Here is a 144,179-nt window from a genome sequence, read left to right as displayed (position 1 = left end):
GTTCCAGAAGGCAGCGTTGCACCGAAGGCAGATGGTAGAAGAAAAGCACCTGCAAAGAATAAAATTGACCAACCTGCTATCCAGAATCATGTAGAGTCACATCATTCATGTGTTTTTCACAACAGACGTGAACATGCGCTTGACAGATACTAGTTGCCATCAGACATTTCTATTAAGTCGATGTATAGTGATTTTATAAATGCTCAAGGTACCGTGTGTTCATATGACCTTTATCAAAAAGAAAATGAATATATCATTTACTGAACTGGGACATGAAGAGTGTGAGCTGTGTGAGGAGTTTGGCCTTCGTGGTAGAAGTCACACAGAAGAAGAACCATGTGACTCATGTAAGCTATGCAAAAAATTGGAAAAAGCATGTTGATTCAAGCAAACAGTAGCAGAGATGAGTATCACAGGGCTTATGATTTAAAAAGTGCAGCAATTGCCTCTGCAAATCTACAAAAAGTAATAATGCTGCCACGAATGGAGACATTCAGATCTGTTGTTACTACAAGGTGCCTAATTGCATTCAATGAAAGCTTTGTGCCTCTTGCAGAGAAGAGTATTAAATACTAGTAAAAAAGGCCCGTTTCTGCCTCTGATGAAACGGGCGCTAGCGGGCACGGGACTCCCTTCCCCTCCCCTCCCCTTACGCTAGTCTCCCTGGTGGTGTAGAGGTACCTGTTCGGTCGGGGCAGGAAAGAAAGAGCCCCCTCTTTCCTGCCCGTAGCGGTGCTGCTAGGTGCCCTGCTGCATCGTGTGGGAGTCCGGCTCTCGGCGTTTCAAAAAGGCTGCCGAGAGTTGAAGTCTCGCGAGGCAGCTTGAACTCTCGGCGGCCATTTTGAAACTCTGAGAGCCGGACTCATATACGATGCAGCCGGGCAGCTAGCAGCAGCGCTCCGGGCAGGAAAGCGGGGGCTCTTTCGTTCCTGCCCGAGCGAACAGGTACCGCTAGACCACCAGGGATAGTGGTGTAAGGGGAGGGGAGGTGACAGGGGGGAGGGAAGGTGATGAGGGGAAGAAGGGGTGACGGGGGGCGGGGCAATACCTTTAAAGGGGCGGGGCAATACCTTTAAAGGGGCGGGGTGATGGGGTGAAAGGGGCGGGGTGATGGGCACATCCTCGGCGGCTGCGATTTGTTGGAAGGGGAGGAGTAGGGAAACACGCGGACTGCTCCCCATGCGTTCATTTGCCTTGTTGTGTTCGTGTTCCGCCCTTGACGTCATCACGTGTGATGCGAGGGCGGGGCATGAAGACATGGTGAGTGTTGTGGCTTCACCACCATGAACTAACGAACCGGTGTGTGAGTGCCTGCAGTGACGTCAGTGTCCTCAGAACGTTGAGGGTGCGTTTTATTATAGTAGAGATTAAAATCTTCCCTTAGCAGTTCTACGGTACAAAGGGTTGGAAAAAAGTAGATTTAATAAGTGCATTCCCTGCATTTTGAGGCCAGAAAACAGATTGGGTTTTTTTTGGCAAAATCTGGCAAAACATCATTATTCACTGATAAGATCTGGAACTTTTGAACAGGATGAGATAAAAAAAGAACAAACACGTTTGTGTTTTTAATCAACACAAGTAATTTATGTTTCTTATTGTAGGCTTGTATATTAAGTGTTTGCTTACATGCCTGATGACACAGAACTCCACATAGAACCCAGACTCTATTTGTACTGCTGAAACACATTGGTCAATAGTATCAATCCACACATATCAGCTTTTTTTTTTTTAAATAACGTTTTATTTAAACGTTAAAATTATTTGTTGTTTTTAGAAAAACATGTTTTCAAAAGAGTGCCCTCAGCAACAACCATTATTTTTCGGCAATACTGTTCAATTGGCGAGTGGCATAGCACCTCTTTCATCGGGCTACTCTCATATGTTTTTTTTTTTTAAAGTGCTATAATGCGTGTCCCCAAGTGCAAAATGCTACACAAATAGTTAAATATAAGAATGCAAAAATGAAAAAAACAAAAACTTATCTGTACAATATTGATTGACGACTATCACTTCGCCCTCATTTGGTTATATGTAAGACCAGTTAAAGTCAACTTCCCCTGGAAACGCCCGACACCGCGGGGTCTCCAAAAATCTTTTCATCAGGGACTTGGGTTAAGGCCACACAAACACTCAAGGTCGAGCTGTCTCTTCGTCACTCCGTTTCTTATGAGGTATGCTCATGCTGCACTGATGCAAGTTTTTAAAGGCGCCTCATCTCAAGCATAAGCCGGAAGTACTTCTGATGTCACTGCAAAGTTCAAATGGGGATAATTAGAACTCAATAAGCTTGTAACCAGCCATAATTAAAGCGGTACACACAACGACACCGCTCTGCAACATGTGGGGCTGTACATAGAAGTGAAAAACCCTTTACAAGGTAATAACTTCTCAATTGAAAAAGGGAGACTGTGATTGTTAAATATAGATCGTATAGGGAATTGTTCAATCATTGTGTTCCACTCAATGATGACACAGAACAGCACAGTTCATTACATGTGAATTATTTCACTACTAATGTGTTGCAGGAGCGTAGCCAGACACCCAATTTTGGATGGGCCTGGGCCAGTGGCGTTCCTAGGGGGGTGGACACCCGGGGCGGCGCCCCGCCCCCGGGTGCAGTGCCCCCCCCCCGATGCAGCGCGGACCTTCCCCCCCCCCCCGGCGAAAGACACCCCCCCCCAGGTGCATGCCGCTGGGGGGGGGGGTGCCATAGCGTGCGCCTGCTGCGAGTTTACTAACTTTGCTCGTTTGCTGCAGCTCCCTCTGCCCTGGAACAGGAAGTAACCTGTTCCGGGGCAGAGAGAGCTGCAGCGAACGAGAGAAGTTAGCGAACTCTCGCAGCAGGCGCACACCGCGGCACCCCCCAGCGGCATGCACCCGGGGCGGACCGCCCCCACCGCCCCCCCCTTGGTACGCCACTGGCCTGGGCCCAAGATGGGTGGGCAGAACCCCACCCCATCCCATAGGTGATTTGGTCTCTCCTCTCGCCTGCATGCCATATGGTCTCTCAAATATCCCTCCTCTCCTGCACACCTTTTAAATTTCAGATTTTCAGCGAGGCGCAACTAATACACACTACTCATGTAGGCCCCACATCCTTCCCACTGATGCAGCTTCCTGTTTCCGCATAGGCGGAAATACGTCAGAGGGAAGTCTGTGGGGCCGGTGTAAGTAGTATGTATCAGTCGCTGCTTCCTGCAGGCGAAGATCTGCTATTTATAAGGTATGCAGGAGGGACAGTTGTTGGGAGTTTTCAGCTTGGGAATCTCTGCTGGCCACATCATAGGTGTGCTGCTACTGGTGGGCCTGAGCTCAAAGTGGGTGGGCCTGGGCCCACCCAAGCCCACCCTTGGCTACGCCACTGATCTGTTGGATGAATGTTAAAAACTTGAAGTTGTGTTATAACATTCGTTGTTAAACAGATACAGTGTGTATGCTTACTATCTGGTGCTGCAAAACCTTTGGCATTGTAAGCTTAAACGTAGTATCTGTATTTTATTTAATTTTAAATAAGGAATTTATAAAGCAGCTCTCTAGCCTAAAAAAAACCCCACATCTACAACTTGTATTCTTTGTTTTTTTAAATAAAATAAACAATTTTGGAAAGAAAATATATTGTCAAACTGCCAAATGAATGTTTAAAAAGTTTACGTTCCTTGATATCTGATTTACTGCAAATACAGTCCGGCTGATATTCAGCTGGCTGCGATGGTCAGTGTTTTCATGTCCACTGTTGGCTGTATTCCTGGATGTTTCCGGGCACTGGCATTGAATAGCTGGTTCTAGGTTGGCCTGCTAACGCTTCTGCAGTTAATTGCAATATTCACCCCTTAACCATTTATTCAGCTCAATTTAAGTGGTTATCTTTTGCGGTCAAGGGCTGAATTTTGACACTTACAGTGGTGGAAATAAGTATTTGATCCCTTGCTGATTTTGTAAGTTTGCCCACTGACAAAGACATGAGCAGCCCATAATTGAAGGGTAGGTTATTGGTAACAGTGAGAGATAGCACATCACAAATTAAATCCGGAAAATCACATTGTGGAAAGTATATGAATTTATTTGCATTCTGCAGAGGGAAATAAGTATTTAATCCCTCTGGCAAACAAGACCTAATACTTGGTGGCAAAACCCTTGTTGGCAAGCACAGCGGTCAGACGTCTTCTGTAGTTGATGATGAGGTTTGCACACATGTCAGGAGGAATTTTGGTCCACTCCTCTTTGCAGATCATCTCTAAATCATTAAGAGTTCTGGGCTGTCGCTTGGCAACTCGCAGCTTCAGCTCCCTCCATAAGTTTTCAATGGGATTAAGGTCTGGTGACTGGCTAGGCCACTCCATGACCCTAATGTGCTTCTTCCTGAGCCACTCCTTTGTTGCCTTGGCTGTATGTTTTGGGTCATTGTCGTGCTGGAAGACCCAGCCACGACCCATTTTTAAGGCCCTGGCGGAGGGAAGGAGGTTGTCACTCAGAATTGTACGGTACATGGCCCCATCCATTCTCCCATTGATGCGGTGAAGTAGTCCTGTGCCCTTAGCAGAGAAACACCCCCAAAACATAACATTTCCACCTCCATGCTTGACAGTGGGGACGGTGTTCTTTGGGTCATAGGCAGCATTTCTCTTCCTCCAAACACGGCGAGTTGAGTTCATGCCAAAGAGCTCAATTTTTGTCTCATCTGACCACAGCACCTTCTCCCAATCACTCTCGGCATCATCCAGGTGTTCACTGGCAAACTTCAGACGGGCCGTCACATGTGCCTTCCGGAGCAGGGGGACCTTGCGGGCACTGCAGGATTGCAATCCGTTATGTCGTAATGTGTTACCAATGGTTTTCGTGGTGACAGTGGTCCCAGCTGCCTTGAGATCATTGACAAGTTCCCCCCTTGTAGTTGTAGGCTGATTTCTAACCTTCCTCATGATCAAGGATACCCCACGAGGTGAGATTTTGCGTGGAGCCCCAGATCTTTGTCGATTGACAGTCATTTTGTACTTCTTCCATTTTCTTACTATGGCACCAACAGTTGTCTCCTTCTCGCCCAGCGTCTTACTGATGGTTTTGTAGCCCATTCCAGCCTTGTGCAGGTGTATGATCTTGTCCCTGACATCCTTAGACAGCTCCTTGCTCTTGGCCATTTTGTAGAGGTTAGAGTCTGACTGATTCACTGAGTCTGTGGACAGGTGTCTTTCATACAGGTGACCATTGCCGACAGCTGTCTGTCATGCAGGTAACGAATTGATTTGGAGCATCTACCTGGTCTGTAGGGGCCAGATCTCTTACTGGTTGGTGGGGGATCAAATACTTATTTCCCTCTGCAGAATGCAAATAAATTCATATACTTTCCACAATGTGATTTTCCGGATTTAATTTGTGATGTGCTATCTCTCACTGTTACCAATAACCTACCCTTCAATTATGGGCTGCTCATGTCTTTGTCAGTGGGCACACTTACAAAATCAGCAAGGGATCAAATACTTATTTCCACCACTGTAACTACATAAGTGCCAACCACCCCCGAAACACCCGCAAGTTAGCTGGTTTTGGCGGAGTTGCTAACTTCGAATATTCAGTGGCGTTAACTAGTTAAGTTCTGTTGAATTATCAGTGGTGGTGAGTGATGAGTGATTTAACAGGCAGCAGAGTCTCCTGTCCGCTTATATTGGTCGGAATAGGACAATACAGAGATACCAAGGGTAAACTGTTCTAAAGAATGAAGATTTTTTTTCTGTCCTTGCATCTAGCATATAAATCTAGAAAGATTTGATACTATTGCTTTGCAAATGAAAGAAGCAACCTAAGATGATGTTTGCCTTTCTTTGGTGCCTCTGAAAGATATGGTAGACACAGTGATGTAGACAGACACAGACAAGCGGAGAGACACACACGGATGGAAAGACAGAGAGAGACACAGTTATAGATAAAAATAGCACAGAAGATGGGGTGGATGAGTAGCCTAATGGCTAGTGCAGCAGGCTTTGAGCCTGGTGACCTGGGTTCAATTCCCACTGCACCTCCTTGTGAACTTGGGCAAGTCACATAACCAATGTAACAACAACAACAACCCTCCATTGCCCCAGGTACAAAAACCTAGATTGTGAGTCCTCTGGGGACAGAGAAAGTACCTGTATATGACTGCATACATCTAGTAGCACTATAGAAATGATTAGTAGTAGTATATCATACAAAGATGGAGAAAGAGATATAGGGAGGAGTGGCCTAATGGTTAGTGCAGTGGGCTTTGATCCTGGTAATCTGAGTTCAGTTCCCACTGCAGCTCCTTGTGACTTTGGGCAAGTCAAACAGGAAGTCTCCTCCCCCCCACACACACAAGGGGCTGCCAGCCTCCCCTAACTCTCCCAGACAGGCCCAGTGGCCCTCTCCCTCCACCCCAGACACCGAGGGGGAGGGGGGCACTGGAGGTCCAGCAGACCTTTAGCTCCCAGATCCCCCTGACACAAGGGCACGGGAGGCTGAGGTCTGGTGGACCTTTACGCCATAACTCCCTGACACCAAAAAAACCTCCCTTTTGGCCCAGTGAGCAACATACCCCTACCCTCCACCCACCCTGGTGGTCCAATGAACCCCCTCAGTCCCCCTCCCCATACCTTGTAATGACAAGGAAGGAGTTGTACTCCCTCCTCCTTCTAGCACCGCCTCCAACATGGCAGCATCCTGCCCTGCCCAGTGCATCCTGGGATGTGCTAGGCGGGGCTTCCCTACTATATAAGGGAGTTTCTGAGCTGGCGTAAGGTTAAGGCGCTATTCTGCCCGTACGATCAGAGCGTTGTTCTCTGATCATATGGCAGAATACCACAGAGCTCATTTAAATCTAATAAGCTCTGTGATATTTCCTGGTGTGGGCGCTGTAGACCCCTCTGATTAGGGTTACCATTCGTCCGGATTTCCCCGGACATGTCCTCTTTTTGAGGGCATGTCCGGGGCGTCCGGCGGATTTTGCCTGCACCCACGTTTGTCTGGATTTCTGGACAAACGTGGGCGCGGGTGCGGGCAGGCGCGTGCATGTGGGCGGGCGATCGGCGCCGTGGTAACCCTACTCCCGTCCCCTCCCCTTCCTTACCATGTTCCCTGGTGGTCTAGTGACGTCTTCGAGGCAGGAAAGAGCCCCCTCTTTCCTGCCTGGAGCGCTGCCTCCCCTGTCTATCATCCTCCTCGGTCTGGCTGGGGATTCAAAATGGCCGCCGAGAGTTGAACTCTCGCGAGGCCACTTCAACTCTCGGTGGCCATTTTGAATCTCCAGCCAGACCGAGGAGGATGCAGCAGGCAAGGACAGGCAGCGCTCCGGGCAGGAAAGAGGGGGCTCTTTCCTGCCCCGAAGAGAAGACCCTACTAGACCACCAGGGCTAGATAGTAAGTGAGGGGGGGAGTATGTGAGGGGGGGGGGAACCATGTGACGGGGGGCGGGGAATAGAGGGGCGGAACGAGGACCCGAAGGGGGCGTGGCGGGGGCGGGGTATGAGGCGTGGCGGGGGCGGGGTAGGGGGCGTGACATGTGTCCTCTTTTTCAGAGGACACAAAATGGTAACCCTACCTCTGATCATATGTGCGAAGATAAATGCCGACACTATGGCCTCAAGCACCCGCATTTACCTTTGATCATCGGGGCCTGAGTTAGGCGTGTAACTGACAGTAGCCTGCGCTAGTTGCAAAACTGTGCACACAACTTTATAGATTTTGGTAATATTCCGCCAGTGTCGTTATGCTCATATTAGCCCTCCCCTCAAGTCACTTCACTGGCTTCCTATCCGTTTCCGCATACAGTTCAAACTCCTCTTATTGACCTATAAGTGCATTCACTCTGCAGCTCCTCAGTACCTCTCCACTCACATCTCTCCCTACATTCCTCCTCGGGAACTCCGTTCACTGGGTAAATCTCTCTTATCTGCATCCTTCTCCTCCACTGCTAACTCCAGACTCCGTTCCTTTTATCTTGCTGCACCATATGCCTGGAATAGACGTCCTGAGCCGGTACGTCAAGCTCCATCTCTGGCCGTCTTCAAATCTAAGCTAAAAGCCCACCTTTTTGATGCTGCTTTTAACTCCTAACCCTTATTCACTTGTTCAGAACCCTTATTTTATCATCCTCACTTTAATATTCCCTTATCTGTTGTTTGTCCTGTTTGTCTGTCCTAATTAGATTGTAAGCTCTGTCAAGCAGGGACTGACTCTTCATGTTCAAGTGTACAGCGCTGCGTACGTCTAGTAGCGCTATAGAAATGATAAGTAGTAGTAGTAGTAGTACTGTATTAATCCTAGCTCCTGTTTGGTCCCTTTTGAGCTCAGTTACCCTCTTTCCACAAAGCTTAATGTCATGCACACTGTGGCGTGATAAAGTGCTGCCACCTAGTGGGATCAGTTAGTTCTTCATATCTGTACAACTCATCTGGATTCTGAAGTAGATTTTAAGAAGCAGGGAAAAAGCTGGTGTGCCAAGAAAGATGACTTTAAACCCCACATAGTGTTGACTCACTCTTCCAGGAACTAAGTTTAGAAAAAGAAAGAGCAATTGTTTCACGAATAAAAAATGTTTTAAATGTTCTTGCGTGGGGACGAACAAGCAAACAAACATTTAATCACATTTAATCCATGTGATAGAACACAATGGAAGTCTTGTAAATTAATTCTACAACATTAACGTTGTCAGCAACCACACTCTTTGCAGTGTGCTGAGTTTCCTCTGGTGTTTTCATCCCTTGCGCCCACTGCATTTTGCTGGAGTCTCTGGCCTTTTCAAGCTTTGCACGCTCTGCATTTTGGTGGAGTCTCCTCTGGGTTTTTTTTGGGGGGGGGGCATTAATTTAGAAATATTACACGTTTCCTTATCTAGTCAATACCATTACTTTGTGGCCCCACATCCTCTGTTACTTCCACCCTGCGGTCTGCAAGATGAAGAGCTGCCCATCCTGCTGCTCCTTTACCATTTGTTTTTTTTTAATTGAAAAAACCGCATTGCATTGTTACAACTTCAAAACCGTCCACATATATGTTGAAATATAAACATCAAGCTTAACACGCTTTATAAACATTTCTTATCTTCACAATTTACCCTCCCCCTCCACCCTCTCCCCCCCCCCCAACACCCCCCCCCCCCACCTAAGAGGCTGAAGCATTTCCAGAATGAGAAGACCATAAAACGTATGGATCCCAAGTCTGGTGGTAAGCTATTATACTAATAGTACGCATCGCTGTGAGCTTAGACAGCAAATGAATATAGTCCAGCTTGCGGATTATTACAGTCATATCAGGCAGAGAGTGCTGTTTCCAGGAGACGCCCAAATCCCAACATTTAGGTCGACCCTAGGGATGGTCCTTAGAGATGGGCGTCCCTGGTTTTCTGCGATAATGGAAACCGAGGACACCCATCTCAGAAACAACCAAATCCAAGCCATTTGGTCGTGGGAGGAGCCAGCATTCGTAGTGCACTGGTCCCCCTCACATGCCAGGACACCAACCGGGCACCCTAGGGGGCACTGCATTAGACTTCAGAAATTGCTCCCAGGTGCATAGCTCCCTTACCTTGGGTGCAGAGCCCCCCAAACCCCCCAAAAACCCACTCCCCACAACTGTACAACACTACCATAGCCCTAAGGGGTGAAGGGGCACCTACATGTGGGTACAGTGGGGTTTGGGTGGGTTTTGAAGGGCTCCCATTTACCACCACAAGTGTAACAGGTAGGGGGGGATGGGCCTGGGTCCGCCTGGCTGAAGTGCACTGCACCCACTAAAACTGCTCCAGGGACCTGTATACTGCTGTCAGGGAACTGGGTATGTAATTTGATGCTGGCAAAAAAAAATTTAAAAGTTTTTTTTATAGGGTGGGAGGGGGTTGGTGACCACTGGGGAAGTAAGGGGAGGTCATCCGGTCAGTTTGGGCACCTTTTTGAGGCTTGGTCGTGAAATAAAATGGACCAAGTCGGCCAAGTGCTCGTCAGGGATGTCCTTCTTTTTTCCATTATCGGCCGGGGGCGCCCTTCTCTTAAGCACGCCCCAGTCCCACCTTCACTACGCCTCCGACAAGCCCCCGGGAACTTTGGTCGTCTCCACGATGGAAAGCAGTTGAGGGTGCCCAAAATCGGCTTTTGATTATGCCGATTTGGGCGACCCTGAGAGAAGAAGCCCCATCTCCTGATTTGTGTCGGAAGATCGGCGCCCTTCTTTTTCGAAAATAAGCCTGCTAGTCAGCAGGGGAGAAGCCCTCTGACATCTAGACCTACAATAAATCAGTCTAGCTGCTGAATTTTGAACCACAGATAAAAAAATGACCATCCCATTGTCACAACCGTCAGGAATAGTGAGCCCTTGGGCTGCTGTCGATAACTCTTTCAATCAGCAGGCAAGACCTTCAAGTGCATGCTGAGGCAGCATCATACTTCAGTCCAGAGTCCATCCGTATCTCAATGTCTAGTCCCATGAAAGAACTGAGGAGGAAGCTTGAGATAGGGGGACTGTGAATTGAAGCAGAGAGTCAGTAGCCTCCATTCCCAGCTAGATGTTTACTACTACTACTATTGATCATTTCTATAGCGCTACAAGACATACGCAACGCTGTACATCATACACAAAAAGACAGTCCCTGCTCAAAGAGCTTACAATCTAGATAAGACAGGGAAACAGAACAATAAGGGTAAGGGAATAAAGAGGTGAGGATAAAAGGACAGGGCAAGTGAGTAGTGGTTAGGAGTCAAAAGCAGTGGTAAAGAGGTGGGCTTTAAGTTTGGACTTGAAGGCAGCCAAAGACGGGGCTAGACGTACAGGCTCGGGTTGTCTATTCCAGGCGTGAGGTGCCCAACTCTCCTCCTCCTTTAGTCTATTCCAGACCTCATCCTGATGTGTCCGAACTGTGGTGGGAGTCCATTTTTGGATGATGTCCTGGGGACAAGCATTTTTTTCTCTTGCTCCTCTGTCTGGCCTGCCAAAATAGCAACTTCATCTTCTCCTGCCTCCGGGCAATTCTGATCTCCATAGTGGCCAGTTGTAGCATGGAGAAGATCTCTTGTAGAAAAATCTCCTGTCCCTCAATGGAGGCAGTTGCGCAGTCATGAGTTCTTGAGAAGGGGCAGGACCTGCCAACACTGGTGGGTTTGGTCGCCGAGCAATGACAGCAAACCTGAGGAAAGAGAGAAGCACAAGAATGAGCCATTTTGCTTTCACCAGGGAAAAGCTCAAATGGGGGACTTCATTCTTACAGAAAAAAAGTGTCACTGACATGGGGAGATCTCACTTTCATAGATATATACTCATCATTTTCACAATAGAAACTTAGGAGAGTCGTGAGACTGTTCCAAGATGCAAGGGCTTGAAATAGAAATCAACCAGCTTTTCCTACATATGCACACAGCTCTGGAATACATTACCAAAAGACCTGAAAACCACGAATAACCATCTAAACTTCCGTAAAAGCCTAAAGATGCACCTTTTCAAAAAGGCATACCCCACAGAACAGACATAAACACCGAATAGTGAGACAGAACAATCAAACTGGGAAATGGACAATACCCAATCCCTTGCCGTAGATCCCACCCTTGCAATCCGCACAGGATGAATCCACCCCAGTTCTAATTAACTGTACTAACCATTCTGTATTGTTCTCACTAGAGTCTGTAACCATCTTTCCAGAACTATGAAAGCAGTGGTGTGCTGGAGCGGGCTCTCAAGGGCTCGTGAGAGCCGTTTGTTGAGTTTTTAAGAATTTTGGGAGCCGGTTGTTAAAGTAGGCCTCCCCATAGCTACTTTAACAACTGACTCCCAAAATGTGGGCTTGGGCCCCCTCCTGAATTCTCTCTTACTTTGCTGGCAGTGATGTTGGCCCCACTAGCCAAGTAAATAAACTGCTGCTGCTCCCTGCTCCTTGTTTCTGACTCTGAGCATCAGGCTGGGACTTTTCATGCAAGCGCAAGAAGGTTCCATCATGCTGCTCAGAGCCAGAAACAAGCAGCAGAGAATGGTGGCAGTCCATTTATTGGCTGGTGGGGCTCGGCAAAGGTATGCCTAGCATGCCCGCACAAGGGAGGGGGGAGAGAGGCATGTATTTCCCCCCCCCCCCCCAAATTTCAGGGCCGGCTATGCCCGGAGAGAGAGCCCGTTGTTAAAAATTTACCAGCACACCCCTGTATGAAAGCCACATTGAGCCTACAAATATGTGGGAAAATGTGGGATACAAATGCAACAAATAAATATTATTACAGGGGAAATCCTGTCACTATAAGCACAGCATGTTCCCTGTAAGAAAGATACCATTACTTTCTTCAGTGAGATTCTGTCACTGTAACAGAACTTTTTCTAAATAGGTATTGGAAGGGAGTGTGTGGGAGGCTCAAAGAAATCGCCCCCTCTCAGGGATGACCCTGTCCCTGATGCTGCAGTATGTTCCCACCCTAGTATAATGGAGATACTGAGGGACTGTACCCTCTGAACACCAACCTTCCGGCGCATCCACAGGAACCATGCAGCACAGAGCAGAAGCAGAGCCAGAGTACTTGTGATCAGGTAATACGGCAGACTCCCCCAGTCCTGCAGCAGGACCTCTGTTCTTGTGCTTGGGGGAGCCTGAGCCATCTCCCCTGGATCATCTTCAGGGGCTCCGAAAAACATCACCTGCCAATGAATGGAATAATAGCACCTTCAGGCTGGGCAGATGGCAGGAATGAAACTCCCAGCACAGTTGGGAATCTGTGTTGGGAGCAAAAAGTGCCATTCTGTGACTTATCAGATTCTAGATTCCTGGTACCCCTTTATGATGTCAAACCCTATGATGGCAAAATGGCCATGTACATAGTTTGGTGGCCTCCTTCTCTTCTGTGCCATGGAAATCCAAGAGAGATTGATCTAAAGTACACTAGGTGGTGCTGTGTTATAAATTACTGTATCACCTGGTTTCTGAACTAAGGGGAAGAGATTGTAAAGCTGGTATAAGGGGAGGGGGCTGTATTATTGAGTTTGGGGTGTAAGCAGCAGTGGCGTAGCCAGACTGCCAATTTTGGGTGGGCCTGAACTCAAAGTGGGTGGGCACAAAATTTTCTCTGTACCCCCCCTCCCCCCAGCAAAATTTAGTCACACTCAGATGCATTTGTCACACAGGGTAAAGTGCTGCTTTTCAGTGCATCCGATTTCAGACAATTTACTAATCCTTTTCAGTGAGCTTTCAGAGGCCAAAACCTCCTGCCTCAGGTCAGTATAATGCTGTTACGGTATCCTCTCCTGACCTAAGGAAGGAAGTATTGGTCTCTGAAACTTTATTAACACCATATTACTTTATCCTAAATTAAAAATAAAATTATTTTCTTTACCTTTGTTGTATGGCCATTTACTTTGTCTCATTGTGTCTCTAGATTCTGCTTTCTTTCGTTTAACTCTTCTGCCAGGGTTTCCTGGCCATTTGTCATTTTTCTCTCCTTTTTCTTTGCTTTCTTCAATATTTTTCTGCCTCTCTCTGTGTCCAGATTTAATTCATTCTTACTATCCATTCTTTAATTTCCTTCATCTACTTATGGCTTTTCATCTTTTTCTCACCCTTGTTCTCCCCATGCCCCTTCCTCTTATTCTCCAATCTTTCACTACTTCCCCTTTCCATGCAGCAGCTCTCCTCTTTCTCTCCCCATCCTTCCAGTGTCTCCCCTCTCTCTCCCCATCCTCCAATAGTCTCCCCTCTTTCTTTCTGCATCCTTCCATCCAGTGTCACCTCTTTCTCCCTACCCTTCCATCCAGCGTCTCTTCCCTCTTTCTCTCCCCATCCTTCCACCCATCTACCCTCTCTCCTGATCCTTCCATCTAATGTCTCTCTCCCTCCTTCTAACCAGTGTCTATCTCTCTACCCTTTTCTGTTCAGTGTCCCTTCTCTCTCCACATCCTTCCAGTCTCTCCCCTTTCTCTCTGCATCCTTCCATCCAGTGTCTCTCTCCCCATCCATCCGTTTTCCCTCTTTCTCTGCCATCCTTCCATCTGTTTTCCCTCTTTCTCTGCCATCCTTCCATCTTCTTCCATCTCTGTACCTCTATCTTCCTCCATGTTTAGTATCTCCTTTTCTCTGTGTCCCTATATTACTCTGTCCATCTTCTTCCCTCTCTTTGTCCCCAGTGCCAATATATCTCTACCCTCTTTGACCCTACCCCATCCAGCTTCTCTCCCTCTCACTCCCTCCTCTTTCCAGCATCTGGTTTGGTTGCTTGATTTCCTGCCTCCCTCCCTCAAGCTGTAGGTTTAATATTCCCTTTTCCTTCATCTCCTTGGTCTGGTATCTCTGTTTCCCTTCCCTCCCTCCTTGTGCTGTAACCAGCAGTTCTCTCCCTTCCCTCCAGTTCTCCTCCCATGTCCAGCAGCTCTCTCCCTTTTCATCCAGATCCCCTCCTCCTCTTCCTCCCACATCTAACAGCTCTCTCCCTTCCATCCAGATCCCCTCCTCCTCTTCCTTCAGCAGCTCTCTCCCTTCCATTGTCCCCTCCTTCTCTTCCTCCCATATCCAGCAGCTCTTTCCCTTCCCTCCAGTCCCTTCCTCCTCTTCCTCCCTTGTCCAGTAGCTCTCCAACCCCTTCCTCCTCTCCCTCCCATGTCCAGCAGCTCTCTCCCTTCCATTCAGTCCCCTCCTCCCCTTCCTTCAGCAGCTCTCTCCCTTCCATCGTCCCCTCCTCCTCTTCCTCCCATGTCCAGGAGCTCTCCCCCTTTCCACAAGTCCCTTCCTCCTCTTCCTAGCTTGTCCAGCAGCTCTCCAGCCCCTTCCTTCTCTCCCTCCCATGTCCAGCAGCTCTCTCCCTTCCATTCAGTCCCCTCCTCTTCCTTCAGCAGCTCTCTCCCTTCCATCGTCCCCTCCTTCTCTTCCTCCCATGTCCAGCAGCTCTCTCCCTTCCCTCCAGTCCCTTCCTCCTCTTCCTCCCTTGTCCAGCAGCTCTCCAACCCCTTCCTCCTCTCCCTCCCATGTCTAGCAGCTCTCTCCCTTCCCTCCCTCTTCCAGAAGCTCTCCAGCCCCTTCCTCCCACCTCCAGCAGCTCTCTTCCTTCCCAGTTCCCTCTAATCCCCTTCCTCCTACAAGTCTGACTGTCTCTGGCAAAAGTATCCCTTCCCCCCCAACCAACAAACCACAAATCCAGCACTTGCCCTCCAGGCCCGGCCCACCCATCCAAATCCTTCATCGCTGTCGCTGCCTTTTCTCCCGCGGCTTCCGGGAGGCAGCGATCAGCGTTACCTGTAGTGCCTGCCCTGAAATTATGCTTCTCTTCTCCCCAGGCTTCGCCCCGCTCGTTTCTTCGCTCGTCGGCAGCGCAGCGTAGCGCTGCTATTCAAACAGGCAGCTCCGCTCCTCTCTGCCGCGTCCATCCGGCCCTACTAAACAGGAAGTGCATCAGAGGGCCGGATGGACGCGGCAGAGAGGAGCGGAGCTGCCTGTTTGAATAGCAGCGCTACGCTGCGGACGAGCGAAGAAACAAGCAGGGCGAAGCCTGGGGAGCATAATTTCAGGGCAGGCACTACAGGTAACGCTGATCGCTGCCTCCCGGAAGCCGCGGGAGAAAAGGCAGCGACAGCAATGAAGGATGGGTGGGCCTGGAGGGCAAGTGGGTGGGCCTGGGCCCGTCCAGGCCCACCCGTGGCTACGCCCCTGGTAAGCAGAAGCAGCTCTGTCTGCTGTAAGGGGAGAGGAACGGGTACAGTGGCAGGTAGCTGAATCCCTGAGTCTCCTGGAGTTTATTTTTGTTTGTTTATGCATTCTTGTATCGCACTATTATCCAAAAACAAATTTCGTTTCAAAGTGGCTTACAATTTACATTTTGGTGGAGTTACAATAGTGTTGTGCAATGTGGAGAGGGCATCTATCGTGTGGTTATTCATAAAGTTTTTGAAGAAATAGATTTGAAGAGGAAAAGGGTAGTGGTAGCTTTTGTGTTCAGCTGTAGAGTTTTGGGGATGCTTATTCATATAGTTTTTGAAGAGGCAGATTTGAAAGGAAGGTGACGATATCTTTGTGATTACCTGTAGAATTCTTTTGAAGAGGTAGGTTTTCGTTTCTTATCTGAATTGGAGGAGATTTGTGATGCTTCTTATGGTTTTTGGTATCGAGTTCCACCATTTGCAACCCTGATAGCTGAATCCTGCTGTGTAGATAGTTTTGTAGATGGTGTTTTTGCAGTTGGGTAGATATAGGAGTAGGTAGTTTCTGGTTACAGGGCTGGCATTTCTTCAGGATAGTTCAATCATGTTAAGAATATATTCGGGTGCCATTCCAGATAGTATCTTGAAGATTAGGGTGTTCACTTTGAAAAATATTCTTGCCTTGAGTTTGAGGAAGGGGCTATATTGCTGACTGCTGGGTGGAAGAGACAGGGGCTGTACCACTACAGTGCCCAGTATATGGGAAGGGGGCTAGATCACTGACAGGCTGATACTCATAACTCCCACGGTAAGCCAACAGCGCAGAAACCTAGCTCGCCAATGCTCAAAGGAAATAATATTCAAATGATATGTGCACTGTGAAAGCAAAAGCAAGGGAGGAGAATGCGTTTGGTGCATGCGCAGAAGAGTTTTGCAGTAAGCTCAGCTCCTGTGCGCATGTGCCTGGCAAACCCGAATGTGAAGCACACATTGGAGTCTGTTTTCTGTGCCATTAAATATAAGTGTTTAAGTTCCTTAAAACTTGGAACTCTTATCAGAAGGGGAGCCAAGCTGAAGGCGCAGGGGAGCGAGAGCGTACTTCTGCCGGCACGCATTTTAAATGCAACATGAGTAAAATATAGGCGCAGGCAGAAGTATGTTTGGCCCTGGCACCCCCCCCCCCCCCAGGTACGCCATTGATACTTATATTTATAAGCAGGAAACAGGCGACAATGTGTGGTTTTTCTTTTGGGTTTGCTCTGACTCGCACACATTTGTCTCTCACTACCAGCACTTAGGGTCTTGCGCAAGCTTCCTTCTGCTTCCAAATTATATAAAAACTAGTGGAACCATGCCTGTTTCCTCAACAATGAAACGGGCCCTAGGAAGACTGACATGTAAGCTTTTTTCTTCTCTGTCCCCTGCCCTCCCCTCCATGTCCAGCGATTCTCCTCTTCCCTGCCCTCCCATCCGTGTCCCGCGATTCTCTCCTCTACTGTCCTCCCATCCCATCCATGTCCATCAATTCTCGTCTGCCCTGCCCTTCCCTTCCCTTCCTCCCTCCCTCCCTCCCCTCGATGTCCCACGAGTCTCTCCTCCCCTCGATTTGTACCTGAACGTTCTCTGGCTGGCTGGCGCTGGCTTCCGTTCTGTTCATAACATCCCTCCTGACATCAGCTCGCCTCCAGCGTTCCCTTCCCTCTCACTGTTCCGCCCTCTGACGTCATTACGTCTTGGCACGAGGGCGGGACAGTGAGGGGAAAGGAACGCTGGAGGCTGGCTGACATCAGGAGATGTTACGAACCCAGGCAGCCAGACATGGAACATTGGAGGTGCAAATTATTATATAGGATCAGCCGATTTTAAGGAATCATGAGAAATCCTCTCTTCAAACACCATGCTTTCTTAGCCGCAGCAGCACACTGAGCAGAAGGTTTCAACGTATCATCAACAACGACACCTAGATCCCTTTCTTGGTCCGTGACTCCTAACGTGGAACTTTGCATGATGTAGCTATAATTTGGGTTCTTCTTTCCCACATGCATCACTTTGCACTTGCTCACATTAAACGTCATCTGCCATTTGGATGCCCAGTCTACCAGTCTCGTAAGGTCTTTTTGTAATTTTTCACAATCCTCCCGCGATTTAGCAACTTTGAATAACTTTGTGTCGTCAGCAAATTTATTTATCTCACTAGTTACTCCCATCTCTAGATCATTTATAAATATGTTAAAAAGCAGCGGTCCCAGCAGAGACCTCTGGGAACCCTACTATCTACCCTTCTCCATTGAGAATACTGACCATTTAACTCTACTCTCTGTTTTCTTTTAACCAGTTTTTAATCCACAGTAGGACACTACCTCCTTTCCCATGATTCTCCAATTTCCTCTGGAGTCTGGAAGGAGTTCAGTGACCCCTAGTGTCTGGTCGCTGAGAGATGCTGGAAGGAGCTCAGAGAGGGGGGTCTTTTACTAAGGTGTGCTCACGTTTTTAGCACAGTGGCGTAGCTATGTGGGGCCTGGGCTCCTGTAGATTTGCCCCTGGACCCCCCTGCCAACGACCCTCTCGACCCTCCCTCCCACCGCAAACCCTCCCCCGCTGTCGCCGTGGGCTACCTTTGCTGGCGGGGGACCCCAATCCCCACCAGCCGAGGAGGTCCTCTTCTTCCTCCGATTCAAAGGCTTTGTTCTGTTTGTTGTACGTGCAGGACGTCAGACTCACAGAAACAGAACGAAGCCTTGCAGATCAGACAGCAACGGACGTCGGACTCACAGAAACAGAACGAAGTCACGAAGCCTTGCAGATCAGCCAGCAACGCACGCCAGACTCACAGAAACAGAACGAAGCCTTGCAGATCAGCCAGCAACGGACGTCAGACTCACAGAAACAGAACAAAGCCTTGCAGATCAGCCAGCAACGGACGCCAGACTCACAGAAACAGAACGAAGCCTTCGAATCGGAGGAAGAAGAGGACCTCCTCGGCTGGGGGGGATTGGGGTCCCCCGCCAGCAAAGGTAGCCCACGGCGACAGCGGGGGAGGGTTGGCGGCGAGGGGGGGGTCGAGAGGGTTGTCAGCAGGGGTCATCAGTTGGGGATGGCGGTGGGGGTCGGCAATGGCAGGGGGGTTGGCGGCGGTGGGGGGGGACTAAAATGTGCCCCCTCACCTCGGGCTCTGGACCCCCCCTCCCGCCGGTCTGGCTACACCCCTGTTTTAGCACGCGCTAAAAATAGGCATGGCTAAACGTTAGAGATGCCAATGTATTCTTATGGGCGTCTCTAACGTTTAGCATGTGCCTATTTTTAGTGCGCACTAAAAACGTGAGCGCGCCTTATTTAAAGACCCCCCCCAGAGTGACATTCTGGATTAATTTCTTTAGTGAGCACCCACTTCCTCAGATGCAATTACTAGGTGTTTCTCCTGAGGGTAATGATCTCTGTAGGAGTAAAACAATTAGCATGCACTAGGACAGAAGTTCAGTTCATGTACATTTTATTATTCAGTTAAGGCAGAAAATATTATGTCATTTTGCTCTCTGCAGATATCTACATAAACCTGGAGGTTAAAAGGCATTCCTAGTGAAGAGGACGGGCCACTAGAAACTTAAAAAGCAGCAAACAACACATGTGCACACTTGTAAATCTTCACATACACATACCTCATTCATTTACAGGCTGCCTTGTGACTCTTGTTTCTGAGGGGAGATGATTCTATTGTTAGAACTTATAGTCCCCATTCCCAGTGCATATGTCAGTTTGGCACTACAGGGACTAAAATGAATTACTGGGAGGAGGTTAGAAGGGTGTTAAAACATCATGGTCAATCTAGTCTTGTTTCTAGGATCAGGGTCACTTTAGATCTGCTTATTTCTGATGCCTTAGGGTAAAGTTCCACTCTGGAAGCACTCTAAGATCTGCACAGCTTCCGAACCCTAAACTCATGCAGCGATTCCGCTGTTAGTGGATGCTGCTACCTCATGACTTTGCCTGAGCTGTCTTTGGGTAGGAAGAGGGTTAATGGCTATTCTGTGTAAAAGAGTTGGTAAGGTGGAGGAGCTCCTGGCAGGTACTGGACAATAGAAACACCAGCCAAGAGAGATGCCCCAAATCTCCAGAGGGAGGAGCTTTGGAGTGTGGATAGTGCTGGATAGCGGTATGCTTGATGTGGGCGAAGGTGGACCAGCTCTTTGGAAATATTTCTTTAGGTATGAATAAATCATCTCTTTTGGGGCTCAGATGAGTCCCTGTCCGCTACGGTTAACCTAGGCACAATGAGGTCTGCAAGGCACAGCTGGCACTTCTGTGGAAAAAGCATGGATTGATATATGAGGTTAGGCAGCTATATTAAGGCATAAGGCTCCGTAACTTTGGGGACATGGGTTTTGCTCGATGGCTGACTGGTAAAACCTCTCTGTAAAGTGGTTTTTGATAGGACATGGTTTGTGTTTTAAAAACCCTGTTGGCATTTGGCTTGAGACCCCCAAATGCCTGCTGCACCATATGCCTTGAATAGACTTCCTGAGCCGGTACGTCAAGCTCCATCTCTGGCCGTCTTCAAATCTAAGCTAAAAGCCCATCTTTTTGATGCAGCTTTTAACTCCTAACCCCTATTCACTTGTTCAGAACCCTTATTTTATCATCCTCACTTTAATATTCCCTTATCTCTTGTTTGTCCTGTTTGTTTGTTCTAATTAGATTGTAAGCTCTGTGGAGCAGGGACTGTCTCTTCATGTTCTAGTAGCGCTATAGAAATGATAAGTAGTAGTAATAGTAGTCTTTGGGATTCCGGAATCTTGCTACTCTTTGGGATTCCGCAAGGAATCTTGCTACTGTGGGATTCCGGAATCTTGCTGCTCTTTGGGATTCTGCATGGAATCTTGCTACTCTTTGTCCTTATCCTTTACTTGTCCTGTTTGTCTCTCCTAATTAGATTGTAAGCTCTGTTGAGCAGGGACTGTCTCTTCATGTTCAAGTGTACAGCGCTGCGTACGTCTAGTAGCGCTTTAGAAATGATAAGCAGTAGTAGTAGTAGTTTTATTTATTTATTAATGAGACATATTTATGTGCTGGGGATAGGCTCAGTGTTGCCAGGTGGGCGGTTTTACCGCCCAATTGGGCGGTTTTCCGCGACCCGCCACAGGAAATTTTTGCCCGCGGCGGGTTGCGGTTTTTTGGGCTGTTTTTGGCCTTCAGGGCGGTTTTTTCGGCCGCGGGGGGGCGGGGTTAATGACGTTTTTGGGTGGGGTTAATGATGTTTTGGGCGGGGTTAGTGATGTGGGAGGCGGGGCCGATGACGGAGAGGCGGGGCTGATGATGTGGGAGGCGGGGCCGATGACGGGGAGGCGGGGCCGGTGACGTGGGAGGCGGGGCCGGTGACGGCGGGGGCGGGGTTGATGACGGCGGGGGCGGGGGTGATGACGCGGGGGTGGGGGTGTCAGGGGCGGGGTTTGTGTTTGGGCGGGTTTTGGGCTGTTTTTTGGGCTCGATTGGGCTGGGAAAAAATTTTCCACCTGGCAACCCTGGATAGGCTGCCAGTTGAAATGTATCTGTTCTTTTCTCCCTAGCAACCTCATTCTAATTTCTCAGTGTGCTACAGGAGAAGGGTCGCAGCCATATGCAAATTATTGAATTTACTTTAAAAAATGGATCATTAAAATAATGATCATCTTCACATGTAAAATTATTAAATCAGCTGAAGGGAAAAGACTAGAGCATGTTTGAAGAGAGGTACATATTGTGCAAGGAAAATGGAGGCATTTTTGGTGATAAGGCACTCTACTACTACTACTTGACATTTCTAAAGCGCTACTAGGGTTACGCAGCGCTGTACAATTTAACATAGAAGGACAGTCCCTGCTCAAAGGAGCTTACAATCTAAAGGACAAATGTATAGTCAGTCAAATAGGGGCAGTCTACATTTCCTGAGAGGTATAAAGGTTAGGTGCCGAAAGCAACACTGAAGAGGTGGGCTTTGAGCAAGGATTTGAAGATGGGTAGGGAGGGGGCTTGGCGTAAGGGCTCAGGAAGTTGATTCCAAGCATAGGGTGAGGCGAGGCAGAATGAGCGGAGCCTGGAGTTGGCGGTGGTGGAGAAGGGTACTGAGAGGAGGGATTTGTCCTGTGAGCGGAGGTTACGGGCGGGAACGTAAGGGGAAATGAGGGTAGAGAGGTAATGAGGGGCTGCAGACTGAGTGCATTTGTAGGTAAGAAGGAGAAGCTTGAACTGTATGCGGTATCTGATTGGAAGCCAGTGAAGTGACCTGAGAAGAGGGGTGATATGAGTATATCGGTTCAGGCGGAATAATACTTCACTCTGATACTTAGAAGGCAAGTGAAGTGGTCCTAGGCGAGCTGTGTGAGTTTCAGGTGTGGGTTGATGAATGGATTGATGAGTTGGTATATAGGAAAAAGTATATACATGCTTCAGATTGCTGAAGAAGGTATAGTCTATGGTAGGGGTAGGCATTCTCGGTTCTTGAGGGTCACACCCCAATTGGATTTTCACAATTAATATGTATGACATCTGCATACAGTGCATGCAAATAGATCTCATGCATAGTCATTGGGGAAATCCTGAAACCTTGACTGGATTGCGGCCCTCGAAGACTGAAGCTGCCCACCCCTGGTCTATGGTCTCTGACTAAGTAGTGTCCCTGCTTTGACCGGGCTGAATGGGAGGAGGGAATATAAAACTAGGAGAGACAACCCAGTTGGTTGTAAATGATCATGGCCCTGTAGCCCTGTAGAGGCAGGTTCCTACTGAGCTTGAAGCCCAAAGAAGCAGGAGAAAAACTATATGAAAATACTGACATCACTTCCAGTAGTGCCAGGCTTTCTTGGATGTGTAATGTTATCATCCGAAGCCTGTCAGAGATGAAGGTATATGTAGAACACCTGCGGCTCTCGTCTTGTTTTGTTGATTGATCCTGGAGCTCTAGAGCTGCACTTCTCAACCTAGTCCTCAAGTACCCAGTCTGCTTTTCAGAATATTTACAATAAATATGCATGAGACAGATTTGCATGCCCTGTCTCCACACCATATAGATTTATGGCAGATAGAGAGGGAAATGACCCATTCAGGGTGCCCAGTAAGGTGGCTAGAATTGTAACTGCCACATCTCATGCACCTTCACTGCGGATATACTGAAAACCAGTTTGGGTTGGTGTGTTCTAATGCCTCAGTTGAGAACCACCATTGATCTAGGACACTCATCTGGTTTTGGGTCATCAGGAAAAGACTGATCTAATGTGTCCAGGGCTAGAACTCCCACTAAATAACATAGGCAGCTGCCTTGGAGTATCAGCCTGAAACAAAAGAGTACATTCTCCCATAGCCCTGGTGGCACTTTCTTTTAAGCGCCACTCAGCATGAGTAACTGCAATCAACTGGGCACACCCCTTAAAGGCAAAAGAACAGGCTGGTGATAGTCCGAACACTGTAGAGTGGCTATCAGCCCATTCCTGCAACTTTAAAGGGGGAGGGTACAATTGGGTACTTCTTGAGAGATGCGGGTTACACCATGGATGAGGAGGCAACCTGTCACTGCATCCTTGGAGGAAGATCCTCTTCCCCATGCCTACAAGCGACGACACAGAAGCTAAGAAGGTAAATCCAGTCCTGCAAGTTTCGGTAAGAAGTGCATGGATTAAGATACAGTGGGGTATAATGGTCCCTGATGATCTAGAGTCAGCAGGTGACTGTTTTGGTCCAGTCCTTGTTCAATACTTGGTGACATGCATGGACCTGTGGTCCCTGCTTTCTTTGTTGAAGTCAGATCTACTTCTGTAGGTAAAGCAGAGTAAAATCAGGACTTGATCAACTTCTTTGAACTGACCTGACTAAAATTGGCAACCTTCTCCTCAAATATAGATCTGCGACCCTTGCTTAATCAGCTCTGGCAAACATATGATGGCCTGTGCTAACACTCTGTGTTTGGGGGAAGGTGAGGAGAGGGCTGGGGGGAGGGGGTTATATTTGCGAATCCCACAAGGGTGCATTGTCCTGATAGGTTCTGACTTGGGCTTAGGGACTGTCCAGTGGCACCCCAGATGATCAGGATTATATGCAGGCACAAGTACGGGGGGGGGGGGGACAATGGGGAGAGAAGAACAAAGCAATAAATCAAAGGGTCAACAGAGTCCATTGCCTCACTGGCTAAATGTTCAAAGGTTTGATACTACGTCTAGCCAACTCAACAGTCAAACTCAGCGCTCAAAGTGCTTAAGAATGCACAGCCAGCCCCTCTACCCGATTGACTGATTATGCAAAGTGCTTCATAATACTCAGCCATCTGACTGAATGCTTCAAAGACGCCATAGAATGGGATGTATTCCTATCTCCTTATTTTTGCAGTGGGGTCATGAATTTGATATATCGCCTTTCTGTGGTATAACTAAAGCAGTTTACGTTTACTTTTTCTGTCCCTAGTGTGCTCACAATCTAAGTTTTTGTACCTGAAGCAATGGAGGATAAGTGAATAGCCCAGGGTCACACAGAGCTGCAGCAGAAAGTGAACTCATTCTCCAGGTTCTCAGCCCAATGCACTTAACCATCAGGATTCTCCTCCTTCCCAATGCATCATGGGAAGTCAAATGTAGGCTGCCAGACATTATGGCAGTCAGGCACCATGCAGCTTGGGGAAGAATATGTGTAGAGTTGCCAACTGGTTAGTATTTGGCTACCTGGCATGTTATCTTGAAAGGAGATGCAGCCAGGAGGACCAGAGAAATTAGCCAATGTAAGGGCTGGTTTCCTGATCACCATCAGCTTCCAGACTGGAATGGACTCTCCCAACTCCCTCTCCCCTGCCCACATACCTTAATTCTTTAATCAGCAACTTGCCTGAGGCCCAATCAAGATAGCAGTGGTAGCAAATTTCGAAAATGCTTCCCTCCTGCCTTCTGTATGGGAGGCATGGCCTGGGAGAGGAGCTTAAGCTGACTCTGCCCCGGCCACGTGCACCTTGATAATCAAGATCGGGTCTTGCAGTAGCCCTGCATTAAAGAATAAAAAGTTTAGAAGGTGACAGAAGGCTGTGTCTAATTTTACTTTAACGCTGGCAACCAGGGCCGTCGAGAGACTGCGCCAGGCCCGTGTCAGAATTGTCATCGCCGCCACCCCCCCTCCAAAATCATCATCGCCACTGCCACCAACCGGCCGAAGTACCTTGGCTGGCCCCGCCAACTGCAAGCAGTGCAGCTCCTTCCTCTGCCCAGCATTGCCTGCCCCTGCGGCTGCTTTCCTCATGTCGCACATGCTCAGTCTCAAAACTGAGCATGTGCGGCCTGAGGGCCCAACAGCTTCAAGGCAGGCAATGCGAGAGGGGCCCGGCGCTGGAGTTTTCTCTCTCCTCCTCCTGTTGGGTTGCGATCACCCAGGTCCTATCAGAAGCAGGAGAGAGAGAGAGAACCATGCACTAGGCCCCCCCCCCTGGAGGCCCGGGGAATTTTGCTCCCCTACCTCCCCCTCTCGGCGGCTATGTTGGCAACCCTAGCCATGTGTCTGACGAGACCACTGTAAGCCATGGATTAAGAGATGCGGGGTTCTCAAACAAAGGTCCAGCCATTCCTGTACTTATCCACAGCACTTCCTGCACTGCACATACATTCTGCATCCCATGGAGATAATGCATAGCAGCTCTAGCACAGAGTTATAACCATTGGTAAGCTCTTCCAAAGAACAGAACAGCCTTCACCACAGTCTAGGACATAGAAAATGGCAAGTCTCCTTTAACCAGTGATACCAGCACTGCCTCATGTCATCACGGGATGAACTAATTCAGTCCTGTTTTACCCTCATGGTGACTTGCAGCTCCAGGATCTCTAAGAAAAGCAGGAATCATGAGTCCAGAGAGGCGCAGAAGACCTGTAGCCATAAACAGGACAATCAGGATTGCAGAGGAGATAACAGCTTTCAGCTAACCCTAAACACACCAATTTTAGCCTGAGAAAAAAAAGCAGTTCTCCTTTTTAATATTACATGTGAGTCCGGTCTGAGAGAACAGCAGTTCTTCACACCTGTTCCCGACTGCGAAGAAAGCTCCCTTAACAAGCCTGCACCACTCTCTTTCATGGTCCCTGGCAGTGACACACACCAGCTTTAAGAGAGACCCAGGGGAGGAAACAGTCCTGAAAATTCCATTGCTCCTTAAGGCTCAGGGTCGACACTCTCCCCATCCTCTTCTCACGTCCCAGTTTTATGTTGCCCAGTCTGGGGAGGAAGAGGGAGAGGTCTGCAGAGGCTTCTATCACATAGTCTTATCTCCACATGATGCTAAGCTGATAGGCTCCTCCCCATTTCCTTTTTTTCTCTTTCTCCTTAGAGCAGTAGCAGGTGGCATCAAGCTGAACTAGCATTCACAGGAGGCCCCAGGCTCAGTCTGGCGCTGTGCAGTCGGGTCTGCAGCTCTGACAGTTGTTCAGGACTGGCCAAGGATCGGAGGAGTGAGTTTTCTTGTTCCAGGAGTAAGTTGCGGTCCATTAGGTCTTTAATCTGATCTCTCAGCACCTCCACCTCCTCCCTCACTGCGAACATAAGGTGACTCTTCACTAAATCCTAAGAGGAAGAGAGAGAGAGAGTTAGAAGAAATTTACACGCTTACAATCTACTATAATAAAACTCACCCTCAACGTTCTGAGGACACTGACGTCAGTGAAGCCAAGCCCTGACTTCCTTCAAAAGGTTCGAAGGTTCGTGGTGGTGAAGCCACCAAAATTGCTCCGGGCCCCGCCCTTGAGGGCGGAGCAATGGCAGAACAACGAAGGGGTTGGCAGGGAGGGAGGGAGGCGGGGTGGAAATCGCTCCGGGCCCCACCCTCGCGTCAAACGTCATGACATTGGGGGCGGAGCAATGGCAGAACAACGAAGGGGTTGGCCAGGGAGGGAGGGGGTGGCGATGAAAACCTTGCTAGCGCCCGTTTCATTTGCTCTGAAACGGGCCTCTTTTACTAGTGTCTTAATATAGACTGAAGGGAATTTCATACCCAGTGTGCAGGGGTGTAGCCAGACACCCAATTTGGGGTGGTCCTGGGCCCGAGATGGGTGGCCAGAAGAACCCCACCCCATCCCACAGGTGATTTGGTCTCTCCTTCTCTCACCTGCATGTCATATGCTCTCTCAACCATTCCCCCTCTCCCGCATACCTTTTAAAGAGCAGATTTTCACCGGCAGCGAGCAATAACTAATATACACTGCTCACGTTGGCCCCACAGCCTTCCCACTGATGCAACTTCCTGTTTCCGCACAGGTGGGAATACCTCAGAGGGAAGGCTGTGGGGCCAGTGTGAGCAGTATGTATCAGTCGCTGCTTGCTGCAGGCGAAGATCTGCTATTTACAAGGTATGCAGGAGGGACAGATGTTGGGAGTTTTCAGCTGGTGGGGCTTGGGAATCCCTGCCAGCCACATCATAGGTGTGCTGCTACTGGGTGGGCCTGAGTTCAAAGTGGTTGGGCCTGGGCCCACCCATGCCCACCCTTGGCTACGCCACTGCCAGTGTGCTTTCCCACATATACAGAACAGATAGTTTCTACACACTGCCCACGACAAAACCAGTGCAAACTTCCCTCATACACACAGACACAGACACTCCATGCTCTACCACAAAACAGATACACTGGTCATTGTATCTCAAAAAAGATATAGCGGAATTAGAAAAGGTTCAAAGAAGAGCGACCAAAATGATAAAGGGGATAGAGCTCCTCTCATATGAGGAAAGGCTTTAGTTAGGGCTCTTCAGCTTGGAAAAGAGACAGATGAGGGGAGAAATGATTGAGGTCTACCAAATCCTGAGTGGTGTAGAACGAGTAGAAGTAAATCGATTTTTTTTACTCGTTCCAAAAGTGCAAAGACTAGGGGACACTCGAGGAAGTTACATGAAAATACTTTTAAAAGAAATAGTTAAGCTCTGGAACTCTTTGCAGGAGGAAGTGGTAACAGCAGTTAGCGTACCTGGGCTTAAAAAAAGTTTGGACGAATTCCTGGAGGAAAAGTCCATAGTCTGCTATTGAGACAGACATGGGAAGCAACTGCTTGCCCTGGGATTTGTACAGTGGAGTGTTGCCACAATTTGGGTTTCTGACCTGGCTTGGCCACTGTTTGGAAAACAAGATACTGGGCTAGATGGACCATTGGTCTGACCCAGAATGGCTGTTCTTATTTCCTTATGTTCACTGTGACTTCACAGATTTGGCTAGCTTCACTCACTCACAGTGCCACACCACAAAAATTCTCCGGGCCTCCAAGGGGGGCCCGGCGCCTCTCTCCTTCCAGGCCGCCGGCGCTCCAGTTCCCGGTCTCACCTGCCTACCCTTGGCTCCGTCGATAGCCCCCTCCGTCTGCCACTGTGACCGGGCCCCCTGCATTCAAATCGGCAGCGCCTGACCTCCATCTAAAAGCGGCAGATCGCCTCCCTTCGGGCCCTCCCTCACTGTGTCCCGCCCTTGTCACTTCCTGTTTCCGCGAGGGGGGGCGGCCGCGGGGGGCCCAGCTCAGTCTCTCGGCGGCCCTGCTCTTACACATACAGCCAAACTCACAAAAACACACACTGCCCCACTACAAACCAGTGTTTGCTTCTCTCTCACACACATGCACCACCGTAGAACAGGAACAGTGCAGGCAGCAGCAGAGCAAACTTATGCATACATACACTATCCCATCACAAACCACTGTTAGCATCCTACACATACACAGTAACACAGTAAACGATGGCAGATAGAGACCTGCACGGTCCGTCCAGCAGGGGCGTAGCTACGTGGGGCCACAGGGACATGGGCCCCTGTAGATTTGGCCCTGCCCCCCCGCCGCCAACCCTCCCCTGCCGCCGTCGGGTATCTTTGCTGGTGGGGGTCCCCAACCCCCGCCAGCTGAGGTCCTCTTCTCCGGTGTGGCCGCATTGCTGATCTGCAAGGGCAGGCTTCTGTTTCTGTGAGTCTGACGTCCTGCATGTACACAACGTCAGACTCACAGAAATAGAAGCCTGCCCTTGCAGATCAGCAACGCGGCCGCACAGGAGAAGAGGACTTCGGCTGGTGGGGGTTGGCGACCCCGCCAGCAAAGGTACCCAACGGCGGGGGAGGGTTGGCGGTAGCAGGAAGAGGGGATCGAAGGTGGTGGCGGCGGCGAGGAGGTAAAAAATGGTGTGGGGTTTCGGCGGTGCCGGGGGGGGGGGGGGCTAAAATGTACCCCTTACCTCGGGCTCTGGACCCCCTCCCACTGAAGTTTGGCTACGCCCCTGCCATCCAGTCTGCCCAAGAAGGTGGCCAGAGCCACACCCACCACTCTGTGCAGGTCATAGTCATTCATGATTAAACACTGATTGGCAATTTGTTATCATGCCAACCGGACATAGGCAGTTAAATATGAGGCAGTCTTGAAACAATATTAAAACCAAAAGTGTTGCTAACAGTATTGAAGTTGCTAATTACAACATTAAGATGTCTTCTCCTCCCCCTTGAGATGCACAGCACCCTCACACGCAGCCTATGATAATAAAGTCATACACAATGTGCAGACTTGATCTTCATTTGTCTTTTGCCATTTGCGGGACACAGACTGTAGAAGTCTGTCTGGCACTGGTCTTAGCTCCTACCTACTGGAGTTGCTGAAACTAAATACTCTTCCCATAAATCTGCACAAACGAGATCAACCAAAGCCTCCAAATCATGCACACCTGGGCAGATGCATTCCAACTAAAACTCAACGCAGAAAAAACACAATGTCTTGTACTCACCTCACAACATAACACAAAAAAATTCGACGCCATAATAACACCACACTGTTCTCTTCTGGTCTCACAAAACTTGAAAATTTTCGGAGTCACCATTGACCGAAACCTCACTCTTGACACCCACGTGAAAAACACGACGAAAAAGATGTTCTACACCATGTGGAAACTTAAGAGAGTAAAACCTTTCTTCCCGAGATACATCTTCCGTACCCTGGTACAATCAATGGTAATAAGCCATCTGGACTACTGCAACGCACTATATGTCGGGTGCAAAGAACAGAAAATCAAAAAACTCCAAACTGCCCAGAATACAGCCGCCAGGCTCATATTTGGAAAACCCAAATATGAAAGCGCAAAACCCATAAGAGAGAAACTTCACTGGCTTCCACTTAAGGAGCGCATTGCATTCAAGATCTGCACGATTGTACACAAAATCATTCATGCAGACGCCCCAATCTATATGCTCAACCTCGTGGACCTACCTCCCAGAAACGCCACAAGATCATCCCGCAAATTTCTCAACCTGCACTACCTCAGCTGCAAAGGACTTAAATACAAGCTGATGCATGCCACTACCTTCTCTTACAAGAGCACGCAGATATGGAATGCATTACCTACAGACCTGAAAGCAATCAAAGAAACAACTATGTTTCGAAAATCTCTGAAAACATTCTTCTTCAACAAAGCCTACAATGAAAACCTATAACCTCACTAAGTCCACCCAATTATGAACGCACACCCTCTAAAACTACCTTATCACCTCTCTTCCTTCTTCCCTCTCCCTTCCTTCCTTAAGCGATACACAGTACTAACTGTATCTGATACCCAACTATGACAATGCTATAAAATCTATGTAAGCCACATTGAGCCTGCAAATAGGTGGGGGAATGTGGGATACAAATGCAATAAATAATAATAATAATAATCTCTCTGCAGAGAAAAGGAAAGAGACCAGTTATTCTCTCTCAAGTAAAAAAAAGGACACCTCTTCATATCATTTCTGTCACTCCTTCTAAGAGGCACAAGTCTACTGTCTCTGTCTCAAGGAGGACCTCCCACGGGAGGTGGTGGAGATGAAAACGGTAATGGAACTCAAACATGTGTGGGATAAACACAAAGGAATCCGGTTTAGAAGGAATGGTTCCATGGAATCTTAGCGGAGAATGGGTGGCGACGCCGGTATTTGGAGAGTAAAACCGGTGTAGGGCAGACTTCTACGGTCTGTGCCCTGATTGCGACTGAATAGATATGGACGGATTAGAATGTAAATTTTAAGGGGCTTTGTTAGCTTCAGATCTTTTAATACAGGAACAGTATGCAGGGCAGACTTTTACGGTCTGTGCCCTGAGAAAGGCAGGGACAAATCAAACTCAGGTATACATATAAAGTATCCCATACTATGTAAAATGAGTTTATCTTGTTGGGCAGACTGGATGGATCGTAAGGTCTTTATCTGCCGTCATTTACTATGTTACTATGTTACATCTGTCTTTTGCTCTATTTCTGAGTAGGTATAGCACAATTAACAACCTTGCCTGACACATACATTACCCCATCATAGAATAAGTACCTATTCCTGCCCAGTCCTATGTATCACAGGCTCGGTGTCCCTTAACCTGTCCCCTCAGCCTGAGTCTATGTCTGAATTTGTCCTTTATGCCATTCAAACCTAGAGGTAACAGGCTCTGTATTCCTCTGCCTGTCCCCTGAGGTGATAACCTCTTGGTCCCTTAGCAGTACCTGTCTCATTTCAGCAGAGCTGCCGGGTCCTGGGCTTGTAACATCCATCAGCAATAGATGCTGTTCCAACTCTCAGCTCACAGGTGTGACAGTCTCTTTATAAGACTCTGCTTTATATACCTGGTTATTAATAATCCGGCTGAAAGAGTCAACCAGAAATCGTGGTTTGCTAAAAAGAGTCACTGCCTCACTTCTCATTGGCTGATGGGCAGGAAATGCTAGCCACAGCTTAGCTGAGCAGGCCTCTGCGGTGAGGCAACACTTCACAGACTCAAGTTAGAGAGTGGTGGGGAACATCAGCCCACACAATATCGGGTGGGGTCTTCTTTTTTTAAAGAATCAAGCTTCCCATAGGAACAGCTTTTTCTTTAAACTCTGTATATGGTTTATTATTCTTAATACACTGCCTTTCATAAAAAGTGGCATGTTGGTGTACAATAAAAACACTGTGAAAGGAACTACAGTACATTAAAACAGGAAAGAGAAAAACAAATAGATAATTGGGCTTGGAGAAAGTAGCAGAAGAGGGAAGATATTGTAAGTAGGTGAACAGTAGCTGAGGAGTAGAAGACTAATAAATCATATGTCAAAGGCAGTTGAGAACAGATGGGTCTTGAGGCCTGCTTTCAATTTTCAATATGACATTTTTAGTCGCAAATGCTTAGGTAGGGAGTTCCACAGGGAAAGGGGGAGAGGGAAATGGGACTTGATATACTGCCTTTCTGAGGCTTTTGCAACTACATTCAAAGCGGTACATAATTTCAGGTACTTATTTTGTACCAGGGGCAATGGAGGGTTAAGTGACTTGCCCAGAATCACAAGGAGCTGCAGTGGGAATTGAACTCAGTTCCTCAGGATCAAAGTCCACTGCACTAACCACTAGGCTACTCCTCAACTCATTCCACCAATAAGAGCCAACCTCATCAGTGATGTCACAATGGCTTGATTGCCCGATACTTGGCTCACTTCTGATATTGTGATGTCATAAGGGAAAGGGGGAAAGGGAAATGGGACTTGATATACTGCCTTTCTGAGGCTTTTGCAACTACATTCAAAGCGGTTTACATATATTCAGGTACTTATTCTGTACCAGGGGCAATGGAGGGTTAAGTGACTTCTTACCCAGAATCACAAGAAGCTGCAGTAGGAATTGAACTCAGTTCCCTAGGATCAAAGTCTGCTGCACTAACCACTAGGCTACTCCTCCACTAAATAGAAAAAAAAAGCAGACAATTGTGTACATTTGTAAAGCACAGAAGAGAGAGGTGGAAAGCAAAGCCAATGATCATCAAGAAAGAGGAGGAGTGTACAGGATGGGGCAAGCAGTGGGTTTCCCCATGTCCATCTGAATAACATGCAATGGACTTTTCCTCCAGGAACTTGTCCAAACCTTTTTTAAACCCAGATATGCTAACTGCTGTTACCACATCCTCCAGAAGAAAGAGATGTTGGACCTGGGGCACAAGGAAGAGAGAGAGAGAGAGAGAGAGAGAGAGAGAGAGAGAGAGAGATGTGGACAGTGGGAAAAAGGGAGGAGGGAAGAGAGGTTGGACACTGGGTGGAGGAGAGAAAGGGAGAGAGATGCACAGGAGAGGGAAGGGAGAAAGAGGAAGACATTGGATCCAGGGACAGAAAGGAGTGAGGGAAAGATACGATGCTGGACAATTGGAGGGAGGGAAGAGAGAGGGAGAAATGCTGGTTCATGGGGGATTAGGGGCAGGAGGGAAGAGAGAAGGGACAGGAAGATGCTAGGTGGAAATTGGAAGGGACAGGGAGATGTCAGACTACAAGGATGGGGAGGGGAGAAATAGGGAGCAGGTGCTGGGCTAGAAGGATGAGAGAGGAAGATGAGGAAAATGGTGAACTATGTGGGAGAGGACAATCATAATTAATGAAATTAATGAAAAGAGTACAGGGGGTAGAAATATAGTATGGGGAGTTGATTAAAGATGAAGGGGAATAAGAGAGCTGGTGGGTGAGAGAAGGAGATGGAATTTGTTAGCTGAAAAGTACAAAGGAGAAGAATGAGAAAGAGGGTGAAATCTGAGGGAACAGAGGCAGGAAAGAAAAAAGAGAGGAAAGAGCTAAAAAGGAAAGAGACGGGTGTAGTGAGGGAATGGAACAAGACAGGGGAGAAGAGAAAAGATATATGGACAGCAGCCAATTGAAGGAGAATTAGTTCAATAGTAAAGGAAATGCATTTCTGTTTTTATTTCTCTAATGTTGTAGTACATGTCAAATTTAACTTCTTGGGGTTCCCAGTTCAATTTCTGTGATCCCTTGCTCTGTATTTGGTGAAGGTCTGTCAGTATCATAGTAATCACACAAAAATTAGGGAAAATTTGTCTAAATACATGGGAAAAAACATAGTATGTCATTAAAAACCCATGAGTGTCAAATAATGTCCTTATCTTCAATAACAAGCATTCAAAAAATATAAAATACTTTAATGTGCTCATAAATTCTCAGACGGACTATCACAGACCGAAGTGTTATTGTGTCCTTAGGGCGGGCAAGGGGAGAAAGATTCCCTGGGCCCAGGGGCTCAGTGCCAGAAGGTTCTGCTCCCTTGGTCTGTCTCTCTCCTGCTCTTGTCTGTCAGGACTTGGGTGACTGCATTAACGCAATAACCTGGGTCCCGGCACACAGGAGCAGGAGAGTGACAGACTGACGGAGGAGCAAATGCAGGAAGGAAAGGGGGCGGGATGCGGCAGCCCAAGTGGAGGAGTGGCGGCGGTGGCAGCCAGAGTTGGGGGGGGGAGGGGAATGGCAGCTGGGGCGGCCCTGCTCCGGGCAACTAATCATTGCAAATTGTAATGTGTTTTTGTGCCATAACGTGCAAGCTTCAAACCAACTAGTGAATAAATACACTACTTAACTTTAAGCCAAGGTAAGTACCTTGGCTTAAAGTTAAGCGGAAGAGGTCACTAGACCACCAGGGCAGTAGTAACTAAGGGGAGGGGAGGCTAGGACGACCCGCCCACCTGCCTGCCCGTTTGTCCAGAAATCTGGACAAACGGGCACACTGGCAAAACCTGCCCGGTTGCCCGGACATGTCCTTAAAAAGAGGACATATGGTAACCCTAGATATGCTGCATGTACATATTACACCCTATGAACTTCAGAAGGAAGCTTTCTTTGGTACCATACAAGCAATACAGTGTACACGTCAGAGACTGGGGTCATATCCAGCGTATCTCGGCTTACAAGTGATGTTCATTCCTTTCATGAGATGCGCAGAGACAAAGCCAGAAGTAGCTCAGAGTTAAAACTTACCATCGCTTGCTCAATCTTGTTATCAATGGCACTTATGCTGCTGCTCAGGCCACTGTAGAAACAACAAGACAATGCAAGACATGATTACAAGACGCATCAAAACAGAGTTCCTATACTGGGAGCATTCCGATCCAGGAGAAGTCTTAGCGTGCCCAATTGTGTATGTCACCAAAATAATACATAAAAAGGTTCAACAATACAAATAAAATAAAGAGAGGAAAACATTTGTCAGGTAAGTCTATAACCATGCACCTTTACTCAACGTGTAATTAAACTCTGGAATTCGTTGCCAGAGAATGTGGTAAACGCAGTTAGCTTAGCGAGGTTTAAAAAGGTTTGGATAGCTTCCTAAAAGAAAAAGTCCATAAGCCATTATTAGAATGGACTTGGGGAAAATCCACTGCTTATTTCTGGGATAAGCAGCATAAAATGTTGGGATCTTGCCAGGTACTTGTGACCTGCATTGGCCACTGTTGGAAACAGGATACTGGGGTTGATGGACCTTCGGTATATCTCAGTATGGCAACACTTATGTACATATGTACTATAACTAGGTGGGCAGAGGGTGCCTGTGGGATCCTATTCTATAAAGAAACATTTATAAAGTACTAGGGGGTAATTCTTTACAGGTCACCCAAAGTTAGGTGTCGGGAAGCTGTGCGCTAAGCACAAGGGGGGATATTCAGACCGTGGGAGTTAGCTGGGCTGCCTATCGTGGTGAATGGTGAACCCGGAAATTCAATACCAGGCGATCAGCATTGAATTTCTGGGGGTTTATTTTGTTTTTGAGTGGTCTGAACATAGCCGGTTAATATTCATCGGCTGACCGGCTAAGTTATAGCAGCCAAAGATAAAACTACTATTTATGTGAGTCTATCTGGCTGCTAAACTGAGCTGGTCAGCCAATAAATATTGGTGCTAATCAGCTATGCCATGTGCCATAGCCAGTGACCGGGCTAGCCGCTAAGCACTAATATTCAACCGAGAGAACCGATATTTAACCGGTTAAATAGTGCCGAATATCAGGCGGAAATTCAGTATCAGCAATTACATATAAATTGCCATTACAGAATACCAGCATTAAGTCCACAGTTCCACACCTAACTTTAGGCACGAGTGTAACCAGACACCCAATTTTGGGTGTACCTGAGCCCAAAGTGGGTGGGCATGATAGTCCCCACTGCTGCTCCACACCGCACGGCATCTCTCCCTCCTCCCCAGACGATCATGGGGGGGGGGGGGGTCAGTTAACTCCATTCCCCTGACCCCCCCCCCCCACGGTACCTTTAAATCCTTTAGTTCTTCACTGGCAGTGAGCAGCAACTCATTCCCCTTGCTCATGCCAGCTCTGAGCCTTCCATGTTATGGAACTTCGCCCCCCCCCCCCCCCAACACAATCCAATTACCTTTCCTGGTGGGGATCCCGAGGCCCCGCCAACAGAAAACGTGTTCCTCCAGCGCTGCTCTTCTGCCGATCGCCTGCCCCTGCAGCTGCTTTTCCTCTCAGGAAAAGCAGCTAGGCAGAAGACGGTTCCTCCCCAGCCTCCAAGGGGGACCTGGCGCCGGAGTTTTCTCTCTCCTGCTCCTGTTGGGACACGATCACTTGGTCCCATCAGGAGCAGGAGAGAGAGAGAAACCCCGGTGCCAGGCCCCCCTTGGAGGCCCGGACCCGGGGAATTTTACTTCCCCTGCCCCCCTCTCGGCGGCTATGCTAAGCAAATTACTTTAAAATAAATCCTTGCCTAAACTGGTAACCAGTGCAACCTGGAGGGGCATAATCGAACGTGGAGCCGCCTTCTCCTCACATTGCTTCTCTTAACAGTCAAATCATGGTCAGGTATACATATAAAGTAACACATACGAGTTTATCTTGTTGGGCAGACTGGATGGACCGTACAGGTCTTTATCTGCCGTCATCTACTATGTTACTATGTAGTTATTTGCTGCTCTCAAATATGTGGAAAATGCTTTCAAAATTTTACTGCCTATGTGTCTGTGCACTTATTCTGTGCAAGCAAATACCCCCGGGATATTTTCACAACAGCCCAACTGCGCATATAAAATATTGTTCTACAAACTCAAATCCCTTAACAGACAGCTCCTTTCATCCAGGGTTAATTTCCCTTTGCTTGGCAGCCTGTGGTGTTGTTGCTGCCAGTCAGTTATCAGCTCTATTAGCTCATTCTGGGTGCACAGCAGACCTGGTTCCTCCTCTGGGTAAACCCATAAGGAAGACAGTGCAGAATCTAAACTTAAGTGACTAAACCGCAATCCCAGGAACACTTACAAGAAACAGGCTAGTAAAATCTCCATCTATGGAGCATAAAAAACGAAGGACACTCAGGGATTTCACCTTGCATTAACTCAAACTCTTGTGCAGGGGCACAACAAAAAAGTATGAAACCAGCCTGCTCCAGTATGAACTACAAAAGATAGAACAGACCCTTATACAAGCATGGAATAGACTCACCGAAATTCTTTCCCACCCCCCCATGCATTTACCTATGAAAGAAAAGGAAGAGTGCCAGCAGGTGTTTCTCACTCTTTGTTCGGTAGGCTTCATTCTTGTTCCAAATGCCCTCTAGGCTCTTGGTGCAGCTCGGAGAGATACCTTGGAGGCAGCAGATCCGCTGATCCTGCAAGTTCTGGTTCTCAATGGTCTTTAGGCTCTCAGCTTGCTTTGGGGGAATTCCGTGAGTGTGGCAGACCCACTGGTTCCAAAGGTTCTTGTTGTGGACACTCTTTGGGCTCTCAGGTCTGATAGAGGATGTCTTCTGATACTGCAATTTCTGGTTTGGGATGCTTTGTGGGCTCTCTGAGCCTGGAGTTTTCCAGATATCCCCCTCAGTGCCAGTCTGACTGTTGCTGGGTGGAACGCCTTGGGAGTGGCAAATCTGCTTGTCCTTTAGGTTCTGGTTCTGAACACTATTTGGGCTTTCGCTTTGGCTTTGAGATGCCTCCTTAGAGAGGCAAATCTGCTGGTCCCGTTGGTTCTGATTTTGGATATACTTGTCTTGGTTTGGGGATATTTGTTTGGACTGACGGATCTGCTGGTCCTTTAGGTTCAGGTTCTGGACACTCTTTGGACTCTCACTTTGGCTTTGGGATACCTCCTCAGAGTGGCAAATCTGCTGGTCCTCTTGGTTCTGATGTTGGATACTCTTTAGGTTCTTGTCTTGGTTTGAGGATACTTCTTTGGAGTGGCAGATCTCTTGGTCCTTCAGGTCTTGGTTCTGGATACTCTCTGGGCTCTTGTCTCGGTTCGGGAATGCCCTCTGGGAGTGACAGAACTGCTGGTGCTGCAGGTTCTGGTTCCTGGTGTTCTTTGGGCTTGTGGCTTGGCTTGGGGACACCTTTTCCGAGTGGCGGATCTTCTGGTCCTTCGGGTTCTGGACACTCTTTGGGCTCTTGTTTCCACTTTGGAATGCCTCATGAGAGTTGCAGGTGTGCTGGTCCTTCAGGTCCTGGTTTTGAACACTCTTTGGACTCTCATTTTGGCTCAGGGATGCTTCCCGGGAGAAGATCTTCCAGTCCTTCATTTTCTGCTTTTGTTCACTCCTTGGATTCCCTTTTCGGATTGGGGATGCTTCCCGGGAGCAGATCTGCTGGTCTTTCAGGTTCTGGTTTCGTACCCACTTTGGACTCCCACCTCGTTTTGGGGATGCTCCTCGGGTGCAGATCTGCTGGTCTTCTAGGTTCTGGTTTCGTACCCACTTTGGACTCTCACCTCGGTTTGGGGATGCTCCCTGAGAGCAGATCTGTTGGTCTTTCAGGTTCTGGTTTCGTATCCACTTTGGACTCCCATCTCGATTTGGGGATGCTCCCCGGGAGCAGATCTGCGGGTCCTTCAGACTCTGGTTTTGTACCCATCTTGGATTTTCACCTCGGCTTGGGGATGCTCCCCGGGAGTGGCAGGATTGCAGGTCAAGCCGGGTCTGGTAAGAGGTGATTCTACTTTTCACAGACACTCCTTCCACACTGCCCTCCATCCCCTGTCTTCACCTTGCTTCCCTCCCCTTCCAGCAACACACATCAGACCCTAGGTCTTTCACCACCCTGTCTCTGAAAATCACTTTTCTCTTATTAAAGAAAGAGAAAGAAAAATACAGTAAGTAAAAAAAAAATAAAAATCAATGCATGGAGAATTTGAGGTGAGGGAGAAATAAAACTAAAACAGAGAAAAGGAAATAGACAGCTTCAAAGCAAGTGCCTACGACAGGAAAGAAAGAAGAGAACAGAAATTCATTAAATAAATTAAGAAAGGGAGGGGAGGAATAAAGAGTAGAAAAGATACAGGAAGAGAAAAAAAAGAAAGAGACACAACAGAGAAAAAAACAGTAAGCAAAGGATAGCAAGGATGAGAGAGTGGAGCGAGACAGCAGAGAGCCGACAGTGCCAGTTGTGAAGGTCTTCCCTTGTTCTGTCCTCTCTCAGGGGCTGGTTGGCTTTCAGAAGCTGAGTTCTGCAATCCCTACATCCTTTCATCCCCACTGGCTGGCAAGTGAGGGGGCAGAGAAGGCGGGAGAAAGAGACACACACAGAGGGAGGGGGGAGAAAGAGAGATGGAGTGAGACCGAAAGAGAAGAGGGAGAGACAGAGGGAGGGAGGGAGGGAGGGAGGAGAAAGAGAGACTGAGGGAGATGGAGACAGACAGAAAGAGGAGAGGGAGCCCATCTTACTAAACAGTCGCTGGAGCTCTCAGCCTGCTGTGCCCTGGATGCTTTTTGTCATATTTGAATTAGTTTATGGCATTTGCCTCTGTACAAAGTACCCCAGGACAGGGTAAGGTCTCTGCTCAATAGTCCTTCACTCTAATCATGAATAATAAAACAAAAGAAAAATAAAATAATACCTTTTTATTGAACTAACGTAATACATAATTTGACCCACAGAAGAAGATTCTGCTTTCAAAAGCCTGTCAAAAATGTGTTTATCTTTTTGTTTTGTTTTCTTTCTTTAACCTGGACTAACATGGCTACCACGCTCCAATCACGAGAACTGAGGTAGAAGGGGTCTGTCTTCTCACTCCACCTGCCTTGCCATCTTGCCTCTGCCCAATCACATTAGCTACAAAACCAACACAGCCTGGCTTTCCTTTTCCTGCTTCCACATGACAGGGTCTAAGTGGATTCAGACAAATGTGATTTGTAACAGGTCAACTGAAGCAGATAGGATCCAGAAGCAGTAAAAAGAATTCCTTTCCCAATCCCAATCCCCAAATCCAGACTTGGATTGGCAATCTAGCATCTCTGGCAAATATCTGAAGGACTGGTCCAACTATGGGCCAAATGAGCTTGTCAAGTTTGCCCGTGACCAGTTACAGCCTGAGTTTCGGCCAATGTGTTGTAAATGCCAGGGCTGACTTTTATTTTCAGTCTATCACTGCGTGAATGACTTCAGTCCCTGGATCAGTCCAACTAGACTGTCACACAAACACATGCCCATCTCTTCCCTCTCCCCCTCCCCTCCCAACAAAGACGGTATATCTTTTCTGTAGGTAAGTAGTAGAAATAAAACAAAGCATAGAAAAGAAAATATGATGATGCCTGTTTTTATCGGACTAACAATACATTTTTTCATTAGCTTTTGAAGGAAACCCTTCTTCAGATCAGAAATGAGCAAATGTGGACAAATATCAGAATATATAAATGAATCACAAAAGCATTCCAATGACAGTCTCAGAGGAAGAGGGTGGAGTGGGTTAGGTGAGAAGCAGGGAGAGTTGGGTGGGAGAGATGGATGGGTGATAAAAGGGTGACAAAGCAGTAGAATTTTATGGTTTATAATGCATTAGAAAACCCAGATCTTTGTTAAGTCCTGTCTAGTGGGTTCAAAATATTTCATCATTTTAACTTCAAATGCCTTACGTTCCTGGATTGTCTTACAATCTCCTTTTAGTGTTCTTACCATAAAATCATTGATGCAGTGTTCTGGTTTTGTAAAGTGCTGTCCCACAGAGCTGACATCCTGGTTGGCACTGGCATTTTTCATATGATATCTTTGTAAATTAAATCTCTTCACTAGCATCTGGCTTCTTTCTCTAATATAGCACCCTTCTTCGTACTTTTTACATTGAATGATATATACTACATTTGAAGATGAGTTCTTCTGGTCACAATGGATGTAGTATCACTATACAGCAACATTCCCCATGCAGATGGCATACCTGCATGTGTTAAAATTCATAAAAACATTCACCCTTGGCCACCAATACTCACTGGATACTATTACAAAATTAATCAAATTCATTCTAACTCACAACTATTTCTACTTTAACAATAATATCTATCGGGGAGTTTCAAGATGGCGGACGCAGCTTGTTAGCGTTCGCCGAGTCTCCCTGGACCTTTCCTTTTTGACTTCTGAAACAAGATTTCTTCGTTTAAAATGCCCCATACTAAAAGGAAAGGGGTGGTCAAGAGCTTACCACCCGCAGCGACGACCACCCGATCGGTCCAGTCGACCCTCGACGCTTTCGCTACAAGCACGCCACGGGCTACATCGGTGAGGAGTTCTGCTGTGGAGGGGGTCGGAGGAGCGACGCCTTCCCTGGAACACGATGCCATCACTCTATCCTCACCGGATATTTCCCCTCCCCCGTGTCCCGCGCACTACCGAGAAGCGGTGGATTCTCCAACAACGTCCGAAGTTGACGCTGTGGACTATTCGGCGGCTGGCGCTGCTGAGGCAGTGAACGGGAGGGATCTTCAACAACAAGAGCATGCAGCTCACACGGAGGTAACCCTTGAGGCCATATGGGCAATGTTAAAAACTTTAAATCAAACAGTTCTAAAGGCAGCTGCTGATACAACTTCTTTAGTGATTAAAGTAGATTCTTTGCAAGCCTCATTTGAAAAAATCAAGCAAGATACTGCTATACAGAATGAAGTATTTCAACAAGAGATTTCTACTATAAAAAATACAACACTCTCTTTGGTAAAAGATAAAACTTTTATTCATAGCAAAATAAATCAATTGGAGAACTATAATAGGAGACTTAACCTGAGAGTTTTAAATTTCCCCAAAATGGTTGAACTGAGTGGTTTGGAACTATTTAAAAAATATCTTACTGAGGTTCTCGGTTGTTCCTCTGAGATGATTCCTCCTATAAATAAAATATATTACCTTCCAATACCAAAAAAAAAAATGGAGGAACAAGGGAGAAAATCAGAAGAACACGGAATTCAAGCTGAAGGATTACAAAACTTAACGGCTTTTCTGGAAAATTCATTACCTGCAGTTTATACTCGTTCAACTTTACTTGTTTCTTTGGTCTTTGAACAAGACCTAAATTCAATTATGAAACTGTATTTCAAAAATGCTCAAAAAACTTTTTTGGGATCTCGCTTGTGGATTTACCCAGATGTCACTAAAATTACCCAGGAAAAAAGACGGGAGTTCCTCTTGTTGAGAGATGAAGTTAAAGCTCTGGGAGCTAGCTTTTTGCTAGCATATCCATGTAAATGTCAAATTAAATATTTGGATAATAAGTACATTTTTTTTGAACCTGAACAATTGAAAAGTTTTGTTGAAACAAAGAAGATTGTCAAGTGACCTCTTGGACTAAGGGGAATAATGAAGTATTGAGAACCCGTGGGGCGGTCTAGGTCCTATTACCTAAATAAGGGAAATAATTTGATTTTGTCTCCTCAAGTTCTTTAACTCCCCCTTATTTGTGGTCTAAGATAGGAAAATATTGTTTCTAAGGATATGTGAAATATTATTGTGATTTCTTTTGAATGATTTTTCAATTCCGAGTTATCTTAAACAAGTATATCTTGTAATTATATGAAACTTATAAATAAATAAATAAAAAAAAAACAATAATATCTATCTGCAAATCATGGGCACTGCAATGGGCACCAGAATGGCACCACAATATGCTAACCTCTTCATGGCAGAACTGGAAGAGACATTTTTGAATACAGATCAGACTAAACCCCTAAAATACTACTGGTATATTGATGACATTTTTATGATTGGGACTGAGGGAGAAGAGATTCTCAAACAATTTTACAGTTCTTTCAATACATACCATCCTACTATCAAATTTAAAATGGACTACTCTCCAGAAAAAGTCAATTTTCTAGACACCACAGTTTCCATCAACAATGGCTATATACAAACATGTATATACAAGAAACCTACAGACAGATACAGCTATCTCTACAACTCCAGCTTCCACCCTTAACATATTAAAAAAATCCATTATACACAGCCAAGCTCCACAATGCCACCCTATCTGCTCTGACTCAAGAGACAGAGAAAAACACCTCCAAATCCTGACTGAATGCTTCAAATAAAAGAGCTACAACCCCCAAATAATCTCCAAGAATATTGCCTCTTTACTTAAAATATCCAGAGAAAACCCTATTGCAGTACAAAGAAAAGAAAACCACAGAGAATCCCCCTTGAAGTGATATACAATCCAGAGCTAAAATAAATTGAGAAAAATCATAAAAGATCCACAGTCACTACTTCAGGAGCATGAATTACTGAAAGAGATATTTCCAGCTCCACCAGTGCTGGCCTTCCGACGGCTACCTAATTTGAAACAGAAATGAGGGAAAAGCAAACTCCCAATACAAGCTCAAAAAGAAGAGAACAGCACATGTCCCTGCAATATACCAAGCTGCAAACTGTGCCAACATATTTCATAGGATCCCATGGAGGGGCATAATCAAACGGCACCGGCCATCTATATGGCCAGTGCCACAAAGAGCAGTCCCGAATCGTATTATCAAAAACGATGGCCGGCCATCTTTTGTTTCTATAATACGGTTGGGACTGGCCAAATGTCAGAGATGGCTGGGTTTGAGATGGCCGGCATCATTTTTTGCCGATAATGGAAACCGATGCCGGCCATCTCAAACCCGGCCAAATCCAAGGCATTTGGTCGTGGGAGGGGCCAGCATTTGTAGTGCACTGGTCCCCATGACATGCCAGGACAAACAACCGGGCACCCTAGGGGGCACTGCAGTGGACTTCAAAAACTGCTCCCAGGTGCATACCTCCCTTGTGTGCTAAGCCCCCCAAATCCCCCCCAAAACCCACTACCCACAATGTAATGGTGTACCATTACCATAGCCCTTATGGGTGAAGGGGGGCACCTACATGTGGGTACAGTGGGTTTTTTTTGGGGGGGGGGGGTTGGAAGGCTCCCATTTACTGTAACAAGTGTAACAGGTGGGGGGGATGGGCCTGGATCCACCTACCTGAAGTGCACTGCACCCACTAAAAACTGCTCCAGGGACCTGCATACTGCTGTCAGGAAGCTGGGTATGACATTTCAGGCTGGCATAGAGGCTGGCAAAAAAATGTTTTTTAATTTCTTTTTTTTGGGTGGGAGGGGTTTGGTGACCACTGGGGGAGTAAGGAGAGGTGAACCCCAATTCCCTCCGGTGGTCATCTGGTCAATTGGGGCACTTTTTTGAGGCTTGGTCGTAAAAATAAATGGACCAAGTGAAGCCGGCGAAATGCTCGTCAGAGCCGGCCTTCTTTTTTCCATTATTGGCCGAAGCCAGCTATCTCATAACCACGCCCCCGTCCCGCCTTTCATACCCTTCCGAAATGCCCCCTTTAACTTTGGCCGGCTCTGCGACAGAAAGCAGTTGGCGCCCGCCAAAATCAGCTTTTGATTATACCGATTTGGCCGGATTCAGGAGATCGCCGGCCATCTCCCGATTTGTGTCGGAAGATGGCTTGCGATCTCCTTCAAAAATAAGCTGGATAGTCACTCAAATGGGTAAAACATTCAGCATAGGGGGATCCTTCACATGCTCATCTTCAAATGTGGTATATATCATTCAATGCAAAAAGTGTGAAGGAGGGTGCTCATTGGAGAGACAAACCAGATGCTAAAGACGAGAATCAATTTACACAGACATCATATTAAACATTGCAATGCAACCAGGAAGTCACCTCTGTGGGACAGTACTTTATAAAACCAGAACACTGCATCAATGATTTTGTGGTGAAAATACTAAAAGGGCATTTTGACAGTCCAGGAATGTAAGACATTTGAAGTCAAAATGATGAAATATTTTGACACCCACCAGACAGTACTTAACAAAGTAAAATGTATTTAGTCCAATAAAAAAGGTATCACCTTATTTTCTTTTCTCTGTTTTGTTTTATTTATAATTATTACCTTTAAAAGTGGACTAACATGGCTACCACATCGTTCTACTCACTTTCTGTAGAACTGATTCAGAAGTGGCAAAATTCCCTAATTTCCCCTCTCCTGGAGTAAAGAATCCCTTCCACTGAAGGGGATGAAATCCTCTCCCCCCCCATCCCATTGGAAGATGAGGCCTTAATTCCTTGAGATACTGTTTAACCTAGTGGTTCCCAAACCTGGTCCCGAAGGCACCCCAGCCAGGATATCCACAATGAATATTTATGAGAGAGATTTGGATGTGTTTTTTTTTAATATGTATATATATTTTTCTGTCTAGTCTCCTGGAGACATCGATTTAGGCTAAAACATGCGTGCATGTCGAGACAAGACTCAGATGTGGAAGGAAACAGTCTTCGGACCACATTTTGGTTATGGAGTATTCATTTGTGAAGCTTTACAGACTGTCACTGGGACATTTTCAATCAATAGGAAAGGATTGGTAATAATCAAGAAGTGATCATTCTGTTTTATGGATGATTACAATTGCTTCAATTTTTGAAGTCTTCATGGTTTATAAGGAAAGTGTTTGCCATTGATTTTCAATGTGACTAATACATTGAAGATTCTACAGAGCGTAAACTGAAAGATTTGAATTATGGTCTATTATTTGATTATTATCCAGTCTCTGGTTCATCAGATATATTAATGTGTGATATATCACATTTATGTTTTTTGATGTATCTCAGCTACATAGAAAGAAGTTTCATTTGTAAGTAAATATCATTAATAAAAGAAGCCATTTCCATGTTTGAGGTATTTATGATTTTGGCATTTTGCGAGTGAATATTTTGAAACCATTGTGATTTCGATAGCCCATTCTGAAAACCTGACTAGATGGGGTGCCTCCAGGACCAGGTTTGGGAACCACTGGTTTAACCTTTTGGGAGAGGAGACCCTTATTGCTGAAGACAAAATTTAGACATGCAGGGAGACACCTCGACGCTAGGTTCTCCTGCTTTGTGACCAATGGCTGACTTGTGATGCCAGAAACATTTTTGCCTTTGTGTGCTGGAGTGATTACCAAAATCCAGGCCCCTCCCCTATATCTGCAGGTCCGCAGCTCCCTTGCCAGTCACAGCCCACATTGCCAGAGCTCCCTTCCACCCCCATCCATGCCAGAAATTCCTGCCCTTTGTAACTCTCCCACATTGGTATCATAGCTAACTTGTTTGAATGTTCTAATTGTGTGCTTAATGTATTATGCTTACATCATATTATATCTCTGTTATTTGAATTTCAGTGCTGTTAAATGCTGTGTGTTTTTTTCTAGCAAAAAAGGTGCCGGTACTCAAATGCTAGGCCACCCTTCAGGAGTGGAGCGATCACTGAGGGACCCACCCCATAATAGCCAGGGCCCCTGCAACAAATCACAGAATCTATGACAAGACAGAATTGGATTAAAACCTGGGTTCCATGGGTCAATTTTAGCAGACAGTGGAAAAGTTGCCGGGACTCAATACCCCCAAGTACCCCCTCAAAAAAAGCCCTGGTTAAATGAGTATATATTTGACCCTGTTTCATGGTAGTCTTATTATTAGGCTTCAATTTGCTGTTTTCAAGTTTTCCTCTTTCATTCTGCGTACATTTTACTCTTGTTACGCTGTTAACAAAATTGTAAGTTTGATGTTAAATTGTACCTACTGTACACTGCCTCGGCTGAATCTCTTCATAAAGGCAGTTAATAAATCCCAATAAATGAAAACACTGTCACCTGTCAGATGCCCAAATGCCAGAAGACAAGACGGACATGAAATCAAGCCAAGCTGAGAAAGCAGAGGGTCCTTCTAGAGGCAGTAGTGTCACTGATCATAAAGAGACACTGTCCAGTAATCACTCTCCTCTGTCTTCTCTATATAATAATATTAAACTAGATGATAAGTATGATAAATGGGGACGTATTCTTTTCTGGGCTTCATCACTATACTTTAGAAACTATTAGTAGGGTCTCTTCTCTGTGAAATAAGAAGATGAGGAGGGGGGGGGTTCAATATTCAGCTGGTAGCGGTGAGCGTTTTGCTGACCACCGCCAGCATTATTCAGGAATATTCAATGGTAGGCCACATCCGGGCTCGACATTGAATATCTGATTTATGCAGCACTGGCTAACACACGGCCAGTTAAATCGATATTCAGAAGTTAACCAGCCATGAGTTGCCGCATAAGGCTAGGACTGCGTTTTATACGGTCCCATTTATGTGGTTACTCTGGCCGGCTAAGAGCTGAATATTGGCACTTAATCGGCAAAGTGTCAACTCTGCCCTCCGGAACGCCACCAAAACAGCCGGTTTCCACTTAGGTGCTAACTGCTGATTTTCAGCGGCAATAACTGCTTAAGTGCTGCTGAAACTTAGCGGACAGCCCTGCTACTTTGGTCACCTTTCCCCAAAGATTGTCATGTTTATTTACAGGGTTTTTGCCACTGAAACCAGCTGTTGATGCCTGCAGTCCTACTGGGTGATCCTAGGCTGCCACCTGATGGACGGAGGAGGAAAGACCAGAAGTCCAGGAGAAATCACAAACAGTGCAAAGGGGGAACTGTCTGCACTACCTCCTCCTTGCACCTTTCCCCAAGCCCAGGTCAGAAAAGAGCCCCCTTCTACTTACTTTAGGGCTGCATATCACTGCCATTTCAAAGAGGCATCACCATGGCACTCTGGGCCAATACCCTGATTCCTGCTGTGTAATCTCCAAGGGAACCTCCTCAGCTCTCCAAACTACAAATGCTCCCTCCTGTTCTGCCTATGTGCACTAAAATCTTAAATCTAGCCCTGTCTTTCCCTCCTTTGTTCACCAGTGGCAGGCAAGCCTTTATCTTTCGAGCCACTCTGGCAGGAGAAATATGCTTATTATTAGGTATGTGATATACTGCCTTTCAGGATTAGAACCAGTGAAGAAACGTAGAACCAGAATCTGAGCCCCGGCATTGACTCTGTGTGACACTGAATGAGGTGGGTCAGAGGAAAGGCGACAAAAATGGTACAGGGTTTGTGACATAAGATGAATGAGCAGAGACTGGAGGACTTGAATATGTATATGCTAGAGAAAAGGAGAGAGAGAGGTCATATGATATAGACACTAAAGTACTTGAAGGTATTACTATTCAAACAAACCTCTTCCAGAAACGTAGGGGCAGTAGAACTAGAGGACATGAATGGAGGTTACAGGGAGGTAGGCTTAGGAGTAACGTCAGGAAATACTTTTCCACAGAGGGGATAGTAGACACCTAGAACAGCAATCCAGGAGAGATGGTAGAGTCAAAAACTGTGAGCGAATTTAAAAAATGAGTGGGATAGACACAGGGGATGCCTAAATACAAAGAAGATGGAAACACAACATGATGGTTGAGATGTTACCCTGGGCAAGGGTAGTGGGAACTGAGGCTGATGCTAGATCGTCTTCTACGGTCTGTGTACCGCAAATGGTAAAAGACCGAAAGAAGATTCAGCAACTGCAGCATTGGGGGAACCAAGCCCGATGCCAGGCAGACTTCTACGGTCTGTGTCCCACAAATGGCAAAAGACAGGAGACACTTGGGCAACTCCAGTGATATAGATCCTTTTATTGTCACGTGCTGCGAGTGAGGGTGCTGTGCAGCTCAGGGGGGAAAGAAGATGTCTTGACTGTAAGTTGAATATTGTCAGTAATACTCGGGGGTGAAATGTGGGTATCACCAAGGCTACATCATGTTTGGTTGCCTATATGGTTGGCATGGTGGAAACTTGACAACCAGCGTTAAAGTATGGGTGACTGGGGCCCACACAGCTCTAACTACTTGTTGGGCAGACTGGATGGACCATCAGGGTCTTTATCTGCCATCATTTACTATGTTACTGTGACAAACACTACTTATCTCTAAGAGTGAGCAACAAGGAATGGATCTGTTCATCTACTGGGTGCTTGCAGCCTCCTGCCCTGAGCTTTAGCTCATGGGCTCCAGCTCACTAGGATCTCTAGCTCAGGTCCATGCAGTGCCTCTGCCAGTGGAGGGTGCTTGGTCTAGGGTCTCCCTCCCTTCCCCATTGGGCTGCTTTGATTCCTGACCCTACTAAGTTCCTGCTACTCTTTAGACCCATGTTCCTTGCTAGGATGCTGTTGTTCATCAAATCTGGACTCCTTACTGGGATTATGCTATTTTCTGGTCCCCAATTCCTCTGTGTGCTCTTACTGCAGACTTCCCCAGCTTCTGAAGTAGCCTTCCTATTGTGAATGTGTTCTGCTATACCAGTCTTCATTGCAATGCTGCCGCTATGACCAGTATCATGCTCTAAAGCGCTGATCTGATGCACCCTGAGCCTGGGGACTGCTGGCACCTGAAGACAACACAATGGGGAGATGAATTCTTAATGCAGAAGTTCTTGTCCTCCTCATGGTGCCAAGAATATCCCATCCAGTGGTCCTGCTTGCTTCATCCTTAACCCTTGACCACCCCAGAGTCCTCTCCACCAATGAGAATTGTCACAATGGTGAAATGAAAGAAAGTGGTTAGTTAGAGCCTTTCCGATGTTGAGGAGAAAGAGCCTCGTGAATAGGAAAATTAAGAACTACTTTAGATTAAAATTAAAATAGGAGGAGCCAGGCTGGAGCGGACAAAGAGAAGCCTGGTACAGGCTGACAGGAAAGCAACAGAAGGAAGGATGAAGGGAACAAGGGCATGATGTCATGAATGCCAGGCTGTGTAACCATCCTCAGGCACTCCCTGTCTCTGCATAAACACCCACACTGTCTTTCTCCTCTCAAACTGCCAGCTCTGAACATTCCCAGCTGTATTGAGAACTGCTAGGCCAATACTGAGAACTGACCTCACACAGTCCAGGAAAGGAATGTGACATCAGACACATACACATATTACATTACACAGAAACATATCAAACACACATCACGGGCAGCTGTCCACTGCCATGTGGAGAGAGTTGGATCAGATTCCCTGCTCAGGTCTTTTGCTGCTGGTATTGCTGGGCCTGATCATGCTGAAAAGGCAGCACTAAGAGCCCCCGGGGCAGTGGTTCCCAAACCTGATCCTGGAGGCACCCCAGCCAGTCAGGTTTTCAGGATATCCACAGTGAATATTCATGAGAGAGATTTGCATGCACTGCCTCCACTGCATGCAAATCTCTCTCATGAATACTCATTGTGGATATCCTGAAAACCTGACTGGCTGGGGTGCCTCCAGGACCAGGTTTGGGAAACCATTGCCCTGGGGGAAGGGAGTCCCAGTCATCATGCAAAAGCAGTACTTTCTGGCCAGATTTAGGTCCCATGTCTGCAAGGTTTAGTTAAGGTTACCAGGGCCGGTCTTAGCAATTGTGGGGCCCTGTGCAGACCAGTTCAGTGGGCCCCCCCGCACCTGCACCTCCCACCCCCCACGCCCCCTGTCCCCCTGCCCGCCACCATAAACCATAATTTATCAGAGTTTAAAAGGAGGTTTAGAGCTCTCAGAACCCACCTCACCCCGTACCTTGATGTACATCCACCACGTTTCAGTACAGAGCAGCAGACAGTGCAGTGATTTTCATATCCGGTCAGCTGCTGAGCCCAGAGCCTCCTTGCTGCTGCATTGCGGAAGCAGAAAGTGACATCAAAAGGAGATGGGACGTAGCAGCGAGGGGGCTCTGGGCTCGGCAGCTGCCGCTACCTGATGCTCTCTACTGAAATGTGGATGCACATTAAAGTATGAAGCAGGGAGGTGTTCCGAGGCAAGAGGCAAACGTGCCAGAGATGCGGGGGCCCTTAGGAGCACGGGGCCCTGTGTGACCGCCCCTGTCGCCCCTGCCCTGAAGGTTACCAACTGGATCCAAAGTCATTCGACAGGATTGATCCACTCCTGGGTTTATCACAGTGTATGCAGGGACTTTAGTCTTGCTTTACTTAGAGACTGCAATGAGATCAGAACTACAAGTCCCAGCATGCACTAGGGTAAACCCCGGACTGGATCAGCACTGTCAGGCAAATCGGATCTAGTTAGCAACCTTAGGCTTAGTTTATTTGACATTTTGCTACACCACCTTCATAAACACAATAACAAAGCAGTTTTACAAAGCATATGGGATAATCAAAGGTACATGACCCCCCAGCCAAGGCCTAGGGTTACCATATGGCTCCAGAAAAAGGAGACACGCATTCTGCAAACAATTTTCATAGAACAGACAACCTTTAAAGCTGAAGACAAAATATCCCAATTTTTCATTCATTCACATTGTCCAAATTTTAGAACTTTTTAGAGTTTTTTAAATTTGTATTAAATGGAGGAAAAAGACCTCAAAAGTCTTTGCACAGCAGCAAGATTAATTTCTTTGTGGCGGCACCTCATAGACTCCGATATTATTATGGGTCAAAACCCCCCCACTTTTTTAAAAGTAAGCTTCATAATTTTTCCATTTCTTTTTTAATTTTCAAATTTTAATTTTTAAAATTAAAATTTAAAAATGAAAAAATTAGGAAGCTTATTTTTAAAAAGTGAAGTTTTTTTGACCCATGATAATTTCTGAGTCTATGAGGTGCTGGCACGAAGAAATTAATCTTGCTGCTGTGCAAAGACTTTTGAGGTCATTTTCCTCCATTTAATAAAAATTAAAAAAAACTCTAAAAAGTCCAGAAAAAGGAGGACAGATCGAGGCAGTCCATGGTTTTAATTCCATTGCTTTCAATAGAAGTAAAATCCAGATTGGATCAATCTGTCCTCTTTTTTCTGGAGCTATATGGTAACCCTACCGAGGCCTGAACTAAAGGGAATTGAGAGGGATTTGAGATGGAATTACAAGCTTTTTCCGCCTCCGAGCTCAAGGTAAGTTACAAGCAGGTATACAAGTTATTTCCCTGTACAAGTGGATTGCAATCTAAGAGCCAAAGAGCATCAGGGCAGAAGCATAGAGATGCCAAGTTACCCAGTTCCAGGAGGGAGATTTTGGAACAGTCCTGGATTTCTGACCACCCCATCCTGGTGCATTATCAGACTTGCAGCACTGACTTCAAAGGGCAAGATCAGGCACTACAAACCCCACACTGCTTTGAGATATAAGTTCAAAACCAGGATTGGCCAAAAGGTTTCCAGCCTGGAACTGGGTAACTTGGCATTGCTGGAAGCAGGACCTTGGCTTCCCTGGTCTTACTGTGCTGTGTCCACTGCGAAGACCCAGTTGTCGGGGGGGGGGGGGGGGGTGTATAACATTAGTCTTTTCAATAAAGCTTAGGTACCATTTGCTCTAATATGTCCGCTGGAAAGTTTAAGTTAAAAACAGGTCTATAATTTTGTACAGTGGAAGGGAGGACTTCAATATTGGACAAATGTAAAAAGTTGTGAGACTTTGATTACGCATAGGTAACAACAATAGAGTAAGACCATGTCTTTCCACTTTTAACCATTTAATAGGAACTGGATCAAGTTGACAGTATTGGGGGGGGGGGGTGGGGGTTAAAATTTTTTATTTATAACCATTTAAATTTTTACAAGAGTGGAGGAGTGGCCTAGTGGTTAGGGTGGTGGACTTTGGTCCTGAGGAACTGAGTTCGATTCCCACTTCAGGCACAGGCAGCTCCTTGTGACTCTGGGCAAGTCACTTAACCCTGCATTGCCCCATGTAAGCCGCATTGAGCCTGCCATGAGTGGGAAAGCACAGGGTACAAATGTAATAAAAATAAATAAAAACAACTTGCCGGAAATACAGAGGAAGTAATATATAGGAATTATTTCAGTCAGGTAATTCTATTCTCTTCCTTAGACACTAAATAGGGAGAGTGAAACAAGACAAGGAGATCAATTAAACAGTAAACAGGAAAAAAAAACAACAACACAGTATTGGTTTAAATTAAAACAAAATTGCAATTATTTTAGATAGTAAAATTAAAGAACACAGTTCAAAAAGACTCTGGAAAAGGGTCTAGTCTTGTATCAGATGTGTCATTATCTTTTTAAAATGTTATAGAGTTATTCCAGCGAAAGATGTCTATTTTTTTAAATTTAACTTTATTAAATAAATGGGAATACATCCAATACAGGAAAATTAACAACAGCACAATCGCTACAGAAGGAAATTAAAATCCCATATTTAATAACCAGGGCTTTTTTCAGGGGGTATTTGGGGGTACTGAGTACAGGCACCTTTTCCACTGTCTGCTAAAATTGACCCATGGACCCCAAGTTTTAATGAAAATGCTCAGTCTGTACCCACAAATTCTGCCTTGTCATAGATTCTGTGATGGTGTCAGGGGGCCTGGCTATTGTGTGTGGGAGGGCTGGCGATTGTGAGGTGGGTTCCTCAGTGATCACCCCACCTCTGAAGGGTGGCCTGGCATTTCAGTACCGGCACCTTTTTCACTAGAAAAAACGCACAATAACACACCAAAACTGAAATCTGATCCAATTTTAAAGAAATAAATAACCACTGTATACAAACAATAATACAACTAAACAAATATATTTGGTGGTGTGGAGATAAGAACAAATTCTAAATGCAAAAACTTCCACTCAATACAAAACTACAATAGTGGGTGGGGAAAAGCCTCAAAGAGCTCCCAGATCAAATATCAATCTGTCGGAGCTAAAACAGACCAACTGGTCTTCTCTTCATCATAGGCAAAAACCCCTTCTGGGCAGCCCTAAACATGCTGTATCTGAAACGCTGTGTAACGAGTTCCAATAATTACCCGAGACCTTGAAGAAGCAGCGAAACGCTGGCCAATGTCGGCTCAGGGTAACCTAACAGGGAACAGCGCAGCATGAAGCAGTAGTAATACTGAATACCAAGCAATAAAGCTAAGTGCATTGCATTATATTTAAGTATGTTATAGAAAATAACATGCTTTTTCTCTAAAAAATTCTTAACTTCAAAAAAATAAAAAATGTAGAACATTTACTACGGTCCAAAAAATCTTTTTAGGGCTGCCCAGAAGGGGTTTTTGCCTATGATGAAGAGAAGACCAGTTGGTCTGTTTTAGCTCCGACAGATTGATATTTGATCTGGGAGCTCTTTGAGGCTTTTCCCCACCCACTATTGCAGTTTTGTATTGAGTGGAAGTTTTTGCATTTAGAATTTGTTGCAAACAATAATAGCCAATCCTTTCCAGTGTATACCCCAAATCCCTGGTCTCACCCAACCCACCGGAAAGATATCTAGGGGGTCTTTTGCTAAAGAAGGGCCCATAGGAATAAAATGGAACCTGCTACAGATAACCTGAGCTAATCTTTAGTAAAAGATCCCCCCTCCCCTAATTTTGACTGGAAAAAAAATCTCCAAAAACCTCTGCAATACAGGGGTTTGTGTCATTGACACACGATAGTTCCTTCCTGTAAGTGCATTAACAATTGAGAAAAGTTGACTGGAGTTGTTGTCACTATCTTTGATTAATTTATCGAAAAATGATTTTTTTTTAGGTAGTTTTATTTGAGTATTATAATATTTCTTCTGAATTTTATTTGCTGATGCAATTCATGTGTATATTGTTTTTTTCCATTGAAATCAGTGCTGCAAGTCCCATGATGCACCAGAGTGAGGTGGTCAGAAATCCAGGACTGTCCTAAAAATCTCCAGCCTGGAACTGGGTAAGTTGGCATCTCTGGGTCGGGGGATGCTGAAGAGGCAGAACTCATTGTTCCTGAGGGCGAGGAAGTCTCAGCCACTGCTCATGGCAACACCTGGGTCAGGGGTTCTCAACCCAGTCGTCAGGACACACCTAGCCAGTCAGGTCTTCAGGGTACCCATAATGAATATTCATGAGATAAATCTGCATACAATGGAGATAGGGTAAGCAAATATCTTTCATGAACATTCGTTGTGGGTATCCTGAAAACCTGACTGGTAAGCTCTGTCCCAAGGACTGGGTTGAGAACCCCTATCCTAATGGTTCGTACAGTGGGCTAAGAACCTGGAGAACCGGGTTTGATTCCCACTACAGCATCTTGCCCCAGGTACAAAAACTTAAGATTGTGAGCCCACTAAGGACAGAGAAATTACACGCATATCATAAATGTAAGCTGCTTTGATTGTAGCATACAAAGGTGGTATATCAAATCCCATTATCCTTTGCCCAAAGCAAGCTAGCTCTAATAGAGCCAGAAGCTCAAAGGAGGAGAAAGAAACTAGGACCATCCCTGTCCTTACCTCCAAAGAGCACAGTGGAGAGAGCTGATCCTGTATCTGGCAGGTCTCTGAGATGCGGACAGTTGGTCCATTTCTCTAGAAAGATGCCACACCAGATTTACTTAAAAAAATCCAAAAAGTGGAGAAGGGACTAAGAAAGAGAAAAATATATATAACCAGAGGTTGATTGCAGTAGATTTATTGGATATCAAAATACATGCAGACTCTACACTGAATCGTGTTTTAGAAATCTAATCGCCTGCCTCAGGAGTCAAAATGTCCTTCTGTGGACTCTCTCCCCCACAGGCTTCCCAGGCTGGAGTTTCTCAGGCCATGCAATCCTTTCTTTTCTCAGATTTACTCTCAGTTCCTTCCGGGACTTAAGATACAAGAACTACAAGCCCCCTGCATGCAGTGGGTGAAAATCCCAGACTAGCTCAGCTCCGGTTCTGTAGGGAGAAACTACCTGGCACCTGTGGCCCTTCCTGTGCACCCGGGCTGGCTGTCTCTTTCACTGGTTCTCACTCTGCACAGAACTGGTTGAGCAGGTCTTAGTGCAGCTGATACAGGGAACAGCCTTTTTTTTTTTTGCTACTGTGGCCCAAGATGGAGGCTTCCAGCAGTAGTGACGGGGCTGTTGTGGTGCTGAAAAGCACATGCTGCAGTGGCTGAGGATGCCCCCTAGAGGTTTAGGGCAGGGGCCAGCGAGGGACGTGGGCAAACACGCTTTGGGTTAAAAGCAAAGTCATATTGATATGAAGTTATAAGCAAAATCAATGCAAGCGTAAAGCCAAACTGCTCCAAAAATTAACTTGGCTGCGTTGCTGTCCTTCTAAGTCCTATGCCTAGGTCACCTTTTCTTCTTCCGTGTTTTTACATGTCCTTTTGGCAGAGGTGGCCGATGAAGGATGTAAGGCCGTGTGCCAAGATTCACTTGTGAGGCCTCGTTTGAATGAATCAGTAGGGACTGAAAAGCAAGGCTATGTACAAAAAGTGATACAGTCAGCCCTGCTGCTTTTTGGAATAAAAGATGTGGACCTTATATTGTGTCAAAATGATGTGTTTTGAAAAAAAAAATCTCTCTCCTCATGTCTGCTCTTTAGCTCTTTGTGCTGTATTTGGCTTTATGTGCATCGGTGTGATGGGTGCATGGGGCTTTGATGAAAATGTGCTTTTCATCCGTCAGTGCTGTATTCATAATATTCAGGCCCTTGTTCTGCTGATGGTAGCTCCATTCAGTGCTGCTTCTCTTTGGTTGACCACTAGGTGTCAGTATCATATTAGGGCTGTTCCGAATATTCGTATTCGATTCATATTCGGCCGAATAGTGATTTAAATTCGAATATAAATAATCTGGGGCTCTACTGTCCTAAATCCTACTGAAATAAACACTTGATCTCTGATTTCAGGGTGCTTCTTTTATTATTTGTTATGTTAAGGCTCAGTGCTCATTATTCGTATTTGGCCAAATAATATTTTTCATTATTTGTATTCAGCCAAATAGTAAAATATGCTATTCGGTACAGCTGTAATCATAACACGTCTCAGCTGTCCATCCACCCAGGAGCTGCCAACTCCCCTAAAACAGGGGCAGGTTGCTGGAGGTGGAGTGTCGGTGACGGACGCATGGAGCGTAGCTGTCTCTGGCATTCGTTTCCTTGCCGGATGCAGGCAGGCCTCGTGCACTAGGCTCCCAGCCGCAATCCTGCTCTGTGCTGGACCAAAGCCCAGTCCTCTGGGCCCCTCCTGCAGTGCGGATGCAAAGCACAGGCACCAGCCCAGGAGCCCTGGACTTCTGGCAGTCACAGGAGCAGAGACTCCAGTGTTACATAGCAGCAAATTTACAACGTGCCTGTGGGTCAAAAGAAGATGCTAAAATACTTCAGAAAATAGGAAAAGCTGGAACCTCAGCATCTGCTCCCTCGTCTCTTGCCTTCGCTGCTGAAAACTAAACACTCCCTTTCCATCTCCCTGTTTCCATTCATGTTTTTCTCTACTTTTCTGCTTCCTTGCTGTTTATGTCCATCACTGGTTCAGATTCAAGAACATTCTCCGGCCTGACAGTTTATCCATGCGCTACCAAAACAATACAAGGCATGGCAAAAAGAAAGAATTACACAGTGCAGAAGAAAAATAATGAAGACAGTTCTCTAGTTCTGGTGTTTAGTATTGGAGGAAATGCATATTTCTGGTTCTTTTTCTCCAATGTTACACTACATGCAGAACGTGGCCTCTTGTGGGGTTTCTCATTCAGTTTTTGCCTGAACCTTTCTCTGTTCAGATTTTGCACAGTAGAAACGGAAATCCATTTCTCTTTATCTAGTGTTGCACTGCATGCGGACTCTGGCCTCCTGGTATTTTCAGTTTAGTTGCTGTCTGCACATTTCTATTTCTGATTTGCGGTCCCTTGTTCTGTTTTTAGTGAGATTCTGCTAGCGTCCTGTATTTTCTGTCCAGCTTGCTGCATTTTCCCAGCATGTGGTGTAGTGGGGCAGTGCTCCTCAACCCTCTCCCAGAGGCACATATAGTCCAGACGGGTTTTCAGGATTACCACAATGGACATGCAAGAGAGAGGTTTGCACACAATGGGCCAGATTCCCCCCCCCCCCCCACACACACACAAAACATTGGCGCCAAAAAAACTGCGCTTAGCCTTATTCTACAAACCTAGCCTAAAGTTAAGAACAGTTTATAGAATACAAGCAAAAAAGCCAGTTTCGAAACAAATGAAACAGGCCATAGGAAGGCTAAGTGTTTCTCGTCTCTCTCCCCTGCCCTCCCCTCCATGTCCAGCGATTCTCCCCTGCCCTGACCTCCCCTCCCCGTCCAGAGATTCTCCCCTCCCTGTCTAGTGATCCTCCCCTCCCCTCCATACCTGAGGTTGCAGCGGCGGCAGGCTCAACTCGCGTTGCCTCCAGCCTTCCTTCTCAGTGTCCCGTCTTCCTCTGACGTCATTTCGTCTTTCTGCGAGGGCAGGACACTGAGAGGGAAGGGAACGCTGAAGGCGGGCTGACGTAAGCTCATTAGCATACAGTTACGAACCCAGCCAGCCAGCCATCCAGGGAGGCAGATTGACCAATTATTATATAGAGAGATATGTAGTTGCCATCCCGCCACTAAAATTTAGGAGCCAACTAGAACCAGGTGTAAATACCAACGTCTATTTAGGCACAGATTGGGCACATTCTGTAACAGTGTGCGTAGTTTTCAGGGTTACCCATGATCCACTCATGCTCCTCCCATGGCCACACCTCCCTTGTGATCCGCACATTAGAATTTACACATGCCAATTTACCGAATACACTAGGGGCTCTGTTTACTAAGCTGTGCTATAGGCGTGCTAGCATTTTTAGCGCGCAATAACAGACACCCATAGGACTATGCATTACCGAACTGTGTGAAAACGCTGCATGATCATCAAGACTTTAGGCGCTCTTTAAAGACCTATCTGTTTTGTAAGGCCTACCCTACTGATGCTACTCAATAGACTCTACATTATATTGACTCAAAGGACCATTTTATTCCTTATTATTTTGTACCTTATTTTACACATGTACCCCTCCCTTACCCTATTTCTTATTGACTTGTAAGCCACATTGAGCCTGTTTTGTGTGTGGGAAAATGTGGGATACAAATACTGCAAATAAATAAATAAATAAAATATATGGGTGTCACTAGCATTAGCACATGCTAATAACACTAGCGCGCCTTAGTAAACAGGGTCCTTAGAGAATTGCGCATGTAAATTCTAATTAGTGCCAATTAGTGCTGATAATTGCTTGTTAGCAGCCGATTATCGGTGATTAGCGGTTAGGTTTGGGAAAATCTGTGCTAAACTAGTACTCTGCAAAGGGACTCTACGCAGAGCGCCTGTAATAGTTGAGCGCGGATCTCACATCTGGCATGGCGCCTTACGCCTGCTGAAACCTAGTGTAAAAGCTGGCACACAGCTAATGGCCGTTGGGCGTGTAAATAACCCTATTCTATAACATCGCGCCCAATTTCTGGGAATGCCTCTGACCCGCCCACGTCCCTCCCATGACCACGCCCCCTTTTGAGTTGCACGCTATAAAGTTTAGGTATGCGTTTTATAGACTAGGGAAGTGTTTCCCCAAGTCCGGCCCTGGAGTATCTCTTGCCAGTCAGGTTTTCAGGATATCCACAATGAAAATGCATGAAAGAGATTTGCATATAATAGAGGCAGTGTATGCAAATCAAGTTCATGCATGTTCATTGTGGATATCCTGAAAACCTGACTGGCAAGGGGGTACTCCAGGACTGGAAGGAAAACACTAGAATAGGACACAGGGCAGATCCACATGTAAACCGCACCTCGAATATTGTGTTCAATTCTGGTCACCGAATCTCAAAAAAGATATAGTGGAATTAGAAAAGTTACAGAGAAGGGCAACGAAAATGATAAAGGGGATGGGAAGATTTCCCTATGAGGAAAGGCTGAAGCAGCTAGGGCTCTTCAGCTTGGAGAAAAGATGACTGAGGGGAGATATCATAGAGGTCTATAAAATAATGAGTGGAGTGGAACGGGTGGACGTGAATCACTTGTTTACTCTTTCCAAAAATACTAGGACTAGGGGGCATGCAATGAACCTACAAAGAAGTAAATTTAAAATGAATCGAAGAAACATTTTCTTCACTCAACGTGTAATTAAACTGTGGAATTTGTTGCCAGAGAATGTAGTAAAAGCAGTTAGCTTAGCAGGGTTTAAAATAGGTTTGGATGACTTCCTAAAGGAAACCATAGACCATTATTAAAATGGGTTCCTTTTTCCCACATTCATCACTTTGCTATTGCTCACATTAAACGTCATCTGCCATTTAGACGCCCAGTCTCCCAGTCTCGTAAGGTGGTCTTGCAATTTTTCACTATCCTCTTGCGATTTAACAACTTTGAATAACTTTGTGCCATCGGCAAATTTAATTACCTCACTAGTTATTCCCATTTCTAGATCATTTATAAATATGTTAAAAAGCAGCAGTCCCAACACAGACCCCTGTGGAACCCCACTATCTACCCTCCATTCAGAATACTGACCATTTAATCCTATTCTCTGTTTTCTATCTTTTAACCAGTTTTTAATCCACGATAGGACACTACCTCCTATCCCATGACTCTCCAAGTTCCTCTGGAGTCTTTCATGAGGTACTTTGTCAAACAGATGTTGCTGAGGTCTTTTCCTCCTTTTTTTGCACTTTTTATTAATATTTATTTGTATATGTTAGTGTGTTAACTATTGATGTATTGAATGGAACCTGAAACCCTGAAACTGATAATATTTGAGTATCAATAGGTCTTACTTCTAATCTATGTATAATCTAGGCAAAATTATCTCATGAATTTGTCATAATCCTGAAAACCAGATTGGTTAGGTCAGATCTGCCAAGTCTCACACATTCAGTGGGAGACTGCTTTTGCGGGTCATCTCCTGCATGAAACAAGAAAAAGTGCCTTTTAATTTGTGGCTTCATTCCTTTGGAATAATCTTCTCCTTGGGATTCAAGCCAAATTATCCCTGAAAAACTTTAAATTGCAGAGCTGCCAAGGGGGTCAGCCTCCCGAGTGGGAGCTTTAGGACCCGCCAAATAGCTCCGCCCCAACCTGCCCATAGCTCCACCCAGCCCGCCCATAGCTCTGCCCTGAACCGCCCACAGCTTCGCTCAGAACTGCCCACAGCTTCACCCAGAACCACCACAGTTCTGCCCCGGCACAGCCTTCCTTTCCAGCGGCAGCAGGAGATGACGTTTAATGAAGGCATTTCCTGCTGTCCCTGGAAAGCAGAAACGGAGCTGTTCAGCGGGAGATCCCAGAACTCCAGCGGGAGATAACTCGCAAAAGCGGGAGACTTGGCAGGTCTGAAATTGAGTCTTAAAAACAATTTATGTAATGAGGCCTTTGACTTGGTGTTTACCCTGCCGGAACACTGGTGTGATGTTGTTGGTCATTGCCAGGATGTATGATTATTTCTTTTATGACTGGTGTACTTTCCTATAAATATATTGGAGTTCCTTTCCATAGCTTGATTTTACTGTACAACGCCTTGAAAGAACTGGTTAAAAAAAAAAAAAAGGCGATTCAACAAATCTTTATAAACCATAAACCACTTCTGCTGGGGAGCCAAGAATTCCCACTCAGCACCCTTGCACTCCATTGGCAGCAGGAGATGCATTAATACGATGGAAACTCCTGCTGACGCAAGACCAGGCTCATAATAAAAGCTACGAAATCTCACAACTCTTTATCGCGAGACTGGTGTCTCCTGCCCCTAGAGGGGAAGGCAGCTTGTTGGTGTCACAGCTGTGGAATTGAGGTGTGTCAGGGGGTGGAGGCAGGAGATGGGGTGGGTGGGAGGTAGGGCAGGGCTGCATGGAGAAGGGCTGGGGGGTGTTCTGAAATCTCCCTCTCAAAACTGGGCCCCCCTGACAGTCCTGCTGGGTGAGTGTTATCAGGACAGAGTTGAGAGACACTGAATTGGGGTTCTAGGAGTTGGAGCCTAATTCATCCAGGTCTTATCCCATAGGCTCAATGGTAAAAGCAGCCTTTAGTACATCAGCGAGCCAGTTTCATGCTTCCAATGCTGCGTTTTCACCAGTCAGGCCTTTTCTGTTTGAGACCTGGGAGTGTGCTTTTTGCAGGAGTTTGTGTTAAGCCTGGTGGTTAGGACTGACCTGGCCAGTTTGGATTATGGGAGGCCTATGGCCAGCAGGACTTTTAAATAGGCAATGTAGTTGTTGGCATTCCACCGACTAGCAGCACCCAACTTAACAGGCTCTCCCACCCTTCCAGAGCTCCTATCTTTTCCTCCACAACTGCATTGCTGCCGTTCTCCTTCCCACAGACCTTTTCTTATGAAGCAGGGGTTCTATCGGGGCTGACTAAGGTATCGGACACCCTAGCCCAACTTTCAGTTATGCAGCCCCCCCCCCAGGAGCAACTCAAGCATTTCCCCTCCCCATTAGTCAGTTTCTCCTCTCTACCCCTCCTCCCCAAAGATGTCAGCATCCCCCCCCCCCCAGGTGGCCAGCATCTCCCCCCTTTTCTATCCTTCTTCCCCCTCCCCTTCCAGGCTGCTGCTGATACCCTCCCTACCTCCTCCTAGGCATCCCCGACCTTACATAATGTAGTACATGGAGGGGCATAATTGAACGAAAACGCCTATCTCCATGGGCGTTTATCTCTGAGAACGGGTCCGTGAAGGGGCGGACCGAACCGTATTTTGGGAAAAAATAGACGCCCATGTTTTATTCAACAATGTGTGAGCTGGGCGTTTTTGTTTTTCAGCGATAATAGAAAATGAAAGCGCCCAGCTCAAAAACGAATAAATCCAAGGCATTTGTTCGTGGGAGGGGCCAGGATTTGTAGTGCACTGGTCCCCCTCACATGCCAGGACACCAACTGGGCACCCTAGGGGGCACTTTTACAAAACCAAAAAAACAGGTAAAAGAGCTCCCAGGTGCATAGCACCCTTCCCTTGTGTGTTGAGCCCCCCAAATCCCCCTCAAAACCCACTGCCCACAAGTCTACACCATTACTATAGCCCTAAGGGGTGAAGGGGGGCACCTACATGTGGGTACAGTGGGTTTGGGGGGGTTGGACGACTAATAAGCATTAAGCAGCACAATTGTAACAGGTAGGGGGGATGGGCCTGGGTCCACCTGCCTGAAGTCCACTGCACCCCCTAACAACTCCTCCAGTGACCTGCATACTGCTGCCAGGGAGCTGGGTATGACATTTGAGGGTGAAAATAAAAATGTGTGAAACATCATTTTTTTGTGGTGGGAGGGGGTTAGTGACCACTGGGGGAGTCAGGGGAGGTCATCCCCAATTCCCTCCAGTGGTCATCTGGTCATTTAGGGCACTTTTTGGGGCCTTATTCGTGAAAAAACAGGGTCCAGGAAAAGTGTCCTAAATTCTAGCTAAAAACACATACTTTCTTCCCATTATCAGTGAAATGCGCCCATCTTTGTTCGGCAGATAACCACGCCCCAGTTCCGCCTTCGCCACACCTCTGACACGCCCCCATAAACTTTGTCCGCATCCGCGACGGAGTGCAGTTGAAAACGTCCAAAAATCGGCTTTCGATTATACCGCTTTATTCGTTTTTGTGAGATAAACGTCCATCTCCCGATTTAGGTCGGAACTTGGGCGTTTTTCTCGTTCGATTATAAGCAGGATAATGTACTAAATGTAGTACTTAAATAAATAAAAGGGAATGTTTCACGGGCCTGTGACTAAAGGGCTTGTGCTGAAGCACTACAGTGACCTGCCTCCATGCAGCAGGAAATACGCCTCAGTGGAAGATGGGACAAGGCAGCACTTCAGTACAGCCTGTGCTTACACTTCTCAGGACCCATGTGGGAGGAGGTAGGAGGTGGAAGCAGCAGGCTGGACAGGGGGGAAGGTCTTGCACAAACTGGAGCCCCTTCGCCACCACCTCCACCCCCCCCCCCCCCCATCTCCCCTGCCCTGAGTAGGATTGACTAGCTGAAGGGGCTGGGGGCAGACTGGAAAGAGGGACCTGCTGGCAGGTTACTTATTTGGGGGACTACGAGTGAAGTAAGAAAAGCTTCACAAGTAAAAGACACTAATTTTTAACACCATCAAAGAACCCCTAAATTGACATTTTATAAACACCTAAGATCAGAAGCGCTAGTTATAGCACTGAAATATGCAAAGGTCCTGGTGACTGTGTGTTTATCTTGGGTGTATTCCTGCCCTCCTATCTTTATTGATAGGATAACTGTGTATACACTGTGTGTCTGATAAACACTTCAGGCTTATAAAATCACTTCCACATACACCCACATTAGGTCTACAGCCAAGGTTGAGAGGAGAAATACTAGTTGTGACTAGCAAAAACCCTCTCCAACAGCTTCTCTCCCTTCACAGGCCCACCCAGGACACCAGAGGGAGGAATATGGGGTTTTAGAGAAGTTTGTGAGTTCTCTATGTGTTGAGACTGTCTCTGCAGCCAGCCCTTAAGACTGTGGCTCTAGGTCGCTGCTTTGTGCCAGTGAGAGCAAAGCGCATTGCCAAGTGTCAGAGCCACGAAGATTTATCCCTTCATTAGTTCCCAACTGTCAGCCAGATGCACTAACTGAACGGAAAGAGCCCTTCCTTTACTGATCCCTTAGTGAATCGGTAAAAAATGGGCATGCATGAAGGAAATCGCATGCAAACGAGCTGCTCGCTGTTAGCTCATTTGCACGCGATTTCCTTCCTAAGGCGGGGAAGCCAGTCGGCCAGCTGAGCATGCGCAGAGCAGCCAAGCATTATGCTGGCTGCTCTGCGCATGCCAAAGACGGAAAAAAAAGGACGTCCCTGACGAGCACGTGGACATTTTTTTCTTCAGATTTTGTGATGGGCGTCCTTCTCTTGGACGTGTTTTTCTTACGTGCCCGAAATGACCACGCCGGAAAGAATCGAGGATCGGGATGTGCGAGGACGCCCAAATCAAAACTATTTGGACGTCCCTTTCGATTATGCCCCTCCAGGTCTCTCTCAGCCAATCACAGCGCGTTTAGCTGTCACTGGTGTCAGCTAAACATGCTGTGATTGGCTGAGAGAGACCTGGAGGGGCATAATCGAAAGGGATGTCCAAATAGTTTTGATTTGGGTGTCCTCGCAGTCCCAATCCCTGATTCTTGGCGGTGGTCATTTCGGGCACGTAAGAAAAACACGTCCAAGAGAAGGACGCCCATCACAAAATCTGAAGAAAAAAAATGTCCAAATGTTCGTCAGGGACGTCCTTTTTTTTTTTTTTTGAGTGAAGGACGTCCAAGTGTTAGGCACTTGAAAGGATGTTCCTGACGAGCACTTGGACGGTTTGGCTTTTTTTCTTCCGATTTTTGCGATGGGCGTCCTCCTCTGCATGGGTCCCACGCAGCCCCAACAAGAGGTGCAGACCTCCCATGGGGTCGGAAAACGGCTGTGCATCTGCCTTGCATGCGCATTATGATACTAATTAGCTCATTATAATAACCTGTAGATCATTTGCATTCCGTTTTCGTTAGCTGCTACCGTGACAGGAAAATGGCTCGGAGAACCCATTTGTGCATGTCTTGTTTTTACTACTTGTTCACTAGACTGGCAAGAACTGGTTTAAAAACCACATTGCTGGCTCATTAAGTTTAGTGCATCTGGCCCTGTAACAGAAATAACTCTGAAAGCAGATTTACAAAGATCCTCACAGAGCAGGTGGGCTTCTTAATAAGCTCAGGAGGGGAAGGGCAAACTGTCCTACACTCCCAATAAACACACACATATAGACAACCTCAGATGTGCTGTACACTCACCCCCCCCCCCCCCCCCCCAAGCCCGCCCTGGCAGTTCATGTAGCTCCTCTATGTTGCCCCATTATTCAGACGCTCATCCCCCTTTTCCCTCCACACCCCCCTCCGGTTCCTGCCCCACCATACATTGTTATTCCACTGCTAAGACCCCTTCCCCCGCCCCCAAATCCATATAAACAAATCAGTTTTCTTGGGTGGTTTTTGTTTTTTCAGATGTGGAAATTGATTGAGGAAGGACAACACGGCACCTTTCACACAGAAAATCCCTTTCGCAAGACAGCAGGGAGAAAGAAGTATGAAAGACAAGTATTGCACCCATTCCAGGCCCAGCTCTGAGTGTCTCTTCTGGGCTGGGGGCCAGCGAAAGCTTACACTGTTTAGTGTAGTGTCAGATGCCAAGAGACCTGTCGTAAGGCTGACGCTCCACAGGGAGACTTGCTTGCTGGAATCTTGTTCCATCAGAGCCACAGAAACACAGACGTACGGACAAGTTTCCACACTTCGTTGCCGCCATTCTCTCCGGCTCTCATCAGGGATCATGCCCCTGTGAGGACTCTTCCTTAATCCTATCTGGCTTTCTTCAGTATTGCAGGCCGAATTCTTCCTTGTGATTTCTCAGCACTTGCTACTGTTACAAGCACCATTCTTAAGGAAATGCCATTAACTTATCAGTCCCCCATTAGGGGAAAAAGGCAGGTGGGAGCAGACAACCTGCATGGAGCAGAAGGTACAACCCCAAACAAAGACATGGAGTTGGATAACCTGCACAAAGGGGTAGTTACATCCCTAACTACCTTACTGTGCAGACCGAAGGGCCCATGCTGCCGTCATTTACTATGCTATGGGTTTTCTTTTATGTATCAGGGCGGGAATGTCCAGTGGCCAGGGTCGGCATTAGGGGGTTCCCATACTACAGGGTATCCCCAAAACTGCCTCAAGGGTAGGCTGAAGACCAGCCCTGCCAGTGGCGTACCTAGCTTGGCCTGCATCACCCTCTCCTCCTCCAAGCAGGAGGAGGGGGGGGTGTTTTGTCCTGGACGGCAGCCAAGCTAGGTACACCACTGAGCAGTCGAATGACTATTGGCTCTGCCAGTCCCCTGCCCTGGAACAGGAAGTTGATGTCAGAGGGGGCAGGAGATCGGCAGAGCCGACAGCCGCACAACTGCTCAGCGCACCCCCTTGCTGCCTGCACCGGGGGTGGACCACCCACACCGCCTCACCCTTGGTACGCCCTGGCAATGTCTCCAACTGGGTCAATTTTGCACATTCCATGACATAACGTAGTAACCAATAAGGTGACCAGAGCTGCACCCACCGCTCCATGCATGTTACACTCCTTCATGACATTAATGAATATTACTCCTACCCTATATATAATCTCTTCTGGACAGCAGGGCTGCCAAGAGGAGGGGGGGGGGAAATTCCCCGGGTCCGGGCCTCCAAGGGGGGGCCTGGCGCTGGGGTCTCTCTCCCTCTCCTGCTCCCAGGCAGCCGGCGCCGCAGTCCCCAGTCTGCACCTGCCTACCCTCAGCTCCCTCGACAGCCCCCTTCTGTCTGCCACCAGGCCCCCTGCATTAAAAAAAAAAATCTCTAATCGGCAGCACAGCGCCTCACATCTGTGTGAAAGCGGCAGATCGCCTCGGCCCTTCCCTCAGTGTGTCCCGCCCTCGTCTGATGTAACTTCCTATTCCCGCGAGGATGGGGCACAGTGAGGGAAGGCCCGAGGCAACCTGCCGCTTTCATATAGACGTGAGGCGCTGTGCTGCCGATTAGAGATTTTTTTCTTTAAATGCAGGGGGCCCGGTGGCAGATAGAAGGGGGCTGTCGAGGGAGCTGAGGGTAGGCAGGTGGAGACCGGGGACTGTGGAACCGGCAGCCTGGGAGCAGGAGAGGGAGGCAACAGCAGTAGCGATTGGGCGGGGTGGGGTGGCCCGGCTCAGTCTCTCTGCGGCCCTGCTGGACAGAAAGGCCTGCTGACACGTATTCCCATAACTGCTAAGTGAGAGATTTTTCACTATCCTACCTGCAGCACTGGGATATAAGTTCCAAAAGTAGGACTGGCTCCAAAGTCTCCCTCTTTGCACTGGGTCGTTTGCCAGCTTTGTCATAGCTCAAATACAGCAAGATTCACGTCTGCTCATAGTTTCTCAAGTAACAGAAGTGTGGCATACCTGTCGTCATCATTGTCGTGGTGTCCTCCTATGGCTAGCATTGACCGGGCCAGGCTCAGGTGGGAAGAGTGGGCACTGAAGGGATCTGATAGTATCCGACTGGGACTGCTGTCCCGGAACAAGGGTGGGGCCGGAGAAGAAGACCGGGAGCGCGATTTCCTTGATACAGCCTGAGGTAGTTAATCAGAGAAAGAAAAAAAAAAAAAAAAGACACATAAGTAAATCAAAATGCTGCTATCAGGTTTTAAAATCTGTATTGGAAACAAGGATACAGATACAATGTTTATTATGTACACAGCCCCATACAAGAACCTTGCAATTACAAGGTCCTGCTCTGAAAATCATCTGATGTGAGGGAAATTAAGAGGCATATTTTCAAAGCACTTAGCCTTCCAAAGTTCCATAGGTTTCTATGGAACTTTGGAAGGCTAAGTGCTTTGAAAATATGCCTCTTGTGAACTACCGTGTTTCCCCGAAAATAAGACACTGTCTTATATTAATTTTTGCCCCCCCCAAAATGCGCTAGGTCTTATTTTCAGAGGCTGTCTTATTTTTCAGGGATACATCGGGGTTGGATCGGGGTTGGCCCGCCCGCCCTCCGTCGCTCGCGGAACTAACCTAAAACGCCTCCTTTCACCTTCGCAGCAGGCAGCAGCAGGGCAGGCCACTCCTTCCTTCCGTGTCCTGCCCTCACCTTACATAACGTCCGCGAGGGCGGGGCACGGAAGGAAGGAGAGGTCTGCCCTGCTGCTGCTTGCTGCGAAGGTGAAAGGAGGCGTTTAAGGTTAGTTCCGGGTGGGTGGAGGGGGGGCCCGGCAACCTCGGGTGGGGGGGCTGCCTTGTCTGGGTCTCGGCGGCCCTGCTTTCAAACAAAAATTTGCTAGGTCTTACTTTCGGGGGAGGCCTTATATCTACCAATTCAGGAAAACCTCTACTAGGTCTTATTTTTGGGGGATGTCTTACTTTCGGGGAAACAGGGTAAGTGGGGCAGGGGTACTCTGTGCTTACCGTAATATTAGCCTTACACAGGCACCACATTGATGTATGTTAAGCAGAAATACAGCACAGACTGCTGACCAGTGGCTCTTCATCAGAGCTTCATGCAGCTGTCACAGTGATACTATGAAGCAAGAATACAGCACGAACAACTGCAAAATCGATCTTCTGATGTATACATGTATACACTGTAGAACAATAGGAATGTGGCAGATAAAATCACAGAAGCTGACCTGAGATTTTCTCCAGTGATAAATTATTTCTAACCTGCTTTATAACCATCAGACATCAAAAAATGTATGCAGCCATTACTGGGATGCAATGTTTGGCGGTACATTTCTAGCTGATGACTGCGAGGGAGACTGGGAGGTGGGTGGGGGGCTAGTTGGGGGATTCAATATTTACTGATTTCCACTTATTGCAGTTACCAGCTGGCTCTAGGTCATGAGGGTTAGGCTGAGCCACCCCTGCATTCGCCCTCTTTACCACTATGAACACAGAGATCTGCTTTTGTTCATACAAATCTACTGACACCTATGAAAATATCACTTGCACCTCCCCAAATCTCTACAACCAGTGTTCATAAACCTCAGAATAGCTTTAGGGCTCAGAAACCAACACTGCAAACTTGAAAAGTCACTATTAACCCAAAACATTTTGTATACACAATCTACCCAGGCCTGGAGTGGGGGGCTCAGATCAGAGGGAGGGTAGGGAAAGGAGGGCCAAGGGTGTGTGAAAGAGTAAGGCCAAAGTAGGAGTGAGGGACAGCATCAACAGACTAGTTCCTGTGCCCTGCCATGTATGTAAGCAATGAAAACTACCGCAAGCCCTCAAAACACTTCTAAGAAATGCAGGAGTCGTTCCTGGAAGAGCTGGGAGCGAGAAAGAGCTCTGTGTCTCATTTCATAAGGCTCTTTTACATCGTGGTGGTGCAGAAAGGGTAGTGATCGGAGGTGGGAAGCAGAAGACAAGGGTCCCATTCCTGGATTTGGCTCCTAACTTGGAATCAGTAACATGAGTCAACCGAGAAGACCCAAGGTCACACACTGAGACAAATGAAAACCCAGGTTAAACCTGAGACTTTATTCAAGACTTTGCCTGTCTCAGAATAGTAACTCCCTCGCTGAGATTAGTCTCACGCTCAAAGTTGCCAGGGCTGCGGGTTTCCCGGCCAATTGGGCTCCTTTCCGCGACCCGCTGCAGCCTTTTCATGCCATGTGCGGGTTGCGGGATTTTGGGTGACTTTTTTTTTGCCCTGCCGTGATTTTTTCGCCGGCCGCAGTTTTTTTGCACAGCTGTGGGTTGGCTGGTTTTCCCGCGGCTGCGGCCAATAGAAGCCCCACGGAGGCGGCTTAATGATGTCATTTGTATGCAAATAGCCTCATTAATATTTATTAATGATGTAATTCATACGCAAATTGACATAATTAATATTCATTAATGATGTAATTCATATGCAAATGACTTTGTGCAGTTTGGCGGCTGGTTTTGAGCGTGGAAAATTTTTTTCCATCTGGCAACACTGCTCACGCTGTTATCTGCCCTGCATTCAGACTTTGGGTGTCTCAGCTGACTCCTCTCTTAAGGTCTTTCTTCAGCTATTTGTGCTGTATTCACTTTGAGGGTCTTTGAAATACTGCCATCTCCTCCCTTGAGGTTTCTCACGTGCTTTGTAAAATCAAATTCTTTTCCTGAAATTTTCATGTTACAGTAAAAATACAATAAACAGCTTTAAACAACCTTCATAAAGTGTCACGTGTCCCCAGTAACCAGATTTCTGTTATTCATACCGTATAGTCAAATGTCTCATTTACAATAGACATCCCCAGGAGAAAATCCACCCTGAGAAAATGTAATGAGACCACAATTTTCAAATATTCAGTGTATAATTCTGGTCACAGATACTGCATTTTTGTGGCACAGACAGGAACACAGGACATAAAGGTAGGGAAGAACCAGGTGGCTTGCCTTGAATTTATCTAGTTTCACTCCTAGTGTAATAATTCCTGCATCCTTCTGCAACCCAAGGGAGGCACCTTCTTCACCCTCTACTGGGTGTAAAGGGGGCAGTACTCCCATCACATTATACTAAATGTGACAATCACCTCCCCCGATAAGAATGTTTCCCCTCTACACAGCGCCCTAGGCAAACCTTCTCCAGGGGCGTAGCCAGACCTCACGGTGAGAGGGGGCCAGAGCCTGAGGTTGAGGGCACACTTTGAGTGCCACCCCACTGCGCCCCCCACCGCCACGCCACCTCGCCCCCCCAATGCCTCACTTCCTCGCCCCCCCCACCGCCTCACCTCGCCCCCTCACAAACAAATACCTTTGCTGGCGGGGGTCCCCAACCCCTGCCAGCCAAAGCCTTATTCAGCGCGGTCTCTGGTGCAGCCGCGTTCGCTGCCTGCCCCCTGCTCTTCTTTCTTCTTGCGCCTCTTGTGTACGCTGACGCTCAGCGGTCTCTGGCGCAGCCACATTTGCTGCCTGCCCCCTGCTCTTCTTTCTTCTTGCTCCTCTTGTGTACGCTGACGCTCAGCGGTCTCTGGCGCAGCCACATTTGCTGCCTGCCCCCTGCTCTTCTTTCTTCTTGCTCCTCCTGTGCATGCTGACGCTGAGCGTCAGCATGCACAGGAGGAGCAAGAAGAAAGAAGAGCAGGGGCAGGCAGTGAACGCGGCTGCGCCAGAGACCGGCGCTGAAGGTTTCAGCTGGCAGGGGTTGGGGACCCCTGCCAGCCAAACCAGGGGCCCGGACAAAATTTGTGGGGGCCCAGGCCCCCATGCCCCCCGTAGCTATGCCCTGCTTCTGCCTTGCACCCTGACAATTAACTCTGGCCCCTGAGGCTCCTCACAATCATGATTATCCCAACACCACTCCAGTAGCTGCTTCCTGCCCCGTTGTTTCTTTTAATTTGTGTGGAAGTCAGAAGTATTGCTTTGCTTTGACTGTAGCAGCACTTTGGTGGCCCTATAAGTTGCTGCCCTAGGCAGATGCCTAGTCCTGCCTAATTGTCAGGGCAGCCCCACCTCCACACTGCCGCATGCATCAATGGTCCCGCCTTACGTTTCCTCACACATGGAAGATTCTGAGTCAACCATCTTTCTGAAGTGTGAAACTGAAGTGAGTTAACGGAAAATCAGAACTCAATAGATGCCGATTTGGGAGCAGACTGCTTGTTTATCTGACTTTTGCTAATCCGACCATCCAGCATATCTGACAGCCCCTCCCCCCCCCCAGTGACGTCATTGCATTTATTTCTATTAAAAATCTGTTTTAGAACGAGTTTTGAAAATCGGGAACTCCATGTCTTGGTTCATGCACCGTTTGAGGGGTTTATGCAGCGTTTTCCGTATTATCTGACTTTTCCCTTATCCTACAACAAGTCGGTCCCATTTATATCAGACAATTGACTGTACTGTATATCTTGTCCCAAGCTTATTCCAGCAATACCACACCATTCCGTACGCTTTTCTATTTTACATTTTGCAGCATGGGCTCGCTTTAAAGCCCCCAACATCCCATACAACATAGGTACCAGAAAACCACTTAGGAATTCTCAAAACCTTCTCAAAATGAGCCAATCTATAAACAGCACTCGCTCTACCTAGGTTCACTCAGCACTGCATGTTCCCATCAGTTTCCAATAACTGAAACCTGAGAGCACACATTGATCTGGAAACCTGTTATCGTTCCATTAAAGGGTTCTTAATGTGGGATCCTGCTTCACCTAAAACAGAATGGACCATCAACCAGACAGTAATAGCGGAACTCATTATAGATGAGAAATGAGAGAAGAGTGAGCCTATTTTTGGTGCAGGTAGAGGTTTTCTCTTGGCCGATGTCTGCTCCAAACATTCTGGGGGAGGGGGGGGGGGGGGGAGAATAGGGAAAGGAGGGGAGACAGAAACTGGAGTATTGTGTTCAGTTTTGGAGGCCGTATCTGGCTAAAGATGTAAAAAGACTGGAAGCGGTGCAAAGAAAAGCTACGAAAATGGTATGGGATTTGTGTTGCAAACTGTACGAGGAGAGACTTGAAGACCTGAAGATGTATACCTTGGAGGAAAGGAGAAACAGGGGTGACATGACACAGACATTCAAATATTTGAAAGGTATTAATCCGCAAATGAACCTTTTTCGGAGACAGGAAGGCGGTAGAAGACATGCATTGAGGTTGAAGGGGGGCAGACTCAGGACTAATGTCAGGAAGTATTTTTTCACAGAGAGGGTTGTGGATATATGGAATGCCCTCCCGCAGGAGGTGGTGGAGATGAAAACGGTAATGGCATCTTAACGGAGATTGGGTGGCGACACTGGTATTTGGAGAATAACACCGGCGCAGGGCGGACTTCTGTGCCCTGAGAAAGGCAGGGACAAATCAAACTTGGATATACATATAAAGTATTACATACCATGTAAAATGAGTTCATCTTGTTGGGCACACTGGATGGACCCATTCAGGTCTTATCTGCCGTCATTTGCTATGTTACTATGTGATGGGGAGAGGGAGATAAATGCCTAGGGAATTAGGTGGGGAGGAGGTGCAAGGACCAGGGGACTGAAGGGGAGAGTGTAAACTTAGGGAGAGAGGGAAAGCATTGGGGGAGGGAGACAGAACAGGAACTTAAGGTTCCAGTGATAGATAAAGGGAACTGAGGAACTGAAGGGGAGAGAAAGTGGTCCCAGGTGTGGAGGGGAGAGCAGAAACTGGGGTGAGAAAGAGAGGCTTGGGGAAGGGAGAATGAGACTCAGGAATTGGGTTGGGGGCTTGTCACAAGTTTGTTAAAACGGCCCTAGTACAACCCACAATAAAAAGTTTCTCATTTATTAAATTTGATAAATCTGCTTTTTTCACAAAAGCAAATCAAAGCGGATTAACAATAAAATTATCATTTCAGAAAAGGAGAGCCATCAAAGTACAGGAGAGAGCAAGCACACAGAACTCTCACACCAAATTAACATTTATAATCATATCAGCTTGACTGCGAGCATGTCCCAAGTACAGAGAACCTTAGTTTTGCAATTAATAAGCCTGTAAAGCTAAGCTCAAAAAAAGTGATCTGGCAAAGAATCTAGCTGGATTGCTGTGCTCTTTCTGCCCACAGATTTTCCAAGAATCAAATCGAATCATTTACATTTCTCATCTGATATTTAAAAATAGCTCTTCTGAAAGATGTGCAGGGGCTCAGGGTGAAACACCTTTGTGGTATCTACAGAAACAATCTCAAAAGCCTTCAAAAACTGTTCAGCAGCTCCTACAGTATTTGAGATCTTTCTGTGTTGGTCCCAGTGGTACTCCTTTGCAGAATAAATACTGATTAGTCCAGATGAACTAACAGGCCTGTGTGCAAACAGTGGCTAAAATGTTAACATGCCCCTTATCAGCACTATAAACACTGAGGTCAATATTTAAAGAGACTGAATTTGCTTAAAGATAACAGGATGACTTATTTGATTATTTTTAAAGAGGTTTTCAGCCAGATATCTGGTTTATCTCAGCGCTGCTGAATATTGCAGGCTCAAATCGACTAGATAATGTTAACTGAATAACTCAGCCTGGCTATATCTGCAGCCAGGATACCACATAAAGTTCTCAAGCTGCATTAGGGCTTTAAGTCGTGTTATTTGCTCCTTAACGGGCTATAATTCAGCTAGACTTTTTTTTACTGTGGTGATGTTTAGGTCAGTGCAGCTTATGTAGTATAATGGATGCAAAACATGTAAATGCATGTGAAACAGCTCGTTACTGCGTAAAATCCAAAACGCAACTTGGGGTGTGCACATTGCAAGTTGTGTTATGAGCAGAAATTCAGGGTAAAATAATCCCAGCCAAAAGCTGGGGTTATTGTACCGTATCAGGAGCATCAGGCCTCAAAACTGCGGCCCGATGCTCCTGGGCCAGAGCCTGCAAGGCCTGTGCTATTCCCCCCTCCCCTATCATATCCCTAACCCTCTGATTAAATCCACAACCCTCCCTCATCACATCCCTAACCTCATGATTAAATCCCCGACCCTGCCCCCCCCCCCAATCATAGTCACACCCTCTTATTACATCCCAAACCTCCTCAATCACAGCCCCCAAAATCCACCCCTGTTCAAGGCCCTCCACCCCCTGAAATGGTCTACCATTAGATTCATTAGTGATCCTCAATCGCTCCTGCCCCGGTCAGAGCTGTCTCCAAAATGACACCCCCAACAGTAGTCTTACACTACCTACCATTAGTGGGTCATACAGAAACAGGTCAGCCAAGGCAGAAGCGACTGGGATCGTTCCTACCCAATGGTCTCTAAACCACCAATGAACCTAATGGTAGGCCCTGTCAGGGGGTGGGGGTCCCTTTGGATTGTGGGGGACCTTGATCAGGAGTATTTGGGGCTGTGATTGGGGTTTTGGGGATGTGATTGGAGTGGGGGAATGGCACAGGCCCTGCAGGCTCTAGCTCAGCATTTCAGGCCACGGCTTTGAAATTCCAATGGTTTCGGGCTACTGGAATAATGCTGTTTGCAAGGTAGCTCACTAGCAGCATTATTCATTTTCCATTCAAGTCAACAACCTTAGGTATTATTAGGAAAGGAATGGAAAACAAATATGAGGACGTAATAATGTAATTATGACAAATCACTGTCAAAAGTACATAAGTATGGCCATATTGGGACAGACCAAAGGTCCATCAAGTCCAGCATCCTGTTTCCAACAGTGGCCAATCGAGGTCACAAATACCTGGCAAGATCCCAAAAAAGTACAAAATATTTTATACTTCTTATCCCAGAAATACTGGATTTTCCCCAAGTCCATTTAATAACGGTCTATGGACTTTTCCTTTAGGAAGCCGGCCAAACCTTTTTAAAACCCTGCTAAGTTAACTGCCTTTACCACATTCTCTGGCAACGAATTCCAGAGTTTAATTACATGTTGAATGAAGAAAAATTTTCTCCGATTTGTTTCAAATTTACTACTTTGTAGTTTCATCGCATGCTCCCTAGTCCTAGTATTTTTGGAAACAGTAAACAAACGATTCACATCTACCTGTTCCACTTCACTCAATATTTTATAGATCTCTATCATATCTCCTCTCAGCCGCCTTTTCTCCAAGCTGAAGAGCCCTAGATGCTTCAGCCTTTCCTCATAGGGAATTTGTCCCATCCCTTTTATCATTTTCATCTCCCTTCTCTGTACCTTTTCTAATTCCACTATATCTTTTTTGAGATGCGGCGACAAGAATTGACAAGAATTAGATGTATGTGTTAGGTGGGGAGAATCTGATAGGTACGGACGGGGAGAGGGATCTTGGGGTAATAGTATCTGAGGATCTGAAGGCGACGAAACAGTGTGACAAGGCGGTGGCCGTAGCTACAAGGTTGTTAGGCTGTATAGAGAGAGGTGTGACCAGCAGAAGAAAGGGGGTGTTGATGCCCCTGTATAAGACATTGGTGAGGCCCCACCTAGAGTATTGTGTTCAGTTTTGGAGGCCGTACCTTGCGAAGGATGTAAAAAGAATTGAAGCGGTGCAAAGAAAAGCTACGAGAATGGTAAGGGATTTGCGTTACAAGACGTATGAGGAGAGACTTGATGACCTGAAAATGTATACTCTGGAAGAAAGGAGAAACAGGGGTGATATGATACAGACCTTCAAATATTTGAAAAGTATTAATCCGCAAACAAACCTTTTCCGGAGGTGCGAAGGAGGTAGAACTAGAGGACATGAAATGAGATTGAAGGGGGGCAGACTCAAGAAAAATGTCAGGAAGTATTTTTTCACGGAGAGAGTAGTGGATGCTTGGAATGCCCTCCCGTGGGAGGTGGTGGAAATGAAAACGGTAACAGAATTCAAATACGCGTGGGACAAACATAAAGGAATCCTGTTCAGAAGGAATGGATCCTAAGGAGCTTAGCCGAGATTGGGTGGCAGAGCCGGTGGCGGGAGGCGGGGATAGTGCTGGGCAGACTTATACGGTCTGTGCCAGAGCCAGTGGTGGGAGGCGGGGCTGGTGGTTGGGAGGCGGGGATAGTGCTGGGCAGACTTACACAGTCTGTGCCCTGAAAAGGACAGGTACAAATCAAGGTAAGGTATACACAAAAAGTAGCACATATGAGTTTATCTTGTTGGGCAGACTGGATTGACCATGCAGGTCTTTTTCTGCCGTCATCTACTATGTTACTATGTTACAATATTTGAGGTGCGGTCACACCATGGACCGATACAAAAGCATTATAACATCCTCACTTTTGTTTTCCATTCCTTTCCTAATAATACCTGACTTTCTATTTGCTTTCTTAGCTGCCGCAGAACAACTAAGCAGAGGATTTCAATGTATCATCAACAACGATGCCGAGATCCCTTTCTTGGTCGGTGATTCCTAACGTGGAACCTTGCATTACGTAGCCGTTTCAGCCTTTCCTCATAGGAAGTCGTCCCACCCCATTTATCATTTTCGTCACCCTTCTCTGTACCTTTCCTAATTTCACAATATCTTTTTTGAGATGCGGTGACTATCCTGTCCATTACCGCCATCAATAACTTACCCCTTAATTGGGTAAAGTTTGGCCAGATACCAAGAATTTTGCATGTGAGAGTCACAGTATTTTTTATTTGCCATCAATTGATTCTTAATTTGGTGTGACAGTTAAGATGTTACCTAACTCTGTAGGACACGTCTATATGTTTCCCATAGTATCACTTTACCCTGGAATAGATGACTCATTCTGTGCAAATTATAACTCTGCTCCCTTGTAATTTAGTAGATAAGCACAGAATATCCACAACCTAGTAAATTTCTTCTTCCAAACTAGTATTTCAATTTGTAACAGTGAATGATTTAAGATACCACATTACTACTACTACTACTTATCATTTCTATAGCGCTACTAGACGTACGCAGCGCTGTACACTTGAACATGAAGAGACAGTCCCTGCTCGACAGAGCTTACAATCTAATTAGGACAGACCAACAGGACAAACAAGAGATAAGGGAATATTAAAGTGAGGATGATAAAATAAGGGTTCTGGACAAGTGAATAAGGGTTAGGAGTTAAAAGCAGCATCAAAAAGGTGGGCTTTTAGCTTAGATTTGAAGACGGCCAGAGATGGAGCTTGACGTACCGGCTCAGGAAGTCTATTCCAGGCATATGGTGCAGCAAGATAAAAGGAACAGAGACTGGAGTTAGCGGTGGAGGAAAAGGGTGCAGATAAGAGAGATTTACCCAGTGAACGGAATGTAGGGAGAGATGAGAGTGGAGAGGTACTGAGGAGCTGCAGAGTGAATGCACTTATAGGTCAATAAGAGGAGTTTGAACTGTATGCAGAAATGGATAGGAAGCCAGTGAAGTGACTTGAGGAGAGGGCTAATATGAGCATAACGACCCTTGCGGAATATTAGTGGTGCAGCAGAATTTTGAACAGATTGAAAAGGAGAGAGATGACAATTGTATAAATTGTCCACTAGTGCATGAAACACACGTCATGGAGAAGGAATCTTATGTAACAGGAGTAGCAGAAAACACTTTCCAACCTGAATCAATCACAAACTCACCATATTAGGGGGTCCTTTTACAAAGGCGTGCTAATGTTTTTAGTGCGCGCTAAAAATAAGCGTGTGCTAAATGCTAGATGAGCCCATAAATTCCTATGGGCGTCTCTAGCATTTCGCAAACGCTAATCATCAGCGCGCACTAAAAACGTTAACATGCCTCTCCACTCTCCACTCACATCTCTCCCTACATTCCTCCCCGGGAACTCCGTTCACTGGGTAAATTTCTCATATCTGCACCCTTCTCCTCCACTGCTAACTCCAGACTCTGTTCCTTTTATCTTGCTGCACCATATGCCTGGAATAGACTTCCTGAGCCGGTACGTCAAGCTCCATCTCTGGCCATCTTCAAATCTAAGCTAAAAGCCCACCTTTTTGATGCTGCTTTTAACTCCTAACCCTTATTCACTTGTTCAGAACCCTTATTTTATCATCCTCACTTTAATATTCCCTTATTTCTTGCTTGTCCTGTTTGTCTGTCCTAATTAGATTGTAAGCTCTGTCAAGCAGGGACTGTCTCTTCATGTTCAAGTGTACAGTGCTGTGTACGTCTAGTAGTGCTATAGAAATGATAAGTAGTAGTAGTAAAAGACCCCCCCTAGGTATTTCTGATCTCTGTGCCTTCCCACCATTGTGGAGTTTAAATCTGCCCAGCCCATGTCTACTACAGCATTGAAATTTCCAAGTGTAATCACATTTTCTGTGGGTAATCAGCAGCATGAAACAGTATTGTATTCTAGAAATCATTATTGGAAGTGCTATGATGGTCAGATGCTCTGAGGGGAGATATGATAGAAGTCTATGAAATACTGAGTGGAGTGGAATGGGTAGATGTGAATCACTTGTTTACTCTTTCCAAATATACTAGGACTAGGGGGCACACAATGAAGCTACTACGTAGTAAATTTAAAACAAATCAGAGAAAACATTTCTTCACTCAATGCGTAATTAAACTCTGGAATTCATTTACCAGAGAATGTGGTAGTTAGCTTAGCAAGGTTTAAAAAAAGTTTTGGATAATTTCCCAAAAGAAAAGTCCATAGGCTATTATTAAGATGAAGTTGGGAAAATCCACTGCTTATTTCTAGGATAAGCAGCTTAACATCTGTTTTACCCTTTGCGAGATACTTGAGACCTGGATTGGCTACTGTTGGAAACAGGACACTAAGCTTCACGATCCTTCAGTCTGTCCCAGTATAGCAACACTTATGTTCTTATGTTCTTGGAATGAAGGTATAACATAACATGGAGGAGTAGCCTAGTGGTTAGAGCACCAGTCTTGACATCCAGAGGTGGTTGGTTCAAATCCCACTGCTATTGCTTGTGATCTTGGGCAAGTCACTTAACCCTCCATTGCCTCAGGTACAAAATTAGATTGTGAGCCCTCTTGGGACAGACAAATATCCAGTGTACCTGAATGTAACTCACCTTGAGCTACTACTGAAAAAGGTGTGAGCAAAATATAAATAAAATAAATAAGAGTAGCCATATACTAGGTCAGATCAATGGCCCATCTTGCCCAGACGCTATATAATGCAGCTTAGTAACAGGGCCCAGAGTTCTCTAGAAGTCTGTAGCAATGTTACTAGAGAAGGAGTTTTGCATCAACTATTCCAGCTGGTGTACTGGTATGTTTATGTTTGTTAAAATCTCCTTATACTGTCTTTCAACAAAGCACTTAACAGTATAGCTAGAACATAAAACAGGCAAAGACAAACCAAACAACTCACAGTCATACATATGATGTGACACCCACAGAAGATCCTTCTCCAGAGAAGCCTCCACACTGTGGAATGAACTCCCTGAAAGGCGTTGTTCGGCACAAGGCTAGCTCCACTTCAGAAAGCTGGCGAAAGTTTAGCTCTTCTCCTGAGCCTTTAATGGACAAAGCAATTGACTAGCTACTCAAGCACACAAGTACTACAAATTACCGCAGTAAAGTTTTGTATAATGCACATAGAACAGATCATGTCACTCCAGTTTTAAAAAGGTGCCCCAGGGAAGGAATGTGGCCCTCACACGCACAACCCATCATTCTTCCAGTTAGCTCAAACCCCACTCAACAACACATAACAAATTTATGTAACATCAGTATATCCCCCAACATTTATTTTATTTATTTATTATTACATTTATATCCCACATTTTCCCACTGATCGCAGGCTCAAAGTGGCTTACAAAGTCTGTAGTGCAAGCTACAGTACAAGAAAAACAATTATACAAATTGAATAAGATATAAAATTACAATTAAACATCAAAAGGCAAGTGATAATGACATGTAATTATTGTCGTTGGATCTGAATTTATAGTAATAGTTAATTCGAGTTAGGTTAAACCTGGGGAATAAGCCTTCTTAAACAATACTGATTTCAATAATTTTCGGAAATTTAGGTACTTCTGGGTAGATTTTACTTGTTTGGGTAGAGCATTCCATAATTGAGTGCAAGCGTTTGTGCCCCACACGTTGCCACTTGGGATGAGATCTTAAAGCTGAGTCCGGCCAAGGCACCCCTGATTTTGACGGTGTCGCGAGTGTGGCGTCCTCAGGGAGGACCTCTCGCGCTTCTGCAACAGTTTTAACCTGGTGCATCTTTCCATCTCTGTAGAAAACCAGCGCAAAAGGGTGTCTCCATCTGTACCGGATCCCCATGTCTCGAAGTCTGGCAGTGACAGGCTTTAATTCAGCCCGACGTTTCAAAGTGGCAACTGCCAAGTCTTGATATCTCTCCTCACAGTAGGAGTCCCATTTGAAATTCGTAGCTTGTCGTGTTGCTTTTAGGACTTGTTCTTTCAGCTTGAAATCCTGAAAACACACAATGATATCCTTGGGGAGATTATTCCAAGCGGGTCCCAAAGCCCGATGGGCTCTCTCTAATTTTACACTATCTGGGGCCACAGGCGCCTCTGATGTAGAAAGCAGCAAGCTCACCACTTGTTGGCCCACCGACTCACTATCTTGGCACGTTGGGGTCTCCGGAACACCGCGGAACCGCAGATTGTGGCGTCGGCTCCTGTTCTCTGGGTCCTCTAACTTGTCAGCTATTTGTTGCTGACCAATGCGGATGTCTGTGATCTGTCTATCCATAGACCCCATTGCCTCTGCCTGCTCATCGATTCGTCCCTCAGCCTCCTCCACCCTGTGCCCCAGCTCCTTGATCTTGCCACGCAGGTCAGCACCCAGAGCTGTCAAGTCGGAGCGTATCGTCTTTAGGTCCGACCGGATCTCCTGTAGCCAGGAGCAGAGCTCAGGAAAAACTCCTTCCTCGGGACCTGTCACATCTTGCGTCTGAGATACCTCTCCCAAAATCGGGTCTCCGATGTTTTCCCGCTCACCCAAGGCCTCCTCCTCCTGGGCCGCCATGTGCGTTTTGCTCGCGTTACTCGTAAATGCAAATTTGGATAGGTCGATCGCCTCTGCATGAGCCTGCATCGCCTTCTTTGATTACCCCCACAAAGCATAACTCAGCCTTGCAGTGCAGGTAGGGTTTGGTCGCCTTAAGCCGGGGGATTGCCGTAAAAACGTTGCGAGTGACCGGGAGCTCAGCGTTTAGGCAGCCATGCTCATCGGTGACGTCACTTCCTCCCCATGTCACTCCAATTTTAATACAGCAACCTGGGCTACCCATTGCTAGGGTGCGTTCATTAAGAATATCATGAAAATCTACCTGGCTAGGAGGCTCTCAGGGACATATTTTAGCCAGTGGCGTACCAAGGGTGGGGCAATAGGGGCGGTCCACCCCGAGTGCACGATGTAAAAGGGTGCAGGGAGCAGCCGCACGGCTGTTGGCTCCATCAGTTCCCTGCTCCCTCTGATGTTACTTCCTGTTCAGGGGCAGGGAACCGACAGAGCCGATGGCCGCGTGACAGCTCCCTGCACCCTCAAGAGGTAACAGTGATGCGCTTGGGAGGGAGGTGATTCACTGGGGGGAGCTGATGTGGCCGGGGGGGGGGGGGGGTGATGCGCCTGGGGGGCCCCTGGGTGGCAGCCGACCTTGGAACACCACTGATTTTAGCATCACTGCTTTAGTCTAGTCCTTGACTAGGGACCAAGCACCAGGACTTGGTCCTTTGCAGTCAAGGGCATCCAACCAGTAGATCACCATTGCATAATGAATATAACTCTCCCCACCCTCCCAATGCAATGACTGCGAACACCGCCATCCCTAAACACTCCCCCCCCCCCAAACCTCAGAGAGCAGCAGATCTCACCCAGCTTCCACCAACTGGCAAGGAGTCATCAAGCTGCCCTCATCCATCTTCTTTTACTGAAATGTTTGCTTACATGAGTTACTTGGAACACAACTTATATATTTATTTTATTTTATTTAAAAATATTTCTAGCCTGCCTATCAGAATATCTAAGCAAGTGTCAATAAAGCATGCGTAAAGACAAACTAATTCACAAGAAACAATAAGTGTTCAGTCTGTATCAGTGCAAAACATTCCAGGCTGTTGCCTCGCCTAACACGACTCTGCACAAAATGAAAATTCTCTAGTAAATAAGAGACTTTAACTGTTTCTTAAACGGAGCTAGCCAACTTTTCAAAATGATTGGGAGTCCTAAACCCAATGGAAATTACCCCTTCTTGGACACAGAACAGATGGCAGATGATGTTTAACGTGAGCAAGTGCAAAGAGATCCATGTGGGAAAGAGGAACTCAAACTATAGCTACGTGACGCAAGGTTCCATGTTAGGAGTCACCGACCAGGAAAAGGATCTAGGAGTCATCGTTGACGATACTTTGAAACCCTCTGCTCAGTGTGCTGTGGCAGTAAAGAAAGCAAATAGAATGTTAGGTATTATTAGGAAAGGAATGGAAAATAAAACCGAGGATGTTATAATGCCTTTGTATCGCTCCATGGTGCGAACACACCTTGAATATTGTGTTCAATTCTGGTCACCGCATCTCAAAAAAAGATATAGTGGAATTAGAAAAGGTACAGCAAAGGGCGATGACAATGATAAAGGGGATGGGACGACTTCCCTATGAGGAAAGACTGAAATGGCTTGGGCTCTTCGGCTTGGAGAAAAAATGGCTAGGGGAGATATGATAGAGGTATATAAAATACTGAGTGGAGTAGAACGGGTAGACGTGAATCACTTGTTTCTAAAAATACTAGGATTAGGGGGTATGCAATGGAGCTACAAAGTAGTAAATTTAAAATGAATCAGAGAAAATATTTCTTCACTCAACATGTAATTAAAATCTGGAATTCGTTGCCAGAGAATGTGGTAAAAGCAGTTTGCTTAGCGGGGTTTAAAAAAAATTTGGCTAGCTTCCTAAAAGAAAAGTCCAAAAGCCATTATTAAAATGGACTTGGGAAACTCCACTGCTTATTTCTAGGATAAGCAGCATAAAATGTATTGTACTGTTTTAGGATCTTGCCAGGTACTTGTGACCTGGATTGGCCACTGTTGGAAACAGGATACCGGGATTGATGGACCTTCGGTCTATCCCAGTATGGCAACACTTATGTACTTATGTAAGAACGTAAGAGTAGCCACACTGGGTCAGACCAATGGTCCATCTAGCCCAGTATCCTGTTTCCAAACAGTGGCCAAGCCGGGTCGCAAGTACCTGACAGAATCCCAAACAGTAACAACATTCCATGCTACCAATCCTGGGGCAAGCAGTTGCTGCCCCATGTTTGTCGCAATAGCAAACTATGGACTTTTCCTCCAAAAACTTGTCCAAACCTTTTTTTAAACCCAGATATGCTAACCGCTGTTACCAATATTGGGGATGTTCAAGCACTCACAGCCCCCACAGAGTTGGCTCCTAAGCTCACAGACGCTGTTGTATAGTAAATAAGCAGTCCTTTTACCAAGCTGTGGTAAAAAGGGCCCTATGCAAGTGGCAGCAGCCATTTTTGCCGTGTGCCAGGGCCCTAAGTAATGTAACTAGCTACTGTACTTATGTAAAGGTTTTGTCACTTTTACTTTTACTGAAGTTATAGCCGATGTTTGCACTTAAAAGTAAAAAGTTAAAGCAGAAGCATGATTCCTCAATAAACCAAATGAAACAGCAAAACCTGGAACAGAACTGTGTTATTGCAAACCTCATCATACAAACAGTTGATGACAACAGTGGATTTGTTTATTGAATTGGTTACTGGTCTCCAGCCAAACAGATCAATGATGAGTTGGGTCTCTTTGAAGCAGAAATGAAGCTGAAGCTGGTTGCAATTCTTGGTGAACAGACATATGTCTCTATCACAACAGACTGCTCGGCATCCCATGGAAAATTTTACATTGGAATGACTGTCCACTGGATTGATAGCGCCTTTAGAGAGGAAGTCTGCTTGTCTGGCCTTAAGACCAAAGGGTTCCCACACATTGACGTTCTTGCATCGGCTCTCGAAGACATTAAAACAGGTTGCCATCAGATGAAAAATTGTTAGAACAACAACAGACAATGATTTCAACTTTGTGAAAGCCGTCTTTGTCATTGGACAGCATGACGATGATAACAAAGATGAAGATGCGAGTAATGAGTTAAACAGCACTACTTCTAATGCAGATGATAACGACCATAATGATGACAAAGCATTCTTTGCTAAACGGAAGTCAAATGTCTCAGAGAGAGATTCCATTGATCGATACCTACAGACCCAGAGTGAAAATAAGGGAAAATGCAAGAACAACCACATTTACCACCCACCCACTGCTTCATCTATCCGCATCCCCCTGCATATCCAGCATTCCTATCCGAGGTTAGGAACCCCCTCCTTCGAAAAAATGTGTGCAGCCCACAGAAAAGACAACAGTCACCTCTCTCTCCTCTCTGCTCCTCTGCCAATGCAAAAAATGAACAAAATAGGAGAAACTGAGAAATGAGATACGTCTCACACTCACCAATAAAAAATGTGACAGCACCACAAAAAAACCTAAGATGCAAGCAACTTGGCACAGCGCACGGTAACCGTCTGCAAGACGCACATCTATGATGTGATCTTTTTTGACATGCGTACAACAGCTACAGCGCTTGCCGTGTGCTTAGGGAATGACTATTGTGCGCATGTGTTTGCTACACCACTACCGTGGATTTCAACAGCTTAGCAAGACTTTCATGGATAACACTCTCATCCTTCCTGTCTCATCAGCTTGTAACTTTGGGGTCATCTTCAACTCCTCCCTCTCCTTCTCTGCACATATTCAACAGACTGCTAAAACCTGTCGTTTCTTTCTCTATAATATCAGCAAAATTCGCTCTTTCCTTTCTGAGCACACTACCAGAACCCTCATCCACACTTTTATCACCTCTCGCTTAGAGTGACTATTGCAACTTGCTTCTCACAGGTCTCCCCCTTAGCCATCTCTCTCCTCTTCAATCTGTTCAAAATTCTGCTGCACGACTAATATTCCGCCAGTGTCGTTATGCTCATATTAGCCCTTTCCTCAAGTCACTCCACTGGCTTCCTATCCGTTTCCGCATACAGTTCAAACTCCTCTTATTCGCCTATAAGTGCATTCACTGTGCAGCTCCTCAGTACCTCTCCACTCTCATGTCTCCCTACATTCCTCCCTGGGAACTCTGTTCACTGAGTAAATCTCTCTTATCTGCACCCTTCTCCTCCACTGCTAACTCCAGACTCCGTTCCTTTTATCTTGCTGCACCATATGCCTGGAATAGACTTCCTGAGCCGGTACGTCAACCTCCATCTCTGGCCGTCTTCAAATCTAAACTAAAAGCCCACCTTTTTGATGCTGCTTTTAACTCCTAATCCTTATTCACTTGTTCAGAACCCTTATTTTATCATCCTCACTTTAATATTCCCTTATCTCTTGTTTGTCCTGTTTGTCTGTCCTAATTAGATTATAAGCTTTGTCGAGCAGGGACTGTCTCTTCATGTTCAAGTGTACAGCGCTACGTACGTCTAGTAGCGCTTTAGAAATGATAAGTAGTAAGTAGTAGTCATGCATCGACCTTTGTATTACCGTGCGGCTTATTTGCATGCGATTGTTTTTGAGAATCCGTCGTTTTTTCATAATCGGTATCTTGTAACGTGGACCTTTACATTTTCGGTTCTTCTATGTTTCTTTTATACATCTGTGTCCCAGTCAGAAGACATCAGTAATATTGCAGCCTGACCTGATTTGAAGGCACTTTTTATCAGACCGAACTGCCAGCACAGATGTTGAACTCTTTTTTAGCTGTTCTGGATTAATGACTCACAAGCGCACTCACAGGAATAATAATCATTTTCAAAATGTTGTTTTCCTAAAAGCAAAGTGAATTGAATTGTAGAGCAATACATTTGTTGCAATAAAAATAATAACAATAATTGCATCCATTGTAGTTGTGGTACTTTTACTTTTTATTTAAAACGTGTTATATTAGGCAATAACATTTTTTACTTAAATACATTTTTAATGTGTTCTTCACTGTTCTGCAACTGAAAAAGAGCAAGCTCATGTCTCAGCAAAATGTATCTTCTAAATAGATGGAATGGAATGAAGCTGAGTCCCATCTGAATGGATCTGTAGAGGGGGTGAACAAACTTGGATAAAGGTGAGCCGGTTGATATTGTGTATCTGGATTTTCAGAAGGCGTTTGACAAAGTACCTCATGAAAGACACCAGAGGAAATTGGAGAGTCTTGGGATAGGAGGTAGTGTTCTATTGTGGATTAAAGACTGGTTAAAAGATAGAAAACAGAGAGTAGGGTTAAATGGTCAGTATTGTCAATGGAGAAGGGTAGTTAGTGGGGTTCCCCAGGGGTCTGTGCTGGGACCTCTGCTTTTTAACATATTTATAAATGACCTAGAGATGGGAGTAACTAGTGAGGTAATTAAATTTGCTGATGACACAAAGTTATTCAAAGACAAAAAAAGCAACCCTGGGCCTTCAACACTAAGACAACAGGAGTATTTTATTGATAAATGACCCGACACGAGCCGTGTTTCGGCGTTAAGCAACGCTTGTACAAAGTTATTCAAAGTCATTAAATCACTGGAGGATTGTGAAAAATTACGAGACTGGGCATCTAAATGGCAGATGACGTTTAATGTGAGCAAGTGCAAAGTGATGCATATGGGAAAGAGGAACCCGAATTATAGCTACGTCATGAAAGGTTCCACGTTAGGCGTCACGGACCAAGAAAGAAATCTAGGTGTCATCGTTGATGATACGTTGAAACCTTCTGCTCAGTGTGCTGCTGCGGCTAAGAAAGCAAATAGAATGTTAGGTATTATTAGGAAAGGAATGGAAAACAAAAATGAGGATGTTATAATGCCCTTGTATCGCTCCATGGTGCGACCGCACTTCGAATATTGTGTTCAATTCTGGTCGCCGCATCTCAAAAAAGATATAGTGGAATTAGAAAAGGTGCAGAGAAGGACGACGAAAATGATAAAGGGGATGGGACGACTTCCCTATGAGGAAAGGCTAAAGCGGCTAGGGCTCTTCAGCTTGGAGAAAAGGCGGCTGAGGGGAGATATGATAGAGGTCTATAAAATAATGAGTGGAGTTGAACGGGTAGATGTGAAGCCTCTGTTTACGCTTTCCAAAAATACTAGGACTAGGGGGTATGCGATGAAGCTACAATGTAGTAAATTTAAAACGAATCGGAGAAAATGTTTCTTCACTCAACGTGATATTAAACTCAAATTCGTTGCCAGAGAATGTGGTAAAGGCGGTTAGCTTAGCGGAGTTTTAAAAAGGTTTGGACGGCTTCCTAAAGGAAAATCCACTATTTCTGGGATAAGCAGTATAAAATGTTTTGTACTTTTCTAGGATCTTGCCAGGTATTTGTGACCTGGATTTGCCACTGTTGGCACCAGATTGCCTCCCTTCAGCCCTCCTTCCCTCCTTGTGTACTGCCCTCGCGGAAGTTACGTCAGACGAGGGCAGGACACAGGGAAGGAAGGAGGCCCTAAGGGAGGGGATCTGCTGCCCTGCTGCCTGAAGCGCTTTTACAAGGAGAGGCGCTGTGATTTCAATGCAGGGTGCCCGGCTCGGTGGCAGATGGTCGACGACGGAGGGCGGGTGGGACTTCGGTGCCGGGCCCCCCTTGGAGGCCCAGGCCTGGGGAATTTTGTCCCCCCTGCTCCCCCTCTCAGCGGCTATGCCTTGAAAATCAAACACTGTGTTTTAAATTTAGCCCTGTAAGATACTGGTAGCCAGTGTAGCTTTCGCAGGAAGGGTGTGATGTGGTCACGCCACTTGCAGCCTTCTAGTAGTCGTGTTGCAGCACTGAATTACCTAGAGCTGGTACAAACTCTTTTTGGTTTTGCCAGTGTACAGGGCATTACAGTAGTCTACAGAGTAACATAGTAACACAGTAGATGATGGCAGAGAAAGATCTGTACGGTCCATCTAGTCTGCCCAACAAGATAAACTCATTGTATGTGCTACTTTATATGTATAACTGACCTCGATTTGTCCTTGCCATTTTCAGGGCACAAACCATAGAAGTCTGCCCAGCACTAGCTTTGCTTCACAATTACTGGTGTTACCACCCAATCTCCACTAAGCTTCTGTGGATCCATTCCTTCTGAACAGGATTCTTTTGTGTTTATCCCATGCATTTTTTAATTCCGTTACCGTTTTCACCTCCACCACCTCCTGCGGGAGGGCATTCCATGTATCCATCACCCTTTCTGTGAAAAAATACTTCCTGACATTTTTCCTGAATCTGCCCCCTTTCAACCTCAATCCATGTGCATTGGAGCCGACTCTGTGGGTGCTGTGGGTGCTTGAGCACCCCCAATATTGAGAAAATTCCTTGTATGTGTCCAGAGAGGGGTTATTTCCATTGGGCTTAGCACCCCCAATAATTTTAAAAAGTTGGCTCCTATGTCCATGTCCTCTAGTTCTACCTCCTTCCCATATCCGGAAAAGGTTCATTTGTAGATTAATACCTTCAAATATTTGAACGTCTGTATCGTATCACCCCTGTTTCTCCTTTCCTCCAGGGTATACATGTTCAGGTCAGAAAGTTTCTCCTTGTATATCTTGTAATGCAAATCCCATACTATTTTTGTAATCAACGCCTCCTTTCTTCTGCTGGTTACACCTCTCTCTATACAGCCTAGCATCCTTCTGGTTATGGTCACTGCCTTGTCACACTGTTTTGTCGCCTTCAGATCCTCAGATACGATCACTCCAAGATCCCTCTCCCTGCTTGTGCATATCAGATTCTCACCGCCTAACACATACGTCTCACGTGGATTTCTACTCCCTAAGTGCATCACTTTGCACTTCTTTGCATTGAATTTTAATTGCCAAACCTTAGACCATTCTTCTAGCTTCTGCAGATCCTTTTTCATATTTTCTACTCCCTCTGGGGTGTCCACTTTGTTACAAATCTTGATATCCTCTGCAAAAAGGCAAACTTTACCTTCTAACCCTTCAGCAATGTCGCTCACAAATATACTGAACAGAATCGGACGCAGCAATATATTTGTGATGTTTAGTTTAGTTGTGATGTTATCATGGCATGGAGCACTGTGGTCAGACTCGTCTTTTCGATATATGGAGAGAAATGTTGTAGCTGCCGTAGGTGATAGAGACCATTTTTGAAGGTTGTTTGAATTTGTGGGATCAGAGTGAGTGACGAGTCAAGAAGTATCCCAAGATTCCTGACCTGTGATTTTAGGGGGAGTTCATATATCCCAAAAGATACTTTGAAATTGGGTATTTGTCCACTTGTGTTTGGTATCCAAAGAACCTCTGTTTTACTTGAGTTCAGGCACAGTTTGTTGTTGTTCACCCATTCCTGAGTTGCGATTAGGTAGACAGTCAATTTACTCAGAGCTGTGGATACCCAAGGTAACGATGTGCTGTTGCTGAACAGAACAGACTGTTGTCTATATGATAGGATTTGAACCAAGTAAATACTGTGCCACTCATACCTATTTCTGCCAGTCTTGTAAGCATGATATTAAGATCCTCGGTGTCAAAGGCTGTTGAGAAATCGAGCAACACTAGGATCAAGGCAGATCCTCTGTCATAGTTTCTGTGCAGATCATCAAGAAGGGACACAAGAACTGTCTCTGTTCTGTACCCAGGTCTGAAGCCAGATTGACATGGGTCTAGCCAATTTCTTTCATGATGAGAGAACCCTGCTGTGTAAAGGTAAGTGGGGTAGGGGAGAGGGAAAGAGGGAAAGAGGAGTCTGAAAATCTGGAATTCAGTGGTTGGCAGAAAACAGCACTTAACACTGACTAGTTTTCTGGTTCTGCAAGTTTCCCTTAAAACAGAGCTTCCCAAACTGTGGGTTGCAAGTTCAAATGTGGTTGCAATATCCATGTTTGGGGTTGCAATCTGGGTGAGCATTCCATAGGGGCCATGCAACTTGGGGTCATGGCTGCAGAACGATCGGTAAGCGCCACCTTAACGAAATCAGCCAGGTTAGCCAAGGGCTGGCAAACTTCCACTCCCTTAATCTCTGCATTTCCCATTTGGAAGACTCATCAACCCTTGTTTCCATGACCATATACAATTTAATGGAAAAAAAAAAACAATGAAGAAGGAAAAAGAACCTCACACGCTCCACTAGGGATAAAAACAGCGAGTAGATATTTATTGTCCAAAACAAAATGCAAAGAACCAAATGTCCTTAAACAAAAAAAGGACAAGGTACTTCCACTCAGCTACAAATGTACGTGCCATCAAATGTCGGACTCATAAGATAAGAGGGGACTCGATACGGCCGTGTTTCGGTAGTGATGCCTGCGTCAGGAGTCACTCAGTCCAGTGTTGTTGTCACAAGGTTATATTGTAATAAGCCACTACCTGTGGACAAAGCTGCTACACATTAAGGCCACCATCAATGGAAAAATTAGGAATGCCAACTAATGTTCCTCACAAACAATCATAAGTGGAAAGGGAACAAAGGAACTTGTGATGTTGAGAAAAGAGAAATAAAAATGAAGAAAAAAGGAAAAAAGGAACCGGAGGCATCAGATTTATGTCAGTGGCCAGGCTATTAGGTCTCCCATAGCACTCAGCTATCACAAACCCTTGAGCCTACTGCAGTGGTTCCCAAACCTGGTCCTGGAGGCACCCCAGCCAGTCAGGTTTTCAGTATTTCCACAATGAATATTCATGAGAGAGATTTGCAAGCAGTGGAGGCAGTGCATGCAAATCTCTCTCATGAATATTCATTGCGGGTATCCTGAAAACCAGACTGGCTGGGTTGCCTCCAGGATCAGGTTTGGGAACCACTGGCCTACTGCATAACATCAATCACTTGCCATCCGGGACCAAAACCTCCAAAGAACTACTTTATTAATGAAACTGAAAAATCATGTAAAAAAAATATAGAAAAGAACATTGTCATAGCAATCTTATAATAAAGCTTACAACATATTACAGGACCAGCAAAAAAGTCTGTTTCGCGAAAAATGAAACGGGCCCTTGGAAGGCTATCTTCTAAGCGATTTCTCCTCTCTCCCCTGCCCTCCCCTCCATGTCCAGCAATTCTCCTCTGCCCTCCCCTCCCATCCCATCCCATCCCAGTCCAGTGACTCTCTTCTAAGCGATTTCTCCTCTCTCCCCTGCCCTCCCCTCCATGTCCAGCAATTCTCCTCTGCCCTCCCCTCCCCTTCCCTCCCATCCATGTCCAGTGACTCTTGTCTAAGCGATTTCTCCTCTCTCCCCTGTCTTCCCCTCCATGTCGAGCGATTCTCCCATCCCATCCATGTTCAGCAATTGTCCTCTGCCCTTCCCTCCCATCCATGTCCAGTGACTCTCGTCTAAGCAATTTCTCCTCTTTCCCCTGTCTTCCCCTCCATATTGAGCGATTCTCCCCTCCCATCCCATCCATGTTCAGCGATTGTCCTCTGCCCTCCCCTCCCGTCCCATCCCATCCCATCCTAGTCCAGTGACTCTCATCTAAACGATTTCTCCTCTCTCCCCTGCCCTCCCCTCCATGTCGAGCGATTCTCCCATCCCATCCATGTTCAGCGATTGTCCTCTGCCCTTCCCTCCCATCCATGTCCAGTGACTCTCGTCTAAGCAATTTCTCCTCTTTCCCCTGTCTTCCCCTCCATGTTGAGCGATTCTCCCCTCCCATCCCATCCATGTTCAGCGATTGTCCTCTGCCCTCCCCTCCCGTCCCGTCCCATCCCATCCCAGTCCAGTGACTCTCATCTAAACGATTTCTCCTCTCTCCCCTGCCCTCCCCTCCATGTCGAGCGATTCTCCCATCCCATCCATGTTCAGCGATTGTCCTCTGCCCTTCCCTCCCATCCATGTCCAGTGACTCTCGTCTAAGCAATTTCTCCTCTTTCCCCTGTCTTCCCCTCCATATTGAGCGATTCTCCCCTCCCATCCCATCCATGTTCAGCGATTGTCCTCTGCCCTCCCCTCCCGTCCCATCCCATCCCATCCTAGTCCAGTGACTCTCATCTAAACGATTTCTCCTCTCTCCCCTGCCCTCCCCTCCATGTCGAGCGATTCTCCCATCCCATCCATGTTCAGCGATTGTCCTCTGCCCTTCCCTCCCATCCATGTCCAGTGACTCTCGTCTAAGCAATTTCTCCTCTTTCCCCTGTCTTCCCCTCCATGTTGAGCGATTCTCCCCTCCCATCCCATCCATGTTCAGCGATTGTCCTCTGCCCTCCCCTCCCGTCCCGTCCCATCCCATCCCAGTCCAGTGACTCTCATCTAAACGATTTCTCCTCTCTCCCCTGCCCTCCCCTCCATGTCGAGCGATTCTCCCATCCCATCCATGTTCAGCGATTGTCCTCTGCCCTTCCCTCCCATCCATGTCCAGTGACTCTCGTCTAAGCAATTTCTCCTCTTTCCCCTGTCTTCCCCTCCATGTTGAGCGATTCTCCCCTCCCATCCCATCCATGTTCAGCGATTGTCCTCTGCCCTCCCCTCCCCTCCCGTCCCATCCCATCCCAGTCCAGTGACTCTCATCTAAACGATTTCTCCTCTCTCCCCTGCCCTCCCCTCCATGTCGAGCGATTCTCCCATCCCATCCATGTTCAGCGATTGTCCTCTGCCCTTCCCTCCCATCCATGTCCAGTGACTCTCATCTAAACGATTTCTCCTCTCTCCCCTGCCCTCCCCTCCATGTCGAGCGATTCTCCCATCCCATCCATGTTCAGCGATTGTCCTCTGCCCTTCCCTCCCATCCATGTCCAGTGACTCTCGTCTAAGCAATTTCTCCTCTTTCCCCTGTCCTCCCCTCCGTGTCGAGCGATTCTCCCCTCCCATCCATGTTCAGCGATTGTCCTCTGCCCTCCCCTCCCCTCCCATTCATGTCCAGTGATTCGCCGCAGCCCCCACCTGCCCCCATTTTAAGCACCCAAGGTCGATTTCAACCCCAGCCCTCACCTGCCCGTCCTCGTCTCCCACAACAGCACTCTTTTCCTTCCTGCCGCCCTGCCTTTAAAACTTTCATTTTACCTCAGGTCGCAGCGGCGGCAGTGAAAGCGGCAGGCTCGGCTCGCATCGCCTCCAGCTTTCCCTTTCCTTCCCTCTCAGTGTCCCGCCATCGCGGAAAGACGAAATGACGTCAGAGGAGGGCGGGACACAGAGGGAAGGGAAGGCTGGAGGCGAGCTGACGTAAGCTCATTTGCATACGGTTATGAACCCAGCCAGCCATCCAGGGACGCAGATTGACAAATTATTATATAGAGAGATATGTAAATGGCGACTACTTATCTGTATTAGCAGACTCGGCGCTGATCAAAAAAATTCTCCACTGCCCGACGCTAAAACATATATAGAACACAGCGTTTCGGTCAAATGACCTGCTTCTGGGGATAGTGGGTGTCGCACGCACCAAAATGTGTCCGGCAAACAACGCCAACAAAAAGATAGCCTATAAATCTAATGCCTCCGGTTACTTTTTTCCTCCTTTTTCTTCATTTTTATTTCTCTTTTCTCAACATCACAAGTTCTCTTGTTCCCTTAAGACACATTAAGGCCACAGCACTCCTTCCAGTTGCCAGGCCAGGACAATTACAATGACCAAGCTGTCCCCACGCCTTTTTTCTGTTTAAAAGAAGAGAACTTTTCACTGAAATAGTGTAAGAGTTACAAATAGTAAAAGAAGTATGGAAGGAAAAATGATAAAGTTTTTTGGTAAATTCCTGAACTGATATAGCCTGGTGAAAAGTTATTTTACTTCCAAGTATTGACAATCAATGTGACTACGCTGAAACGAAAACTATAAAACCACTGTTCCAAGATTGTATCAGATGTAACTGCCTACATACGGTTGGCACTATGACAAATCGCTGACTGCTCTATTTGTCATGCCAGTGTTTGATTATGAAGGAGTGTGGCCTGAATGGAGTGGCAGGTGCAGCCCTGGCTGCCTGGAGCAGACTGGATAGATCATAAGTACATAAGTATTGCCATACTGGGACAGATAGAAGGTCCATCAAGCCCAGCATCCTGTTTCCAACAGTGGCCAATCCAGGTCACAAGGACCTGGCAAGATCCCAAAACAGTATAATATATTTTATATTGCTTATTCTAGAAATAAGCAGTGGATTTTCCCCAAGTCCATTTTAATAATGGTCTATAGACATTTCCTTTAGGAAACCATCCAAACCATTTTTAAACCCCGCTAAGCTAACCGCTTTTACTACATTCTCTGGCAACGAATTCCAGAGTTTAATTACACGTTGAGTGAAGAAATATTTTCTCTGTTTCGTTTTAAATTTACTACTTTGTAGCTTCATTGCATGCCCCCTGGTCCTAGAATATTTGGAAAGAGTAGACGACCAATTCACGCCTACCGATTCAACTCCACTCATGAGGGCCTTTACCTGCCATCATTTACTACGTTACTATGAGACATCTTAGAACCTGTTTCTCCAAGTTATGTACACTGCTTCAATATCTGCTTTGATCCAGCAAGCTATGGATGACCTAGAAGCTGCCAGACCTTTGTGCGGTCCATGGAAAAGAACAAATAAATTGGTGTGTGATGCAGAAGGAATTTGTTTTCTGCAAGTAGCGGATCAATGCTCTCTGCACATCCAACTTATGAATCCTCTTAGAGTGCACATCTGACCCCAGTTCCACAAATGTGGGGAGGGAAACCTCCTGGTTAACAAGGAACAGGGAGATTATTGTCAGCAGGAATGATGGCACTGCATGAATGGAGATGGACACCTCCGAAAAGGACAAGTATGGGTCGCAGCAGGAGAAGGCCTAAAGCTCTGAGGTCCTGAATGCCAACGCAATGGTAAACAAGACTGTCTTCAATGGAAGGTCTTTCACAGAGGCTGCCTTCAGTGACTCAAAGGCAGTCCCAACAGCACATTCAGTATAAGATTCAAGTGCTATTTTTTTTTTGTTACATTTGTACCCCGCACTTTCCCCACTCATGGCAGGCTCAATGCGGCTTACATGGGGCAAGGTAAAATTATGTATAATCATACCTGATAATTTTCTTTCCATTAATCATAGCTGATCAATCCATAGACTGGTGGGTTGTGTCCATCTACCAGCAGGTGGAGATAGAGAGCAAACTTTTGCCTCCCTATATGTGGTCATGTGCTGCCGGAAACTCCTCAGTATGTCGATATCAAAGCTCCATCCGCAGGACTCAGCACTTAGAGAATTACACCCACGAAGGGACACTCTGCCCAGCTCACCACCGCCGAAACGGGGGAGGGGAATTAACCCAGCTCATCCCCACACAAGTGGGGGAGGGGAATCCGTCCAGCTCATCCCCGCGGAGCGGGGGAGGGACACCACACCCGCCGATGCGGGGGGATCTGGCTTATCCTGCAACCGCAACCGCGGGAGGAGCTGACTGACCCTAACACCGCCGAAGCGGGAGGGGTACAAAGCTGCCCTACAGCCGCACGAAGCGGGAGGGAGTGCCGGCAGAATTTTAAGTCTCAATCCAGCCCCGTAAAACGGAGGGGAGAGGAATGCAGCAGCTCACTGTAACACAAACTCGTCTTAACTCTTGAAGAATCCAAGTGAAAAAACTTGAACACGAAGTCTTTCTGAAGTAACTGAAGACTAAACTTGAACCTGAAATGCAACCAGAATAAAAACAGTACAGATATCTGGGAGGGGCTATGGATTGATCAGCTATGATTAATGGAAAGAAAATTATCAGGTATGATTATACATAATTTTACCTTCCATATCATCAAGCTGATCAATCCATAGACTGGTGGGATGTACCGAAGCAGTACTCACCCAGGGCGGGACATTGAAATCCCTGACCTCAACACTGAAGCTCCAAACCGGGCCTCCGCCCGTGCAGCCACAGTCAAACGGTAATGCTTGGAGAATGTATGAGCCGAGGCCCAAGTTGCCGCCTTGCATATCTCTTCCAAGGAGACGGACCCGGCCTCTGCCATCGAGGCCGCCTGAGCTCTTGTGGAGTGAGCCTTCAGCTGGATAGGCGGCACCTTCCCCGCGGCCACATAAGCCGCTGCAATGGCTTCCTTGACCCATCTTGCCACTGTAGGCTTAGCAGCCTGCAGACCCCTACGAGGACCTGCAAACAGGACAAACAGATGATCCGATTTCCGGAAATCATTGGTCACTTCCAAGTATCTGATGATGACTCGTCTCACATCCAGATATTTAAGAGCAGAGTACTCCTCTGGGTAGTCCTCCCTACGAAAGGAAGGGAGACAGAGCTGCTGATTCACATGGAAGCGAGAAACAATCTTGGGCAGAAAGGAAGGCACTGTGCGAATAGTCACTCCTGCCTCAGTGAACTGCAGAAAAGGCTCTCGACAAGAGAGCGCCTGGAGCTCGGAAACTCTTCTGGCTGAAGTGATAGCCACCAAAAAGACTGCTTTCAACGTCAGGTCTTTCAGAGATGCCCTCGACAAGGGTTCAAACGGCGGCTTCTGCAATGCTCTTAGCACCAGGTTGAGATTCCACGCAGGCACCACTGAGTGCAGAGGAGGGCGCAGGTGATTAACTCCCTTGAGAAAGCGCACTACATCTGGCTGCGAAGCCAGGGAAGCACCCTTCAGGCGGCCCCTGAAGCAAGCCAGAGCCGCTACCTGGACTTTAAGGGAACTGAGCGACAGGCCTTTCTCCAGACCTTCTTGCAGGAACGCCAACACTGAAGAAATTGGAGCAGTGAAGGGAGAAAGAGAGCCTGCTTCACACCACGCCGCAAAGATACGCCAAACCCTGGCGTAAGCAGTAGAAGTAGAGCGCTTCCTCGCTCTCAGCATAGTGGCGATGACCTTGTCTGAGAAGCCCTTCTTCCTCAGACGCTGCCGCTCAATAGCCAGGCCGTAAGACCAAAGGGGGAGGGATCCTCCATCACCACGGGACCCTGATGTAACAGGCCCCGCTCCACTGGCAGCCGCAGAGGATCGTCGACTGAGAGCCTGATCAAGTCCGCATACCAGGGACGTCTGGGCCAATCCGGACCCACCAGGATTACCCTGCCGGGATGCTTTGCCACCCGGTCTAGCACCCTGCCCAACATGGGCCAGGGCGGGAACACATAGAGAAGCTCTTGTGTCGGCCACTGTTGGAGAAGAGCATCTACTCCCAGGGATCGAGGGTCCCGTCCTCTGCTGAAAAAGCGCGGCACTTGGCAATTGGCCGATGACGCCATCAGATCTAGGCTCGGCTGGCCCCAGCGCTTCGTGATGTCCAAGAACGCCTGAGCAGATAGCTGCCACTCTCCGGGCTCCAAGGTATGGCGACTGAGAAAGTCCGCCTTGACATTCATGACTCCGGCAATGTGGGCCGCTGAAAGCTGCTCCAGGTTCGCTTCCGCCCACTGGCAAAGATTCATAGCCTCCTTGGCTAGAGGGGCGCTCTTGGTACCTCCCTGGCGGTTGACATAGGCCACAGCCGTGGCATTGTCCGACAGAACCCGTACAGGCTTCAACACCAGTAACGGGATGAACTCCAAAAGCGCCAACCGAATGGCTCTGAGTTCCAGGAGGTTGATAGACCACTTTGCTTCTGCAGGAGACCAGAGCCCCTGCGCTGTCCTTCCCAAGCAGTGGGCTCCCCAGCCCAACAACGAGGCGTCCGTCGTGACGACAATCCACTCTGGGGTCACCAGAGGCATTCCCGCAGACAACTTGTCTGTCTGCATCCACCAGCTCAGCGCCTTGCGCACTGCTGGGTCCAAGGGAAGGCGCACAGCATAATCCTCCGACATCGGAGTCCAGCGCTGCAGCAAAGAGTGTTGAAGTGGTCTCATATGAGCCCTGGCCCAGGGCACAACTTCCATCGTGGCCGTCATAGAGCCCAACAGCTGCACATAGTCCCAAGCCCGAAGGGGAGAGGCTACTAGGAACTGGTCCACCTGAGCCTGAAGTTTGACAATCCGATTGTCTGGCAGGAACACTCTGCCCACTTGGGTGTCGAATCGAACTCCCAGGTACTCCAGGGACTGAGTCGGGCGCAGCTGGCTCTTCTCCCAGTTGATGATCCATCCCAGGGAGCTCAAAAGAGCAACTACCCGGTCCACAGCTTTGCCGCACTCTGCATAAGAGGGGGCTCGGATCAACCAGTCGTCCAGATAAGGATGGACTTGTACTCCTTCCTTTCGCAGGAAGGCCGCTATGACCACCATTACTTTGGAAAAGGTCCGCGGAGCAGTAGCCAACCCGAACGGGAGGGCTCTGAACTGGAAGTGTCGGCCCAGGACAGCAAAACGCAGAAAGCGTTGATGAGGAGGCCAGATGGGAATATGCAAGTATGCTTCCTTGATGTCCAAGGATGCCAGGTACTCCCCTGCCTTCACTGCCGCTATAACAGAGCGGAGAGTCTCCATGCGAAAGTGCCGCACTTTCAAGGCCCGATTGACCCCTTTGAGGTCGAGGATAGGCCGGACAGAACCTCCTTTCTTTGGTACCACAAAGTAAATGGAGTAACGCCCCTTGCCAAGCTGACTTTCTGGCACCGGAACGACCGCACCCAGGCGGATCAGATTGTCCAAAGTCTGCTGCACTGCCACAGCTTTGACCGGAGACTTGCAGGGAGAGAGTACAAACCCGTCTCTTAAGGGTCGGCAGAACTCTAGCTTGTAGCCGTCTCTGATGACTTCCAGCACCCAAGCGTCTGAAGTTATTGTGGTCCACTCGCCCAGAAACGAGGACAGCCGTCCTCCAATCTGCACTGGGGCGTGGACCCAGACCCCGTCATTGGGCACGAGACCCTGGGGGAGGACCGGAGGGAGCACCTCCGGGACGGCGGTCTCTGCGAAAGGAATGCTGCTTGGGGGAGAAATTCCTCTTAAAGGAAGAGGGGGCAAAAGAACCCGACCTGCCCGGGCGGTACCGACGGGCTTCCTGAAACCGTCCTCTGGAGGTACCGGGACGAGCACTAGCCCGAGCCCTGACCTCTGGTAACTTCTTGCCCTTAGACGTGCCGAGATCGGTCACGATTTTGTCCAGCTCGACCCCAAAGAGCAGCTTGCCTTTAAAAGGCAATCTAGCCAGGCGGGATTTAGAGGCGTGGTCAGCAGACCAATGTTTCAGCCAAAGCCACCGCCGCGCAGAGACTGTCTGAGCCATGCCTTTAGCTGAGGCTCTCAAGACATCATACAGCAAGTCTGCCAAATAGGCTAAGCCCGATTCCAGGGCCGGCCAATCAGCCCTCAAGGAATGATCCGAGGGGGAAGCCCGCTGCACCATAGTCAGGCACGCCCTGGCCACATAGGAGCCGCAAACTGAGGCCTGCAAACTTAAAGCAGCCGCCTCAAAGGACGACCTTAAGGCCGCCTCCAATCTTCTGTCTTGGGCGTCCTTTAGGGCCGTGCCACCTTCCACCGGCAACGCCGTTTTCTTAGTCACCGCAGTGATTAAAGAATCCACGGTAGGCCACAGATAGGCCTCACGTTCACTCACAGCCAAAGGATAAAGGCGGGACATAGCCCTAGCCACTTTAAGGCTCGCTTCTGGGACATCCCATTGAGCCGAAATTAAGGTGTGCATGGCATCATGCACGTGGAAGGTTCTAGGCGGGCGCTTCATCCCCAGCATAATGGCAGAGCCAACAGGGGCTGAGGGAGAGACGTCCTCCGGAGAGGAAATCTTCAAAGTGTCCATGGCCTGTAACAACAGGTTGGGCAAATCCTCTGGGTGAAAAAGCCGCGCTGCAGAGGGGTCATCCGCTCCATCCGAGCGGGGATCCGTCTCCTCCAAGGAATCCGCAAAGGACCGTTGGGAGACCTCAGACACGCTGCCCTCATCTACATCGGAGGAAACAAATTCCTCCAAGGCCTGGGAATCAACCCGAGGGCGTTTACCTCTGGGAACCTCAACCTCTTTACCAGACGAGGGAGCAGGGGCAGCGTTGTGCATGAGGAAGGCCTGATGCAGCAGCAAAACAAACTCGGGGGAGAAACCCCCCAGACTGTGCACTTCTGCAGCCTGGGCAACAGCCCTAGACGCACTCTCAACCGGCGCTCGCAAAAGCGGGGGAGAGACATGCTGCGCATCCAAAATGGCGTCCGGCGCGAAACTCCGCGAAGGAGCCGCGCGGGAAGAACGGCTCTTAACTTTAGCCGCTTCTGTGCCGTCGCCCAAATTAAGGGCGTTCATGGCATTAATGTCTCCAACCTCAAGGGCGGCCCAAGAAGAAGCCGTCCGAGCCGCGTGGCCGGCCAAGATGGCGGAGGCGAGGAGCGGGGGATGGGCGTTTATGGCGGGAAAAACCGCCACGCCAGAGGAAGGACCGGGACCTTCATCGGTCACGAAACTGTCACCCAACAAGGGCGAATCAGGCTTTAAGACCCCCGCATCCCCTCTAGAAGCGCTCGAGCGACCCGGGGAGCGACCCTTTGCGCCCTCGCCCTCCGATGCCATATGCCACGAGGAGAAGAATCGGGGAACCCCCTGCCCGCTATAAAAAGGTAAAAATTACCTGCTGTCCGCTCCGAGTTGTAACGACCTGGTGTCCCAGTGAGTAGCTGCAATAGACGCTTAAATAAACGTCGAAATAAACGCCTTTAAGGACGTTCAAAAATTTTTTTTTTTTTTTTTTTAACGGAGCCAGCGGGAGGGGGGAGAAAAGGAGGGACCTGGCACCACCAGGTTTGCACTTGCTCAAAAGAGCCCTCAACCCCAGGCACTCAACAAAACCTAAAAATTAGGCTTGGAGGCCTAGCCAGAGCTGCTGCTGTGTGTGACCACCACCTGCTGAGACAGAGAACATACTGAGGAGTTTCCGGCAGCACATGACCACATATAGGGAGGCAAAAGTTTGCTCTCTATCTCCACCTGCTGGTAGATGGACACAACCCACCAGTCTATGGATTGATCAGCTTGATGATATGGAATGGAGGGTTAAGTGACTTGCCCAGAGTCACAAGGAGCTGCCTGTGCCTGAAGTGGGAATCGAACTCAGTTCCTCAGGACCAAAGTCCACCACCCTAACCACTAGGCCACTCCTCCACTCCTTGGGGTAAGTGGGGCAAATGGGAGGGTCATAAGTATGCCCTGCCCCCTTTATGAACCATGAGACGTCCGACTGCACCGCCAGATAAAGACCACTGACCTTCAGAGAGTTTAGGGCCAAGCCTTGGTCAAACTTCCTCTGCAGGAATTCCAGCATCTCTGGTATCTGTGCCTACCATGGGAAGAGAGAGCCAAGTGTCCTCACTTCTACTACTACTACTACTTAACATTTCTAGAGCGCTACTAGGGTTACGCAGCGCTGTACAAATTAACAAAGAAGGACGGTCCCTGCTCAAAGGAGCTTACAATCTAAAGGACGAAATGTCAAGTTGGGGCAGTCAAGATTTCCTGAATAGAGGTGTAGTGGTTAGGTGCCGAAGGCGACATTGAAGAGGTGGGCTTTGAGTAAGGATTTGAAGATGGGCAGGGAAGGGGGCCTGGCGTATGGGCTCGGGGAGTTTGTTCCATGCATGGGGTGAGGCGAGGCAGAAAGGGCGGAGCCTGGAGTTGGCGGTGGTGGAGAAGGGTACTGAGAGGAGGGATTTGTCTTGAGAGCGGAGGTTACGGGTAGGAACGTAAGGGGAGATGAGGGTAGAGAGGTAAGGAGGGGCTGCAGATCGAGTGCATTTGTAGGTTAGCAGCAGAAGCTTGAACTGAATGCGGTACCTGATCGGAAGCCAATGAAGTGACTTGAGGAGAGGGGTGATATGAGTGCCACCTCTCAAGGGCCATACCAAAGTCAGAGGGGATCTGGTTCCTCCATATCCACCAGCCCCTGTCTGAGGAGGTCCCACCCCCTGGGGAGGGACAAGGTGAGCCTGCTAGAAAATGAATTAAGCCTGTGTACTAGGGTCTTTGGGGCTAATCTGGTATAGCTACGGGTGAGCCTGGGTGGGTCTGGTGGCTAATGAAGCAATCAGAGCACCTCAGCACTGGCTGCTTCACTCCTCTATCTCCCTCTTCTCTGCTGCCCCCAGATCAGGTATCTGCCCTTCCCCCGCTCAGGGCCCTGCAACTCCACCACTCTGAACCCCCTCCCTGCTCTACCCGAGAATAGCCGGAAGCAACAGCGATTCACATCCACTGCCTGCGCCAGCCCCCCAGGCTTCGCTCTGCCAGGTCACACCAGAGAGGAAACAGAAAGTGATGTCATGAGGGCAGGATGCAGCAGAGGGAAGCCTGGGGGGGCTGGCGCAGGCAGTGGATGTGAATCGCAGCTGCGACCGGTGCTCCTTAGGTAAAGCGGGGAGGGGGGTTTCAGAGAGAGGGACTGGGGGGCAGATGCCCGATCCGGGGGCCAAGGAGAAGGAGAGAGATGCAGGGCAAAAGCTGGGGGTGGGAGAGTTTTGGAAGGGCCCATCCATGTTTATTCTGGGCCCACCCAAAATGGCAGATCTGGCTCTGTCACTGGTTCTACCCCTGTTTTTGTCTGTGTTTGGCATTATCTGCTGTGTTAGCAGGTAATGCATCTTAGTGGTCTCCGTGTTAACTGAAGGCACTGTCCACACCCATTTCATGTCCCCTAATAGGAATTTCCATGTCAGGTGTTCAACACAGCAGTTAGCACCTGTGTATTATACGTTTCTAAAGTGCTGTGTACAGCTCATAATGCTGTATAAATATAACATTTTTAATATCTCAGAATAATACTGTCTGCTCCCCAGAGAGTTCTCTTCAGCTGTTTGTGCTGTATTCAGATGTTGGGTATCTCAGGGCACAAGTGTCTCCTGTCCAGGCTTTCCCTTTGGCTATTTGTGCTGAATTAATTTTTTGAATGTCTCAGGGTGCTGCTTTGTCCTCCCCTGAGGTCTCTCAGCAGCATTAAGAGAGATTTCTAAAAATAAAAAGCCAAGTGCTGCTCTGATTACATCTATTCTGGTGGTCTGACTGGGAAAAGCGGAACTGTCCTAATCTTTACACATTACATCATTTCATCACAGGAAGTGAAATGGAGAACACCAATCGCATTCAGTTGGCATTTAAAACAGATTATTTCATTCAGGAATCCAAGGACGTGGACCCCAGGGATTTTGGGGAGGGCTGGGTGGAAATACTCAGAGAGAACCACAGCTCTTCCCTTGTCCCCCAAGCAGTCTGAAAGGGACATTCAAGTATTCCATGCTCACCACTTAAGCATGGCACGGCAAAGGTTAGCACAGGCTGTCCCCAGTTGATAGACAATGAGGCGTTCTACAAGTCCACTATCTTTCAACAGCTCTCTAATTTAAGGTTGTCAACAGAGCCGGTCTTAGGCAGGGCTAACAGGGGCGGTCGCACAGGGCCCTGCATCTCTGGCACGTCTGTCTTCCTGTCTCGGAACACCTCCTTGGTCCATACCTTAATGTGCATCCACATTTCAGTAGAGAGCATCAGGCAGCAGCAGCGATTTTCATATCCCGTCAGCTGCCGAGCCCAGAGCTTCCTCGCTGCTGCATCCCGCCCCCTTTTGATGTCACTTCCTGCTTCCGCAAGTGCGGGCTGCAGCAGCGAGCAGGCTCTGGGCTCAGCAGCAGACAGGATATGAAAATCGCTGCCAGTCTCTTCTGAAACATGCTGGATACACATCAAGGTATGGGGTAGGGTAGGGTTACCATATGTCTGGATTTACCCGGGCGGGTTTTGCCAATCTGCCTGTTTGTCTGGATTTCTGGACAAACGGGCAGGCTGGCGGGCCCGCCAGCCTGCCCGTTTGTCCAGAAATCCAGACAAACGGGCAGATTGCTAGCCTCCCCTCCCCTTACTTACTACTGCCCTGGTGGTCTAGTGACCTCTTCCGCCTTCAGGGCAGGAAAGAGCCCCTTCTTTCCTGCCTGGAGCGCTGCCCTGCATGCATCCTTCCTGTTTGTGATCTCGGCGCCGATTCAAAATGGCCACCGAGAGTTGAAGTGACCTCGCGAGACTTCAACTCTCGGCAGCCATTTTGAATCGGCGCCGAGATCACGAACAGGAAGGATGCATGCAGGGCAGTGCTCCGGGCAGGAAAGAGGGGGCTCTTTCCTGCCCCGAAGAGGTCACTAGACCTCCAGGGCAGTAGTAAGGGGAGGGGAGTGACAAGGAGGGGGAGTGATGGGGTGTGTGACAGGGGGGAGGGGAAAATGTGACAGGGGACGGAGCGAGGGTGTGAAAGGGGGTGGGATGTGAAAGGGGGCGGGGCATGTGTCCTCCTTTTTGGGGGACAAAATATGGTAACCCTAGTATGGGGTGAGGTGGCGTTCCCAGAGCTCTAAACCTCCTTTTAAACTTTGATAAATTATGGCTTATGGTGGCAGTCAGGAGGGGCCGGGTGGTGGGGGGGGCACAGGGCCCCGCAATTGCTAAGACCGGACATGGTTGTCAACTCCCAGGAAGAAAGTTTGAAAAATGCTGTCTGTGTGTTTGTTCCTATCCTCAGTCTTTCTGCTGCTCACAGGAACACAAGAAACACTGTCTGAGGCCTGGCTTGAGTAGAGGTGCAGCGCAGCAGCCTGAAAAACCAGAGGAACTGGGTTTGATTCCCACTGTAGCTCCTTGTGACACTCAATGCTTCACTGCCTTAGGTACAAAATAAGTACCTGTTTATAATATATAAACCACAGAAAGGTGATATATCAAATCTCTCTTTATGTCTTTCCCTCATTAATGCTGGCAGGTCCTAGATTCAGCTGCCCAACAGAATGGACTTTACTTTTCATGTTGATTTGGCACTGAGAGGGCAGGCAGAGGTCCACTGAAATCATGTACCCCTTAGGAGACACTGTTGCTGCTACCTCTAGTCTCACTTGCCAATGGTTTGAATTTATGTCCGTTGGATGGGGGGAGGGGGGCACAGGCAGCTATGATGAAAAGGTAAAAGCAGCACAGAAGGGGTTGTAAGTCAAAGTCCCATGGGCTTGCACTTTAGAGTGTAAATTTCTCTCTTTCCGCAGTTTCTTTTCTCTGGCTATAGAGCAGTATGTATTACACAGGTTTTACTGAAACCCCTGTTTGGTATTATTCCGTTTAATACGATTCACCTGCTTCCCTCCTCACTCCTGAATCTAATCCTCAGCTCTGCCATTCACTCTGTGTGTGAAAGTGGGGGAGTTATTTTTCTCTGCACCTCAGTTCTAATCCCCGGCTCTGCTACTGACTAAGAGGAGAGGAGTTACTTTACCTCTCTGTACCTCATTTCTAATCCCCAGCTCGCTCAGGGACTCTTTGAGTGTGAATATGAAGAGTACTATCTGCCTATACCCAGAGACGCCAAGGGTGGCCCATCCCAATGCTGGAGATTTACTTCCGCGATGCTGGAGACTGAAGGCTAATGAGTGAGTTTTTTTCTCGCAAGGCCCCAGCTACGTCTAAAACTATTTCTGGCAGATGTACATTCCAAAAACGAAATTCTTTTTTCTACCCTTGTGGTCAGAGATGCCAAGGGTGGCCCATCTAGAAAATTGACGTGCATCACCCCAATAACTGAAATGGAAGGCCAATGAGTGAGTTTTTTTCTTGCACTGCATTCAATCTATAAATTTGAAATGGTGGTGAAATGACTGAAGCCCAAGGAAGGGCTGCTGGCTACACTTATTGAAACGTAATGCCTTCAGGTGTCTTCATGGAAGACATGTTACATATTTTAAACACAAGTATTTCAAACACATAACACTCAACGCATAGTTAAACTCTGGAATTCGCTGCCGGAAAATGTGGTTAAGGCGGTTTATTTATTTATTTATTTATTGCATTTGTATCCCACATTTTCCCACCTCTTTGCGGGTTCAGTGTGGCTTACAATAAGATATGAATAGTGGAAATACAGTTGTACAGCTTGGTTATGGCTTACATTGTACATGTTATGCGAGAATCGAACTATCGTTAGGAATATTACAATGGGACATCAACATTGAAACATTGGAAGGAGACAATGGGAAGCTTAAGGGCAGTAGTAAAGCACAAAGACATATGTTGGGAGTACATATTTCTGTGAGTATATGTATGGGTGATGTGGAATTAAGGGGGGTGATACATTGATGAATAGTGAGTGTGGACTCTATGTGTTTTGGCTCTTTCCGTAGATTGTTTCAAACAGGTGGGTCTTCAATGATTTGCGGAAGGTTAACTTAGCGGACTTCAATAAAGGGTTGGACGGCTTCCTGGAGGAAAAAGCCATAGAATGTTATTGAATGGACGAGGGAATAATAGAAGGGGTGGGACAAATTGCTTGTTCTTTTGGCCGCTGTCGGTGACAGGGTGCTGGGCTCGAAGGACCCTTGGTCTGTCCCAGCATGGTGATGCTTATGTACGTATGTACAAATCTATGGAAACAATTCAACTATATTTAAAGATCCCTCATCTGGCAGTATCTCATGATTTAAACTTGATCACACCCGTCTGCTATAAAGACAACTACTTCAATGCACAACAGATTCTGCAACATTTTCTAAAACCCTGTGTCTGGTGTCATCTCAGTAAGGCCAACACATAATCCCTCCACTACAAAATACTAAACAGAAACTTGTGTAAAAACCTTACCATACCTTAACGAGTAGCCTAGTGGTTAGTGCAGCGGACTCTGATTCTGGGGAACTGAGTTCAGTTCTCACTGCAGCTCCTTGTGACTCTGGGCAAGTCACTTAACCCTCCATTGCCCCTGGTACAAAATAAGTACCTGAATATATGTAAACGGCTTTGAATGTAGTTGCAAAAACCATAGAAATGCGGTTATATTAAGTCCCATTAACAGGGATTCCAGGCACAATCTCAAAGAGTAGCAACATTCCATGTAGAACCCCAATGAATAACAAGATTCCAGAATCCCAGCCTATTTGATATTCCACATGGAATGTTGCTAGTGGAGGAGTAGCCTAGTGGTTAGTGTAGTGGACTTTGATCCTGGGGAACTGGGTTTGATTCCCACTGCAGCTCCTTGTGACTCTGGGCAAGTCACTTAACCCTCCATTGCTCCAGGTACAAATAAGTACCTGTATATACTATGTAAACCGCTTTGAATGTAGTTGCAAAAAAAAAAAACACAGAAAGGCAGTATATCCAGTCTCATTCCCTTTCCCTTAACAGCACTAACTCCTAAGGCTCAGAAACAGCAACCTTATGCATTAAAGGCAGCACTGTAAATATTATAGAGCTGCCATGTGGTCCTGATTTTTGAGAGGGAGATTTTAGTACACGCCCCCAGCCCTGCCCCATTCTTCCTTGGCTCCACCTACTCTACCTCATGGCTCCACCCCCTGGCACGCCTCAGTCCCACGGCCATTCCAGAAAATATTTTATTTACACCAGTGACAGCAGGGATGGGTAAGAGAGAGAGTTTCCGTTCACTCTATTACACCCCCTATCCAGCATCTATTCCCCCCAACGAACATAACACAAGGGGGCCTTGGCCCCCTCACTTTGAGCTTAAGCCCACACTAAAATTGTGGCACTGGTTTATTATCATAAATAACTATAAGCGGAAGACCACAATATAAAGAAAACCAAGTCTACAGATTTACTTACTACTAAACCCTGGGTAAACAATACAACATTTCTCATTTTTTTTCTTTTTATAATGCAATTGTGAAGTGTTTAAATGTGCTCAGACCATACCCATTCCAACCATTATATCCCCAAGAGGAATATGTGGTAATGACACAGATGGAACCATCATCGCACATTCGATGTTCCGCCTCCTTACCATGTATGTACATACATCTGAACTTGCTCTACAAACTTTATCGTATATCATGGGTTATAACCAGGGCCGCCGAGAGGGGGGGACAGGGGGGACAAAAGTCCCCGGGCCCGGGCCTCCGGAGGGGGACCGGCGACACCGCAGTCCGACCCGCCCGCCCTCCCTCCGTCGCTCCCAGCACTAACCTTAAATGCCTCCTTTCACCACATTCGCAGCAAGCAGCAGCAGAGCAGGCCACTCCTTCCTTCCATGTCCCGCTCTCGCCTGACGTAACGTCCGCGAGGACGGGGCACGGAAGGAAGAAGTCTGCCCTGCTGCTGCTGCTGCTTGCTGCAAACGTGCTGAAAGGAGGCGTTTAAGGTTAGTGCAGGGCCCGGCCCGGTAGCGGGTGGAGGGGCGGGGCTGGCGACCTCGGGTGGGGGGGCCCGGCGGCGACGACGACGACCTCGGGTGGTGGTGGGGGGGGCCCGGGGGCAGCCTTGTCCCGGGCCCGGCTCTGGCTCTCGGCAGCCCTGGTTATAACAGAGAACCTCCTATATATTCATTTTATTAAAGGAACTTATTCAAATTGTCCTACACACAGTATATAAATATATCTACTGCTTAGTATACCACTGAGCTCAGAGTGTAACCCATTAGTTCAACCAGATATTAAATAGTATAACTTCCTGATGTATACATAGGGAGGTACAATGTGCTTATCTGGCTCTTATCTGGCGCGTGGGAGTGTTCCAGACGCAAACCCACTCAGGGTTTGGTGTCCGTGATCAGTTTAAAGTTTGTTTTTTTTTCCCTTTTTGAAGAAGATATGTGAAACTCGGCCAGAGTTAAAGGGAACATTTATGGAGCTGGCAAGTTTGCAAGAATGATCTGGATGAATGGACGGATGTGGTTTTAAAAGCACAAATTTGAGCACGATATATCCTCAAGGGAAGTGGTAAAATACAAAATATTCTTTGTTTTTTGTTTATGATTTGTTTTGGGGGGATTGTTAGGGAATGTATGTGGTATTCTTTAGCATTATTAAGCACATTGTACCTCCTGTATACATCAGGAAGTTATACTACTGTGGACATTTATTTCATTCAAAGTAGGGTTACCATATGTCCGGTTTAACCTGAACATGTCCTCTTTTTGAGGACATGGCTGGGCAACCGGGCGGGTTTTGCTAGCCTGCCCGTTCGTCTGGATTTCTGGACAAATGGGCAGGCGGGCGGGCCTAGTGGTGTCCTATCCTCCACTCTCCTTACCTTACTATACTGCCCTGGTGGTCTACTACTACTACTTATCATTTCTAAAGCGCTACGTGGTCTAGTGACCTCTTTGGGGCAGGAAAGAGCCCCCTCTTTCCTGCCCCCAGCGCCTGCATACTGTTCCTTGCTAATGGTCCCGGTGCTGATTCAAAATGGCCACCGGGAGTTGCAGTCTCGCAAGGCCGCTTCAACTCTCGCTGGCCATTTTGAATCTGCGCTGGGACCGGAATCAGCAAGGAACAGTATGCAGGCGCTCTGGGCAGGAAAGAGGGGGCTCTTTCCTGCCCCGAAGAGGTCACTAGACCACCAGGGCAGTATAGTAAGGTAAGGGGAGTGGAGGATAGGACACCCTTAAGGGTGTGTGATGGGGGGCAGTGAAAGAAGTGGGGTGGTATGTGACAGGGGGGCGGTGGGGGTGAAAGGGGGCTGGGATGGGGGCGTGGTGTGGGCGGGGGCAGGGCATGTGTCCTCTTTTTGGGGGAAGCAAATATGGTATCCCTAATTCAAAGAGTCGTCATTTTATGGACTACAGCTGCTCTGGTTGATATATTTAGTTGAAGAATTAAGGTACCGCAGTTTGCCACAGTTGAACATTAGATTTATAAGCACAGGAGAGTCTGTAATATCCCTCTGTAGATTTTACAAGAGCCTGGTCTTTGTTGTTACAGTTCTCCCAACCATAGGAGCCGGCTCTGTGGGTGCTGTGGGTGCTTGAGCACCCCCAATATTCAGAGAATTCCTTGTATCCAGGAAGGGATTATTTCCATTGGGCTTAGCACCCCCAATAATACTGAAAAGTTGGCTCCTATGCTCCCAACATAACATATTGCTGAATATTTAAAAATTGATGTATTTAAATATAGGTAGGGAGACCATGCACTGTGAAGAATTATAAATACAAATCCAGAATGGATTTATGGTAATAGGGGGTTTTAAGCAAAGTTTGTAATAAATAATACAAAACTTTATTTGTGATGTTTAGTAGTCTATTCTTTTTTTGTGTGATTGCACCATTTTTATTAATGACAAGTTGAGTCAGCCAATAGAATGTAAGCTTGAATTTGATTGGCTGTAATATCTCTTAAATACCACCCTCAAAATGCTGATGAGCTACCATTTTAAAATGCTCAGAGAGGCTAATAAAGGCAGAGGTAATAATTCTGAAACAAAGTCTGATATCCCCTGAAGCAGCAGTGTTGCCCTTGTGAAATGGTGGCCAATGTCAGAAGGACCTTTTTTTGGGGGGTGGGGGAGGGGGAGGGAGAATATTTGAGCCAGTTGAAGCTAAGTGATTATAACAAGTTTTTGAAGAGCCCAGTTTGGAGTTTGAGCACTGAGGTTATGTGTGATTGTGACACAATATAAACTAAGGAAGGGGTTTTTTTTTAAGCCAATGACTGATAACAGCAGTTAGAAATATATGAAACCTGTGTATACCTGAGGCTTTTTCCTTCCAATTATAAAAAATTGGTTTTCTTTTTTTGTATGAAAAAAGGAGTCACAGTTCTGAACATGAATCTAATGGAGTTTAATTATTGTTTGGTTTGGTTTAGATATACTCTTCCAAAGCATCCATAAAGGATAGTCCCCTCACTCAGAACAGTGACGAGGCACAGAGGCAGCTGTCCCAGAAAAAAATAATGCAACTTATATTTTAGGCTATATAATGGACATTTTGCAATCTCTGGCTATACTCTGCAAAAACTGTAATAGTTAGATTATGCAGTCTTGGAATCTAACATAAAAATCACTAATCCCTGACTCTGCGTGCTGGACAAGAATGGTATACATTGCATTTATTTATCTGTTTGTGGCATTTATATCCCACATTATCCCAAACAAGTTTGAGTTCAATGTGGCTTACAATAAACAGTATAGGATACATAACAAAGAATAATACATAAGAAAGTAATTTGTTGAAAGAATCCAATTTTACAGTACAGTAGCATAAAAATACTGGGATAGCTATGGATGTTTAACATTTAGAAAACCTATTATGAATGGGAAATTGTACATAGAAAGAGAATGTTAATGGTAAATAGAGTAACTTACTCTGTAAGCCACATTGAGCCTGCAAAAAGGTGGGATAATGTGGGGTACAAATGCAATAAATAATAATAACCAATTCAGGTAATAATTAGTTGTTTGAGATATGGTTATTCTTTGTGAGGGTTTGTTTGAATAGGAACGATTTGAGGATCTTGCGGAATCTAGTATATTCCTGTATATTTCTTATTTTGGGTGGTAAGGAGTTCCACCATTTGGTTCCTAGGTAAGTGAAGTCTGCAGAGTGGATAGTTTTGTAATCACTTTTTTGCAATTTGGGAGGTGTAGTCTGAGATAGTTTCTTGCCTCATATTTAGCGTTTCTTTGAGATAAGTTTATTAATGGTACCATATAGTCTAGAGCTGTGCCATTTAGGATTTGAAAGATAAAGGTACATAATTTGAAGGTGATTCTCGCTTTGATGGGAAGCCAGTGTAATTTGATTAGTAAAGGGGAGGCACTTTCAAAATAAGAGATTTTGTATATGAACCTGGCTACAGTGTTTTGAGCTGTTTGGAATTTTTTCAACAGGTACTCCTTACAGCCAGCATATATGGCATTACAATAATCAAATTGGGATAATGTTAATGATTGTACCAATGGTCTGAATGTTTCTGATGAGAAATAGGGTCTGATCCTTTTTAGTTTCCAAAGAGACCAGAAAGATTTTGTGATTTCTGAGGAAACTTGAGTATCAAATGTTAAATGTTTGTCTTTAATTATACCTAGAATTTTCAGATTACTGTCAATGGGGAATGAAGTGTTGTCAGTTGTGAAACTGTTGAAGTCATTTTGGTCAAATAGGTTGGTAATGACCATGAATTTAGTTTTTTCTTTATTTAACTTTTGTTTGGATCCTGAGGCCCAGGTTTCCATCAAATTTAAGCCAAGTTTTGCCTTTAGTAAGATGTCTTGAATGCTCTTTTTGATGGTTATGTATATGGTAACACCGTCAGAAATATGAATGATTTGAATCCTGCTGTTTCTAGTCTGTTACCTAGTGGTCACATCATTACATTAAACAGTATGGGCGATAGTGGAGAGCCCTGAGGGATGCCCTTTCCTTTCTGAGCACACTACCAGAACCCTCATCCACATTCTTATCACCTCTCGCTTAGACTATTGCAACTTGCTCCTCACAGGTCTCCCACTTAGCCATCTCTCTCCTCTTCAATCTGTTCAAAATTCTGCTGCACGACTAATATTCCGCCAGTGTCGTTATGCTCATATTAGCCCTCTCCTCAAGTCACTTCACTGGCTTCCTATCCGTTTCCACATACAGTTCAAACTCCTCTTATTGACCTATAAGTGCATTCACTCTGCAGCTCCTCAGTACCTCTCCACTCTCATCTCTCCCTACATTCCTCCCCGGGAACTCCGTTCACTGGGTAAATCTCTCTTATCTGCACCCTTTTCCTCTACTGCTAACTCCAGACTCCGTTCCTTTTATCTTGCTGCACCATATGCCAGGAATAGACTTCCTAAGCCGGCACGTCAAGCTCCATCTCTGGCCGTCTTCAAATCTAAGTTAAAAGCCCACCTTTTTGATGCAGTGTTTAACTTCTAACCCATATTCACTTGTTCAGAACCCTTATTTTATCATCCTCACTTTAATAATCCCTTATCTCTTGTTTGTCCTGTTTGTCCTAATTAGATTGTAAGCTCTGTCGAGCAGGGACTGTCTCTTCATGTTCAAGTGTACAGCGCTGCGTATGTCTAGTAGCGCTTTATAAATGATAAGTAGTAGTAGTAGGATAAGGTTCCTTTCATTTTCACTTTGTAAGATCTTGATTTCAGGAATCCTTGAAACCATTTATGGACTGTGCCACATATGCCAAAGTTGTCTAGTGTGTTTAGTAGGCTATTATGATCTACTACATCGACTGCACTAGACATATCGAACTGCATTATTAAGATCTTAGACCCTATACTAATTTCTTTTCTGAGATTGATAGTAGGGTAGTAAGGACAGTCTCGGTGCTATAGCATAGTCTGAAACCTGATTGCAATTTGTGTAGTAGGGAGAAATGTGAAAGGTAGTCCATAGTTTATGCTGCTACTATTCCTTATCATCAAAGGAATGGAGACTACTGGTCTGTAATTTGTTACGCCAGTTATGGTAATTAAATTGTTTTTTTGGTATTGGTGTTAGGGTAATAGAGCCTTTATTATCAGGGAAAGTGCTGTGGAATAGTAGGAAGGAGATATGCTGCTGAAGCAGATTGATGAATATATTTATTTATTTAAAAGCATTTATATCCCACATTTTCCCACTGGATGTAGGTTCAATGTGGCTTACATAAGCCAAATCAGGAATACAATATTAATGGCATATTAAACAGTACAAACAGTACAGTGCAGCGAAGGGCGACTAAAATGATAGCGGGATGGGACGACTTCCCTATGAAGAAAGACTAAGGAGGCTGGGGCTTTTCAGCTTGGAGAAGAGACGGCTGAGGGGAGACATGATAGAGGTATATAAAATAATGAGTGGAGTGGAACAGGTGGATGTGAAGTGTCTGTTCACGCTTTCCAAAAATACTAGGACTAGGGGGCATGCGATGAAACTACAGTGTAGTAAATTTAAAACAAATCGGAGAAAATGTTTCTTCACCCAACTTGTAATTAAACTCTGGAATTCATTGCCGGAAAATGTGGTGAAGGCGGTTAGCTTAGCAGAGTTTAAAAAGAGGTTGGACGGTTTCCTAAAGGACAAGTCCATAAACCGCTACTAAACAGACTTGGAAAACTCCAAAATTCCAGGAATAACATGTATAGAATGTTTGTACGTTTGGGAAGCTCGCCAGGTGCCCTTGGCCTGGATTGGCCGCTGTCGTGGACAGGATGCTGGGCTCGATGGACCCTTGGTCTTTTCCCAGTGTGGCATTACTTATGTACTTATGTACTTATTAATTTAAAGTTTGGTATAATATACAGCAGTAGAATGGCAAAGAAAGTAGATTCAAGTGTTTCTGGATTATTTGAAACCAAAGAGATTAAGCTGATTATGTTGAATTTGGAGGGTAAACCTTTTTGAATAGTGCGGACTTTAATAATTTTCTACACTTTAGATAATTTGGGGTTGATTTAACTAGTTTAGGTACAGTGTTCCACAGTCGAGCACCCAGGAAAGGGAAGTTGGAGGCATATGTGGATTTGTATTTGAGGCCAAAACAGTCCGGATAGTGTAGGTTCGAATAAGATCGGGTGGTATTAGATTTGTTTCTGGGTGGTAAATCAACTAAATCTAGCATATAATCTGGAACAATGCCATAGATCTACGAATTAACCGACTTCCGCAAACTATTGAAGACTCATCTCTTTGAGAAAACTTATCGCAAGGATCAAAACACATGAAGTCCATACACACTAACAGAAATGCATCAATACACTCTCTTCTGAATTCTCTTCCCCCGTATTTTCACCACACTTAAAACTCTACCCACAGATAAAATTGTCACACCCAAATGTTCTCTCGCTATTGTTCTATCGCCCTATCATTTTCCCATTGTTACGTTCCATTGCTCTATTCCCCCAATGATATTTTGAATTTGTCTTCCCATAACTCTTCATAATGTAACCCATAATCGAATTGTAACAAACTGTTTTTCCTTCATTCACAATGTATTGTAAGCCACACTGAGCCCGCAAATAGGTGGGAAAATGTGGGATACAAATGCAATTAAAAAATAAATAAATAAAATAATTTCTTTTATGAACATACATCTTCCAGTCTTTGGTATCCTTGGTCACCTCCCACTCCTACTTTTTATTTAAATGAATAGGAAACCCTGGCAAACGAGTTAAGAGAAGATGAAGGAAATCAGAAACAAGAGACTGGGACCAGTACAATTAGAAAAAGTAAAATGGCCAGACAACAAAGGTACAGAAAATAATTTTATTTTTAATTTAGGATAAAGTAATGTGGTAGCTGTGGTAATAAAAGTTAATAAATACAAATAAAACACAAACTAGAAAATAAGGTGACATCTTTACACTGGACTAATTTTAATACATTTTTTGACTATTCAGAGACCAGCACCTCCTTCCTTGGGTCAGGAGAAGATACCATAACAGCAGTATATTTTCCTGACCTGAGGCAGAAGGTTTTGGTCTCTGAAAGCTAATTGAAAAAGGTATTAGGCTAATCCAATAAAAAGGTATTATTTTATTTTCCATTTTGAAGTGCCTGAATGAGCCTATGCAGGAGGTCTGGCATCCACTGCCGACTGATGCACTGCTCAAACAGCATGGTAGGGGGCTCACGCAGTGGACCTCTTCAGCTAGTGGGACTTGGGCATCTCTACCAGCGATTCAACCACTGGCACAATTCTGGAGTAGGCTTAAGTTCAAAGTGAGGGGGGCCAAGGCCCCCTCGTGGTTATGTCCCTGGGGAGAATAGATGTTGGCTAGGGCTGCAGTAGAGTGAACTGAAACACTCCCTCTTACCCATCCCTGCTGTCACTGGTGTAAATAAAATATCTGGAATGGCAGTGGGATTGAGAAAGTGCTAAACCCCTACGAGAAAAGCTACACTGGCTCCCACTCAAAGAACGCATCACGTTCAAAATATGCACCCTAGTTCACAAAATCATTCACGGAGACACCCCAGCCTACATGTCAGACCTGATAGAATTACCACCCAGGAATGCTAAAATATCATCCCGCACATTCCTGGATCTTCACTTCCCCAACTGTAAAGGTCTAAAATACAAACTAACGCATGCGTCAACCTTTTCCTACCTGAGCACACAATTCTGGAACACGCTGCCGCGCAATTTAAAAACACTCTATGAACTAACCAACTTCCGCAAACTACTGAAGACCTATCTCTTTGGCAGGGCATACCACAAAGATCAACAAATGTGAACCCCCTATACAAATATCCAGAAATGCCTTATAATATTTGCTTGTTAAACTACTAATATGTTTTACCATTATCATATAACCCATGTTCCTTCTGTAATGCTAAATGTATATTTTCTTATATGTTTCCACTATTCATGATGTATTGTAAGTCACATTGAGCCTGCAAAGAGGTGGGAAAATGTGGGATACAAATGCAATAAATAAATAAATAAATGTGCCATGGGGTGGAGCCTTGAGGTAGAATAGGCAGGACCAAGGCAGAGTGGGGCGGGGCCGGGGGCATGTAGTAAAAATCTCCCTCTCAAAAATCAGGACCCTTTAGCAACTCTGCTTAAGGGTGAAGGAAAGTGTTGTATAAACCCTCTCACAGCCAGCTACAACACATAGTAACATACATAGTAGATGATGGCAGAAAAAGACCTGCACGGTCCATCCAGTCTGCCCAACAAGATAAACTCACATGTGCCATTTTTTGTGTGTACCTTACCTTGATTTGTACCTGTCTTTTTCAGGGCACAGACCGTATAAGTCTGCCAAGCATTATCCCCGCCCCCCAACCACCCGCCCCGGCACAGACCGTACAAGTCTACAACACACCTCAGCATGCAAACTAGGGCTGATAACCTTAGTCCAAGCATGAAGGGTGAACAGCAAATGAAATGTAAAAACTGTGGCTCATTTCGTGGACTTCACATTCCCTACTTGGTACACAGAGAAATTCAGCTTATTATAGGTTTATAAACACAGTCTCTGCAGTGCACAAACAAGCTCATTTTCAAAGCACTTAGCCTCCCAAAGTTCCATAGAAACCTATGGAACTTAGCCTCCCAAAGTGCTTTGAAAATATGCCTGAAAGTGGCACAACCTTAGTCAGAAAGTTCTTGACCCCCACAAATGGCAGCCTTTTTCTTTCTCGTATGAGTTCAGTTTCCACAGCTCCAAACTGCTTCTGGGTGGCTCACTTAAACCTTCTCTTAACCTTCCATCTCATTTTTTAAACATTTTTATGAGGACATGAGAGAAGAAGCAAGAAGGATGTAGATGGCATTGACAAGGCCTGAGAGTTTTTCGGCAGCTTTGGGTTTCAGCCCAAAAAAGAAAGGTTTATGAAAGCATTTGAAAATTTCCAGCTTAAGGAGCCATGCTGGAATCCCAAGCACAGTGCCAAGTTACCTGTGCCTGGCCCAGAAACTGGAAAAACAGCAACAACCAGCCAATGACCCAGCAGAAAAAAACAACAACAACCCTATATTGAGGCGTGGGATGAGGTGGGAGGAGGAGGGTAATGAAACTGATAATCAAAACTGAAAAGATTTGTGTAATACCCCATGGAATGGGTATTACTAGTGATAGATTTTTCCAGAGCCCTGGAAGGAGAGAGGTCCCTGCCAGAGGGCTGGAGTGGTAGGATGTGCATGGGTGGGAGGAGGCCTAGCCCATAGGGAGTAGTTTTGAAATAGAAGAGTGACAATGGGGAGGGGGGAGGGGGAGGAGTTTGGAAGGAGATAAAGCTAAAGTTATGCTCTTTAGGGTGGTCTTTGGTTGCCTGCAGTTCTTTGGTTGCTTGATGGTCCCCTGCCCAGGGGCGTAGCCAGACCTCACGGTGGGAGGGGGGCCAGAGCCTGAGGTAGGGGAACACATTTTGGTCTGCTGCCCCCCCTGCCACATCGCCCACCCCCCACTGCCCTGCCACTCCCTACCCACTGCCTAAGTGAATACCTTGGCTGGCGGGGGTCCCCAACCCCTGCCAGCTGAAGCGTTGTCCAGCACCAGTCTCACGCTGGAAAGTGGCACAGGACAACGCTTTAGCTGGTGGGTTTTGAGGACCCCCGCCAGCAAAACCAGGGGCCCATAGAAAAGTTTGGGGGGGCCAAGGCCCTGTGGGACCAAGTAGCTACGCCACTGTCCCTGCCAAGAGACCAGGAGGAGTAAAGGGGAATCCTAAGGTGGAATGCGATCACTGGCTGTAAAGGAAGGCTGTGGCTCCTGAAAGTAGCAACTGGGATGGAAGCAGTGGATTGGAGCCAGGGAGAGCTCGGTCCCAAGATCCCTAGAGAGGGTTCACTACTGGAAGAGGGTCAGGCCAGAGGAGGGTCTGAGCTCACAGAGATTAAATTTGTGCTGAGAGAAGAAGAAACAACCACTGAGAATAGCACTGCCCAGGGATAGGCATGGACAGGTGAACTGTATGAATGTACCTATCTGGGGCCCAAGAAGTATCCTTGTAAATATACCTGAGAGAAGAAGGGGTAGAGAAGGTCCCCTGAGGAAGGACTGGATCTAAATTGGAGTTTATATGCTGTTTGGACTGCTTAATAAAGGTTTGAAGTACTGCCTGTCAGTGGCGTAGCTATGTGGGGCCACGAAGGCCTGGGTCCCCCCAAATTTCCTCTGGGCCCCTGGTTTTGCTGGCAGGGTCCACAACCCCCACCAGCTGAAGCCTTGTCCAGCATTGGTCTCCAGCGCCGCCACGTTGCCTGCCCTGCTCTGTCTTCCCCTCACGTCCAGCACGCTCCTTTTAGTGAAACTGAAATTTCACTAAAAGGAGCATGCAGGACATGAGGGGAAGACAGAGCAGGACAGGTAAAGCTGCTGGCGCCGGACAAGGCTTCAGCTGCTGGGGGTGGGGGACCCCTGCCAGCCACGGTATTTACTGCAGCAGTGGGTGGGGAGTGGCAGGGTAGTGAGGCGGCAGACCAAAATGTGCCCCCCACCTCGGGCTCTGGCCCCCTCCCACCATGAGGTCTGGCTATGCCCCTGCTGCCTGTTGCAGAGTTGGAAGAAATAAACTTGAATTTGCATAAGCTGTATCTACAGCGTTTCTTTTGGCACGAGGGTACAAGTGTCTCCCAAACTCCTGGATCGCTATTCCGGACCATAGACCCACTCCCAAACTCGACTACAGGAAAAACTGGAATGGATGAGTGAGGTGAGAGTGGCCCTGAATGTGAAACTAAACTAATCTGAACTAAACTGACTTAATTTGTGGCCCAGGGCCAGAGCTAGTGCGCGGGTCTGGGTTGCATTTGTAAGTAAGGAAAAGGGGGAAAAGATCCAGCATGACTCCTGCACGCTGTAACATTAGATTCATGACCCTGACACAATTGTAGAGAATGAAGACGTTCTGATCATGTGAGACATTCCCATCCTCACTGATAAAAACTAGAAGCAAGAAAGCCAGACATTGCAGCAAAAAACAAAAACAAGAATAACTTTGCTAATACAAGCGTCAGTACCAAACCACTGTTCTGTACTACACATGGTACTCTGTGGGGGATTCTGTGCAAAAAATATTTTAAATTCTGTATAAAAATGTGCAAAATTGCAAAATAGTTTAAAATTCCGCATAGGTTATTTGTAATTTTTTGTGCAGTTTCCATAACATATGGCCTGACTACTCCCTTAGGCCTTAAATACTCCCATCCCCATCTTTTCCCATCTCAGGTTTCGATCTCCCCAGCTCTCTCTCTCTCTCCAGCTCCAACTGCAGTTCTCCCTCCTTGCCCCCCTTTTCTATCCTTCTAATTCTCAGCATGTCCCCTAATTCTGTGTATCCCCAAGGTTTCCCCCACCCAAACACATATCTACTCCTCTCTGTTTTTCTCCCCCTCCCCGACACATACTCCTATCCTACCCAACATGCACAAACCCACACCTGTCCTTCTTCCTCCCCAGGCACATATCTCACCTCATCTTTTTTCTGCCTCTCCCCCACCCACTAGCTCCCTCTCACCCCCATGGCACACTGTCAGGCTTCTTGGGCCTCCACCCCCACCTAATTCCCTTTCCTCCCAAGCTTGTTATGCCCACCACCCACATGGTACACTCCTAAGCATGCTCTTCCCTCCAGCCTGCTCCAGAGCCCCCCCTTCCACACCCCCACCCATCAGTTATCCCTCCCAGCTTGGTCTATATTTCCTCCCTACCCTGATCATGTGGAGGAGGAGGAGGAGGAGGTTAGCGAGTGCAAATCCCCATGTCCTCCTCCTCCTCAGCTATCATCCTAGGCCTGAATGTTCATTTGAACTATGTATGGAGGCCCACATGGTTCAAAATAAGCAAGTCAGGCCTAAAACGGCAGAGGAGGAAGACACAGCCCGATGTGCACCGTGCACCACCTCTTCTGGTGCCGATAGCAGTGCCTGCACAGAATTCCCCCAGGAGTAACACAGAGACAAATCTTCAAGTAGCAAGACAGGCAAATATTGACCAAAAATATAGAAATAGTGACAGCTGTATTGCATGAAAGTGACCTGATTTAAAAAAAGCATATCAAGCGCATATTTGGCCATGCTTTCAGGTAAAGTTTTGTAACTCTTTATTTAGGGACCTTTTACTAAGCCGCATAAGCGTCTACGCATGCCAAAATGGAGTTACCGCATGGCTCTTGCGGTAATTTCATTTCTGGCGTGTGACCGATACGCGCGTCCGAAAAATACATTTTATATTGTGCCGCACGTATTGGACGCGCACCAAGTGGCATTTGGTGCGCGTAGGTCATTACCGCCCAGTTACCGCGTGAGACTTTACCGCTAGCTCAATGGCTGGTGGTAAGGTCTCAGACCCAAAATGGGGAGCACGGCAATTTTGATTTTGCCGCACGTCAATTTTCGGCAAAAATGTTGTTTTAAAGGCCTTTTTTACAGGTGCGCTGAAAAATTATTCTGTGCGCGCCCAAAACCCCTGCCTACACTACTGCAGGCCATTTTTCAGCGCACCTTAGTAAAAGGACCCCTTAGGTTTTCTGAACATCACAAAGCAGAAAAAAAATACGAGGCGCAGTAAACCCTATAACTCCACACTAAAGACCGTTGACAGGAAGCCAAAGATGTTCAAACAACCCCACCCCCCTCATAGTAACATAGTAAATGACGGCAGATAAAGAGCTGAATGGTCCATCCAGTCTGCCCAAGAAGATAAACTCATTTTTCATGGTATGTGATACTTTATATGTATATCCGAGTTTGATTTGTCCTTGCCTTTCTCAGGCCACAGACCGTAGAATGAAGCGCAACCAGCTAGTAGACAGTGTACAGTATCTCCCCGACATCTCTTATCCCATTTAAATAATACTAGCGACCCCCCCTCCAAGCTGCAAAGCTGAATACCAACAAGGAAACAAATTGAAATGGTGCAAAAAAAGAAACAGCAATACAAACATTGATACCCCCGCTGTAAACCCCTGTTTCATGAGACTTGGTCCATTACCTTCTGCAGCTCCAAATAACAACTTTATTGCTCTCACACCCAACACAACTGCGCTGACATAGGGGGTCTTTTCCTAAGGTGCGTTAAATGCTAAGATGCCTATTGTATTCCTATGGGCGTCTCAGCGTTTAGCACCAGCTGATTTTTAGTGTGAAATAAAACGCTAACGCACCTTAGTAAAACGTAGGGTTACCATATGTCCGGATTTACCCGGACATGTCCTCTTTTTGAGGACATGTCCGGGCAACTGGGCGGGTTTTGCCAATCTGCCCAGTTGTCCGGATTTCTGGACAAACGGGCATGTTTGTCAAGGTTCGGGGCAGGAAAGAGCCCCCTCTTTCCTGCCCGGAGCACTGCCCTGCATGCATCCTTCGTGTTCCTGATCTCGGCACCGATTCAAAATGGCCGCAGAGAGTTGAAGTGACCTCGCGAGACTTCAACTCTCGGCGGCCATTTTGAATCGGCACCGAGATCAGCAACAGGAAGGATGCATGCAGGGCAGAGCTCCGGGCAGGAAAGAGGGGGCTCTTTCCTGCCCTGAAGAGGTCACTAGACCACCAGGGCAGTAGTAAGGTAAGGGGAGGGGGGTGACGGGGTGTGAGACAGGGAGTGGAGCGAGGGCGTGACAGGGGGTGGGGTGGGTGTGTGGTGGGGGTGGGGCATGTGTCCTCCTTTTTGGGGGCCAAAATATGGTAACCCTAGTAAAAGGCCCCCATAGTGCGAAAAATAGGCGGATTTATTTGTTGTCACTGTTGCCAGTTAAAGAGTTTTGGACTGCAGTAAAGATAATAAATAGAACCAAAACAAAACAAAAAATAAGATGATACCTTTTTATTGGACTAAATACATTTTCTGATTAGCTCAAATACATTCTTCTTCATCTCAGAAATCTTTTCTTCTTTTTTCTTTGCTCTGTTTTAGTTCTATTTATTACCTTTAAAAGTGGACTAACGAGACTACCACACCATTTATCCAAGATGAAGGACTGCAGTAAGAAATTAATAACAAGATTTTGTTGTGGCAGTATTTTAATAACATATTTGAAATGGAGGGGGTGGAGTGATCTGTCTCTGTTGTATGTTTATGGGAGTGATATTTCTTTATGTGCTCTGCCTTAGACTTTTATGAAAAGGCAGAATATCAACTCAAAATAAATAAATATTACACCCTATGAACTCCAGAAGGCAGCTCTCCCTGGTACAATGTGTTTATTAAGAACAGACCTAGCAAATGTACATCCAGCACTTCCTCACTGCAGCATGAGCTGTGGCAATGTACAGATATATTCAATCAGTGCTTGGTCACCCCCTTTGTCTTCATTCGAGGGCAGGGCCGCCGAGAGGGGGCGGAAGAGGGGCAAAATTCCCCAGGCCCGGCCTCTGGCCCGGATTCGACAACAGCAAGCTTCTTCTTGCTGCCTGCTCCTGGGTCAGTCCACCCCTGCTCCTGCGTGCTGCCCAGGACCCAGATGATTGCATTAGCGCGATATCGCGTTAATGCAATCATCTGGGTCCTGACTCCCAGCACGGACAGGAGCAGGAGGCCAGTCCGTGGGAGCAGGCACGCAGGAAGTCAGACCTGGGCCCTCCCTTGGAAGCAAAGACAGAAAGGTAAGGGAGGGTGGGAGCGGCGGTGTGAGTGGTGGGGGCCCGGTGTGAGTGGGAGAGTGGTGTGAGTGGGGGAGTCGGCTTGTGGCGGTCCGGTTGTGCCCCGGGCCCAGCTATGTCTCTTGGCGGAACTGTTTGAGGGGTTGGTCCTTTCTCATGCAGCCTCCATGGGGGCCCGGGAAAAAGAGGAAATCCTTTTCTTACCAAAGGCATACATTTTGGGAGTAAGCACATAAGCACCGCCATACTGGGAAAAGACCAAGGGTCTATCAAGCCTAGCATCCTGTCTCCGACAGCGGCCAATCCAGGCTTCAAGAACCCGGCAACCCCCCCCCCCCCCCAATTTTTTTTTTAATAACGTTCAATGGACTTTTCCTTTAGGACTCTGTCCAAACCCCGTAAGGCCAGCTGGTGTCACTACATTCAAAGAAATAAAGCTCTAGTGACAACTTGTGTGCTTGTACAAAAAATGAAGAAAAAGCCCTCAGAAACCGTGGGTAAAATACTCTGGAAGCAGGGCCCGGATGCTTTCGTCGAGAGCCGCCATCGGAGAAGGCTGCAGGGTCGGTGGAGCAGCCGGTTGCAGAATCTGTCGAGGCTCGGAAGGAGGTATCGGGCTGCCAAGAGAGTGACGCATCGGCACCTCCTGTATAGAGGGGGAGCGGTCCTCTCGACACCAACGCTTCTTGGGTGCCAACTCTCTTGACGCCCCGGAGCTCCCAGCACCGTGTGTCGAAGGAGAACGATGACGGTGCTTCTTAGCCTTCGCTCAACGCCCATCATCGAGACTCCTCGGTACCGATGAGGACATGGAATTCTCACGTATCCTCAGGGCCGGGTCCAACGAAGGGTGATCCTGGGGGGCCTGCATAAAAGGAGGCCTCGAGGCAGGTGGAGACCCACTTGACGCTTCACTGCTCCCAGCATGAGTTGGTCTTGGGGCAGCCATTACCTCTCCTTCCGACATCGATGCTCCTCTCCACGTCGACGCCGCTGACCTTGGTACCGAAGTCGTTGTCGACGTCGAGGGACCAGACTGAGCCCCAAAAAGCTTTTCTCACTGGGCTTCTCGAGATGCTTGAGTCCGTTTCTTCATACGAAGACACAGACTACAAGCGGCTGGGCTATGGTCGGGCCCAAGGCGCTGGATACACCAGGCATGGGTATCGGTACCTGAGATGGTCCGGTTGCACCAAGTACAATGTTTGAAGCCACTGGGTGTCCTCGATGAAATGGAAGGAAAAACGGATTCGGTGAAATCAAATGACGCGATTGTGCCAAAAAAATGAAGGGCACAAAAAGGGGGAAAAACGACTGCACGGCCTAAAGGCTGGCCGTGTGGAAAAGAAAGTAAACTTAAAAATAGGCCAAAAAACACTAAAGGAAACTACAGGAGTAAAAAATTAAAAAGAAAAAATAGAGAAAAAAATCGTCAGACTCTTGTTTCTGGGCCAAAAAACGAGAAGAGCAGAAAAAAATGATGTCACCTCGTCTGGACAAAAAAGAACTGAGGAGACACGCTCGCGACGGGTGGAAAGTCATCCGTGCATGTGCTCGCATGCCAGAAGACTCTGGCAAAGTTTTATATTTTTGCTGGAAAAACTTTGCCGCTTCCTGGGCCGACGCGGACGTCAACCCACTTGTGAGAACAAGCAACCTGCCTGTCCTCGGAGAAAAATGCATTCTCAATCACTGGCTAGGAGATCACGCACCAAATTTCTGGCATTGGCGTAATAAATTACATGAGCTAATGATGTGGGAATCTTATGGTGTCCGAGGTCACCTAGGAGACAAAAAACACATGCTGATTTGGGAGCCCTATCTACATACAATTTCTCACAAGGCTCATAGTCATGTTTTGAACCATTTAGTACTAGGTGGTAGATACTACTCAGTGCACCTACCTATCAAAAAGGGAGGGGGTTGGGAGGGGGGTTTATGGGGATTCATTGAGTGAGGAGGAGGGATTTTTGGGATAGTTCTTGGCAGATGGTTTGGCTGGGGTCTTTCAAAGCCCCAGATCCCGGTCAACGGTCCTCGCTAGGTTTTACTATGGGGATTTGAGGGGAAATGGGGGGAGGTTGGGGGAGGTTGAGTGGGTAGCCAGATGTTGCACATAAAGATTACAAACAGTTGTTAAATTGCAAGAGGATTGTGAAAAATTACAAGAGGACCTTACGAGACTGGTTGACTGGGCGTCTAAATGGCAGATGACATTTAACGTGAGCAAGTGCAAAGTGATGCATGTGGGAAAGAGGAACCCGAATTACAGCCACATAATGCAAGGTTCCAAATTAGGAGTCGCCAACCAGTAAAGGGATCTAGGCTTCCTCGTTGATGATACGTTGAAACCCTCTGCTCAGTGTGCGGTGGCAGCAGCAGCAGCTAAGAAAGCAAACAAAATATTAGGTATTATTAGGAAAAGAATGGAAAACAAAAATGAGGACGTTACAATGCCTTTGTATCACTCCATGCGACTGCGTGTTCAATTCTTGTCACCGCATCTCAAAAAAGATATAGTGGAATTAGAAAAGGTGCAGAGACAGGCGCCAAAAATGATAAAGGGGATGGGACAACTTCCCTATGAGGAAAGGCTAAAGCGGCTAGGGCTCTTCAGCTTGGAGAAAAGGCGGCTGAGGGGAGATACGATAGATGTCTATAAAATAATGAGTGGAGTGGAACTGGTAGATGTGAATCGCTTGTTTACTCTTTCCAAAAATACTAGGACTAGGGGGCACGCAATGAAACTACAAAGTAGTAAATTTAAAATGAATCGGAGAAAATATATCTTCACTCAACATGCAATTAAACTCTGAAATTAGTTGCCAGAGACTGCGGTAAAAGCAGTTAGCTTAGCAGGATTTAAAAAAAAAGGTTTGGATGGCTTCCTAAAGGAGATTTTCATAGACCATTATCAAAATGGACTTGGGGAAAATCCACTGCTTATTTCTAGGATAAGCAGCATAAAATGTTTTGTACTTTTTCGGGATCTTGCCAGGTATTTGTGACCTGGATTGGCCACTGTTGGAAACAGGATGCTGGGCTTGAAGGACCTTTGGTTTGTCCCAGTATTGCAATACTTATGTACTTACAAACTTATATGTCAGTTATTTTTAGGCATGTATTAGCTCATTGATTTTCTGTATATTCCACACATTATTTGAAACATAAGAACAGCACTAGCAGTAGAGTGAAGAGACTGGAGATCATACTCTGGCTTATGAATGGGATTCAATCCTGGCATGGTAGATGCATAACAAACCCACTGGAGGTCATTACCTTGAGGAGAGAGTTGTGGAAACATTTTCTTCAACTCATGCAGGTTTTGATTATTTGTCTTTCCAAACCAAGGTGGGTTATGATTCAGGTGCAGTAGGCATTTCTTTGCCCAAGCGGATTTAGAGATTAAAGCTATAATTGAGGCAATGGAGGATGACGTGACTTGCTCAAAGTGAGAGATGTTAGGTCAGTGGGATTCGAATCCTGGCTTCCCTAGATTTCAGCCCACAGCTAATCATCAATAAGGATACTTTAGTGCACCTGCTAAATTCAAGGTCAGCGTAGATGAAAGAATTTTCCCTGCCAGAGTGACAAACTCTGCTGATGTCTTGCTGTGTGGTGTTTGTACACAGTGATGTGCATATTGCTGGCTGTATCCTCCTCAACCCCTCATCTCTGCCTGTGCTGGCAAGGCAGAAAGAGGAAACCACAGCATCCCCTTAGACGCTGCAATGCCAGATCGCTGTGAAGAAAGGCAACGAGTGGAGACCATGTGTTCACTTGTGTGAAAGAAATGACAGGACATGAATATTTGAAAACGGTCAGGGAAGAAGTGTGCATGTAACCAATCACTTCCCTTTAATAGCAGTACCAGGTTCCCTCAACTGAATATTAACAGGGTTTAAGACTGTACACTAAGTGAGTGGAAATGCCAGGGCTTTTTTTGAGGGGGTACTTGGGGGTACTGAGTACCGGCACCTTTTCCATTGTCTGCTAAAATTGACCCATGGACCCCAAGTTTTAATGAAAGAGCTCAGGCTCTACACACCAATTCTGCCTTGTCATAGATTCTGTGACTGGTTGCAGGGGGCCTGGCTATTGTGAGGTGGGTCCCTCAGTGATCACCCCACCCCTGAAGGGTGGCCTGGCATTTGAGTACCGGCACGTTTTCTGCTAGAAAAAATGCACTGGGAAATACTGAACAGAGGAGTAGCCTAGGGCTTTACAGCAATCAGGGAAGTTAGTGCTCAAATCAGACTGCTCTTTGTGACCTTGGGCAAATAACACCACTTTCTATGGCTTCTGGTACAAACTAACACAATTTAATGCATGTTATTTAATGGAAACCTCATTCATCTCTGTGGGTTTTATTTACTAATCTAACGCACATAACTTGTATTAACATGTGTTACTAAGTTAACACCTAATAAATTTAGCCCTCTAGGGCTGGGAAATACCCACTGTATCTGAAAGTAAATTGTCTTGGAAATATGTGTAATTAAAGCTAGATGATAATAATAATTAGCTACTTAATCCGTGTAGAACATCTTCTCATAGTCCCCAAGCATGTCCCTTCTTGTGGAAGTAATTCCTTTTATAAGAACATTTTTTTTTACAGCTCCCCACGAGTCATGGAGAGACTGGTTATAAGAGCTTTTGAGCACTGGCTTTAGGGTAGGGAGAAAAGGGCAGTCAGCCACTACCAGATGGGGGCGACAGAGCCCCAGAAGAAGCCACTTCCTGCCAGAAAAACAGCCTTCTTCAAGGGAGAGAAACTTACCCTCTGCCTGGAGAAAAAAATGGGGTACGTCTGTGTCCACCCTCCCCCTCTTAAGCGAATGACTGTATGGCCAATAGCAGAGATGCCAAGTTACCCAGTTCCAGGCTGGAGATTTTTGGGACAGTCTTGGATTTCTGACCACCTCATCCTGGTGCATTTTGGGACGTGCAGCATTGATTCCAATGAGCGGAATCAGACACTACAAATTCCACACTGCTTTGGGATGTAAGTTCACCAGGACTATTCCAAAATCTCTAGCCTGGAACTGGGTAACTTGGCCTCTGCAATAGTACAGACCTGGAAGTGCTTGGGTGCGCCATACCAGATCTGTTGCAGCTCTGCTCCATTCCTATAACTGAGTAGTGCTGGGAAGGGAGGAGAGAGAGAGAGAGAGAAGCAAGTCCAGCCCTCCTGCCCCTCACCAATCTGGAGGGGAGCAAAGAAAGCCTGCATGCACCTCACTCACCCCCCTCTAAGTCCACTGCAAAGACTAGGGGCAGGGACCAGCCAGGGAGGGGTGGTTTGATGACTCCCGCCCAGAGCACTAAACACTGCTGAGCTGGCCTGACTCCATTTCTCAGGAAGTTCCTTATCAAGTTTAGATGTCCTTGTAAAAGATGAGGATACGTCAGGGTTGGGGTGAGTACAGGGTCCTACAGAAGCAGAACCAAATGTTATAAATGAAGCTGTACTTGCTAGGCATGTGCAGCTCAACACGTTTGGTTTCATGTCTGTGTTATTTTTCATGTTTTTCTTCAATTATTTTTGTTACAGGAACAGCATTGTTGGTAATGTGCCACTTTCAGAAGGATGCACCCTAGTAAAAATACATGGAAAAAAAGGTCCAAAAGGGGGGGGGGGGGTTGTTTTACTGTTATTTTGGGCAGAAAATGACACGAAATGACATGTTAAATGCCATTTATAGTTCCCATGTTGCTCCTCCTCCTGTAACCATTCCTGGTCACATGGTTTCTTGGGGTTCCCTGGCTTCATAGAAAAGGTAACAGTCCTCAGGAAGCCATTTCTGAATATAAAGACTAATGCTTCTCCATCCTCTCCTGGCCACTCAGGTTTTCAGGATTACCACAACGAATATGCACAAGATGAATTTAAATATACTGGAGACCTGATATTTGCAAATCTATCTCATGCATATTCATTCTGTTAATCCTGAGAACTTGATTGGCTAGGTGTGTCTCCAGGAGAAAGTTGAGAAACGGTGCCCTAGTATTTATCCCTGTCTGTGTTGTGATGTCTTAGGCCCACATCTCTCCTTCCCAGCTAGGAAGCCATCTCTGGGCCTCCTGCTAGCTCATCTACACCACAAACCTAGGGTTGCCAATAGGATCCAGATTTGCCCAACAGAGTTGATCCAGTCTTGGGTTTACTCCATTGCACGCAGGACCTTGTAGTCTTTGTTTTTCTTAGGGAATACAATTGGGAAATCAGAACTACAAGTCCCTGCATGCAATGGGGTAAATCCAGGACTAACAGTAAATGGCTTCTGATTTGCCTGACAGGGTTGATTCGGCCTTGGATTTCCCCTACTGCATTAAGGGACATGTAGTTCTGATTTCTCTACTGAAGTTCTTAAGAAGAGCAAGACTACAAATCCCTGCATGCAATGGGGTAAACCCAAACGTCAGCTTCAGAATCCTTAAAGCTGAGATTTCCTTTTAACTGCTTGGGGAAGGGACCTGTCAACCATGTGATGTATCAGGTACAGGTCCATCTTGACAAGACAATGTTAAGTGCAGATCAGATGATTTCTAGAATCCACCTTTCCTCCTTCTAACTCTAAATCACTTGCCTGTGAGAGAGTGACTTTAATAAGGCCTTACCTTCTGCCTCTCGTCCGCCTCCCTCTCTGTCAGCTGAATCATGCTCTTTGACTTCAGGTGAGTAGATCCAGGTTCATCTACCACAACAATAGGCAAGGTCTGCAACCTCTGAGAGCCATGGCTAGTGGAACCACATACCAGGTGACTCCTGAGCTGCTGCTGCTCTTTAGTCCCCGCCATTCCCAGTGTTCTAGAGTCACAGACTGACAGACCACGGACCTCTTGGCCCAAGCTGGACAGGAGAGACCCTTTTGCCACATTATTCCATTGTGGACCTAATGATGGAGAATGTGGCAAGATGGGATAAGGAGCCTCTGCTGATGGAGATATTGCATTGACGGGACTCCTCAGTGAGGCATCTCCCTGTCCTCGTTCCAGACTGATCAGTGGTATGCCACTGAGTGATCTTGCATGTTGTTGGCGGTGGTGATGGTTGGATACATTTAGACTGGCATTCTGAAGTACTAGGTGGGATGTCCCCTGAGAGTGGACAAAAGTTGGGCCATGGCCCTTGCCCTGTCCCTGAAGGGAAAACTGAGTCACAGGCTTAAGGCAGAGGCTGGACACCTCCAGTTGGGAGTCCAAGGAATGAGCATGTCGCATACTATCCAGAATCTTGCTGATGTTGTGGCTGTCTACATCCCGGTCATAGAAATCTACACAGGTCCACCGGCCCCTTTTGTAAGGTTCTCCTGATCCTTGATCCAGTTTTACCACCCTGAACCGAGAACTGCAGGAGGCCATGGGGCCTTGGTGACCCATAGGGGAATTTGGGGTGGGTGGCATGGGTCCATTTTGGGGAACTGCCCCGCCAGGGCCACTAGGCTTAATGTCAGTGGCTGAAGTGTTTCCACTGGCCAGTGCTTGTTGACTGTTTAGCATATCAGCCACAATGGAACTAGGAGATGGGCCTCTACTGGGTGCTTGCATAGCCTGAAGATGAGTTGAAGCAGGGGGAAGGATCTTTGGTATTTCTGAGCTGGAAGAGGAAGAAATTGGAGAAGGCCCCATCATTGAGCCTGATTTGGCTTCATCAGTAGCGTAGACCTCACCATCTTCTCTGCTGACCAAAGGGTGTGCACTGGAGGAGAGTGGTGGGGAGCTATGGGGAGACTTGCTAGGGTAAGTTTGGCCTCCATTGGTCAGGTGGGGTAAATTGGTGATGCCCCCATCACTGCTGAGGGTTTCTTTTCTGCCCTCACTTCCTCCTTGATTGTAGTCAGAGGTCACGCTGGTGATCTGGAACCCACTCTTCTTCTTCCCACCACTCATATTTATCTTTTTCCTAAAATTAGAGCTTGAAAAGGAAGAGAGAGAACAGATGGAACTAATGAGTGCACCGTAGCAGACCTTCATTTTTAATTAAATGTTAACTAAATGACTGGTTTCAGTCTTAAGTGAGGAGACCGGGTTGTGCATGGGTGAATAAATGCTCTGTAAACAGTTTCAACTCCTTGATATATGCTGTTCTTCTGGTCTGTTGCTTCAAATTACAAGACATCACTCTGCTCCCTCCCACCCATCTCCTGACTGGGCAGTTACCTGTAATTTGTGCCATGCCTCAACTCTGATAAAGCAGAGAAACCCACTATCACTCAAGTACAGAAGTCTGGACATCACTCTCCACCCTCCCGATATCCCTTCTCATCCTCCCCAAACACCCCCCCCCAATATCTCTTCTCATCCTCCCCAAACACCCCCCGATATCCCTTCTCATCCTCCCCAAACACCCTTGCTTCTCGACATGTTTCCAACTAGCATATCCTGACATAGCTTTTGACCACGCCAATACATACCCACAATTTCTAGATGTCTCAAATATGCACACACTACAACAAACACTGATATTTCTTTTTACACCTGAACACACACAGACATTCCTTCCCAAACACCTCCAATGCTCGAAAAGTGCTAAACCCCTAAGTGAAATACTGCACTGGCTACCAATCAAGGAACAAATAGCCTTCAAAATTTGCACTCTGGTCCACAAAACAATCCATGGTCTGGCCCCAACCTACATGACCGAACTTATCGACTTACCAACTAGAAACATCATCGAATTATCAAGAACATTTGTAAACCTGCATTACCCAAACTGTAAAGGACTAAAATACAAATCAACATTTGCATCCAGCTTTTCCTACATTTGCACCCAGCTCTGGAACGCATTACCTAGAAACATTAGAACTGTGAACACCCATCTAAAATTCCGAAAAGACCTCAAGACTCACCTCTTCCGAAAAGCCTACCCAGCAGACCTGAACTAATTCATGAACAATGCATCACATCTATCGAACTAAGAAATGAACAATACCCATTCCACATAATCCTATTACTTCAAACTGTACAAATTCTATTTAAGTGTACTTCTACCCTTATCCTACTCTGTATTGCTCACTGTAGTCCCATCCCCGGAGACTTATCAGCCTCATTGGGATTATTTCTCTCTATATGCTACTATATATTTGTCCCAGAGTTGTATTCTCTTTTCCGGAACCTTATAAGCTTCCTTGCACCTACTGTTACTCTATTTTCCACTCTGTATATATTCCCGGAGTTGGAACTCTCCTCTCCGGAACCTGTAAGCCACATTGAGCCTATGCGGGAAAATGTGGGATACAAATGTAATAAATAAATAAACATGCACAGACACCCCTTCTTTATCCAAGAACACACTACCTCCAAATACACACACACTACACCTCATCCAACACCCAAACACACAAGCTATCTGACATCCCTTTGCACCCCTCACAGACACATAGCTGTCCACTCCAAAATAACAAAAAACATACCCTGACACCCCCTCCCACTTCCAAACATACATATAATCCCCCCCCCCAAACACACACACACTGACAACTTTCCCACTCTCAAATACCCATATACTTTGATATCTCTTGCAATCTTTCAGACATACAAGCCAACACCAAATCCCTGGCCTGGACAGCCCCTCCAGCTCCCTAAGCACACGCACACGCATGCACTGACAATCCTCCTCTATACTTCTTCCCAACATCCAACCACACCCCCTAAATTCTGAGCCTTCCACGCTTCTTGCAACTTCCAAATGGTGATTTGTTTTATTTATTAGAATTGTGCTGCAGATCCACCTATCTCCCTGGTACAGACCAGCATAATTAAAAGTGCAAAAATCCTTTAAATATACCTTTATTCTGCTTCACGAACAAGTTCCAGTGCACACACAGACCCAGGCAGAGGGTGCACTGACAAAAAAGGGGGCACTGGGAAACCCAGAGAAACACATATACACACATAGATCTAGAGAGAGAGAGAGAGAAGGGGCGGGGAGAGAGACATAAACACACATAAATCTAGATAGAGAGACGTGGGAGGGAAGAGACATACACAGATCTAGGCAGAGAGAAAGCGAGAAAAAAGGGGCAGAGATAGAGAGAAAAAAGGGGCGAGGAGAGAGACATATACAGGTCTAGGCAGAGAGACAGACAGACAGACAGAACGAGAACACAGATAAATAAGGGGGCGTGGAGAGAGACATATACACGGACTTAGGCAGAAAGCAAGAGACACACAACAAACATACATAGTAAGTGACGGCAGAAAAAGACCCGTACGGTCCATCCAGTCTACCCAACAAGATAAACTCACACATATCTAGGCAAAGTGTGTGTGCGAGTGAGAGAGAAGAGAAAAGAAGAGGTGGGGAGGGGAGAGAGACACATAGGCAGAGAGAAACTGGGGGGTGAAGGAGACACATCTGTCCGCAGATCTAGGCATAAAACATAAAAAAGGGTCACACAGAAAGAAACAGAAATCTTGGCAGGATGAGACACCCACAAACTACTAGGCAGAAAGACAGAGAGGCGCATACAGATGAACACTAAAAGACAGACACAGAAAAATCATGATGACACAAGCATATATTAAGAGAGCAGATTATTACCATGGCAGGTCCTTTACAGAATCATTCTCTGCTTTCTCCGGTCTGTTAACCCTTCTTCCGTGGAAATGCTGCTTTCTCCAGTCAAAGTTATTTCTCTCTAGGTTCCTTCCATCAGAGCCACCAACTTTTAAAAGAAAATAATAATCACGAAAACATAAGCATTCAAAAGGAAAGAAAATATTCTTTCAAAGTTTCACATTCCTCTGTTTTGCCACCATGGTAAAATCTTTGCTGTTCGCCCTCGTCTCGTAACGTAGAAGGGATCGTTCAAGACAGCAATTGGATGCAAAAAAAAAAAATTCATGAAAGGCGAAGCGTTGAGAAAAGGAAATGATCTTCTTCGGAATTGTTTTCTTTTTTTTTTTAATGTTTTTATTTTAAGCCCAGCCCAGGTCTGAAGAAGAACTTTCTGTGGTGTGCAGGAATCCAGTACCACCTGATGGAAGGTGGTGAAAAGGGGGCTCAGATCGGGCAGGGTGAGGTTCAGGACCACAGGGAGGGGGGGAACCGTGGCAAGGGGGCACCAGCAACATGTTGCCAATCCACAAGAAGTTGATTTTCTGGCTTTCTAACTTGAAGGCAGGAGGAGACTTCGGAGGCTGGAGCTGTGACACAGCTTTAAATCCCCTTCCTTCACCCTGATCTCTGTTCTCCTCCTCTCTGACTCTTTAATAATCTCTCTTTTCTGTTGCTTTTTTTTTTTGTGTGCCTCCTCTCTCCGTCTCTCGGGCTGTTGACAAGGTTGACAGCAGGAAGTTCTGCCTTTTTACCCTCCCACCGCTGGCCTGTAACTTTCACTCCCTCTTCTTTGCTCTTGAGGGCACAGTGCCAGGAAATCACGTTTTTCTGTGTCTGGTTGGGATCTGTTCTTGCCCGGCCCATATTGGATCGGTTTTACTGGGCTGGTTAACTGCTGAGGTACTGGACTGCTTTTATTTATTTATTTTTTTGCAGTTTAAGTCCTCAGGTGTCAGACTACGTTCTGGATGTCACGTAACTCCACAGCTGCCTGATCCCCAGTCCTCTAAATCCCTTGCGAAATGAGCCTTCTGGCATGATGTAATCCCTTAAGTGCCTGAATTGTATGACACTTAAGGTAACTGGTTGCTTTCTCCATAGGGTACGGGGCATGTGGCAGGGGCGTAGCCAGACATCGGCGGGAGGGGGTCTAGAGCCCAAGGTGGGAGGGGGCACAGTTTAGCTTGCCTCCCCCAGCCGCGCCTCTCCCATGCCACCTTTGATTCCCCTCCCCCCAACCCTCCCCCACCACCATTGCCTGGTACCTTTGCTGGCGGGGATCCCCAACCCCCGCCAGCTGAAGAAGACTGGCTGGTGGGGTATGGGGACCCCCGCCAGCAAAGGTACCAGGCAGCGGCGGAGGAAGGGGGGATCAAAAGTGGTGAGGAGGGTCAGTGGCAGGGGCTAGGGCTAAATCTGTGGGGGCCCATGCCCCCGTGGCCCCACCTAGGTATGCCCCTGAGGAGCCCAGTGCTACTTCCCATCCCCTGTGTGCTGCCCGGTACCTCCAGGTTAGCACAGAAGCCGTTACCCTCACCTAGGGGTCCTTTTACTAAGCTGTGGGAATAAGGGCCCTGCAGTAGCGGCAGGGCTGTTTTCCCCATGTGCCAGGGCCCTTTTTACCACAGTAGGTTTAAAAATAACCAAAAATGGACAAGCCGTAAGATAAATCTTACAGCATGGCCATGCTGCAGGGAGCACTTACCACCAAGGGCATTGCCAGACCTTGGCTGGAAGGGGGTCCAGAGCCCGAGGTGGGGGGGGGCACAGTTTAGCCTGCCTCCCCAGCCACCGACTCCCCCCCCTGCAGATGACCCTCCCCCGCCACTTGCGACCCCCCTCCCACTGCCACCGTTGCCTGGTACCTTTGTTGGCGGGGGTCCCCAACCTCCGCTAGCTGAACTCTTCTTCAGCGCCGTTCTCCGGTGCCTTCGCTGATCTGTTTCTGTGAGTCCTGATGTCCTGCGTGCGCACGCAGGACGTTAGGAGTCAGGACTCACAGAAACATATCAGCAAAGGTGGCAGCGGAAGGGGGGATCGAAGGTGGCGGGGGAGGGTCTGCGTCGCGAGGTGGGGGTCAAAAATAGAGGGGGCCTGGGCTAAATCTATGGGGGCCCATGCCCCTGTGGCCCCACCTAGCTACGCCCCTTCTTACCACAACCCACTGAAATGGCGGTAAGGGCTCCCGTGGTAACCTGGCAGTAAAGCGATGAGCCAGAAATACCACCGGTCGCTACGTTGGGCCAGCAGTAGTTCTGGGATAGCGTGCGGTAAACCCGCGTTGGGCTTACTGCTGCTTTGTAAAAGAGTCCCCCTAAATAGGTGGTGGTAAGGGCTCCTCCCCCCCCCCCCCCCGGAAATGGCCGTGTGCAAATCCCTGTGATTAGCGCAGGGCCATTTCCTTTTTAAAAAATCCAGCCTTTTACACGCTGCGGTAAATGGGGGCCTCTGCACATGGCAGAAAAACACACTGACGCTACTGCAGGCCCAATTTTAGCACAGCTTGGTAAAAGAGCTACCAGGATTCCTAAACTGGTTATGCTATCCTTGCAGGTTATGACTTTGAATGGGGTCTCACTCATTACATCACATGACACTTAAAAAATCCCACACAGACCATCGAAGTTCACTGTGGCCCACTTTCTCCTCAGGTTTTCCTCTGTTGCTGTGATGACTGTCCCACTATTCTTTGGTTTGTTTGTTTGTTTTTTCTTCTAATAACAGATACGCAGGCCTGAACATTTGTCCCCATCAACCCCACAGTTCATAGGTCCATAACAATTTTTTCTTCAGGCTCATGGATCAATTCTATCCCCAGCGAACCCGGGAGATGGCAGCCACACAAGGCAGCAGCACACTGCCTACAGTGACTCTCGCCAAGAGGTAAGATAACACATGACAGGCGATAACTACACAGTATCACACAAGTCATTAAAGGAACACGGTCACATTGTTTGATTTGAAGATGTAGGATTATACAAAAGATGATTTCCTTCTGCATTTTTGGCCCCATGTTTTTTTTGCAACATCCTTCCTTCCTACCCCTCTCTATTCAGACCTTTTCCCCCATTATTAATGCTGAGTCAATACAAGTTCGTGTTCCACACTGCAGAAGGAGAGACCTTGACTACAGATAGAAAAAAACAAAACAAAAACATATGAGATACATCCTGGTGGCCATTTTAAGATGGAACCTCAAAACTTATAATATTGCTGCTATTTCTGAGAAATGTGGTTGTGAGAGAATCCACAGGATTATAAGAACCGGTGATAGGAGAGCTCCGCCTTGCTCACATTTAAGTAAGCTTCTGATACAATTTGTCTAATTGCTGCTTATCAGCCTGGACCTCAGCTGTACTGTCTGAGGCCACTTTTAGCATAGCAGTAAAATGGCCACAGCTTCTATTTTTCAATTCATGGCCATGCACTAATTTCCCAGGGGCCCTTTTACTAAGCAGCGATAAGCTCACCACAGAAGCCCAGCGGCAGCTCCCACTCCTAGCATGTGCCATTTTTTTTTTTGTTACATTTGTACCCTGCGCTTTCCCACTCGTGGCAGGCTCAATGCGGCGTACAAGGAGCAATGGAGGGTTAAGTGACTTGCCCAGAGTCACAAGGAGCTGCCTGTGCCGGGAATCGAACTCGGTTCCTCAGTTCCCCAGGACCAAAGTCCACCATCCTAACCACTAGGCCACTCCTCCACTGTTGCTACTATTTGAGATTCTACATGGAATGTTGCTATTCCACTAGAAGTCGGCCCTTGCAGATCACCAATGTTGCCGCGCAGGCTTCTGCTTCTGTGAGTCTGACCATACGTGCAGGACGTCAGACTCACAGAAGCAGAAGCCTGCGCAGCTTTCTACATAGAATGTTGCTAGTGGAATAGCAACATTCCATGTAGAATCTCCAATAGTAGCAACATTCCATGCAGAATCTCCAATAGTAGCAACATTCCATGTAGAATCTCCAATAGTATCTATTTTATTTTTGTTACATTTGTACCCCGCGCTTTCCCACTCATGGCAGGCTCAATGCAGCTTACAAGGAGCAATGGAGGGTTAAGTGACTTGCCCAGAGTCACAAGGAGCTGCCTGTGCCAGGAATCGAACTCAGTTCCTCAGGACCAAAGTCCACCACCCTAACCACTAGGCCACTCCTCCTCTGGCGCTTCAAAACTACATCCTATTTTTCTAGCACCAGAATGTAACTGGCGGTAATCGGGCAACGCTGTGTGCTGCCTGGTTACCGCCGGGTTTGCACAGGAGCCCTTACCGCCATCTCAATGGGCAGCAGTAAGAGCTCCCCCCCAAAAATGGCCACATGGTAAGTGTTTCACTTACCGCACGGCCATTTCTTTTCTTCAGAAAAAGACAGCATTCTACCCGCTGCGGTAAAAGGAGGCCTCAGCGTGCGTCAAAAAAGTAAAAGGACTCCCCCCCCAATTAGCGTGTGATCATTACAGCATGAGCCCCTTATCGACACAAATTTACTAGGTGTTAAGGGCTCCCACGTTTAACCCTGCACTGATCAGGCAGCACACAGCGATTTACCCACAGTACCTGATTAGCGCAGGGCACGCCTGCTTCCAAATATGCCCCTGCGCTAATGGGATTGGCGCACGCTGATCCCAGAACTACCGGGACACCTGAGCACGTCCTGTGGAATGGCTGAAAACGACAACCAATATAAAGGAGGTGAGTTGAGTGTACAAACAAAACCAAAAACAATATAACACTCAAATATTTAGAAAGAATCAAAACCAAGAAAACGATTAAACAAAAAAGGAAGCCTCAATTACTTTAAAAGGAGTGAAGCCTGTGAAAATTGGGATTACTTTAATCAGTGGGATTTGAATTAGGGACCAAAGTATATGTATTGTTAAATAACTTCTGGTTTTTAAAAGAGAAAAAATGTAATCAGATCTATTATTTCTAACTAATATTGGACAATAAGTATGTTTTCAATGAAATGATTTGACTATACACCGTATTGGCCTTGAAGAAGCCAACCAGATGATCAATGTGGAATAATGAATTAGACGAGTAATATCTGGGGATAATCAGGTTAATACCACGGTTTTTTTCTGTTTACTGTTTAATTGATCTCCTTGTCTTGTTTCACTCTCCCTATTTAGTGGTCTAAGGAAGAGAATAGAATTACCTGACTGAAATAATTCCTATATATTACTTTCTCTGTATTTCTGGCAAGTTGTTTTATCGCTTGTAAAAACTTAAATGGTTATAAATAAAAAATTAAAACAAAAAAAAGGAAGGAAAAAGCTTCAGGAAAATTGCCAGGTGCTAATCTGGCAGCACTCAGAAAAAGACTACAAAATCTTCCTTACAACTTGATTTAATTATGTCTCTTTATAGAAATTTTAACAAAAACAAACCTATGTTTATGTTTATTCAAATTTGATACACCGCCCTTACTGAACAGGCAGTGGCAGGGTGGTTTACAATGAAATAGTATAAGATAAAACACAGAACAGAACTTCAAAATACCACAGGAAAGCAGCAGTCGTAAGGCAGGTGCAGACTTCCAAAAAAAAAGAAGAAGAAAACCAACTTTTCCTACCATTATGAAATCAAGTAAATTAGAGGCACTCTTGGCCTGATCATTAGATTCCTTCCTTCCCCCACCCCCCCCATCCGGCTATCACACTGAGGGATAAGGCATGGAGAGCTGAAGAGCAAATCTTCATCAGAGTCCCATGTACAGGTATCACACTGATACATGTAAAGCACAAATGAAGTATGAATAGCCAGAGAGCAGATCATCATAGCACCATGGTAATATCACAACGATACACATAATACTTGCACACAGCACAGACAAGTGAAATGAAGATCTTCTCCAGAGCCCCATGCAGAGTCACTCTCATACATATGAAGCTGGGTTCTCCATCCAGTCCTCAGGACACACCTAGCCAGTCAGGTTTCAGGATAGCTTTATTTATTAATTTAAAAAATATTTATAAATCACTCTGTCCAATTGCCCTAGGCGGTGTACAACACAGGAATGTATTTACAATTGTTCTTATATTTTGCAATACCTTGCAATGTTATGCACATTATCAGGCTCATTTTCGAAAGAAAAGGACACCCCATCTTTCGACACAAATCGGTATAATCCAAAGCCAATTTTGGGTGTCCCCAACTGCTTTCCGTTGCAGGGACGGCCAAAGTTCACAGGGGCATGTCGGAGGCATAGCGAAGGCATGACATGGGCGTGCCTAACACATGAACGTCCTCGACACATAATGGAAAAAAAAGGGCGTGCCTGACGAGCACTTGGACAACTTTACCTAGTCCTGTTTTTCTTACGACCAAGCCACAAAAAGGTGCCCAAACTGACCAGATGACCACCGGAGAGAATCGGGGATCACCTCCCCTTACTCCTCCAGTGGTCACTAACCCCCTCCCACCCTCAAAAAACATCTATAAAAATATTTTGTGCCAGCCTCAAATGTCATACTCAGGTCCATCACAGCAGTATGCAGGTCCCTGGAGCAGTTTTAGTGGGTGCAGTGCACTTCAGGCAGGCGGACCCAGGCCCATCCCCCCCTACCTGTTACACTTGTGGTGGTAAATGTGAGCCCTCCAAAACCCACCAGAAACCCACTGTACCCACATCTAGGTGGCCCCCTTCACCCGTAAGGGCGATGGTAGTGGTGTAAAGTTGTGGGTAGGGGATTTGGGGGGCTCAGCACACAAGGTAAGGGAGCTGTGTACCTGGGAGCAATTTATGAAGTCCACTTCAGTGCCCCCTAGGGTGCCCGGTTGGTGTCCTGGCATGTCAGGGGGACCAGTGCACTACGAATGCTAGCTCCTCCCACGACCAAAGGGCTTGCATTTGGTCGTTTCTGAGATGGACGTCCTTGGTTTCCATTATCGCCGAAAATCAGAAACGACCAAGTCTAGGGACGACCATCTCTAAGGACGACCTAAATGTTAAGATTTGAACATCCCCGACAGTATTATCGAAACGAAAGATGGACGTCCATCGTGTTTCGATAATATGGGTTTCCCCACCCCTCCACCGGGACGTTTTGCGAGGACGTCCTCAGCAAAACTTGGGCGTCCCTTTCGATTATGCCCCTCCACATCTCATAAGATAACCAGTAATCTCTGGTGTATAACAATCTAATATAGCAAATAACATGATCAAAAATTTCAGATACATTCTTTTAAAACTTCCTTCAAAATATAACATCTAAATAGTCAAAAATGTCTTTAAACAATTGTTTGTTTGTTTTTAATTTTCCTAGACAGAGGATAGTTTTGTATAGATCTAATGCTTAGAGGAAGCTTGTTCCAAATAGAAGGTACTTGATAAATAAAATTAACAGAAAAACTAGCTCTATATTTCAGACTTTAGGACTTGGAAAGAGAAGCATTAAAAGATCTAAAGAATAGTATTTGTACCCGCACCAGATCGCTCATATAAGATCTTAAAAACCACTACATAAACCTTAAAATGAATCTGTGCCTCAAAAGGCAGCCAATACAATTTTACTAGCAGAGGAGTCCATCCTTTCATATCTGTGGGCTGAAAAAAATCAAACCAGCTGCCGTGTTCTGGTTTGGATTTTCTTAATATAAGTTATCTGACATCCTGCACAGATAGAAGGAAAAACTGGAGGCCCCAAAACCATACAGATTTGTTTTCTTATAGATGGGAATGGGACTTGATATACCACCTTTCTGTGGTTTTTGCAACTACATTCAAAGTAGTTTACATATTATATCCAGGTACTTATTTTGTACCAGGGGCAATGGAGGGTTAAGTGACTTGCCCAGAGTCACAAGGAGCTGCAGTGGGAATTGAACCCAGTTCCCCAGGATCAAAGTCTGCTGCACTAACCACTAGGCTACTCCTCCACTCATTCCACCAATAAGAGCCAACCTCATCAGTGATGTCACAATGGCTTGATTGCCCGATACTTGGCTCACTTCTGATATTGTGATGTCATAAGGGGAAAGGAAAATGGGACTTGATATGCTGCCTTTCTGAGGTTTTTGCAACTATATCCAAAGCGGTTTACATATATTCAGGTACTTATTTTGTACCAGGGGCAATGGAGGGTTAAGTGACTTGCCCAGAGTCAGAAGGAGCTGCAGTGGGAATTGAACCCAGTTCCCCAGGATCAAAATCTGCTGCACTCATCACTAGGCTACTCCTCCACACATAAATTTGCATGCATTATCTCCACTGTATGCAAATGTTTCCTCAGTGTCACACTAGACCGAAACCTTACACTAGAAAGCCAAGTAAAATCCACAACAAAGAAAATGTTCTACTCAATGTGGAAACTCAAACGCGTGAAACAATACTTCCCGAGGGAAATATTCCGCAACCTGATTCAATCGACGGTACTGAGCCATATCGACTACTGCAATGGAATCTACGCAGGATGCAAAGAGCAAATTCTAAAGAAACTTCAAACCGCACAAAACATGGCTGCAAGACTCATCTTCGGAAAAACGCGATTTGAAAGCGCAAAACCCCTTCCCTAATTACTGCTAGTGCCGGAAATGGCATGCGCTGGGGGCAGAATTACCGCCGGCACCCACGTTGGGCTGGTGGAAGTTCCGAATTGGTACGTGGCAAGTCCATTGCCACACACCGACCCTTCAGTAAAAGGGCCCCTTAGGGAGAAGGTCGCTTAAAGTTAGACGCCAAACATTTGGGTGCTAAGCTTCAATTGTTTAACTGCAGTTCCAAGCGCATAAGTCTGCATTGACATGCCTAACTTTAGGTTTGAGCGCTTATGCCAGCTCAGAGTTGATCTACATGCTTGCCCCTAACTGTATGCAGGAGCAGACTAACAATGGTCAGAGTCCCCAGGCAGTAAAGGTCATTGGGGTCCCCCTACCAGCCACTGCCACCGTCCTCCCTGGTCTTACCTTGAAGGGCCTGGTGGCAGTGGTGTAGCCACAGGTGGGCCTTGGTGGGCCGGGGGTCCACCCACTTAGGGCTCAAGCCCACCTAACAGTAGCACACGTTTAGCAGTAGCTGGTGGGGATCCCAAGCTCTGCCAGCTGAAAACTTCCCCCTGGTGGTAACGAAAACGCCATTCTCCACGTTACCAGCACCTGCGCATGCTCAGTTTTCAGCGCATGCCTGCTGCAGATTGCCAAGGTGGAAAGAAGCATTTTTCCACCAGCTGAGATCATTTATTTGGTGGTGGGGGGAGAGAACACTTAGTGCCCACCCACTTCTTGCCTAGGCCAACCCGAAATCTGTTGTCTGGCTATGCCCCTGCCTGGTGGTCTAGTGGCTTCTTCAGGGGCAGGACACTCAGAGACAGGACAAGTAAAGGGTGAGGTGGGTAGGCTTCCCATTCTGCACTTCTGAAGGGGTTACACAATTTTATTTGCCCGTGATTAGGGGTCACAGCCAGAAAAAGATTGACAAGCACTGTGTTAATTTTTTAAAATATTTTTCACTTATGTTATTTCAAAAGCTGGCAGGACCTCCCAGCAGCCACCAAAGAGAGAAGGACAGTTAGTGGAATAAATCCTGCGAGCCGGAGGCAGGGGCTCAGCTGATTGACTGGGTTGGTTTACTGTCTCTGTGGTGCCTCACCTCTTCTCCTTCCTTTATGGTCGTGGTTCTCCTCTGAGCTTCCAAAAATTTGCAGAAGTACCTTCAGCATGAGGGATGATGTCAGTGCCACGCAAAGCATGATCAGCCAAATGGTTTGTTTGTTTGTTTTTTTTAAACCATTTTAGAGAAGAAGACCTGAGGGAGAGAGAGAGAGAGAGAGAAAGGAGGGTAGGATTGTAAGCTCTATTAAGCAGGAATTGCCTCTTCTGTGTTTGTGTACAATGCTGTGTATGTCTAGTAGCATTATAAAAATAAGCAGTACTAATAGTAATAGGGGCCACAGGAGCTAAACACATCATAAATTACCATTCCCTGTGCACAGAGAAGGAGCTTTCTAAATATTAGGGGGTGCTTACCACCCACTGCACCCATAGAATTGGCTTCTATGATAGAGGCAGACAGAAAGGGAAAGCAAGAGAAAAAGGCAAGGAAGATGGACAAAAGGGCAGGAAGCAACATAATACCTTTTGCACCAGTGGCATAGCCATGGGGGTGGGGGCTGAGTTCCCTCAAATTTGAGTTTGAGCCTCCCAAAATTGAGGTGCTGTTTTGGCTGGCAGTTCAGCTTTATAAGTACATAAGTATTGCCAAACTTGGACAGACCAAAGGTCCATCAAGCCCAGCATCCTGTCTCCAACAGTGGCCAATCCAAGTCACAAGTACCTGGCAAGATCCCAAAACAGTACAATACATTTTATGCTGCTTATCCTAGAAATAAACAGTGGATTTTCCCCAAGTCATTTTAATAATGGCTTATGAACTTTTCTTTTAGGAAGCTAGCCCAACCTTTTTTAAACCCTGCTAAGCTAACTGCTTTTACTACATTCTCTGGCAACAGATAAGGTTGTTGCTTTTTGAGTACTGTTGCGGTGTGATAAGGTTCCGATTGTGTTTTTGTTAAGTTTGCGCATAGTGTTTTTCAGTAGAGGTATTGTGTGTAAGTCTTACTTAGGTGACATTGAAATTATAGTATAATTTTAGTTTATCATAACATCAGACAGGATTTTAGAATATTTTGCAGGACCTGATGTGTGTTGAGGGGATTTTCTTTTTAGCAGACTTGCGTCCGATCAGCTTTAAATTGTGAGACACTATTTACCTGTTGCCTAAAACAAGCTAGAAGAACTTCACGCTGGGAAGCTCAGAGGTGCGGCTTGAAATTATACCAAACTTAATATAAACACCTATCAATCTCATATGTTTCAAAGTTAAAACATTTGATTTTTAAGGAGAAAAGGAGACCTCAGATGTTCCTATGAAATAAACCATGGACATAACCAACCTTGTGAATACCATGCTGGTTTTAGGTTTCTTTCAACGGTCTCCACAAAACTCCCTTTTTTTGAAAACATGCAAGCAAAAAATTATTTAAGTGTACCTCAATTAGTGAGTCAAATAATTTGACAAAAATATTCAAAAATGATCATGAACAAAACACTTAAAAGCATCTAATAACACAGTACT

General features: G+C 46.6%; 1 protein-coding gene across 2 annotated transcripts; it reads right to left on the bottom strand.

The window, feature by feature from the left end:
• Nucleotides 1-24,995: 24,995 nt before the first annotated feature.
• Nucleotides 24,996-133,098, bottom strand: LOC115458056 (TSC22 domain family protein 4-like). Of its 2 annotated transcripts, none has more exons than XM_030187848.1 (5): nucleotides 133,086-133,098; nucleotides 129,161-130,457; nucleotides 67,063-67,232; nucleotides 34,331-34,382; nucleotides 24,996-26,145 (listed from the first exon to the last, which is right to left on the bottom strand). In XM_030187848.1, exons 2-5 carry the CDS (start codon nucleotides 130,430-130,432, stop codon nucleotides 25,930-25,932), a joined length of 1,710 nt encoding a protein of 569 aa, XP_030043708.1. In that variant the 5' UTR covers nucleotides 130,433-130,457; nucleotides 133,086-133,098; the 3' UTR covers nucleotides 24,996-25,929. The 2 variants fall into 2 exon arrangements, with proteins under 2 accessions (XP_030043708.1, XP_030043706.1); XM_030187846.1 differs by lacking the exon at nucleotides 133,086-133,098 and adding an exon at nucleotides 132,330-132,434.
• Between the last annotated feature and the right edge of the window lie 11,081 nt (nucleotides 133,099-144,179).

The sequence above is a fragment of the Microcaecilia unicolor genome, chromosome 14 (genome assembly GCF_901765095.1).
Source record: "Microcaecilia unicolor chromosome 14, aMicUni1.1, whole genome shotgun sequence".
Lineage (NCBI taxonomy): Eukaryota > Metazoa > Chordata > Amphibia > Gymnophiona > Siphonopidae > Microcaecilia > Microcaecilia unicolor.
Note: the sequence above shows the minus strand (reverse complement) of the source record. Positions and strands in the feature narration are given on the sequence as shown.

What these genes read in the sequence shown, in the direction of transcription:
- LOC115458056 (XM_030187848.1), bottom strand. Translation starts at nt 130,432, where the DNA reads ATGAGTGGTGGGAAGAAGAAGAGTGGGTTCCAGATCACCAGCGTGACC. An exon ending in AGGCGGACGAGAGGCAGAAG is followed by an intron (nt 67,233 to 129,160) that starts GTAAGGCCTTAT and finishes TAACTACCTCAG; the next exon opens with GCTGTATCAAGGAAATCGCG. An exon ending in ACAAGATTGAGCAAGCGATG is followed by an intron (nt 26,146 to 34,330) that starts GTAAGTTTTAAC and finishes TCTTCCTCTTAG; the next exon opens with GATTTAGTGAAGAGTCACCT.